We start from the raw sequence: 128787 nt of genomic DNA, 5'->3' as shown, positions 1-128787 counted from the left end.
ATTGCTGAGCAGCTTCAAAGGAGACCTTCAGGCCTCTTTACTGTCTCCCCAGGCCTGGGGCAAGTGCCAGGTCCCAGCCTTAAGCATTTGGCTCTTAGCCCACCGAACCCCACCTCAACCTCCCTAGTTCTCCAGAGCAAAATGACTGGTTCTGACTTTCCATTTCTTCTGCTTCTTGACAGCTTCTCCGGGTTTCCGTAGCTTCTCTACAGCCTGGGGCATGGGATGCCTTTCAACCTGGGTGGGTGGGGGGGAATACTGTTTTGTTTCATGGTTTTCCTTGCTTGACTTTATGCACACTCCATCTTCTTGCTCCATATCCATATAGTTTCCTCCTCCTTTCTTCCTTTCCTTCTTTCCTCCTTCCCTTTTCCCTCCCTTGCTTTTGATCTCCATTGTTGATTTGCTTTATTTTTGGAATTGCAAAATTAAATAATGCTTATGGTAAAAAACACAACAAAACAAACAAAACCTCAGGCTTCCCTTAAGTATAAGTGACCCAGTTGACTCTAACTACCTAACCCTTGAGAGAAAGGTGTCCCTTCAATAATCAGACACTAGTAGTTGGAACTTCCACTCTAAGGACAATAAGTCCTCAAGCACTTTCTGGGAAGTTCTGAGGAATGCTTGTATATTCCACAAAAGAATCCTGGTGCCCTTGTCACCCCACCCAGACCTTCATCCTAGAAGCAGCTGTTTCAGGGCCCCAGATCTCTCCCTTGTCTTGTTTCATCTACCCTAGCCACTGGGGCCCCCTGTAGCTTCCCAAAGCCTAGCTCTGCCCAGGTTGTAGCTGGCAATTCTACCCTGAAGGCAGAGGAATAGCAGAAGCACATCAAAGCAAATAAAAATTGCTACCAGAAGTGGTTACTTTGTGGGGGAGGACATAAGCTTAAATCTGATTTCTGCTCTTGCCTAGCTCCTAACAGGCCTCCCCTGGGGGCATGGTCTCTCCAGCACGGTCTCAGTGTATCACCATTAACTCAGAATCCAGGCCCAATTACCACTTAATCTTGAAGATATGGGATGCAGTCTTTTTTTCCCCCATCAATAGTCTGCTTCTTTCCTTGTTAACAGGTAAAATTGCCTCTGTGATCACGTCAATTGCCTCATTCGTAACTTATGGCTTAGATCCCCTGGTCTGGAAAAGGCAATACAATATTCAACAGTGCATTTCCTCATGCCTGACTTCTCCAGTGTGGAATTACAGTGCATTTGAGGTTTCAGAACAGCGCAACAGAGCAGAGAGCTTTTACCTGGTTGTCCTTAGGATCCTATGGCCAGAATGTGGGGAAGTTATGCTTTCTGATTTCTCTTGGGTAGCTCTTGGACAGAACACATATGGAACCACCTCAAACTCCACCACCACCACTTCCACCATCACCATCTCCACCACCACCATCACTACCTCTACCACCGTTACTGTCACCATCACCACCACCCTCTACCTCCCTCACCATCACCACCTCCACCACCATCACCACCACCATTACTTTCGTCAAAACCACCATCACCCATCACCCCCACCACCATTACCACCATCCCCTCTTCCACCACCATCACCTCTAATACCACCATCACCTCCACCATCACCACCACCACCACCACCATCACCTCCACCATCACCACCACCTTCACTACCACCATCAACTCCACTATCACCACCTCCTCCATCATCACTACCACCTCTACCACCACCACCACCTCTACCATCACCACCTCCACCACCACCACCACCTCCACCATCACCACCTCCACCACCACCACCACCATCACCACCTCCTCCACCATCACTACCACCTCCACCATCACTACCACCTCTACCACCACCACCACCTCTACCACCACCATCACTACCACCTCCACCATCACTACCACCTCCACTACCACCATCACCTCCACCATCACCACCTCCACCACCACCACCACCATCACCTCCACCACCACCATCACCTCCACCATCACCACCACCTCCACTACCACCATCACCTCCACCATCACCACCTCCTCCACCATCACCACCACCTCCACTATCACCATCAACTCCACTATCACCTCCTCCTCCACCATCACTACCACCTCTACCACCACCACCACCTCCACTACCACCATCAACTCCACTATCACCACCTCCGCCACCACCACCATTGCTACTGAACAATAACTTTATGGAAGTACAGTTCACATATTTACAGGGAAAAAAATTCTCTAAACAAGCAAAGGCACAATCTCAATAAAAGTTTTATTTCAAATCACCTATAAAACATTAAACAATCCATTGGATGCATTTGCATTTTAATGACTTCGCTGACCCTGGATACACCAACAACCCCTTACATCTGCATGAATAAAACAGGTTCCCCAAAGTGCTTCCTCTCAGAATAGGAGGATCTCACCAAGAGATTAAGTGCTGACTTTGTAGAATGCAGAACTCATCAAGGTTTTTAATCTGAGGTACACAGGTTGTCAACGGATTGCAGATAGACTCTAGGGGTCCATGAACTTGGATGAGAAGGAAATTGTACTCTATTCTCATTTACCATTCACTGAATTTTAGAATTTCCTTCATCAAAGTATCAGCAAATTTTGTGGCTTTATCATCAGTAGAAATCATAGATATTTTTATATCATGTTGTGGTTGTGGATATCTGGAAATACTGCCCATATTACTTGCTTTCTTGAAATTATGGTGTTATTAAACTTGCATCTTGTTATTTAATGCGTTAATAAAAAATCCACAGTATGCATGACATGCATATCTGTTTTTAAAAATACTTTAGTTTAAAAATAGTGTCTTTTTTTATCCTACGTATTTTATTAGAAAAAACATTTAGAATGTTGGCCAAGGTCAGTTTCTTTGACTTTAACACTTTTCAGATCTTATTTCTATTGAACAATTAAAGTGGAAGCCTCTTTCTCTCAACATCTGTCCTAAGAAGTGATCACCACTTGCAGTTTGTTAGGTATCGTTTCAGACCTTCATTTTTCAATGCAAATACAGATATATTTAAGGAATATGGAAAAATAATGCAATATACAATAACATACATCATCATTTTTAATGGGCTCACTACATGTATTCTACAACTACACATACTCAAGACATTTAACATCTCTCCTTGATGATATATATAAATTGCTTTTAAAATTTTTTTCATTTTATTTTTATTTTTTACTTTTACTTGATGCATATAAATTGACCCCATTCTTTTGGACTGCTGTGGTGTAACAGATCATTTATCCATTCCTTCTCCAATGGATATTCAGGTTCATTCCAATTTTTCTCTATTACAACAGTTGCCACAATGGACCTCGATGTCTTTCTTGAGGTAGCTTCTCCCCTCACCTTCTCATGCCCCTTCTTTCAGTGTCTAGGTGTGTGGGATAAGAAGGAGCAGCTACATAGTGCCAAGTGAGGGTGTCCCACGTTTGTGCTTCCTTTCCTGTAGCCTCTTGAAAAACATGTGTGCATCATGGTGGAATGTCAAGACCTCTAGAATGTTCAAACAGGGTGATGAGGGTCCCTGGTGCACAAGTGACATAATCAAGAATTGGAGCAGAGGTGGTGACTGCCTTCCCCTTCCGTTTCTGTCCCCAGGTTTCTGCACAGTGTCTTATTACTGAGCTCCTTGTAAAGTTGCACATGTTGAGCACTGCACAACTTCAGGGGAGTGGGAGTATGGACAGAATTTCAGAGACTATAATGAAAATTAAGCTCCCTGGAGTTGTGTATCATGATGCCTTTGGTCTCAGAGGTAGTAATGGTTAAATATTTCCTTTTTTAAAAATATGGGACCCTACAAAATACATTTCCTTTGCTTTTCTCACTTAACACTACATCATGGATAATTATCCAACTCCACAGGTAAAGATCTCACTCACCCTTTTAAATAGATGATTAATGCTCCATAGCAATAAGTGTTTCCTGCTTTGATTTTGATTATTTGATTTTGACAAAGTTCAAGTCTTTGAGTTCTAGTGTTCCTTTTTTCCTCACCTGACATCCAGCATGTCTTGACAATATTTCCTAATGCTTAGGTAGACTATATAGATTTTCAAGGAGATCAGGTACCTCACTTGATGCCCCACTGATCTCTGATGAGGAAACTGAGTCCTGGGTTAAGAGAATGCCCTAACACACACAGGGAAGGAACAACAGCTGACTCCCAGGCTATCTTTTCTCCCCAGACTGATTTCTCCATGCAGGCATCTGTCCCCCCTGCCTGTTCCAGAACATTTTCTTTGACTTTTCCCTCAATGGCTTAGGGGTTCATCACTCCTCCCTCAAGAGCACAGGGCAGGACACATGTGCCAGCAAACAGCCATGGAATTCTGCTCTGATGGAACCAGCACAATCATTTATCAGTGCTGCCAACTGCCTGGAAGCTATGTTGCAGCCTGGAGTTCGGGTAGCATGTGGGGTGGCAGCTCTGCTTGTGCATCTTCCTGCGAGGTTGGGTTGAGCTTTCCCTTTCCCTAGGTAACCCTAGGTCTGCATTGGGGTGAAGACTCCCTTGCCAATTCAGACAGATGTCCCAGAATACAGTGCCCTCTCTATTTGCAGTTACCTGCTGAAAACGGTCTTAAACATGCAAATCCACAATGACTGTTGGGTGAATGGCACCACCTAGAGTTGTGCAACTGCACAACCTGGGCAGCCACACAGGGCAGACCTGGATGGAAGTGATGCTTGATGTGAAACCTGAAGAGTAAGTGGGACTTAGCCTGGTGAGAGAAACACTTAGTAAAAACAGAATTGGGGAGGGTGCTGAGGTGATATCGTGGCTTTACAAATATATACACATATTCTGTGATACTTATCTTAAACCAGATGACTTAAAACAGCAGGAATTTGCTGTCTCATGCTTCTGGAGTCTAGAAGTCCAAAATCAAGGCATCAGCAGAGGCATGCCCCACCTGAAATCTGCAGGGGAGAATATTTAATATTTCCTTGCCTCTTCCAACTTCTGGAGTTTGCTAGCCATCCTTGGTGTTCCTTGGGTTGTAGACTTTCCACCTACTCCATCTTCATAGGACTGTCTTCCTGGTTTCCACCTGCTGTCTCCTCTCCACTTCTTAAGAGGACATAAGCCACATTGAATTAAAGTCCATTCTAATCCAGTGTGCCCTTTTCTTAACTAATCACATCTTCAAAGACCCTATTTCCAAATAAGGTCATATTCACAGAGCCGGGGGTTAGGGTTTGACCATGTCATTTTCGGGGACATAATTCAGCCCATAACAACACTACTCCCTTCAAAAGGTGGAGTTTAATTCTCCTCCCCTTGGAGGGACTGGACAAAGTGACTCACTTATAAGGAATGGTCTGTCATTGCTGAGATTAGGCTATAACCGCACTGGGGCTGCCCTCTTGGGCGTGTACTTGGAGCCCTTGCTCTGGGGGAAACGAGCTGCATGTCATGTGAACATCCCTTAGAGGCCCATCCAGAGGAGGAACTGAAGCCTCCTGCCAACAGACATGTGAGTGAGCCTGAAAGTGGACTTCCCAGCTCCTTAGGGTGACCATAGCTCTAGCCAAACAACCTGATGGCAAACTCAAGAAAAATGCTGAACCAGAATCACCCTGCTCAGCTGTTTCTGAATCCCTAACCATCAGAAACTCTGTGAGACAGTAATATGTATTTGCTGTTTTAAGTTGCTAAGTTTTTGGGTGTAATTTGTTATGCAGAAATAACTATCTCATACAGGTGGGAAGGTATTCAGTTTCATTCAAGACATTAAAAGAAGGTCAGGCCACCACTGCAGAGGTAGTGGTTTGCAAACATTAGAGTTCATAAGAATTGCCTGTTTTAATGAAGAGTCCTAGGACCCATTTCCAGGGAGTCTTCTTCAGTAGATCTGGTTGGTGGTCCAGAGAGCTGCCTTCTGAATGAGCATCTTAAGATATTCTAATACCAGTGATCTGAAGACCACACTTTGAGAAACTTCAGCTTGGGAGGGTCGCTGGGTTGAGGGCCTGGGGAGGTTGGTAGAGGTCTAACATGGGTCACATTAAAAACAAAGCAAAACAAAAACACCTTTAGCCTAAAAATAATGGAAAGCCACTGCAAGGTTTTAAGCTGGGCATTCACTACATCTATAAGTAGAGGCTAAAACCTGCTTGGTTTTCCTCTCTCACTGACCTGTCAATGTGAATATTGGTTTTTAGCATCAATCTGATGCAGGACTTGAAATATGGGGAGATGAAGAGAAACAGGATTTAAGGCCTGGCTTTGATAAACTCACAAGAAATTTTAAAAATACATAAAAACAGGGACCTGCATGCACGAGTGAGAGCTGTCTCTTTCAAAATTATCATGTGAAAGGTGGGGTCCTCATTTCAACAAAGCTTTGACTGCTCAGAACCCTTTTGAACTCCATTTTGGTCATATTTTTTGAAGTAGTTCATAGACTAAACCAAAACTCAGTTGCTTTAGATCACAGAGTGGTAGAGTGGAAAGGTCCTTTGAGATCATTTTAGAGACCTTCTAATCTCACACAATCATTTGGAAGATGAGAAATGGAGATGACAGGCAATTATACATATAGACATATGTATGTCAATATTAAGAATTTATTATAGGCTTTGGTTCAAGTGACTGTGGAGATTGGTAAGTCCAAATTCCATAGGGCAAGCCACAAGTTGGAAGCTTGATAAAGATGTTATAGAATTCCCTGGGAGAAGCTGGCTGGCTGTAGAAGAAGCAGAAATTCTTCTTTCTGACTTTTGAAATCCTCAGTTCTGGCTTTAAGCCCCCAAACTGATCAGATGAGGAGACTTTCCTCATTGTCCTTTGCTGATTGTAGATACAATCAGCTGTAGATGCAATCAACTAACTCGGGATGTAGATCCATCTATGAAACTCCATTACAGAAATAATCAAGCCAATGCCTGCTTGACCAAACAAACTGGACACCACAACCTAGCCAAGTTGACACATGAAATTAACCATCACTAGGGGTACAAGTCAGTGTCCATCAAACAGCCTCTGAGATCTTCTACCTGTGTCCCCTCTTCCCTCTCCTTTCTGGCCTCTCTTCCTACCTGTATTACTCACTCTGCTCCAGCCTCCCTGCCCTTCACACCATTCCCCAGAAATGCTAGCATTTCTGCTCAGGAGATTTGCATTTGCTGTGCCTTCTGGTTGGCACAGCTCCTCTTGATCTATCTACATAGCTTCTCCCTCATCTCCTACAAAAGGCTTATCGCTAAATACCTCCTTCTCAATAGAGATTTCGTCTAAGACTTTTATGAAAAGTTACATCTTTTCTCTTGTTCTCTTCATACCCTTTCCTTACTTAGTTTTACTCTCACTTATCACCACATGGGACATCATACATTCTATCAATTTTTTACTGTCTTCCTCCCCTTATTAGAACGTAAATTCCCTGAGGACAGGGATTTTCCTGTTTTGTTCATTGCTGTGCCCCAGTGCTTAGAACAGTTCCTGGTACATGGTAGATGCTCCATAAAGCTTTGTTGAATGAATGCACAAGTGTGCATGCACACACACATGCACACACGGTCTCACACACACACATGCACATACATGTACATCATACAATACACATGCTTTTCAACCCTTGGCATTTTCATTTAGCAATCTTGGGAATCATTTCTCCTAAAGCATGCAGAATCACCTCATTTATTTTATTATTGGAGAAGTTGTGGGTTTACAGAAAAATCATGCATAAAATACAGGGTTCCCATAAAGCATCCTACTAACAACTTGCATTGGTATGTACATTTGTTACATTTGATTATAGCACACTTTTTAAAACTATACTATTACCTATAGTACATGGTTTAACTTAGTTCCCTGTCTGTATTGTGTAGTTCCATGGATGTTTTTTAAAAAAACTTTTATTCTATTACCATATATACAACCTAAAATTTCCCTTTATAACCACATTCAGATATAGATATTTCAATGCTGTTAATTGTGTTCACAGTATTGAGATAGCGTCACTACCCTCCATTACCAAAACATTTCCATCATTCCAAATAAGAACCCTGTGCATTTTAAGCCTTAACTTCCAATTTCCCATCCCATCCCGTTCCTCGGGTAACCCATATTCTAGATTCTGACTCAACGGCTTTGCTTGTTCTAATTATTTCATGTCTGTGAGCTCATACAGTATTTGGCCTTTTGTGTCTGGCTTATTTCATGCAATATGACATCTACAAGATTATCCCTGTTGTCACATAAATGAAGTTCAGACACATCAGTTTTGTTTTGTTTTTTAAATAGGCTGGCACCGAGAATCGAACCCGGGTCTCCGGCATGGCAGGTGAGAACTCTGCCTGCTGAGCCACCAGGGCCCACCCCTGACACATCATTTTTCAAAACGACTGCAGAGTGTGTATTGTGCAAATATTCATAATGTATTCAACCAGCCTCCCTCTTGATGGGCATTTAGAGCATATCCAGCCCTTAACTATTGCAAATAAAGCAAAGTATCCTCCATCTATGCTCAGACGAGTAAGCACACCTGTAAGATAAATTCCTCGAAGTGGAATTGTTGGATATGTGCACTCCTATTTTGACTGTTACTACCAAATCACCGTCCACAAAGGTCATGAGTATTGAGACACTTGTCAATGGTTTATGAGAGTGCCTGTTTCCCCACAGTAAAAAAAAAAAAAAAAGATTTCCCCACATTTAAATCAATACTGTGCATTATCAAACTTGTTGATCCTTAACAATCTAATTGATAAAATATGGCACCTCATTTTAATTTTTAATTTTTTTTCTTAATGGTGAAGTAGAGTACCTTTGCATTTATTGATGAGCCATTGCTAGTTCTTTTCATTTGGTGTGTTTGAACTATTGGTTTATGCGCTTTGCTCATTAAAAAAAAAGTTGGTTGATTTTTGACTCATAATTCACAAGTTCTGCTCTTTTATTAAGCTCTTTCTCCATATCTGTTTTTTTCAAATGCTTTCCCCAGTTTTTCATTTATATTTTGACATCGTTTTTAGTATTTTCGATATAGATGAAATTTGAAATGTTTGTACATCAAATATGCAATATCGTTTTCTACGGCTTCTGAGTTTTGTCACTTTCTTCTTTCCCAAGATTCTAAGAAAAATGATCTCATGTTGCTTTCTGGTACTTTTTCAGCATCTGTGTTTTTAAAACAGATATTTTCAATTCACCTATGATTTACTTTTGTAGAGAAGCAGAAAGGAGGATTCAATTTGACATTTTTCCTGTAACTAGCCAGATTTCCAACAATATTCATTGAATAATTCATCTCTCCTTTTGTGATTCAAAATTTGCCTATCTTCTATTTTTTATTATTCTGTGCTTTCCAGACTCTTCATTTTGCTTCATTGATCTGTCTGTGTATTTATGTGCCAGAATCAAACAGTTTTCATTACTGTAGCCTTAAACTCTCTTTTAATATTTTGTAGGAGTAGGCCCAGACTGCTATCCTGAAGTCCTCATTGCCACAGTGCTTTTTGGCAAGAATGAAAGCTATTTTTTAAGTGGTAAAATTGCCTCTTTTTTCTTAGATGCCCAGAATGGGGAGTGGAAAGTAGGTTCCTTGTTCCTAACCGTTAAAAGACAAGCCCCATTTTCCTACTGACAGATAAAACTCCATTACAAGGTGATAATAAAATAAATGCTAATTTTATATTTCCCTGAAAGTAGAACTGGGCCTTACTCCTTGAACTTGTGCTTTGGTTCAGATTACCACTAGCAGGTGTGATAAGAAGAGTTAAAACTTGACTTTGGGGGCAGGCCACGGTGGCTCAGTGGCAGAGTTCTTGCCTGCCAGGCCAGAGACCTGGGTTCAATTCCCGGTGCCTGCCCATGCAAAAACAAAACAAAACAAATGTGACTTTACCAATTTTAATGCAGCAGTCTGAAGACATATCCTTCTTCCCTTTCAAAATAATAAATAATGGCAAAATAAAGAAAATGTAGATCAGAAAAAACAAAACAAAATACCCATGACACCTTGGCATAGGGCTGCTGCAAATGACTCCACCAAATATTTAAGGAAAATCGAAAGTACATGGCGCGCAGGGATAAGGCCCTAGAGCTGATAGGCAGTCAGCGTTGAAAGGGTTTCCTTTGCTTTTTCCTGGAGCAGCCGGTAGAGGAGTGGGGGGTGCTCTGCCGTCCCTGGACACTGATTCAGTGGGAGCTTGGTATGAAGTTCATGTTTCCAGTGGGTGAAGCGTAGGAAGCAAAAACAGATAGTTAGACATTTTTTCCTTCTCTGCTTCTCTCTCATAGAATATTCCTGGCTTCCCCAGAAACAAGCTCCCATTGTACAATCCTGCCCCGGGCAGCTTGGCAGGGGTGCCATCTGTGTCTCATGAGAAACGATCTTTGAGAAAGCCTGAGGAGTCCAGGGAGCAGAGCTCAGCTCCTCAGAGAAGCAGCTAAAGACAGCTCCAGATTTCCCCAACCCGACATGACCCTGAGCTGGGGTTAGCAGGCTGAGACCTCTGCTTCCCTCCCCCAGACATCTACTGCTGCAGTATGACACAAACAACCTCCAGGGCAGGAAATCAAGGCGAACAGCTTGGTGTTTATAAGTGAAGGTGAGGCCGCCCCGTCCTTACATGCAGTCCACTGAACACTGTTTAGGTGAACTCACCTTCTTGTGCCTTTCTTGGAGACCACACTGAGGTATGTCTGAAATGGGGAAGGGCAGGTGAGGAGGGGTCACTCTAATCTGAGTGAAATGAACCAATAAGTGCCTCTCACCTCCCTTTATCTCAGTACAACCCCAGGGCCCTCCCAGGCAGTTCATTGTTAAGCATAACTGACAAGTGTTGGGGATTGAATCACAACCCCATGAAAACATCCTCAGGTCCTGTGGATATGGACTCATTTTTAAATGAGATCTTTAAAACTCCAATTAAGCTGAGGCCATATTGATCTGGATGGGTTTTCATTGAAGACTGAGGAGACACAAGGAAGCATCCACAAGCGATGGAGTGCCAAGGATTGCTGGCCACCATCAGAGTTGAGAAGAGGCAAGGGAAGACTCTTCCTTATTGGCTTCAGAAGGCACATGTCCCTACCAATGCTTGTGATTTTAGATTTTCAGACTTCAGAACATTGAGATAGTAAATTTCTTTTGCTCTAAGCAATCAAGTTTGTGGTACTTTGTTACAGCGACCCTAGCAAACTAAGACACTCCCCAGGAAAGGACTCCCATCAGCTGTTGGGATGGACATCTGTCTCCAATGGCCGTTGAGAGGATTAAACGAATAAAATATTTATCGTTTTAAATATATTGAATGCTTACTATGTGTTTTCATGGGGATTATCTGATTCAGTCCTCACAAAACCTAGGAACCAGGTCTATCATTGCTCCACTTGTGTAGGTAAGACACAGTGAGATGCTGGACTATACTGGGCCTCCAGAAAAGCCTTGCTCATAATGAAAACTCAATAAATTCGGTGGTCACAGCAGCCACTTGAGTGGGATATTGTGAATCTCTTCTCAACTCCACATGTAGTGACATCACTTTGTACCTTGAAAGTGGCTCTAATGGGAGTATTTACACCATGGAAATTGAAAAACACCATAGATCAGTTGTCTTTTTTTTTCTTTTCCCCTGGATTTTTGGCTTATACCACCATAACTGGTAATGTTACACTCCAATATCATAAAAATAAGTTTAGAATTTTCCCAAACTAAAATCAATACACTAAAACAAGGCAACTTCCCAAATTCCTTCAAAGGAAGAAACATCTATCACTGTAGCCTTAGGTCATAAGGTTACTAACAAAATCCATTTAGAGAGTTTTGGTACAGTGGACCCAATCGGGGAGGAGGAACAAACTTTAGAGAGGGCCTGTGATCAGGGCGAAATGGTTTGGATAACCCCAGGATAGGGCTTGGAGAAATGCATGTAACTTGCCATCACTGGCTAGTTTGTATCTCAATATGTCCTGCCACAGTGTTTTTTTGAGTAGGTCCTTGAAATCAAAGATGCTGCCTAATAGTCAGATCCTTTGAGGGAACTGAAAAAAGAAAGGATCATCTCAAGAGAGGCTGGGAAAGGAGAGGCAGCTGGGTAGAGTGGATTTAGCATGGCATAATGTATAGATTTTGGGTCCTAGTTCTGGTTCTGGGTTGGGCTCCTTGTAGGAACTCAGGAATGTTGCTTGAAATCACTATTCCTTTCTGTAAAACAAAGGCATTAGATCTAAAAGAAGGCCTGGTTCATCACTGGTGCACACAAATGCTTGGTTCACAGACTACTCTCATGACTATAAAGTATGACACAAATGTGATTACTATGATTTTCATGGTAAACCAAAATAATAAACCAAAGATATGTGCTTATAAAGAAAGATGGCATACTTGTATGTGATGGGTACCAGCAGAGAAGGGAGAAAACAATCTGGTTGATCAAACAATCAGTTATTTGCTGAGGAACTATATTTATTGGCTCTGACTTCTGTGCCACCACTCCTGGCCCTACTCCTCTACCTGTCTGACATTGTTCGTTGTTTTTTACCCATGTGCCTTCCAAATTATGAGATTTTCAAGGGCTGGGTTCAAATCGTATTCATTTCTTTTCTAGCACAATGAGGTGCCTAAAACATAGATTAGTTCATCTCTTCACTCAACAAACACTCCTTGAACCCTACTGTGTGCTATGAAGGCTATCAGTGGTGGATGAAACAAAAGTCTTCTCTGTGAGGGGCTTGCTGGAAGGAAGATGGCAGAGAGGAAACTGAAGTGTCTTAGTTTGCCATGTGGCTATCACCAATACCACAAACTGGTTTTGGCTTAAACAATGGGAATTCGTTGGCTCATAGTTTTGAGGTTAGAAGAAGTCCCAAATCAAGATATGAATGAGGCAATAATTTCTTCTCAAAGACGTGAGCTTTCTGGTACTGGCTGCTGGTGATTCTTAGAGTTCCTTGACATGTATTTCTGACTTCTGTTACATGGCGATGTCCTCTCCTTTCTCTGTTTTTGTAATTTGTGGGTTCTCTTTAGAAGCCCTCTAGTAATCCAAATTAAGAACACTCTGCCTCAGTTGGCCACGTGGGAATGCGGATTAAGCAAATTTCAACCTACCACTCAGTGGACAAGAGTGCAAGGCAAGATGTGGTCAAATATTTTCTGGTGATTTGTAGACTGAATGTGCCGTGGGAGAGTTGAGAAAAGGAGGGTCCTTGAGGATAGGGCAGTTGAAAGAAGTCCTTGGGACAGAAGGTGGCAGCAACCTTCCAGGAAGAAGCTCACTAGAGAGGAGAAGGCCTCTCTGCTTACATGACTGGAACTTTTGCTGGGCCTGAAATAATGCAAGGGTAGCTCTGGGCCAGGGGGAAATAAAAAGACATAAGCAAGAGCGAACTCTTCAGAACAAGCAGGCGGCGTGTCTAAAGAAAGCACAATGCAGCCTACAGATTGAGCCAAGCTGGCGGGCGAAGCAGCTGAGGGCCTCCTTTGTTCAGGGAGAGGTTGCTGCAGCCTCCATGGCCAAAGAGAGGAACAGGCTGGCTGCCTTGGGTGGCACACATCGTGCCTGAGGAGCTGCGTGCATTCAGAGTGACAGCTGGCTTCTGAGCCCTCAGTTGCACCACTTGATATGCAACCCGAGGCTCCGGAATCCCCATGCTTGGGGACCTGGTCATGTCAGACAAGCCGGACACACAGAGAACATCATTCCTCAGTCTTAACACTCCCCAGAGCTGGGTGCAGGCTCCAAAACCAGATCCCACTCAATGGGCGCCCAGCTAGTCTGGAGTCTCCCCAGGTTGTAATGAGTACCTTATCCTGAGGGCAATCAAAAAAGGCCTAGATGATCCTTTGGTGGGCATGTACGAGAGAGGTTTCCAGCATCCATCAGCAACTGGGTTGAACAGATATTAGAGTTGCTTCTAATGCTGAAATTCTATCCTTCTGTGAAAGTGCATTTGTGATGGCTGGAGGTATTTATAGACCAAGGAATTGATATAGAAAGATGTTTAGGCGCTCAAAATCAAGTCAAGAGGTGAATATATGTCATGCCTCCAGGAAGCCTTCTCAGGTTTCCAGGCTGAACTTACTGCCTCACCTGGGTGTTTCTTTGGAGCAGCACACTTTCCACATAACATAGCAATCATGCATTCATCAGACCCCTCTCCCCCAAGTGCAGTAGGAACCCCTTAAGGCTGATGACCCACCGTGCCTTCGTCACTGTGAAGCACAGGGTTTCACATATAGGAAACACCCCACTAACAATGGGGGAGCAGAATTAATCTAGGCCATGGAGAATGCAGTCACCTGGGCTCTCTCCTTCTATCCCCTCTCTTCACTGCACACTAGGCCAAAGTGCCAGAAGTTTAAGTCTTCCAGGAGTGGAATATCAGGAAAATGGCACTCACAATCTGCTTCCTGGGTGAAACCCAGGCTTGGGAGAGCTGGAAAATGCAGCTCATGGAAAGATGCAAGAGCTCCAGTGACTTTGGATCTTTCTTTCCTAGATGGTGGTACCTCATGAAGGCTGCCAGATTTGTAGAATGTAATGGCTCTTGTGGCCTCTTTGGGAGAGGGAGAAGTGGTTCTCTTAGTTGGCTTAGTTTTAATACACAGATTTGCTACACGTAGCAGCATTCAGGACGAAGGCTGATCTGCCTCAGAATATTTCTTACTTTGGATGGCTGGAGCAGCATCCCTGGAGTAGGCTTCCGTCTCAAATTAAAGTCTTCCCCATCATGTTGAAGTCCATCTTTCTCATTCGCGGTGGCATGGATTGATGTACTTTTTGTGATCATGGAGACGCTTTTTCAAATTAAATCATATGTGGAAGACTGGTATGTAAAAGAAGTAAAACTGAGGGGGTTTGGGGGGTCCCATCTGTCTTTCCCTTCCCTTTCCCTGGGGAAACCCCCGGGAGCCTGCATCGGTGTAGAACTTCTGGGTGAAAACTACTGGTTTCAAGAAACCCTATGCTCATGGATCCCTTCAAACCTGATTTGTTGTCAAAATACAAATTCCTCCTCTCATAATCTGCATTCTGTCCAGTATTCCATTTCAGTGATTTGGATTTTATTGCAAAACCTCTGTTGCACCTAGAGAACCAAAAGAGCTGGAGGCTATCTTCTTCTCCAAGCAGAAGCCCCTTCCTGTGACCCAGCCCTTCTTCTCTGCTCCTAGGTCTGGGTCGCTAACCCTCTTTATCCCACATCTACCCAAAATGTCACAGTGTGGCCAGGACGTGTCCTTCCCCTTCTGACTCTTTAGCTGCAGGGTCTCCCTGCCTCCTGCAGTGGGGATCCAGTCCTGGGGGAGGGGGCTACCCACATAGGGCAGAGAAGGCTCCTGCAAATACCTAGCCCAGAGAAAAGGGAGACCAATGCCCGCATCTGTCCCAGGGCAGGGAGCAGGATAGGAGCAGGAGGTCCACCCACCCGGGAATTGCATCCTCCTGTCCATTCATGGAGCAATTTGAGCCCCCCTGGGAGAGTCTCTTCCCTCCACTCTCAACCTCCACTGGGTATACCAAGGAAGTGGAAGCACCAGAAAAGGCTGCACACATACTGGGAGGTGGAGGAAGAGGGAGGCCACTAAGCCAGAGTCCTAGGAACTTCTGCAAAATGAGGTGAGGAGAAGAAAGATGGAGCAGCTTGGGAATAAGCAGATAAGCAGGAAAAAGGTGTGTGTGTGGGTATCCCTGACCCTGAGGGTGAGCACAGCCATGGGGTTGCCAGCTACAGATACCCAAGAGTCAGCCAAGTAGAAATACTGATCCTGTGGGCTCATGATGGGGAGAGTGGGACCCCATCAAGCCATTCCACTCAGCAAAGACCTAAGCCTGCTTTCCTCCTGATGTTCCCTGGGTCTCCACCTAATTTCCTAGGCTGATCTGATTCCCAATCTAGCAAAAGAAAATAATCTCTAATTCCACTAGAATTGGGCCTTCCTACTTTCATTGTAAATCCCATCTCAGCCAACATCCCAAAGAGACACAAATGTGAGCCCAAGACCTAGAAGGGTAACATCAGTCTTGTCGGAAGGTTTTCTGGTAGGGAATGCAAAGTGGGTGTTATATTGCATGGAGGTTTTAAAAAAATGAATGCTCATTTCCTTTCTCTTCTCCTACATTTCAAAGCAGCTACTCAAATCTCCTCTCTCTTTCCTCTCACTTATTTTTCCCCCAAAAAATCCCAACTGCACTGGTCCTTCCTTACTTCTCCTTTCCTCAGCTTTCTTCCTCATCTTGGGTGTTTCCCTCCTTTTGGGTAATCTTATGTTCTTTTTTATGTACATCAATTTCATTACCCAAGCAAAGACCTCAGGACTACAAAGGCAGGGCCAGGAACCAGTCTGACCAAACTACAGAAGGAATTCTTCCTCCCTGAAGAGGAGGAAGATGCAAGGAGATCATTTCATACCTTGTTTCAGCCCCTTGACTCAGATTTGTTCCATGGAGGTTCATGAAGTTGTCTTTTTGGTTGACTGATTTCTTGGGTTGCAGAGATGCCCCCTGGCCCTGCTTTGCTCTCAGTGGGTTCCTTCACATCTTTCCCATCAATTAGGAAATTAGTGGGAAACTCAAGGGTTTTTCAACAGTACAATTGGGGTGGCCCAAAAAGTCAAATCCCCTTAGTTTGTCCAGGAAAAGCTTTGCAAATTTAGTGATACTGTGTTGAGAACATTATGTCCCCAAATGCTAATCCTACCTCACTTATGAAAGGAGGTTTGATGTGCTGGTACTGGGATCAGTCCCTGACCTTCCCAGTCCCCTACTGCGCTATACACTGACTCCTTCACCTAGAGTTTCAGCTCTCTAACATTTTGATCAAGGCTAACTGTAATAAGAGGAAAAGTAAACACTTTCCCTTTTCTCTTGGTCTAAGCCTAAGATGCTTGTGCAGAAATGCTTATAATCTCAGGCAGAAATTCAAATTCCCCAAGCTACATACCTGTACACATACTTCTCTAAGTTGCCACCAAATAGAATACTAATGTTTCATTCAAAGCATATTTTTATTTGTTGATTTCATATAAAATGATTGCTTTTTTTCCTTAGGAAAAAATACACAGAGAAACTAAAAGAAAATAAAACTAATTCCACTGCTCAGAGATCATATTTTGGTATATATTCTTTCAGACTTTGTTTTTTTTTGAAATATACACATGGATATCTATCTATCTATCTATCTATCTATCTATCTATCTATCTATCTACCTATCTATTCACCTATCTATCTATCGCTAATGTACCATTTTTATCTTGCTATCTCTATCCATCATCACCTATCATTTGTCTCTGTCTCTATCTATATCTGTCCACCCATCCCTCATCTATCTATACCTATCTTCAATCTATCATCTCTCTTTCTCCATCCATCCATCTATCCATCCATCCGTCCATCCATCCATCCATCCATCCATCCATCCATCCATCCAACCATCCATCCATGCATCCATCCATGGCCCATCATCTCTCTGTATTTCTATCTATCTACCTATCTAAAACTGTGGGATTAAACACATACTAGTTATGTATTTACAAAAAAAATGGGATGAGATTTGTATTATTTTGTAAGTCTTTCCAAATCAATAGATTAATTTACCTCCTTGTTTTCAGTGGCTGTTTGGGTCACTGTGGGAGGATCACTGGAAAGTAGTTTTCTTGATAAGAAAGAGAAGGGTGAATCAGAGAAGGAACTAGAGCCAGTGGCATTGACACACTCAGATATATAGGTACTCATGAAATAATTGTTGGCTGGTGAAGTAAAACATTGAATAAAAGCTTCTCAAAGAGAACAACTAAGTTATTTGGCACTAGTTATAATTACTTTAGTGGAGGAATTTTGGATTGTGAGCAAGTTGTCCTTAACTGAGTTGAAACATAATATCCCTCAGCAATTCTGACAACTCAAGTTTGTAGACTCATTTTAATTTTCAGTTTAAACATCCTTCATATATAATAGCCATCAAAACGTGCCATGAGGGTATCTGTTGGGCAAAACTTTTAAGCTTGTTTTATGGCAAGGATACTGAGTGTATCTGAACACACTTGAGGAACCACCCACACTGAGGAGAACTCTTTAAGCCAAACTTTCTGGGACTTCTGCATCACCACACAAAACTTTCCCATGACTTACATGAACAGGAGGGAAAACAATACCATTGTTCATAAACTGTTGGGTCCTATGGCTCAGGAAACAGTGACCGAGGAGATATAACAGTGAGCAGAATCATGGAGACATGGACACACCCTTCATCAAGGGCAGACATGGCACTGGCTCTGGGTTATGGCCACAGGGAAGCGAGAAGGGTGTGAGAGGTACTGTGTGTCTTACAAAAGGCTGAAAATTATTGCCGAGATATCTGACATTCTTAGTAGACATTCTAGGCAGTCTAGCTGGCTACTGGCCAACCTATGTGGATTTAAGGGGAAAGAAATAATTCTCTTCTGGGTTGCCAAAGCTGGACTCTTGCTATCTTTCACTCTCTGATGATTGGATAAGGAGAAAACTTTCAAGCCAGCAGCTCCATCCTCTCCCTTACCTCTTGACTCAGATTTGTTCCATGGAGGTTCATGAATTGTCTTTTTGGTTGACTGATTTCTTGGGTTGCAGAGATGCCCCCTGGCCCTACTCTGCTCTCCGCTCAGTGGGTTCCTTCAAACCTTTCCCGTTAATTAGGAAACTCGAGGGTGTTTCAACTGTACAATTGGGGTGGCCCAAAAAGTCAAATCCCCTTAGTTTGTACAGGAAAAGCTTTGCAAATTTAATGATACTGTTTTGAGAACATTCTGTCCCCAAATTCCAATCCTACCTCACATGTGAAAGGAAGTTTGATGTGCTGGTACTGGGATCAGTCCCTGACCTTCCCAGTCCCCTACTACTCTAGACACTGACCCCTTCACCTAGAGTTTCAGCTCTCCAACATTTTGATCAAGGCTAACTGTAATAAGAGGTTCAGTTCCACCTTTTCATGGCAAAAGAGATCCATCTTGGTACGATGTGCTTGAGGTCAGGCTTGAACACTAGAGTGCCAGCCTGGCCACCCTTCTCCCAGTGGTTAGCATGTTGGCAGAGGACACCTTCCTCTTATGTGTCTCTCACAGGTTGTTTATCTGGAAACTGGAAGTCTGGCTCCTAATAGCATGCTCGATAGCTTGTAGATGATACCTTTTGAACAGGGTGAAGTATAAAAGAGCGTCACTGCTACCAACAAAGTGAAAAGACAGCCCATGGAATTGGAGAAAAATTTTGCAAATCATACATGTATTGAGAGATTTGTATCTACAATATATAAGGAATTATTTCTAGATCCCAATAGTAAAGACTACACAATTTTAAAGTAGGCAAGAGATCTGAATACACATTTCTCCAAGGGAAATACACAAATGACCAATAAGCACATGAAAAAATGCACCACATTGTTAGCTATCTAACAAATGGAAATGCAAATCAAAATCATAATGAGGTGCCACTCCATACCCACTAGGATGGCTAAAATAAAAGACAGATAATAGCAAGTGTTGCCGAGAATGTGGGGAAATCGGAACCCTCATATCCTGCTGGTATAGTGTAAAATGGTGCAACCATTTTGGAAAACAGTCTGGCAGTTCCTCAAACAGTTAAATACAGGATTGCCATATGATCCAGCAATTCTACTCCAGGGTATAACTCAAGAGAAATGAAAACATATGTTCACATGAAATCTTCTATGCAAATTTTCATAGCAGCATTATGCATAGTAGCCCCAAAATGGAAACAATTCAAATGTCCATCAATAGATGAATGGAAAATACAATGTGATAGATCCATATAATGGAATAATATTCAACAATAAAAAGAAATGAAGTATCCAGCCTGCCCATGCCAAAAAAAAAAAAAGAAAAGAAAAGAAATGAAGTATTGATACATACTATAACATGGCTGAATCTTAAAAGCATTGTGCTAAATGAAAGAAGCCAAGCACATGTGGTTACATATTGCATAATTCCATTTATTTGAAATATCCAGAATAGAACAATCTATAGAGACAGAAAGTATATTAGTGGTTGACTAGGGGCTAGTGTGAGCTGGTGGAAGTGGGAACATAGGAGATGATAGCTAAAGGATGTGGGATTGCTTTTTGGAGTAATGAAAATGTTCTAAAATTTGTTGTGATGATTGCACAACTCTGGGGATATATAAAAGCCATCAAATCACATACTTCAAGTGGATGAGTTGTATGGTCTCTGAATCACGTCAATAAAGCTGTTACAAAAAAAGAGAGTCATTGATCTTTAGGTCACAGGCCTAACTATTTTTTAGTTAAATATTTTATTTTGAGATAATTGTGGGTTCCCGTACAGCTATAATAAATAATATAGAGAGACCTCACATACCCTTTCCTTGGTTTACCTCAATGATCACATTCTGCAAAACTAGTACAGGAGTTTATCATGGCCAAGAAATTGGCTTGATGCAATCCACACATATCATTCAAACTCCCCCAGTTTTACTCATTTGCGTGTGTGTATCTTTAGTTCTATTCATTTGTAGCACATGTGTAGGATGGTGTATCCACCGCGGTAGTCAAGAGACTGAACAGTCTCATTGCCACAAGTAGCCTTTGTATTGATAAGGTCCTGACTGTTTTTAGCCTGAGATTTTATATCCATTTCTGAAGGAGGGGAAGCCATCAGATAACTCAGGCTTTGTTAGGGGTTGAATTATATCCTCTCCCCAAAAAGACATCTCCATGTCCTAGTCCCCACTTCTGGGGAGGTGAACTTATTTTGTAAATAGGATCTTTGAAGGTATTATGGGTTGGGATAAAGCCAAATTGATTAGGGAGAGCTTAATCTTCCTTCCTTATAAAGAGGAAATTTGGGCAGAGAGAAAGAGATGGCCACCTGATGGTGGCAGAGCTCAAGTTATGCCACCACAAGCCAAGGAATGCATAATCAGTGCACACCCGGAGCTGGGTAGAGGCACAGATTCTCTCCTTTAAAAAGCCTGGCCTTGCTGGCACCTTGGTTTCAGACTTCTTGCTTCCAGAACCATGAGATAATAAAACCCTGTTGTTGAATCCAACTGGTCTATGGTGCTTTGGTACAGGAGCCCAGTTGAACTGACAGCCCTCGCCTGCAGATGTCTTGCCCCAGGTTTCCCTGCAGACACCACAGTGGCAGCAACTGAGAGACTTGGTTCTGGGTGGTGGCTCCTGAGCCCAAAGTGCAAGCCATGGCTTCCAGGGGGGTGATGGGGCTAGGGGTGGCCGGGTGGCATCTCTTGCCCCATAGCACCTTCAGCTAGTATGTCCGTTTCATATCCTTTGCTCTGGTCATTGGCTGCCATGCTTATGCTATTAATATCTGGATGGGAGTTGAATGCAAGCCAATACTTGTTGGAATTGAATCTCAGCTGATGTCCTCACCAGTAAAACGGCATTGGCTAGAGCAGCACTGTGTGGTGGAGACAAAACACAATCCACATACATGATTTTGAATTTCCAAGTAGCTGTGTTGAAAAGGTAAGTAGGAACAGGTGAAACTAATTTCAGTGGCACATTTCATTGAATGTGATACGTATAAATTACAATGATTTCAACCTGCAATCAACATAGAAATTTTGTTTTATTTTTAATTATTTATTTTTTTTTACATGGGCAGGCACCGGGAATCGAACCCAGGTCTCTGGCATGGCAGGAGAGAATTCCGCCACTGAGCCACGGTTGCTCACTCACCATAAAAATTTTAAGTGAGGCATTTTGTATTCTGTTTATCCTGCCACTTCTCTGTATCTGTGCATCTCACACTCACAGTCCAACTCCATTTGGACCAGCAGCATTTGCAGGTGCTTGGTGTTGGTCAACCCAGATCTGACATTAAACTCTGTGACACCAAGCCCTGTGTCCACTTGCTGTCTAAGAGCTTTGGTAATTCCATTGATCTGAACGTCTGCCTTTGTTAGCTCTCAGGTGAGTCAAACCACAGGCTACTCGATGTGGGGAATAGGGTGGTGCACAGGCTTAGTGACCCCAACAGGGGAACTCATCTAGAGGACCAGAGCAGAATCACTGCCCCCAGAGATGACTCTGACACCTCTGGACAAGGCAGAGGCAAAGGCAGTGAGCAAATTATAATGGAACTCCAGGCTGTTAGACAGGAGCTAGAATTTGCTATTGTCTCCTGGACCCCAAGGGACTTGGGAATTCCATATCAATCATCAAGGCTGACCTCGACATGTTCTCCAGGGCAGGAGCAGCCAGTCCACCCCCACCTCCAGCAGGGCCCCAACCCTGGCGTGAATTCAGTCTTAAGTATTCTCTCCAGGAGTTGGCATTGCCACCCACATTCAGCCACCTCAGGGGATGGATGGAATACCAGCAGCCCACGGGCGTTCTTTGTCAGCTAAAAGCACCCTGGACATGGGTGGCTGGATAAAAGGCTCTCTGTCTGGTGGCAGCCAGGACAATGTCTACCACTGCCTACACTTTCATTATGGGGATATTTCTCGAGAGGCTTAAGGCTCCTGAGAGCAGGGCAGATTTTCTGCAAAATGTGTGGCTGGGACCCTGCTGGCCTTCTTTGCAGAGGCTTTCTCAGAACCTGCTGCTCTTCAGGGTCTGGCTCCTGTCCCTGCCCCCAGCCTGGTCTGGCCCTGAGTGTTCTGGGCAGAGAGTGTTCAGAGCTGGTGGATGGGGAGGCGGGGTGTGCAGAGGCTGCGGTGTTTTGCATATGCAAATATATTAGATTAAATCTAATGTATTATTAAAGTTAAGTTCACCTTGTTTTTTTTTTTTACTTTTTGAATGTGGCTGCTTGTACACAGGGCTCGCATTCTGTTTCCACTGGGCATGGCTCCGGTGGGTGGAAGATAATGACGCTTTGTCTGAATGTCCCAACATCTGGGTTCCAAGGTCAGCTATGGCACCAAGAAACCAGAAAGCTTCCAGCAATTCCCTTCTATGGGCCTCAGTTTCCCCTTGTAAAATAGGAGGGTTGAAGTGGATGATAGCCGAGGTACCTACAACTTTCAATAATTCTACCCACTAGTGCATGGGTGAACACATTCCATTCCTGCAGAAAGAAAGGGCTTACATGCAGACTGTTCTGATAGAAGGTTAAACAGCCGAGCATCAGTAAATGGAAAGGCCGTTGCCAGCATGCCTTCATTTATTCATTAGCCACCTCTCTGCAGAATTTCCTAAGGGTTCACTCTCTCCTGGAAGCTTGGAACCCCAAATCTCAGCACATACCCCAACCCAGGAGGTATGAAGGGCCAAGGGGCTGGACTGAGACTGCCTATTTGCAGCCAAGTCTCCAGTGCAGGGCCACGCTTCTCAGAAATCAATTTCAGGGCCAGGGAGCACAGGCATTAAGCGTCTCTTCCAGGAATGCTTTTACAGAAAATCTTTTAAGAGCTGGAGAGGACTGCCTGCAGCTGCGTCCCAGCATTGTTTATGCATGCAAACATTGAAATAAATATTTAACAGGAGCGAGGAGGAGAGCCAAAATGACTCACTGGCCTCTCTTTTGTATCAAAGCAGCCTGCAACTGGTCTCTCTGTGTCTAGATTTCCTCTAGCCCAAACCTCTTCCACCAAATTACCAAGTTTCTCTTTCCTGCTTGTCACTCCCTTGCTTTGCAAACCTTCCACGCTTTTCTATTTCCTTGGGAACAAAGCTGCATGTGGTATTCCAGTTTCCCTCTTGGTCTAATCCTCACTCGCTGTCATCACGGCCTCTCCCCCACCCCCACCCCCTACCCCAACCTCCCTACACACCCGGCCTCCCAGGTGGTCTTTTCCTGGACAGATCCAGCCCATTTCCACACCCAGCTCATGGAGACCCCTCTGCTGGGAGATCCTTCTCTCAAGATGCAGCCCCTAAAATCCCACTGTCTTAATGCTCTCAACTCTAATAACATGGGATTCCTCCAAAACAGATGATAAAGCAATAGTACTCTTTATTGTGGACTTCCTCCAGTACGACCCCTGCTTCATCTCATTCAGTCCTCCCAAGTGATTGCCCAGGGGTGTTTGAACAGAGACAGTCCACTCTGGAGCCCGCAGTTTACCCTGATGCTAACTTCCCTCTAATGGAGATTGAGCTAATTTCTCTCTGCGCTCCTGCAGCACGTTTTGCATCTCTGCTACAGCAGGCACGGCAATCAACTCTAAATTGGAGTGGAGTGGATAATAGTCTGTTAGGAGGGGAGGGTGTGGTTGTGCCCCTTCTTGACTAATGGAGATGGTTTCTCACTCAGTCTTGTGTCCTTCCCAGGGCTAAATGCAGCTCAGGTTTTGAAGAGACATTCCCACTTCTGATGGAGTCTGGACTTGAAGGCCTAAGATAGCCGAATGGTTATCTCTGTGTGGTAGGAGGGTGGGTGGCTTCTTTTTGCTTGCCTGAGACTTTGCATAATTAAACAGAGGAATGTAGGAGACCAGGTTCCCCCTGACACACTGGCCACCAGCTCTTCCTCCAGCTGGGAAAGGAATCTTAGAAGACTTCCTGGACTCACTGGGCTCTGAGTGAGGTTCTGGGAATGGAGAGAAGGTGGGCTGGGGGTAAGTTGCTGGTGGTGGAGTCAGGGTGTGTTCACGTCTCACAAGGATTTGCAGGCTGCTCTGGTGCGAGCCCAGGACAGTGACAGGGGTAGGAGAGCAACAGTGGAAGGCAGCAGGTAGAGCTGAGTCAGTTTGGGATGTCGTGAATGCCTCTCTGAGGAGTTGGATGTTCTTGGAGCCTCATGGTACCTCAGATCAGGTTTACAATGATAAACTAGATAGTAGATAGTAAGTGAAAGATGAGAAAGGGCCAGATGAGCTCAGGGTAGTAGACCTGGTGTAGAGTTTCCTGGAAGGGTCTTTTTCAGTCCTCATTATTGTTTTTGTAAATAAGAAAGATGCAACAAATCCTGCTCAGCTGTTCCCAGGGTTCTTTGCCTTGCTAAATGTTCCCACACAGATGTCCAAGCCAAAAACTTGGCCACATCCTGAATTCTTCATGAACTGCAATCCCCTTAGTGAATCCATCACCAAATTCCATTGATTCTACCTCCTAGAAACCTTGGGAATCCCTCTCCACTGTCACCAGGTGCATGCTACCATCCTCCCTTGATGGGGCCATTCCTGGGGTCTTGGCTTCCTCCCGTACCTGATCTCTCCTCAGGCAATTCCTCTTGCACTCAGCAATCAGAGACACCTTTCCAAAATGTGAATCACTCCACTCCTTGGAGCTTCCCAGTGCTCTCCATCGTCCTTCAGGTATGATCAAACTCATTATGGGAACTCTTGGCTTGTGCAAGTCTCCAGCAATCCATCCTGTTCTTCTGCAGCACTCCTATCCAACGACGTGGAACATTTTTCTAGATTCTCCCAGAAAGCCAAGCACACACATATGCACACACATGCATATTCTCTCTCTGTCTCATCAGGGATTTCTCACTGGCTCTGCCCCTAGCTTGAACCTCTTCCTGGCCCTTTTGTTTGACTGAATCCCATTTGTCATTTACATTAGCTGTCATCTTCCATGGAGGTCATCCCTAACCCCAAGTCTGGGTTTAGCCGCTCCTGCTCTGTGATCACATACTGCTCTACCTCTGGAATAGGCCATTCACCTGAGTACATCTTCCGTGGGTTCTAAGCTCCTTGAGGACAGAGCCCCAAATACTCAGTCTACTGCTTGGCTTCCCTTGGACCTCCAGAAAGTCGCACAGGGTTTACATGGAGAAGAGACTCAATAAATACACATAAAATGAGAGAGGAAGTTGTGTAAATCTATATGACACCACAGTTGTCCTGCTTCTGCTTTGATAACTTTGACTTTTAGGATGCTTTCCCTCTCTGTGTTGGACCTAATAAAAGTAGGAACCAGCCAGTCTGATCAATTGCACCTAAGTCCACTGAGTCTACCAATATAAATAATTTCAACTATACCATATTGGACGGAAGGATGGACATAACCCTTCCACCTAGATTGTCCTCATGTCTCTCCAGATACCTTGTGGGTCAGAGTTTGGGGTATGGGTTGTATAGGATGAGGGAGTCTGGGGCAAAGTGCATAATGATGACTCCTCTGCTGTCCAGACGTAGCTCCAGCATGGGGGCGTGAACAGTCAGGGTAGTTCCAGGGACATGCATTTCCTTTTATTGCATATCTGTTATACTGCATGGCATCTCTGTATTCCCCAAGGGGAATGAGTGCATCTAGGCTAAGGACATGTTTGCCTTATTGTCATTGAGCCTCTTCATCCCAATGGGGCCTTCAGATCTAATGGAAAACACATGCCAGAAGACATTGCTCAGCTGACCCCATAACTTGCCCATGTGGGATACAGCCAGGGCACCCTCAGTCCTCCCCAGGGGTCAGCCAGCCTGGATGTCTGGCACAGGACACTGGAAGAAGTTCAGTGACTCACATGGTGCAGGAGACAGCTCAGGCATAATCAGCTCCACACCCCACAGTCAACAGAGGCTACTCTGATAACCAGTTAAAAACCACTGTGGGCTGACATCTTAATAATCTTTCATCAACAGTAACAAATGTCCCACACCAATACTAAGTGTCAACAATAGGGGGACCTAAAGGGCATGAGGTGTTTTGGCTTTTCATTTTTATGTCCATTTGTTATTATTATTTTTTTTGAGTAGTGAAAATGTTCTAAAATTATGTGTGATAATGATTGCCCAACTAGGCGATGAGAATGTGAGACATTCCTTGTATACTTTGGATACATTATATGGTATGTGAATAAATCTCAATAAAATTTGCAGTAAAACTTACACCCACACAGCCACACACACCCATTGTGTGTTGTCTAGAAAACTGCTTTCCAGAATGGCAGGGACAGCGATTAGAGGAACAGACTCTCGGTCTGTAAGGGAACCTGGAGGTTAGATACATTCAGGGGAGAATGATCTTAGCCACAAAGACAAAACGGCCATTTGGGTCTCCCTGTTAAACAAAGCTGGTTGGATACATGGTCCAGAAACCTCATCAACGTTACAGTAGAGGGGTTGAAGAAAAAAGAAACAGGGCAGGGAACTGGAAGGATAAAGAATGAAAGAGGTGTCAACTGCAACAAAATTTGGGCCTGGGTGGAATATATGGACAAAGAGAAACTGATTTAGTAGATGCTGAAAAAGCTCATGGATCACCATGAGTGAAGGAAGATGAAAGACAGTGAAAAGCACTTCAATTTATTCCAAAGGATGCTTGAAGGGCTTGGGAATGGGGGCACTATTTGCCTCTAGAAGTAGGGGTCGATAAAAGGATTATCCCTTGAAAATCCGAGTAAAGAGTTAGACGCCCAGCCCCTACCCCTTCCTCCACTCTACACAGCTGGGTCTACCCGTGCCATGAAATCCAGAAGTTGTTCCCTTTGGAGATGGTAAAATGGATGGTCTCTGGACTCTTGATGCACAAGCGTCCAATAATGAAATGGTCATTTTGGAACGCTGCCAAGAGGCAGTGAGCTGGGTCCTGAAGGAGGTGGCTGACCTGACAGATGAAAAGGGAGGAGGTTTTATGATGGGTCTCATGACTCATAAGAAGTTGCAGAGGTCAGGAAGGACCAGTTGTCCTCAGTGGTTAAGAGGACTTGCTTGGCTGGAGCCAATGGGGATGGGCACGTGTGGACAGGGCGAGACATGAAGGCGGCGAGGGCTCCGAGAGTGATTATGAAGCCAAACTAGTTGCTCAGATTCAGGAAGAAGGGTCCTCTCTGTGTTCTTTTTTGTTTTCTTTAGTTTGTTAATTTTTTCTGTTGTAGGTTTACAGAAACATCATGCGTAAAATATATAAAGCATGGAGTTTCCATAGACCACCCTATTATTAACACATTCATTGCACTGGTGTGATACATTTGTTATATTTCTGTGTTCTTAAGCAAGAGAATGAACTGATAGAAAGAGGATTTAAGGGAGAGTTTGCTGCCAGATCTGGATAGATTCTGTGTAGATCTGGATCTGGGAAAGCTGGTGACAGAGAGCCCAGGAAGGAGCCCCTGGCTGCCACTGAGTGGCATGGTAATGAAGAGCTTTGGGAAAGGAGTGGGATGGGAGGGAGGCACAAAAAACTTTCCCTTGCCTTAGGATGGGCACTGTGTTAATTTGAATCTGGTGAGGACCCCAGAAAAGCAATGTCCTTTAATCCTCATTCAGTATTGCTGAATGGGAGCTTTTTGATTATCCATGGAGACGTGACCCATCCAATCGCTCTGTTCCTGTAATTCTGCCTATTTGCCCTCCTAAGACCCTACCGCCCTTCATAAATGCAAACCCTTTTGGTTTTAGATTTTTTAAAGCAAATCCCAGCTTTTTGAATAATTTGAAAGAATCCCAGCCAAAAAAAAAAATGAACCTGATTTTAAACAGAGAATGCATATTCCATCTGTTAACAGTCTTCTGGCAGCAAGGTCATCCTGCTAATTACCAGGCCTGAAGCGTCTCCTATTTCTTCTCTCTACCTACCCTCTCTTCATTTCTAAACTTTCCCCTCCTAATGCCAATCCTGACCACCTCAGCCTGAGTAAAAGCAAAAGGCTTGCCATGGCTCCTCACATGTAGTAGGTACTCAGTAAAATACAGAAGCTATTTTTAGTAATTATGACCAAGTCTCACTCGATTTTACCAATAGCCCTGATGGATCAACATTTGACCTTCAAGGGAAGAGGGGCTCAGAGTTCAAAGTGACTTGCCTGACATCACAGAGCTGAGTCTATATGCACCAGGTGGGTAAAAATTGTCAACTATTTTTCCATACTTTTATTCAAATTCTGAGATATGTGCAGTTTTATAGTAAAGATACTTACCTTGCCTGGAACCTAAAGGGTGAAAACAAATGCCTAGCCTCTTGTGGTTGGTTCTGTTGTTTGGTCTAAAGATTACTTTTCTTCTACAAACTTCTAAGCCCATCACTTCTGCAATCATCGTGAACAGCCTCCTAGCTTCTTGCCCACTGCTGCAGAATCCTCATTCTCAGTAGTCTTGGGGTTGGTTTTTGACTGAATGCAATCCACTTTCCAGCCTCCTGACATGTTTTCTTGGGGCCTCTTCTCACACCGTGCCCCTGACAGCAAGTTCACTACTTGCTGAGGTAGACCAGTTCTCTCCTGGGCCACTTGGTTCTTATGCTGAACCCCAAGTGGCCTCTCTGTGCTCTTACTCAGCATCCCTGCTCAGCCTACTTAACCACATTCTGGTGTTTTTTCCCTGTTCTACAGGAGAATATGCCAAATATCCTAAAGGTCCTGCAATTTAGGACCCCATGAACTCAGTAATCATATTGATCTGAGTTCAAATCTCTCATCTAGATGTATGGGCTCCAGGGCAAACTGGTTACGTCCTCTGAACCTCAGTTTCCTCTTCTGTAAAACAATAAATATATCCTTCAAACAAATTTTTGTGAGGCTAAGAAAGAATGCATAAAAACTACCTTACATCCTTCATGGGATAAAAGAGGCTCTGGAAATTGTCTTCATTTAAAGACATAAAACACTTCTTTGTCTGTACATCATTGGTCCTCACCATGTTCCTTCATGAGACTAGGTTTCCACTGACCTATAGCTCTGGACCCTTTACTATCATGATTTGTGTATTTAATTGAGATACTATGGACATCCACCTGCATTTCAAAAACTGATCTGCACTTAGGTCTGACAATATAACCCCGGGAATTGGTAAATTGGAAGCAATAACCCTCTGTTCATCAAATATTCATAGCACTGTATTCACACAGCACTAGATATTTTGTGTATTATTTATATCATAGTTTATGGTTATTTATGTAACAGCTTATGACAATGTAATGGCTTATGAGTCTAAGATGGAATCCAGATTTCCCTGTGTAAGACGGGTGGGGTGGACCCTGCCAAGTGCGTTTTCTTGAGAAGCTAGACAGCATCCTTGGAAGGTGCCTGTTCTAGTTTGAAAGCTACCAGAATGTGATACGCTAGAAACAGAATGGCTTTATAAAGGAAAATTTAATAAGTTGCAAGTTTACAGTTCTGAGGCTGTGAAAATGTCCAAATTAAAGCAAGGCTATAAAAATGTCCTATCCAAGTCATTCAGAGAAAGATACCTTGGTTTAAGAAGGCCAATGAAGTTCAAGGTGTCTCTCTCAACTGGAAAGGCACATGGCAAACATGGTGACATCTGTTAGCTTTCTCTCCAGGCTTCTTGTTTAATGAAGCTACCCCAGGGGTGCTTTCCTTCTTCATCTCCAAAGGTCTCTGACTCTGTGGGCTCTTGTGATTCTAAAGGTTTTTTTCAAAATGATTCCCTCTTAAAGGGCTCCAGTAAGCAACCCCGCATTGAATGGGTAGAGACACATCTCAACATGGAAACCGTCGAATCAAAAGTTATTGAGTAGGTCACATCTCCATGGATAATCAAAAAGCTCCCACCCAGCAATACTGAAAGTGGATTAAAGGACATGGTTTTTCTAGGGTCCACACCAGATTCAAACCAGCACAGTGCCCATCCTAGTGCAAGAGGATCCATGTATGAGAAGGCTATTTCCAATCATTGGAAAGGAAGGCTAATTCTGTATGGACAGCATTTAAGTCCATCTCTTAGCCCACCACATGGACATGTACCTGGGTTCAAGAAAAAGAAAGGGCTGAAAATAAAAATGTATCTATGCTGATAAGAATGTTCGTACATCAGAATTAGATGGTTGGATAGGACCCAAGGAACCTTGATTAATTGGGTAAATGTTGCCCATCTGTCCCTTCTGGATGTGAGGATAGGAGAAATTAAAATGAGGTCAATTCAGAATCTATCCTCCAGGTGACCACAGTTCAGTAGGGGACATAACAAAAAGACATAAGTGACCATAGTAAGGTAGGAAGTACCAAGTGCTAAGGGAGGGTCAGATAAACTGTTCTAAGAGTTCAGAAGAGGAACATGTGGCTTCCAGAGGAAGTGTGGGCGGGGACACAAGTAGGATAGGAGATGTAGCTTTGAGTGATGGTATAGTCATACAATGATTAGTGTCCCCCAATATCAGTTCTGCCTTTGCTACTTTTTTAAAAAATATTTTTATTGATAAATCTTAACATACAAACATACAAACATTCTTAACATACATACATTCCATACATGGTGTACAATCAATGGATCACAGTATTATTGCATAGTTGTGTATCCATCACCATGATAATTTTTTAGAACATTTGCTTCACTCCAGAAAAAGAAATAAAAAGGAAAAAAACGTACATACCATACTCCTTACCCCTTCCTCTCGTTGACCACTAATATTTCCATCTACCCAGTTTATTTGTTTATTTTTTACCCATATTTTTTACTCCCTTTCCTCCTTAATAATATAAGTCACAATTTAAAACTGGGAATATGGTCACTCTGAATAAAGATATTTCCCAGCTTTTCTTGCTGCTAAATGTGACCTTGTGACTAAGTTCCGAGTGATGTAAGCAGAAATGTTATATGGAACAGTCCTTAGAAGTCAGCTGGCACACACCCTTAAGCCCTTGTCCTTTGTTCCCTCTGCCATCCTGACTCTTGGACTATGGACATGATGAATGTAACTCTAGGCTCCACCTTGGATGTATGAATGAAGGCCACATTCTAAGGATGATGGACCCCTGAGCTGGAAGGAGCCTGGGTTTCCAAACTCTGTGAGAGGGAAATGGACTCTGACCTTGTTTAAGCCACTGTTAGTCTTGGGCTGCTGTTGTTCTCAACTGATCCTAACAGACGTATATAGACCAGGTTTACATACATAAAAATGGGGGTGGAGAGAGGGTGTTAGTTTCTTAGGGCTGCTGTAATAAAGAAACACAAACTGGGTGACTTACAACAATAGAAATTTTTTTCTCTCACTGTTCTGGAGACCAGAAGTCTGAAATCAAGGTGTTAGCAGGGCTGTGTTCACTCTGGGACTCTAGGGAAGCATACTTCCTGACTCTTCCAGCTTTCAGAGGCTGTAGGCATTCCTTGGTTTGTGGCAGTGCAGCTTCAATCTCTGCCTCCATTTTCACATGACTGTTCTCTCCTTGTGTGTTTCATCTCTCTCCCTTCTTCTAAGGATACCAGTCATACTGGGTTAAGGATCCACTAAGGTCACATTATAGGTATGGGGATTAGTACTTCAATCTATCTTTTGGGGGGTTTTAATTCAACCCATAAAAGAGAAAAATATTTGTGGCAGTGTGATGGCACTAAGTCAAGAAATTGAGTGGTGTGTAGGGAAGAATTGTGAGTGGGTTCTCTGGCCAGAGTTAAGGCAAGTGAAGGAGAGAAGTAAGATAAATAAGAAGAAGAGAAGGAAATGGAGAGGGAGAAGGAGATAAGTTTGGGGAGATGCACTAGTTTCCAGGTCATGGGAGACTTTGAATGATGGGTAAAGGCGTCTGGACTCTATTCTCTGTGAATAAGAATATTTTGGAGCAAGAAACTATCATAATCAGAAAAATGCTTAGGAAAGATGAATAAAATAACAGTGTAGGCAGGGGAACCAGTTGTGGGGCTGTTGTGACATCTGGACATGAGAAGGGAAGCGTCCGAATGATGATCGGTCAGAGGAAGGGGAGAGGAGAGATAAGACATCCAGATATATTGTTCCAAAATATTCTTTCAGAAAATTCTTTCTGAGTGGAGTTTATTAAGGAAAGGAGAACAAGAAAATATATTATAACCCTGAGCACAGGAAGATGAGGTGAAAGAAAGACTACTTAGGAGAAGGAAAGGTAAAGGATGGGGAGTTGGTGACATCTGAAGATAAACTACCTATTTTAAAAACAATGGGATTTGTTCATCAAGTTCCTTATATATGATGGCCCTCCATGGTTGGTGGTCCATGTGGTGTTGGTACCTACTTACTTTTTCCAAAGATTTCAGACAACACTGGTCATCACCACCTAACATCTAGCAGGTAAGAGAAGCTACATGGTGTTTGCTGTCATCAAGAAATAGTAGAGAGAGGGGATCTAATTGGCCCTTCCAGGCAGAGCCTATGGGGTTATCCTTGCAGAGAGATGGAACCAGGAGCCATCCCACTCTGGGAAAAGTGATTCAAGCTTATCAAACTCACAAATGTGCCAATGACTATGAGGTTGTAATGGACCTCATATATAATAGACCTTCTATGTGGATAGATTTGTTTTCCTCCAAGTCACTTCTGTTCTCATATTAAAACATCTTGGGATCTAGTGGCCAGGAGAGGTTTTGATTGTATGCCAATGTTCATAGCAGCATTATTCACAATAGCCAAAAGGTGGAAACAACTCAAGCCCATCAACAAATGAATGGATAAATCAAATGTGGTACACGCACACAGTGGAATATTAGTTGACCATAAGAGAGGATGAAGTTTTGAGACATGATGCAACCTGGAAGAAACTTGAAGACCTACATAAGGCATCTAAGGGTAAATATTATATGATATCACTGATAAGAAGTATCAACAAAAAGCAAATCTTCAGAGATGGAAAGTGGATTAGAGGTTACCAGAGGATGGGGGTGTGGTGTGGATATAGAACGTATATACATAAAATTAATAAAAATAAATAAATAAATGAAGAAGGTTTTGTGGACAAGAACTCAGAGCAATAAGGAGTTAGTCTTAGGGGTTACTTGACATTGGCCAGGAAGTGCATTACTCTACCACTAACTATACCAGTGTAGGGTTTGGGGCACAGGTGTTTGTCAATCCATGGCTGGATAAATACAGACTCCGTTCAGACAACCTGCCTTTGGCTATGTCAGTATTAACTTGGCCAGGGCACTGTGCTTTAGCTCATAGAATGAGTCACATCACCTCTCAACACTGAAGCTTCCTTCTCTGTAAAATAAAGGGCCCAGTCACATCATGGCAAAATTAATTTCAACCTTAACATTCCAGAATGCTGTGAATGTATCTGATGACCCTGGAGTCCATCAGAGTAGAGGGCATGACATCTAGTCCTAAATCCAAGGGAGTGCCCAGGAAAAAGGATTGAGTCTGAATTGGAGTCAAAGAGTTAACCCCACTTCTCACGGGAACTTGAGGCCCCAGCAGCAGGGAGAGGTCCTTGGCAGCACTTACTTTGGCAGTTTTCAGGGAGTGTCTACAGTTTTGTTGGCTGCAACACCCAGGACACTCCTAGACAGCTTGTTGTCCCTGGGTGATTGGCTTGTTCTATAGACCCCTTCTACAGCTCTCTGCTGCCTACAGGCAAAAGCCCAAACTGGATACAATCCTTTCTGGGTCCTGCCTGGTCCTGCCTGGTCACTCCAGCCGCCCCTATGGCACAATCTGCCTCATTCCCCTTGAGCTCCAGGCTCTTGGGTATTTCTCACTTAACTCACATTTGCACAGAGCGGTAGCTTGAAGTTGTGTGTATCCAGATTCCTAAAGTTAATCTATTCCTAAGAGTGTGAACCTTTTATAAGTAGGAGCTTTTGATGTGGTTACTTCGGTTAAGGGTGTGACACATCTTATTCAGGATAGGTCCTAATCTTATCACTGGGGTCTTTTATAAGAGAATGAAATTCAGACAGAGAGAGTAAAAAGCCACGGTCAAGAAGCTGAAATCAGTGAAACCTGGAAGAGAAGTGTGGGGCAGAGCAGATGCCACCATGTGCCTTGCTACGTGGCAGAATAGCCAAGGATCTCCAGAAGCTGGTCATCAGGAAGACTGTATCACCTTGATGATGCCTTGATTTGGATATTTTCTTAGTCTCAAAACTATAAACTAACAAATTCCCATTGTTTAAGCCAATGCATTTTGTGGTATTGCGCTGAGCATCCTAGGGAATGAAAACACTTGTCCTCAACTTCTGGTGAATTCTTGCTTTTCCATCAAGATCAGCCCGGTTACCACTGTCTCAGTGAAGAAGCCTCCCCCAACTGTCTTGGGAAAGCTTAGGTGGCCTTTTTTGATGCTACCACTGTATTGGGTGTTTATCTCCATTACAGCAGCTGTCCAACTTGTGTTTCATCTGTTTCCATCTACTAGAGAAACCGAATGTTTAATCACATTTTAACCTTCATATTCCCAGAAACTTGCAATGTGTCCAGCATTTATTTAGTGCACAATAAATCTTTGCTGTATTAATTCACTTACAGAGAAAGGAAAGGAGCAAATTAAAGGGTGGAAATGTTGGATGTGCCTCAGATAGAAAAGTAGTCAGAAGGGTCAGTAACCAAGAAGAGAGAGAGAGAGAGAGAGAGAGAGAGAGAGAGAGAGAGAGAGAAATATACTAAGACAATGTTTGGATGCTTTAAATAAATGTTGACTTGGATATGCAAGGAATCAGTGGGAAGATGGGGACTTGTTTTTTTCTCCATTCCTGGAGGTCAGAAATGTAACGCTGCACTTTATCTAAACAAAGCCTCAGTCTGTCATCGGCAAGTGAGGAGGACGATCCTGGGGGATTGCCAAGAATGGCTTTCTTTACACCCAGATTTCTGGTCCCCACCTAATTGAGTTTGCCAGCAAGGGAAGTTCTGGGACCAGTTCCCATGAGTCATCTGTAGGAGAGTCACCCCAGGGGCAGAAACTACAGGGCACTACAACTACAGGAGGCTTTTGAATTTTGTCTTGGAAGGTCATTCCTTCAAATGTTCAAAAATATTTGATAGACACCTACTATGTTCTAGGCATGAAGGTGCTGGGCAACTGGAGATTATTAAAACCTTACCCACCCCCCGCCTTACCAAATTCAGTCTAGTGGAGATATAAATGCAGACAGCTAAGCCCAACATCATGTGATAAGCCACCAAAGTACTATGGGAATACGGAGAGAAGACAATACTACTGATGATAAGGATCAGTGTTTTTTTTTTTACTTATAACAACTCTCAAAATAATAGTGGCTTATACAAGATAGAATTTTCTTTCTCTTACATGCAAAAAAAAAAAAAAAATCCAGAAGTGGGCAATTTGGGGCTGTTATGATGGCTTTTACTTTCTGCTCTACCATCTTCATATTTGTTCTAGATGGTGAACGGAACTTCAACCATTTGCACATCAGACAACAGAAAGGAGAAAAGACAAGCCACTTTCACCTTCGGCAGCTCCTTTAAGCAGCCTTGCTTCCAGGAAGACCAGAACTTAGTCTCCTGGCCATACCTACCTGTAAGGGAACGTGTAAAATAGACCCTTTTATTTCAGTCAGTGACATGCCCAAGGTGGAAAGGGGAAATGGACATTAGTCAGCTAACAGTATATGTCACACAAACTCCATTGGAGGGGTTCTGGGGACTCCAGTTGGATCATAAAAATTAATATTTCTTAAGATTCTGTGCACTTTGCCCATCACAGAAAGAATGCATGAACTGTAGGTGTCAAGGAATGTCCTTCAGAGGAGACGGGCCGTGGCAGACTGAAGGAGATGCATAATTAGGGGTGAGCTAGCTGCCGATGTAGTGCTTGAATTGTGATGTACACCTCCTCTCCCTTTTGAGACAGAGAGAGGTGCACACAAGAACGTGCCAAATGCATTCCACTCTGCTTCCAAGACAGAGCTTCCTGGGAAAACCGACCTTGACACCTCCTTGACCCTTGCCCCAGAAGCTTGGATGCTCAGGTCTGTACAGACCAAACTGAACTCACACACCCAGCCTGTGATGCACAGGACTAGAAAACTGAGTGAGCATGTACATGGATTCCATCACTTTCCATGCAGAACTGTACCCACCTAGTCAAATGTCATCCAGTGAATTTTTCATACTCATCAATCAGATTACTGATTAATCCTCCCCTTGGACTTATCTAGGTTGGTGGCTGGAAGTTTCAATAGTTCCCTGGCCTATGGGCTGAGGCTGAAGTGTGGGGACAGTGTTCTCCCCTGTTCCTGGGTCTAATGGAGTAAGAGTGGATGACACTCTTAATGGTAGTAGAAAGGCCCTTCATGGCTCTGAACTTGAGTTTCTTTCTCCGTGACAGTGATAGTAGCTCCAGTTCTCCCTGCCTTGAATTCGTCATGATGGTCTTACTCTTATTTCCAGTTTTTTCAATTCAAGTTTCTAAGAAAGAGAGTCTGATAGGAAGATACAGGACCACGAAGAAAATTCATGCAGTGATGCACAAAGCAGCATAACAGCTGTAAAGAACTGAATCCCCACAAACTGGAGAAGGAGAGAGTAGAAAGAACCGGGTAGGTTGCAGAAGACTGATGAGTCAGAAAACCTCCAAGCGCAAGCTATGGTGGTGGTGGTTTTTTAAAACATCTTTCCTGAGCCATGACTGACATACAATAAGCAATTTGGTAAAATCTATGTACTATCTATCTCTCTATCTATCTACCATCATCTTCTGTCATCTATATAATCTATCATCCATTTATTATCATTATTATCTATGGTTATCTATTACCTATCTTCGATCACCTATTTATCATCATTATCTATTATTATTATTACTTGTCTTTTGAAACAGTCACGAAAATTAAAACAATGAACACATCCATCTTACCCAAAAGCTTCCTTGTCCTATTTTGTCATCCCTCCATCTTACTCATCTCTGTCCCACCCCTGCCACCAGGGAACTACTGAACGGCTTTCTGTCATTATAGATTATTTAGCTTCATCTAGAATTTTATATAAAGGGAATTACACAGTGCCGTATGCACTCTATTTCAGTCTGGCATGACTATTTTAAGATTCATCCATGTGGTTATGTGTGGCAGTGTCCCCTTCTTTTTATTGTTGGGTGGTTTCATGGCACGGATATACCACAATTGGTTTATCCATTTCACTTTTTTTTTTTTGGCTATTAGAAATAAAGCTGTTATAAAACATTTGTGTACAAGATTTTGTGTAGACGTCTGCTTTCATTGCCCTGGGATAAATACCTAGGAATGGAATGGCTGGGTCATTTGATAAGTGTATGCTTAATAGTTTTAATTAAACTTTCAGTTTTGAGGTAAGAGTAGATTCATATGCAGCTGTAAAAAATAATATCCTTTATCCAGCTTCCCCCAATGGTAATATTTTGCAAAATTATAGGACAACATCATAACTAGGCTATTGACATTGATATAATCCACCGATTTTCAAATCTTCCCAGTTTTATTTTTCTTCATATTTTTCCTCATATGTTCATTAAGCATATTGAATTCTACGCTTGTGTATCTGCCAAGATACAAAATGGTTCCATCACCACAAAGGTCCCTTCTATTGACTCTTTATATCCATACCCGCCTCCCTTCTCCCCCACCCCACTCCTGTCCTTAATTTTTCACAACCACTAATCTGTTTTCCATCTCAATAATTGTGTCACTTCACGAATGTAATATAAATGGCATCACACAATATGTAATCTTTTAGGATTGACTTTTTCACTCAGCATAATTCCTTTGAGATTCATCTATTGTTACATGTATCAACAGCTTGTTCTTTGTTATTGCTGAGTAATATAACATGGCGTGGACATAGTATCATATGTTTTAACCACTCACCTATTGAAGGACATTTTGGTTGTTTCCAGGTTTTTGATTTATTTTAAATGAAGATGCTATGAACATTTGTTTACAGGTTTTTGTGTAAACATGGTTTTCCTTTTTCAGGGATAAATGTCCAAGAGTACAATGCCTGGATTGTATGGTTTGCAGTTTAGTTTTCCAGAGTGGCTGCACCAGTTTACATTTTCATCAGCAATGTACAAGTAATCCTATTTCTCTAATTCTTGCCAGTTTTTGGTGTTGTCACTGATTTTTATTTTAGTCATTCTGATGGATGTCTAGTGATTTCTCATTGTGGTTTTAATTTACATTCCCCTAATGGCTAATAATGGTGAGCATCTTTTTATATGATTAACTGCCATCTGTATATCTACTTCAGTGAAATGTCTGTTTATGCCTTATTCCCACTTTTTAATTGGATTGTTTGTTCTTCACTCTTGAGTTTTGAGCATTCTTTATATACATGGTTTGCAAATATTTCCTCTCATTCTGGAGCTTCTCCTTATAGCCTCTTGACATATTTTAACTTTTAAAGAAATTGCCAGACTGTTTTCCACAATGGTTGCACCATTTACTTTCCTGCCAGCATTATATATATGAAAGTTGCAGACCCTATATGCCTGCATGGTCAGTCTTTCTAATTGTAGACATTCTAGTGCATGTATATTGATACACCACCATAGCTTAATTTTCAGTTCCCTTATGAACATAGTTCCATGTGTTTATTTGCTATCTGCATATCTTTTAAGTCCAGTGTCTGTCTAAATATTTTGCCTTTTTTTTTTCATTGGCCTGTATTTTAGTTTGTTAAGCTGCTGGAATGCAATATATCAGAATGGAATGGATTTTAAAAAGGGGGATTTAATAAGCTGCAAGTTTACAGTTCTAAGCCTTTAAAAACGTGCAAACTTAGGCATCTTAGGAATGATACCTTAATTCAAGGAAGGCCAATGAGTCTGGAATACCTCTGTTAGCTGGGAAGGCACATGGCTGGCATCTGCTGTTTGGTTACTTTCAGCCTGTTTCCTGTGGGGGTCTTCACTTAGCTCCTTCAGGACACAATGCTGGGTTCTGGACTGTTCAGCATCTCGTGGGAAGTCACATGGCGATGTCCGCTGGGCCCTATGTCTCAAAGTGTCTGGGTCTCGTGTCAGCTCTGTTAGCTCTGAAGCAACTGCCCTCCAGGCGTCTGCATCTGCTCTGCTCTGAGGTTTGTCCAAAATGTTTCCTTTTTTAAAGGACTCCAGTAAACTAATCAAAACCCACCTGGAATGGGTGGAGTGACAGCTCCATCTAATAAAAGGTCCCAACCACAATCGGATGTGTCACATCTCTGTGGAGAGAATTTAACCAAAAGTTTCTGCCCTACAATATAGAATCAGGATTAAAAGAAATGGCTTTTCTGGGGTATGCGATATTTTCAACCTGGCACAGGCTCCTCATCTTACTGAGTTACGAGGGGCTTTATATGTCTTGATGTAAAGTCATTTGTTGGCTTTCCATTTTGTAAATATTTTCTTCTGTCTATGGTGAGGTAAGCTGTGCTTTAGACAATATCTTCTCCCTCTGAGAAATGAATTTCATTTTATTTCTAAAGAGAAAAATAGTGTATTCTATTGCTTTAACTGGAATTAATTTATTTTCATTTTCCATTACCCTGATAGTTTTTGCTATTTAGTCATTTAATAATTGCTGTGCTTCTGATTTGAATTTAATTATGATTGAGACGTAGCATCATGGTTTAATTTGTATTTCCCTAACTTATAAGTGGATTGCCCATTTGTATTTCTTTTTATCTAAAATGCCTGTTCATCACCACTGGTCATTTCTCCATGGGGTTGTCTTGTTCTTGCTGATTCATATGCAAATCATTTGCATATGACTTTGCAGGTTTTTTTGACAAGTTTATTATTTGGCTTTGATTGTGTTTTTCTCACATAGGAATTTTAAATTTTACCAGCAGGATTGTGAAGGGTGAGCGATGGACGTAGAGATATCACATACTTGATACGGACCATACACTTCTTTCTGACTTGGTGGGGCCACTGGGAGGAGAAGGGGGTTCCAGAAATCAGGGAAAAGAGTAAAGAACCATCTTTACTTGGTCTTGTTCAGGACAAATTTATGGAAGAAGAGCGGATCTCCCAAGGCTGCTTTCACTCAGTGATGGACAAGTGAGTCATCCCCTCGGGGCTTTGCTTGGGCGTTTTAAAAATGAAGGATCTAGACCAGATGATTTCACGAATCTCTTCCCCTTTTGCTATTATTTCACCTCCCTGTGCTGGAACTTCTTCAGTCAAGTTGGCCTTGAAGCTCAGGACATCTCACCCCATTGCCAACTTTCTCCTCCGTCAGCTATTCCCCATATTTCACTTTAATTGCTATTGTTTGAAATATGAGCTTGTGGGGAAGGGACAGAAAATTGCTTGCCAAAAACCGTCAGATGGTCCTTGGTGTCTGAGGTTGGCAGGGTGGTGGGGGGTGGGGGTAAGAGCACTGTTTTTGGAGCCTGATTGTCTGATTTCCATCCTTGCTGTGCCTTAACCAACTTCACAATCTTAGGTGAGTTACTGAAACTCACTGGGTCTCTATAGCCTCTTCCATAAAATTCCCTTATCTTCCTTTCTCTTGTATTATTACAAGCATCAGTAGTACTATACACATATACACACACAATGTATATATATACATGTATATACACACACATATTTATATGTACACATACATACACAATTCCCCATTCCCCTCTGTTATAATAATAAAAATCCAATTAATACAAATGCTTTTAATAAGTGCCTTGGATCTAATAGGTGCTTAATATGTATTTGTTGACTAAAGGACCATATGATGAGGATGAAATGAACATTCTCATTTATTGTTAGAGAGAGTTTTAAATGGTATGTTTATAGGCCAGTCTAGCACGATTTCTCAATAGCCTTAAAATGTGCAAGCTTTTTAATTCACTAATTCCACTTCTAGGAACCTTTTTTTACTAAGGAAATAGCCAGACAGAGAATATAAAGGAATATTTGGTGCCACATTGTTTATAACAGTAGAAAAACTGGCAACAGTCCATGTTTATAATAATGCGGGATTGGTCAAATAAATTACGGTTCAGTCACCCAATGGATACATAGATACACAATGTAGTCACTGAAAATGCTGTGTAAGAGTTATAACATTTGCTTTATAGAACAGGCTTTGGCTCTAGACTGCTGGGATAAAGCCTGGCTCTGCTGCTTGCTAGCTCTGTGGATTTTGGCAAGTTTACGTAAGCTCTCAAAACATTAATTTTCCTATTTGTAAAGTGGTTATAATGATACCAACCACCCTGGGTCAGGAAAATCTGACAAGTGCAGAGAACAGCTGCTGGTAGGCTGTGAGAACCCCAAAATGACAGCAGTGATTGGTCCATATGAAATGATGGAATACATTAAATGAAATAAAGTAAGCCACAGTATGATGTGATGACATGTTTGTGAGAAATAAACAGACATATAGATAGAGAAGGTAGATAGAGAAGAAAGTTTTGGAAAAACATATACAAAAATGTGGACAATGGTTGCATCAGACATGGCATTGTGGGTAATTTGGAGTATCTTCTTATTGATCATTTGCATTTACTATGCTTTCTGCTACATAATGTGAATGTTTCTGCAATAAATTATTTGCAAATTATAATAGGTGGTTGTTTCAGTTTTCTAAATATACCAGAAATGGGTTGGCTTTTACAATGGGGAATTATTAACTTACAAATTTAGAGTTCTAAAGCCGTGGAAATGTCCTAGTTAGGACATCAACAGGATGATACCTTCTCTGGAGACCGGTTACCAGAAAATCTGGGCTCCCCTGTCACTTGACAAGGCACATGGCAATGTCTGCTGTTCCTTCTCTCCCGGGTTTCACTGCTTCAACTTCTGGCTTCTCTGTCTGTGGCTTTTTCTCTAAACTTCTCTAGGTGTTTCTTTGAATTTTATCTCTTAGCTATAGCATTTATCCTCTTTTAAAGGACTCCAGTCAGAGGATTAAGAGCCACCCAAAATGAGGCGGGTCACATCTCAATTGGAATAACCTAATCGAAAGGTCCCACCTACAATAAATCTATATCCACAGGAATGGATTGTCTCTCAGTTCTGGAGGCTGAAAGTCCAAAGTCAAAGTGTCGGCACGGCCAGGCTTCCTCTGAAACCTGTAGTGGAGAATCCTTCCTTGCTTCTTCCTGGGTTCTGTTGGTTTGCCAGCCATCCTTGGCAATCCTTGGGGCGTGCAGCTACAGCGCTGCACTCTCCACTTCTGTCATGAGGTGGCTTCTCCTCTGTGTCTGTCTGTCTGCTGTTTCTCTTCTCTCCATCTTATATGGACACCAGTCATACCGGATTAAGGGTCCGTCTGCAAGGATCCTATTTCCAAAGAAAAACACGCACTGAGATGTTGGGGATAAAGATTTCAATGTATCTTTTTGGGTAACCCAATTCAACCCATAGCATGGCAGTACCCAGATCAAGTAGTAATTTATATAGCATATATTTTGGCACTTTCTCACTGAGCTAGACTGCAGAACTCTTTCCAGTGGTACTCCAAGGGAATACCAGCAATAAACCCCAGCTGATCTGGGAGAGTCACTTCTCTGCTATCCCTAGATGTTCTGAGGATGCAAGCTCTGAGAGGATGTGGCTATTCTCTTCTAATCATGAGCTAAAATAAACATCCACCTTGGGACATCCTTCAAGCTCCTTTGCCCTGTGCCTTCCTCAGACACCTCCCTGATCCTCCAAAAGCTGGAACAGCACAGATATCAGCAAAGAAGAGGAGATGGGGAAGAAGGTGATTTTCATCATTCTAATACTTTCATGAATTCTGTTTTCTCTATCAGGATTTTATAATTATATGAACTTAAGGTTCATATAATTAATCAATACCTTAAATTATATTAAGAACGATATTTGTATTTTTTCTCCTCTCCTCTTTCTCAACCACTGTTTATGCCATGCCTGTCAGTTTGCAAATTGAACCTTAAAAAGAAATTTAGGGGCAGGCCACAGTGGCTCAGCAGGCAGAGTCCTTACCTGCCATGCCAGAGATCCAGGTTCAATTCCCGGTGCCTGCCCATGCAAAGAAATAAAAAAAAAAAGGAAATGTATTTATGGTAGAATGTTGACCTGCCACATGAGAGACCTGGGTTCGAATCCTGGCCCGTGTACCTACTCACCCCCTCCCCAAAAGAAGAAGTTTATTTACTCTGTAAGAAAGTGGAATTTTTCAGCGTGACTCACTTGAGATATCATCTGCTGGTGGTTCTGTTTCTCCATGGTTCAGCCTATAAAGCAGGTGTGTTATTTAAGATTTGTCTAGACATTGAGACCATGTATGACAGAGTGACTCAGCCCTTGGGGTGCTGGGCCAAAAAGGTGTGGCCACGTGTGCATAAACATCAACCTCATTCCCATTCTCTACTCTTCCACTGGGCAGAATATTGTGTCATAAAAAAAAAGCAAATTATACTTCAAAGTCCATTGGAAATAAGTTATTACAGAAATGAAAGGATGGTATTTTCAAAAAGTTCTAAAGCACAAGAATATGACTCTGCTATCCTAAAAAATATATGACCATGATGCTTTACTTGATTTTTCTTTTTCAAATGAAAGATGGTAGAGTTGCTTCTACTTTTGCAAGCATGGGAGCCCAGAAAGGGGGACCTTTCAGTCTGTGGTTATTCCTTCCTTTCTGTAGTTCTCTCAAGAAACTGGGGTAAGGTGAGGTGGGGGGGAGAAATGTTTATCCAACCCTTATTACAAGCTGGTCACTGTTTTGAGATATTTATACATTTTCAACTCTTTAATCCTCACACTACTCCTTGTAGTAATCACTTTTTATTTGTCCAATTTCAACAACGATAAAGTAAAGGTACAAAGAACTTGCCCATTTAGTATACGGTGGAGCCGGGATTTAAACCCATCTAGTCCTGTTCCAAAACTCTCACCCTCAACCTATGTATTCATCTGCCTTCTTATTTGTAGCCAAGGGTTTTCCAACTATTTCCATTATTTAGCCGCACAGCTATCAAAATAACAAAACTTCAACAGTATTAAATTGTTTCATTTATGGTAAAGATTTAATGCAGAATGGACAAGCAGTCCCTCAGTTGGAACTAACTCTAAACCTTGTGCTTTGCAGCGCTATGTCAGGGTATTGTAAATTCCTGGGACATGGTGATCAATGAGCGATGGTTATCATGGTGATGATGACGCTGATGGTCTGAATCATTTCAGTTGGGTTGAATGGGACACACCAGTGAGATGATCCCTAGCGTGAGTATTAAACCCTTGCTCTGATTCCACCCTTCCACTAATAAAAATTCAAACTTCATGAAAATTAAATGATAGGCCAAAGTCCAGTGGAAATGAATCATTAGAGGTGAAACCCTCAAAGAAAACTATCTTGTACTAGACAAGAAAGTGAATTCACCACCTAGGAAGGGCCTGAGTAATTCTTACACTATTTTATTACCATTATTTTGCAAAGGGTGTGCTCCTACTGTTTCAATTACGTTTACACTTATCATTCATTATTCCAAGATTTAGCTTTGCTCATTTTTATAGTGATTGGCTAGGGTTTGGCCTAGAGATAAACTATGATTAATTTTCACAAAGAGATAAGGCTGCAGAATCATGTATTTCTAGAGACAAAATAGTAATAACAGTAAACTACAAAAAACCAACCAACGGATTTAGAGGTGAATTAATCTGTAGTTCTTATTTGCAACTATGAAGAAATTAAGACCCCACAATTAGTGAATGAGGCAGCCTAAGGCTTGCACAATCTCTGACTTCCATTCAAGGTTCTTGTTAGCATCTTTGTCCCTAGAGTTGATGGAATAAATCCTATCCTCTTGGAAAAAGGAAAGCATGGCGAGGGTGTCCCTTGTCTTCCCCATTCTGTCCACTGCACTGATGATGGTCAGCATTTAAGATATCTGAGCTCAGTTAACACCAGAGTCCCTGATTAAAAATGCACTATATTTTAAAAATTGTGGTTATATATATCACAAAATTTCCCACTTTAACTATTTTTAATTGTATACTTTAGCGGTATTAGATACATTCGTAAGGATAAGATTGTGCAACCATCACCACCACCTGTTTTAACTTTTTCATCACCCCAAACAGAAATTCTGTCTTTCCCCAGACCCCCAGTAACTTCCAGTCTACTTTCTGTTTCTACAAATCTGCATATTCTAGATATTTCATATAAGTGGAACCATGCACTGTCCTTTTGTATGTGGCTTATTTCATCAACAAAATGATTTCAGGTTTCATCCATGTTACAGAATGTATCAGAACTTCATTCTTTTTTATGGCTGAATGATATTCCATTGTAGATATATATACCGCATTGTGTTTATTCATTCATTTCTTAATAGACACTTGGGCTGACTATTGTGAATAATGCTGGTATGGACACTGGTGTACAAGTATTTTTTCCTGTTCCTGTTTAAAATTCTTTGGGGTATACACCTAGGACTGGCATTGCCAGCTCATATGGTCATTTTATGTTTAACTTTTTGAGGAATGGCTAAACAAACTGTTTCCACTACAGCTATGCTATTTTACATTTCCAATAAAAAATGTTCAGGGGTTCCAATTTCTCCATATCCTCTCCACAACCCTTGTTATCTTCCTTTTTTTTTTTTTTTTTAATAATAGCCATGCCAGTGGGTGTAAAGTAGTATCTCATTGTGGTTTCAATTTGCATTTCCCTGATGACTAATGATGTGGAATATCTTTTCATGTACTTATTGGCCATTTATGTGTCTTCTTTGGAGTAATGTCTATTCAAGTCCTTTTTGTAATTGGGCTGCTTGATTATTTATTGTTGAGGTGTACAGTTCTTTATAAATTCTGGATATTAAGCCCTTATCAGATATATGATTTGCAGCTGTTTTCTCTCCTAGTGTAAGTTGTCTTTTTACTTTCTTGACAATGTCTTGTGAGAGACACACACACACACACAAACAGTAGCATGAACTTGGCCAGTTACCTCCTGAATGCTTAAGATCAGCCCAAATTGAGACTGAAAATATATGTGTCAATGCAAAACCTTCCAGGTTGAAGAAACCATCCAAAGCATTTCCCACTGACCTTGGGTAAACTCTTCCTCTGTGGTCCTTGACATAACTAAAATAGATCCATTTATGTTTATTACGTGCCAGATATTCTTCTAGGAGCCCGCATTTTCCATCACTTCCCTGGAGTTCTATGCTAGGTGCTAGCATCATATCCATTCTAGAACTGAGAGGAAAGCACAGAGATGTGCTCACCACATAGCTTACGGGTGGATGAGGCAGAATTCAAGCTCAGGCAGTCTTTCCACTATGCCAATATTTGCTTCTGTGTGGTAGAATCAGTCAAACCTGATTTTTTGGCTCTATCCCTTGACCTCCATCTAGTTACTTATCCTCTTGGGCCTTCAGTCTTCCCAGCTTTAAAATGGAAATGGTAATATCTTCCTAGTAAGCAAATTTATCATGTATGCCTATAATTAGAAAGATGTAAGATAGTTTTAAAACGTATGAGCTGTGAATTGAAATGGCCAAATTCATATTTCTCTGTATGTATGAGGGAACTGGAGGTGGACATGGGGTGGGGTGAAAAGGGAACGTGTCTTTCAGTGGTTGTGTCTATATTCTAGTGACAAAATAACTCATCCAGCTTTCTAGAAACCAAGTCCTAAGTAAGTGAAAGTCCCTTATCATAAAATAAATTCTTTTGGAAGTGGCACCTTTTCTCAAGGAGGCATTTACTTTCCTCCTCCTTCGATAGACTGCAGTCTGTGAATTCCTGGAATAGCTTCACTGCAAAAGCCATGATCCAAGACATCTAATACCCCTTTCTGGATTCTGTCTGTGTTAACTCCCACTGGCTGGAATTTTTTTATGGGAGTTGGGACAAAGGCCATTTTGTGGTGACTCCCTCTGCCTCCTGCCCAGTACTGGCTCTAGTGGAATGCACTAATTGCTGCTGAACAAAAGGACGCCTTATGTCTTTCTCCACCCCGTAGCTGTGCATTGATTCTTTATTGCATCCTGTATCAAAACTGCTAGTGTTTCTTCTCTAAGGTCTTCTCGCGGGGGCGGAGAACGTGTCGTCGCTCTCCCCACACGCCCAGGGAAGTGTTTGTGAGTCTGTGGTATGTGAGAAACGACCTGCTTCATTTACCTAGCAGTAAGTGTGCAGAAAAGCACCTTTGACTTTGAATAAGGATCCCTTTTGTTGGTTTGGGCCCATGTCACTATGAATGACTTTACTGGCCAGCCCAAGTATAAAGAACCTACCTAGTAAGCACGTCCTACCACGGATGCCTATATTTAGAAAGATGTAATATTGCTTTAAAATTATTTAGCTGTCAAATTGGCCAAAATGAGGTGCATGGATGGTTCAGTCATAGAATGCTTGTTTTCCATGCGGGAGACCTGGGTTTGTTTCCCCAACCATGCAGAAAAAAAGCATGGGCCAAAATGGTCAAAAGTATTCAATCCACCAGCTTTCTGTTGACCCAAGAAGAAACATGGCCCTACCTTGGGAGCCTTTTAAAAAGTTATTCCAGACAACAAATTGAGGAAATTGCAAGACGGTGAACTGAATGCCAGTATAAAACTGCCTTGAAAAGGTAAGTCCATAACAGCACCGAAAAATAAGATTGAGCGGCACGCAGCAGGTGGGAGGGAGGGCAGTTCTTGAGTAGAGACAGCAGCAAGCCAGAAGAGCAGAAAAGTCGACTAAAGGACAGCCCAGTAAAAGGCTGCTCTGCAGATATGATGTGATGGGAGGAATCTCCAGGCCCAGTCATTAGACACACAGATGCAGGTAAAACCCTGGGGTTTAGGTGAGGGGATTAGGAGAGGAGCTGCATGTGAAAGGCCAGCTAGGGTAGTCAATCACTTTCCCTAACCCCCACTTCTGCTGAGCAGTGGAAGGAATTTTTGCTTGCGGATTGAATGTGAGTACTTGGAAATAAGGTAGAAAGGAAATGTCCCTGGAGGCTACTGAACCCAAGGAGAGATAGAGGCCTGCTCAGACTCAGAAACCACTCCTGCTCCCATCACCAAGAGCAATGATGAAAATAAACCAAGTCCATAGACATAGAGAAGAGGGAACCCTCAACATGAAGGGGAGTACAAGAACCACCGGACAGTCCAGAAAAACAAACACCATGTAAAAGAAGCAACAAGCTTAACAAGGACTTAAGGGTGGGGATTGGGGGTAAATCATCCTCCAAGGAAATAGTGAAAACAGAAAGACACAAAGATGCTTGAAAATAAAGATAATTCATATCTTGTGATGGATTCATATGGGGGATCACCACAAAATAAGAACAGCCTGATGTATAAAAATAACCAAATAGAAATTTTATAAATTTAAGATAAGATTACTTAAAAAAAAAGCTTCAGTATATGGAATGAATAAATAAATGTGAAAAACAAATCAATGAGCTAGATGACCAATTGTGAAATTCTTCCTGATTTCTCTGCTATAGGACAATGAGATAGAAGAACAGGACCAAAAGGTAAGAGATCTGGCGATTGAAAAGCACCAAACATCAAATTTTGAGTAGGTTTGAGAAGACGTAGAAAACCTAAATAAACCCATAACCCCAGAAAAATTGAAAAGACAGTCAAACATCTAACCCTAGAAAGGACACCGGGTCCAGCTCATCTTACTGATGAATTCTACCAAATCTTCAAGGAATATTTACTCTCCCAGAGTAGAGAAGAACAAATATAAACTTTCCCAGTTCATGCTATTGATACTGAACAAAAGCAGGATTCTCTGCCAATCTATGATACTGGAGTTTCAGAGAGAGAAAGAATTGAATGCTAAGTGCAATGCAGGAAATCAGATGGCCTCTTGCCCTAAGAATCTGTCTCTCTGAATTACAATATCATATCAAAGGATGGGCAGGTTTTAGGATAATGAGCGCAATGGCTTGAGGTGATGAAGTTAGAGGTGACCTAATTATAGAGCATGCCTGGATTGATTATATGTCTAGTTATAGAACGTATTTAAGAAAATAGCAGCCTCAATGTGGTGATGGGTGTGATTTTTAGCATTATAAAGAGGAATAGGTCACTTAAAGTTTAAGCTACTGTGCATGTCAGGCAGGCCAATTTTGGTTAGATTTTGCTTCATTTCTAGTAAGATCCTTTATGAATTGTGGTGGGTTAGTTCTGTTTGGCTTAAATTCCTTCATTAGTAAGCATTAGGGGCTATATTTGTGATCATAGAACTCTGAAGTTGAAAAACAGGGTAAGGGCTTACAAGTGGGGCCAGTCACAAGGTTTTTACAATCACAAGGATATATAGTTATACAATCATTATCAAAGATTAAGGCAGCTAGATAGCAGCTATTTCTTTATAGCTATTCTGTTACTCCATGAAGTAAGAGGAAATGTCTAAGTAATGATTCAATAATCATACTCACTTGTTAATTCCTAACTTCTTGGTTACACTATTAGCATAACTGTGAAACAGGACAAAGATGGAAGGAAAAAAAATACTTGGTTGAAAGTGGAAGGTTGTGTATGTACGTGCATCTTTTCTCTCTCTTCACTTCCCACCTAAGACTGTCCTAACATAATGCGATAGGAATACGAAAGGTGCAAGCAAAAAAGGAGCTACCCACCAATGGATGAAAGATTTAAACAAAATTTTGGAAGATGGAAAATAAATGGGAGAGGGGAACTGACTTAGTAAAGAGGAGGATCCTATGCTTTAAATTTCATTAAGTGGGGAATACTGAAAGAAAACAAGCTGTTTAAGTCTACAAAATCCTTTAAAGAATAATAAGAAAGCATGGAATAACACAAAAAGTTGGAAGTTAGGTCAAAATTGAAAATGGGCAATGGGACAAAAGTCTGCCTATAGAGTGGTTGGTCTCCAGCTCGCCTCCCCAACTCTACACCCCCATCACTCTACCCATCCTCCATCTAGGAAGAAATTGGGAGAATTATTTCCTGGACAGATTCTATGGAAGGGGCTCTGGTCTTGGAGAGTTCAGGCATGATGTGGTTGGGGGAATGTAGTACAGGGATTAAACACAGGGGTGTTATGTGAAAGCCTCATCTTGGTTAGTGCTATTCCCTGCTCCCTTCTCTTGTTCTGCTCACAGATTGCCAAATGCTAGGCACAGGAGTGAGAGTCTGGGGTTCTTCTCCAGAGAAAGTAGCTCAACATCCTGAAGACTGGAGGTGCCCAATTAAAGATATCACTGATTGTCGAACCTGGTTCATGGATTTAGAACGTCCAGGTGTCTTCTTAGTATCTGACTCTTAAACCTAAGTAGAGGGGAGGGGGATGTTACGATCATCAAATACTTGAGGCAAGGGTCCAAAACAAACGTAGGAGAAGGAGAAAGAAATTATGCAGAGAAAAAACTGAAATTGATGGATTATCTGATCTGTTGAGCATTGGGAACTCACAATTGATAGGTGTGCAACAGAAATGAAAGAAATATAACAGGCAGAGGGGGAAATTGCAAAGAAAAAAGTTATTAATTACAATTATATAATAAAGGAGCCACATATAAAAAATAAATAAGAATGGAAAATGTAAAGTAAATGAAAAAAGAAATCACATAAAGTTTGGCTCTGTAGTGAAAAATACTAATGATGCAAACACTGATTATATAGCTAGTGATATAATAAAATTTTATGGAGATGAAGTGGTAATGGTGATGCAAAATCCAAAATCATCATCTAGCATTACAGGAAGTCAACAGGTAATATCAAAAATTGATAAATGAGTCATAGGTAGAACTGGGAACTGAAAAGACAAAGTTCAAGGAACTGCTCTTTTTTGTTATAGATTGCTTTGTACAATTTGATTATTTAACTTTTTAAAAAACACGTGAAAGGATTATCTCATATACGAATATCAATTAATGTAATTCACTGTATTTACAAAACAAAAATTAAAAATCTGATAAAAAAGGTGGAAAGTATATCTGAAATATTCAAAATCTGTTCTTGTTAAAAACTCTTGCTAAAATGGGAATTGGTGAATGGTTCCCCCGGGTGATAAAATATATTAATCAAACTCCAAAGCCAGTCTCATGCTGAAGAGAAAATATGCACAGTGGTAAAGTGTACAGACTCTGGAGTCAACCATTTCCAGGGTGTGGCACATGTAGACAGTGGGTTTTTCAGTCCCACTGGCTGCCCTGGGGTCTCCAGGGATCACTGCTTTGACACGATTGCCGTCCTTTCGAACAGGAGCCTGGTATGCTGGTCTGGAAGCTCTAGTATAAAGAGTGGTTCAAACAAACAAAAAAACAGACCAGCAACCCAATAGAAAAATTGGAAAAGTTTATAAAAGAAAATACAAACATTCTTGAATATAAGATACCCAACCTCACTAATTATATAAGAACAACAACAAATGAAACTACAGCAAAATGACTTTTTTTATGTTTAAGATTGTCCCAAATGAAAGAGTTTGAAAATATGTTATGTTAGTCAAAAATTGGGAAATTTAGACATTTGACTCAATCCCAAGAATAGTACCAACCAATCTGGAGGGAAACTGGGGGTTGGCTAGAAAATTCTAGAAGGAATGCAGATTAAAACAATGTGTTTGGAGGGAAATTTAAAATACAAATCAAATTTATAAATGCACAATCCTTTGACCCAGCAATTCCACTTCTGGGAAATTATTCTGCAGATAATTATTGTAGATGTGTAAAATAGTATTAAAATTTATAAAAGTCTAAATATCTTCTGTCAGGGCAAGTTAAATAAATTATCCAAGCAATGAAAAAGATAAAGGTGGGGGCTGGCCACGGTGGCTCAGCGGGCAGAGTTCTTGCCTCCCATGCCAGAGACCAGGGTTTGATTCCCCGTACCTGCCCATGCAAAAGAAAAAAAAAAGAGAACAAGGCGGCTTTATGTATTCTGATAAGAAAAGAGCACCAAATATCCTATATATGAATAAAAGAAAGAACAAAATAGTTTGTAGAGTATACTAACATCTGTGTAAAGATATGTAAATACACTAATACCTCTAAATACATAAGCTGCCTCTGGAAGGATTTCAGAGAACTGGTAATGGTTGCCTCCTCCAATCAAACTGGGTACCTAGAGAACAGGGAGATTTGTATGCTTTGGACTTTTGTATTAAGCACTTTTGTAAAAGTCCCTTTTTAAAAATACACAGAAAAGAAACCAAACTATTAACATTGCTTAAGCTTTGTGAAAGGAGGTGGGAGTAGAACGGGAGGGAAAGCTTTACATGAGATGGTTTTCTTCTTGGCAACTTAGAGGTAACCTTAGAAACTTACAGGTTATGCATTGCTTGACTCCCTATGAGGAGAATGTATTCATCTTCTACAAGTTTGATGATGACACTTTAAATTCACATCACCAAATTGTGCAAGACAAGACATCCTCTAAGGCCCCTTTAAACACGATTTACTCCACTCATTGTCCTGCTTTGTTTGGTTCAGATCTGAGGTTCCTGAGCCTTTTCCTTATCACTCTGTAGTTTCGTTGAAAGTGAGCTGACACTTTGTCCCCTCATCTATAGTATTTGTCATCTAAGCCTACAACATTTGCAGGAGGACCTCTTTTGTGGAGGAATTGTGTTTGGAACTTGTCCTTGTCTTCTCCTTGCTGACTCTGAAATTTTAGAGCAAAGCCTACCTACACCCTAGGTCTGATGGTAATGAGCCTCCACCTAGTCTCAAGATTATGAAGTAAAGCTCACATGTGCTCTACACAACCCATATTGAATTGGGTTGGGAGCTGCTCCACCCTGGCCTGGGTCCTTCAATTACGTGACTTTGAGTAAGTCATTGAACCTCTCTAGGCTTCACTTGTGTTTTTTTTTTTTGGTAAAGAAATGGGGTTGACCTGAAAGATTTCTGAGTTTTTTTCTGCTTTTCATATGATTGCTTTGTGACATGAGAGGAAGAGCTCTGTGACCAATTGTTTCCTCCTCCCCGAAAAAGCGCAAGCATATATACTTTTCACTTCCTGGGGAAGAAGACACTGATGCCAGAAAAAGAAAGAAATAAAAACAAAGCCACTTGATATTCTTTCTAGTTCAAAAAGTCTATTATTCCTTCATTGATGTGACTAACCTCTGAAGCTAAATATGGGATGGTTTATATATGTGTGGCTACTGTGAAACACAACCAAGCTGAGCCAAAATGCACTAATTATCCTCTTTCTTGAGGTCTTGAGGTGGCTGCCTTGTGCTGGCCAGGCTTCCCTCCAGCAGACCTAGCGAAGGAGGGGGTGTCAATACCAGACATACTATTTATTGAGCATTAGCTACTATTTAATTCTAGAACAGGCAGTGCCCCCTTTGAGTCCACATAGCCAAGTTCTGGGTCTGTGCTACTTCATAAGACATGCTAGTCCCATTGGCTGGTGCTGCCATTTGGAGCCCCTGGCCGGAAAGACAGTCAAGATCAATCAATGCTATCTACTTTGGGTTTTAGACAAAGGATGATGACAAGCATCATGTGTCCATGCCTGATAAACTGCACCGACATTCAAGAGCTAAGCATCTCCAGACGCAGTTCATATTAAGTAAAAGTTAGGTTTCTAATGAGGAAACAAAATGTTTAAAGGTGGAAAGATGGTAGATTCAAATCCCAGTACTGTCACTTGCAAGCTAATTTAGCTTTCTAAAGCCCAGTCTTCTCATCTGTAAAATGGGGTTAATAATCAGAACCTTTGTACCGGGCCACTGAGTTTCAGTAACATATTATGCATAAAGCACAGTGTCCTATGTGGAATATAAGGAACACTTGATATTCACTTGCTGTAAGGCAACACTTATGTTAAGCAGATTCAAGTTTCTTATGGTACACAGTAGATACCCGGTAAAATTTTATGGATGTAGAACATTTTACACAGTGTATGGAAACATTAAGTAATTTACAAATACTGCAAGGAAGAGTCCTTGTGTTTTCAGGCTTTTGGTGTTTTTTTGTTTGTTTCTCATACCACTTGGGTTTATTATTTTATATATATATATATATATATATATATTAATTGCATTCACAATGTTGTGCTCCCAACACCACTATCCATTACCGAAACCTTTTCGTTTCCCCAAACAGAAACTCTGTATCCACTAAGTGAGGGCTTCCCGTTTCCCTCTTCCTCCAGACCCTGATAACCTCTAATTTACTTGTGGTCTTCATAAATTTCCTCATTCTAGGTATTTCATGTAAGTGAAATCATACAATATCTGTCCTTTGTGACTGGCTTATTTAGCTCAACATGACATCTTCAAGGTTCATCCATGCTGTAGCATGCATCAGAACTTCATTCCTTTTTATGTTTGAATACACGGTGTGGATTTTCAATGTAGACGTTCATGTTATTTCAGAGTACTCTATAAAACCACACAAGTACATAACTACTTTGAAATTTCTCTCTCCCTCTTTACCTCTATGCACATACATTTATCTTTATGACTCACCAAAACCCCAGTTGCTTCAGAGCTCCTGAAACGCCATTGTCCAAATATGTGTATTATTATAAGATATTCCAGGAAGGATGGCAACCTAGGACCACAGCAGGACTCTTTAAACCTTCTCTCTAGAGCCCTAAAGTGCTTTCGTTTCCCTGGCCCTGGTTGTTCCTCAGTTAAGATCCTCAAGAAAGATTCTGATGGACACACTTGCAGTGCGCGTCCATCCTGCACCTAATCTACTGTGTGCAACTGCCAGGTGCCTCTGAAACTTTCGGGTGCACCCAGCTTAGCTAAGATATCTCATTTAACTGAAGGCCCTGATCCTGGAGATCTGTTAGAAAGTCAGAATCTCAGCTTCTGCATTTCTTGCATGCTCCCAGGGGTAGCTGTTGCTGCTTGCTGGTCCACGGACCAGACTTTGAGTAGCAGGGATATGGCCAGGTGTGGGCCTGGGGCAGCTCTGTCCTTGAGGACAGAGTAGGGAAATTTCTCTGAAACTCAGAGCCTGGGCAAGTATTCCCAAGGGGTATCTACTAAAATTGAGGAATATCTGTACTGTTGTTTGTAAGAAAATCATTCTGTTCTGAACATTTTGATGCTTTGCTCTGTGAACAGGGCTCTCTAGTTATGAAAGCAACTGCATTGAAACAAAAAGTCTTCAGAAAGCATGGACAGAACATGAATGTGTGTGTGTGCGTGTGTGTGTGTCTGCATGAGAACAGCAAAGCTTCTGCAATGTGGCACGCTTTGGCCCTCAGCCGTGATCTAAACTACCAGTCTGTACAATTCGTACTCATTTCCACCCAGCGGGAAGCAAAAGGGCCAGGCTGCAGCACAACTATGCAGCTGACAACATTTTCCTCCAGGGTGTTCAGCTTCTGCTTTTAGTGGCCTCTTCCGGTTAGGGAAGGGCCCTCCCTGGCTTGGTGGGGCTCAGCCCCTCCTGCCTGCTGCTTCCTGCTCCTTTTTCAACACTGGGATCTGTTAGTCCCTGTACCCACTTCTTGGCTGGCTTCCCTTCCTTTGGTGCACAACCTGACCCAGCTTCAGGACCCCTGTTCTGTCCTGGGCCTGTACCTCGTCCGCCGACTAAAGATCTTTCAGGGGTAGCTAGATACCTGTGCTTACAGGTCAGCAGGTGGTCCTGAGCCCTGGTGATACTAGAATGAAGGCAGGTCCAGCTGGAGATGCTGGAAATACTGGGCATTGGTGGGGGAGGGGCACACGGGACTTGTGATGAGGATGTGGGGCTGGCTCTGTCCTGGCACATCCCCTGGACCGGCCAACATGCTTCCTCTGCTCCTTCCCTATTTCTTGCCTCCACATAGGCGTGTCTCAGTCCACCCTCCTGTCCCTCAGATCAGTATTTTATTCTCTCCCCAGTGTAGTTCATGGCTCCCAGGAGTTGTTTTTATTTAGCTAGCACTGCACACCTCGTCTGTCACCTCTCTTATCTCAAGGTTATGTCATCAAAAGAGTCCTCCCCCCTCACTTCTCATTTCTACCTTTCGTAGAAAGATAGTGACTAAAAAGTATAAAACTAGAGTATGTCTTCTTCATGGACAGAAGGCTACTGACTGTCTCTGGGAGACAGGACATCAGTAATTCATGAATAGTTTTAGCTATTTCCATCCCTCCCACCCCTCTACCCCTGCCCTGCACTCTGAAGAAGGTTGGTTGCTTCTTTTTCTTCCTTTTTTCTCTTGGGAGGGCTCTTTGGTGGTAGACTTGTTGGGGGGAGGAAGGCTTTGGTGAGGTAGAGTCAGGAAAATGGGAGGCAGGATTGGGGAGAGGGTTGGGGGAGCAGAGTGCGAGGACAGCCGTGCGGCCGGCGCTGGGGGAGTCGTCTCCTGCCAGGTGCTGCGGTGGAGGGGGAAGTAGGAGAGCACAAGGAATTTTAAAGGACATCACTCTGGACTAAGCATGCACTTCGTGTTGCTTGAAGAAAACGAATAAACAACTTGAAAAGCTTGTCTGGTTGTGTGGTGGACTAAATGATGTCCCCCAGTTTGGACAGGCTCTCCATCCTAATCCATGTTCTTGTGGGTGTGAATCCATTGTACATTGGACCTCTTGAAACTGTTAGTTTTAATGAAGTCATGGCCAACTGCGTGAGAGTGGGTCTTAATCTGGATGACTGGAGAGTTTATAAAAAGAAAGAAACTGGAAGTCAGTGTCAGAGAAGGCACAGGGAGAGGCCAGAAAAGAAAGGAGAAGACATTACCACAGGGCAAGGCTAAGGAACCCAAGGACTCTCAGCCAGCCAGAGCCTTATGGACCCCAGGAGGAAGTATGGCTTCCAGGCTCTGAAACTGTGAGTCAAATGAATTTTGTTTAAGCAACCCATTGTGTGGTATTTGTCATAGCAGCTCTGGCAAACTAAGACAGGCTACTGTGCTTTTATTTATTTATTTGTTTATTTTCCTAAGCATCACTCTCTGAGAATGGACCATGTGTTATAGCACCAAGATATTTGCCCAGGCCAACCCAAGCCAATCAAGTGGGGGCAACCTGGGCTTGTTTAGAATGATTTCTCCCTGTGGAGCACATCAGGCATGACCTACAGCCTGTCTCTTGAGGGTTTCTCCCTCCCATGGTTGGCAGGATCTCCACAGAATATGGAGGCAACACACCATCCACCCAAATGAGAGGAAGCGTTCCCAGCTGGAGAGCAGACAGAGGGCTTCCAGTTATAACTGATCGTCCAGCCCAGAAACAAGAATACTTCTGTTGGGGAGGGGGTGGGAAGGATTATGCCCATCAATAGGGCAGTCACAGGATGACATCCCTTTGGTGAGAATCCCCCAAGGAGGTCCCAGCTTCATAACTCCACCACAACCCTCTACCAAGCCCTTGCAGCCAGGACAGGGTTTCAGGCACTGCTGTGAATCCACACGCACCTTAGGGCATTGGAGCTGGCCCTGCCCTTGGATTTTTCTGGTGGTGGCTTTGGTGAGTGGTCCTCAGACCCCACCCAGCCACAAGACCTTCCCAGGGGTTCTTTCCCACTGCAGTTGAAGGACATGGTGCTTTGAGAGAAGATTGTTGCACTCCTTGATCCCACTGAACCCAAATTCCTTTATCCAGATGTCAATTAATATTTAATTTTAGGACAGTGGGATGGGGGAGATAATGCTCAGATAGCCCCATACTCAGGGTTCAGGGAGTTGTCAGCAGAAGCCGGAATCTAAAAGGAAAACCAGAATCATAGAAAGGATGGCATGCTGGGGACACCTGCAATCTCACCTAAGTTGAGTAACTTTATTCATTACTTATTATTATCATTATATAATTATCATGTAGTCTCTTGAGTTGCGATCTCCCTGAGAGAAGAAACTTGGCTGATGTAATCTATGCTTTCCACAGAACACTAAAATACATGCTCAGTGAAGGTTGCGCCACCAGGGCTGGAAGGAGTCCTCACCTCTGTCTTCTCTTCCCTGACTGATACACCATAGAGATCACCAAGACATGTACTTGCCAGGGACACTTCGACTTTCAGAGAAACACCTGCCTTGCCCACAGCCAAACTTTGGAAGGCTGTCGTGTGGCTAGGTCTCCAAGTTTGGTGTGGCTTACATCAGGCTTGGCTGCCACCTGAGAACCTGACTTCAGATGACCATCTTGATAAACTGACCGGAGGCCGGAATGGAAATTCTGCCCGACAGAGATCTTCTATTGTCAGTGGTGTACAGGTGACCCAATCAAGATTCAGGGATTTCGGACTCAGAACAAATGGAGAGAGTTGGTGAGTAGAAAAGATGCTGAGAAAAATAACCAGAAACTTGAGATAGAAAGCTGGAAAGAGGAGGGACATTCCTTCAGAGAGGCCAGGGCAGAAAAAACAAGTCACCTTCATTCTGGGGGCTCTAGAGCTGTGGCCTTCAAAGCTTTGGACTTGTTGAAGCTTAAAAGAATTTGGAAAAAAAGAAAAAAAAGAAAAGAATTTGGAAAAACTTTGTACTCTTTTGTACTTTATATAAAGTTGTCAAGTAAACAGATGTTATTTAAAAATAAAAATAATTTATTACATTAAGTAATTGCAAGTAGTTGAAATTTAGGTATAAATTTCCATGTACCACAGATGTTATGTCATTCTTTTCTATGTATCCAACTAAATGCCACAGTGAATGATAACCATACTTATCCACTTAAAAATAAATGAACAAGCTTCTCTCAACCATCAGAAATTTTACATCATTCCTTGAAGTCATCTTTCTATTTCACTTCCCCCATAGAATTTTATCTTAATGTAATATATATCAATTTAGCCTGGAAAATTTTTGATGGGTTACTCTGTGGTATTTTGCCACAAAATATGTGCATAAATTAATTTTAATAACTCATTTCTTATGCATATTAAATAGGGATCTTTGTAAAGAATTTAAGTTTTAATTACCAGTATGGAATTGATCAAAACAACATAAATTTATTAAAATATTGATTTTTTTTAGTAAACCCCCAAGTAAAATTTCATTGGAAATACATCTCTCAATGAGATGGGTGGGGCATTTATTTACTTACTTCTCATATCTAAACTCTCATTGCTAACTTGAGCTGTATATTTCAGAATCTGTTCTATCCTTATGTTTCATTTTTACAGATATTGCTGCTGAGAAACTTTGTTCATACAGCTGAGTAGCTAGGGCTGGAAGGAGTATTCTCATGTCAGTGTTACTCAAATTAAAAGACAATGCTTTTGAATTATGTTACCTTTTATCAAACATTATTTGATGAGTGGTCAGCTGTTGGGGTCTCTCTCCCTTCAAACAACAAATTGGAGACCACTGACTCAATTGCCCATTCACTGAGCAATAAACTCTCTAACAATTGTCAGTCCTTTGCAGCTTCCCTTCATTGGACACTCCAGCACTTTCTACACCTTGGGGCATAAGGGGGAGACCTTATATGAAGTGGGGGAAAAATTCTTGTCAAAGCCAATGAGAAGAGAGCACACTGGGTCAATTCCAGGTAGATCAGGTGCAGGATTGAACAGGTAGTGAGGTCAAGACTGGAAACTGATGCCCTAAAGCCTTCTGAGCTCGCTCCTGCCCCTTGGGCCATGCACCAGCTCCTCCCAAGGGTCTGTCCAGTATTTTAGGAATCTGTACTAGATGATCTCCACTGTGTCACATCTTGGTGCCTCAGACCCTGCTGTGAGACTGTTTCCCATTCTCACTGTCCTATGCTTCCTAACAACAACCCGAGAACCAAGTTAGACTTACCATGCCTCCATCCTTTGAAGTTTCTTCTAAGTACTCCAAAGAAAGAGTGCAGTAACAGATAAACTGCTTAAACTTCCCTGGGGGAGTGGGGCAGGAATCCAGCAATATGTTCCTATTATTATTCTTTTTAACTGCAAACTTGGGAAGTGCATTTGAACTTTGGAGAGGGAAGACAGGGGCAAGATGGACCAGCTAAGACAACCCACAATAAATCCTGATCTAAATCAGGTCTTGGAGCAGTCTGCCGTAAGCTAAGAAGACAGAAAGGAAAATGCACATACACACACAAAAGTCTAGTTATTTAAAAATAGTTGTCACCTTTCAAGAAGTCCTGGGTCATTTTCCGTAAGAACGGATGAGCTCATTCAATGTTGCAGTTAGACTGCAGTCACGTATAATTAGGTTTTGTCTTGCCGTGTTTCTGCTGCAACATAATGCAGGACATCTCTTCCCACTCCATGGTTGTGGGATGAGGCTGCCAGGAATAAAAATAGCTGCAGCGTGGGGCTCAGTAGTCTCAAAAACATTCCCCCCAAGTACCCATAAGAACAGCAGTGTTCTCTGGAGAGGGGAAGGGAGATATCTTCTCACCTTTATTCTAACCTGTGAGACTGGTATTACTCTCAGTTTTGCAGACAAAGAAACTGAGTGGCAGATAGGGTAAATGACTTACTTGCTTGATGTCTTGGACTTGTAGGAGGCAGAGCTGAGATGCCAATTCGAGTGCGTCTTATTACTGAGGCTGGTTTCTTCAAGTATGTGCCATAGGGGCCCCTTGTATAGAGAAACACCTCCCCAGCCAGAACACGCAGTTCCTTAGCTGTGGCAGCTTGGGAAGCTGCTGTAGTAGGTGACAGTGGTCTTTAGAAGGGCATAGCTGATGGATATTCTAGAGTTGTACCCCCAAACCCTCCCACAGTATACCGTACAAAGATAAGGAAAATTGATGTTCAGCAATTTGGTGTTAAGCAGAAGTGACCATGGCTGGAGGCAAAGGGCTCTGCCTTGCCCCTGGCTGCTGAAGGGCTGAGGCACCCCTATGTCAGCCTCCTTGTATCTCACTCAAAGCATGGGTGCTGGGGTGCTCCAACCCGCAGCAGTGTCTATGCATACCGAACACTGTATTAAGAGGAGCCATTCTGATATTTAGGCCTGTATAGGCTAAGCAATAAATCATATAATTCACGGGCAGCATATGCTTAGCGTCCTCGGGGCAATTGCAGCCTCCTATGGGTGGGGTGGAAGGGGGTGGAATGACATCGCGTTTACAGGTGGCTATGAGGAATATGGTTCACTCGTCCTGGGAGTGGAGATGCTGTGCGAATGCTTCCAGATGACAGCATTGCTCACTGGGTTTTCTCTTTCTAAATAGGTGACCATCCAAAGGTTGCGCCTGAATGAGATAAGAGGAAACAATACAGAATGGCATTTATGAGTCATTCCAGGCTCAGATAAACAAACAACTTCCAGGGAAGTAGAGAATATGTAGGTATACAGTCGAGATGAGATTTACTTTAAAATTGTGTTTTTCTTTTTTATCTCATAAGACTCTTCCTTAGGGAGTCCTCTAAGCAGTGATAGATGGATCTTTTATAGCTGGGGTTTGATGAAGCACAGGGGTGATGGAGCTACTGCGGTGCTGTGATTTCAGGGCCAGTAATGCTCACCTTTGCTTGACCAGGTTGGAACTTTATTTCTGGAAATAAAATTCCAAGGAGAATAAGGCACCAGGGTTCCTGGGCAAAGGAGAGAGCCAAAGGGTGTTGGATACGGGTGCTCTAAGCCACCTTGGATAACTCTGGGTAATTTTGCTGAGTTTCTTCATCTATTAAAGAAGTCTGGACCCAGGAGCTGTTAAGAGTCTTCTCGACTTCACGTTCTGTGATTCAACTAACTTCCATTCTGCTTCTGAAACCTCTTTCTAAAGTCAGTGTGTGCTTCACGGGGCAGATGAGGTTGAGATGGAAGAGATTTGAGAGCTCTTTCTGAAGATGAGTAAATTTTAACTTCATTTAAATGAGAAATGTAAAAAAAAACTATTTAAAAATCTCATCAACAAGCCAAAAAAAAAGAAAAAAGACAATTTGTTTGCAATGTAGGTTATGTTAAATATGCAAATACCCATCTCAAACAAAGGAGATCAGGGTACAGGTGATTTCCTTGCCTTTGAAAGTCCCCAAGACTCCTGTAAAGGAAGGGCCCTTGGAATAAAATACACGAACTAGTATGTGCTCAAATCCCAATTAAATTCCTCCTGTGTAATGAAATTTGTGTGGATTCCCAGACCCCTTACCTGGGAATCAGACCCTGAAATCTGCAGTTTAGAAACCCTCCATTTGATGTATCATACCCTGCTTTGGGGAATGTTCTAGCAGAACAGAGATGTCTACACATTGTGACTCTTAGAAGCCAATTTCAGGCCTCTGAGGAGCACTTAGCATTTTAAGAGCAGTTTAAGAGACCTGGGGGTGGAGATATTAATTTCAGGCCAGAATGAACTCGATTCATTTGCCTTTGCCCGTGCCTGTAAAACGGCGGCCTTCGCTTTGTTTCCACGAGGGAGCCTGGTGCTGTTGGAACACCACATCTCCCCACACTGCCAGGCCTGACCCCCAAAGATGCTCAGGCTCCATTTCTGAAGGAAAGATTCTGCCATCTGCCCTGAGTTCCCTTCTTTCTCTCCGCCCTAGTGAGCTGGGCTGGAGCAGAAGCTGTTGTCAATCAAGGTGGAGGACCATCATGGAGCAAGCCCTAGACAGCATGCAGGTGCCTCAGTTTCCTCTGGAGCCTGATCCCTTCGTCAATAGAAGTAAAGTGTTTTCTTCATGAAAAGGCATTCCAAGTCTAAAAAGACATCTCTAAACCAGCGGTTTCAATATTCAAGGCTTATGTAATTTCTTCAACATTCCTGGTTCATAGCCTTTTCATTCTTTCTTTCTATCTCCTCCCCAGTTTGGTAGCTTCATCTTGGTTACTTTGAAAAGAGATATGGAAGACTGAGGGGGATTTAGCTGCCTTTTTCTACTGGAAGCAAGAGCACTAGATTGCTTCCATTTAGCTTTTTAATATCTAAACCAGATTTCCTTCCATCTTCATTATTCAACTTATTTGAATACTAAGATGGCTCCCTATTGCAGCTGTTCAAATCCTTCTGGCCTCCTTAATAACCATTAGGACCCTTTCCCTGAAGAACTTGGCAGTGAGTGGCCAGAAAAGTGGGCCCACCAAAGAGATGATTTATAATTTGTGTTCTAAGCTCTTTGAGAAGCGGAGAGTCATCCACTGACATTGAACAATGAAGAATAAAGGAAGGAGACAGACAAAAATAAGCAATTGCATGGAAATGGGGGCATGCTTGGAAACCGGAAACTCACTCAGGATGCAGTAGTTTTCCAAGGATAGGGTTTTCTTGTTGCTTCTTGGCAGCCCAAGTCTATGAACCCATACTAGAGTGTGTGCCAACATCAAAAGTGATGATTCAAACTAGTATGACTCAAGATCAAACTTCCCTAGAGAGAGTCTGCCTAGATTGTCTTTTATGCTGGGTCAGATTGATCAGCTGGCCAGCCTACAGATGCGTCATCTTTACGTTTGGTGGCCAGAGAATGCTGGGTTGAGGATGGGGGCTGGGAACACATCCTACGAAACGTGGCCACTGTGTTAGGTGAGAGTCCCCAGAAGCAGACCCTGAAGATAAATGTGAAAGTGATATATCAGGAAAAGTCCCCCAAGAAAAGCTGGTAGAGAAATAGGGAAGTGAGAGCTGGAAGTAGCAATCGTGTGGCATCAAGCAAAGTCCCTAATGGGGTCTCATAAAGGAGCTCGGGGGGGACAGGGCAGGCCATACCTCATAGTTGTCTCAATCAGGGGTAAGGGAGCTGGGAGTTACACCTTATTCTCAGCAGACTTTAATTAAGGCTTGCCCTGAGGACAGATTTCCAGGTATTTCCAGCTTTTCTTGTGCAGGCAGAGTAGATTCAGGCAGCCTGAGGGCAATCCTCCTTCTAGGAGGTGGAGGAGCCAGCTGTTGGGAGTGGAAGCACATGGGAAACCTGTGCTCAAGAAAACGGTCAAAGGATCCAAGGAATGTGGGCTGGAACAATTATAGCCTCTGCTACAGCCATCTACAGAATTAGCTAGAAAATGTACATTTTTTTTTTTAAATAGCCATGAAAAGTTTACAAACATCGACCGGTCCCTCCTCCACACATACCCACTCATGGACACACAATTTAATAAAATCCATAATGCAGATATCACCACCCCATTCTCTGATCATAAACCAACAACATTTAGAATAAATACTTTAAATGGCTACTCCTCTAAGACATTATTAATATTCATGAAGACTTGTGGTTCTCTCACCTTTCCTGTGTTCAAGAGAAGCCAGACCAGCCCCATGTGGCCTGTGTTAGTCAATGATGTGCTAATGGAAGTGATGTGAGTCACTTCAAGAATCACCCTGTGATCTTTCATGTCTCATAGCTAGTTGCAGTGGTTGTGGAAACATGGGTATGAGGTGGAGGTGACATGGCATGTAAGCAGCTCAGGAGAATAGGCCACACAGAAGGTGGCATCTGTTAAGTCACTGAGATTCTGGGGCTGTTTGTTACCAGTCTATAACTGACTAATACAATGAGCAGAAATTTTATACACCTGGTAATCCGTGAATCAGAGATGTAATTTTAAAGTATAGAAACCTAGTCAAGAAGAACATTTTATATGAAAGTGTAAGAGTAAGTTTAAAAAGCATTAAAAAAAAAAGAATTAGCTAAAGAGGCTGTACTCACCATGGGTCTTTGGTCACAGCAGATGCCACAAGCTGCGTAGACTCTTCCCTTTATAGTGTGGCTGCCACCACACACTGAGTTGGAAACTTAGATTGCAAAATGTGCAGTTAGTTGTCTAGCACAGCTTGTTGTCTGCACAATGTGGCATCTCCAGAAAAGGCCGAATGAAGCTAGCATGAACCCGTCAGAGGCCATCATGAATCAGTCTAAAGTTAACAAAAGGCCAGATTCTGGTTGCTTCCAGTATATAAACAAAAGATAAACTATTTTCAACAATGTCAACAAAAATAAGCTCACTTTATTTTTAAGTCATGAGAAATGTCATTTCAAGTAATTTATAAATGTACAGCACATCTTTCTCTATCCAATTTCATTTTTATTTCTTTATACTCTCATCAACTTAAAGATCTACAAGATTTTCTACGTACCCACTTATCACAGCTTACTAGGGTGGCTGTAATGAATTAGCACAAACTGGGTGGCTTAAAATAGCAGACATTTATTCTCTCCCAGTTGTGGAGGCCAAAAGGCTGAAATCAAAGCGTCAGCAGGTCCATGCTCACTCCAGAGGCACTGGGAAAGAATCTGTTCCATGCTTCTCTCCTGGATAATGGTGGTTGCCAGAAATTCTAAGCGATCCTTGGCTTAAAGAAACATCACTCCAATCTCTGCCTCCTTCCCCACAACTTCTCTGTGTCTCTCCAAACAGCCCTTCTTCTCCTTTCTCTTGTAAAGACATCAGTCATTTGATTTAGGGTCCACCCTAATAAAGCATCACCCCTTCTTCTTCTCCTTTTTTTAAATAATCACTTCCTTTTTATTTTTTTTGCATGGGCAGGCACCGGGAATCGAACCTGGGTCTCCAGCATGGCAGGCGAGAACTCTGGCCTGCCCTCATGACCTCTTCTTAATGTACTTACCTCTGCAAAGACCCTATTTCCAAATACAGTCACATTCACAGGTACCGGGAGGCTGCACAGAAATCAACCTACATCACCTGTAACCCAACCTTTCAGGCTTCGCTAGTTGGCAGTGCTTCTTCCCTCTTGAGAATTTCAAGAGGCTGAGGTTCCTTTCTAATAGCTTTGGAGACCTCACTGGAGCCTGCATCATAGTTTTTTGATTTTGTTTTTTTAATAATAAATTTTATTTGTAGAACAGTTTTAGATGTACAGAAGAATTGCCAAGAAAGTACAGAGAGTTTCCCTGTACCCCTCACCCTCATACGCAGTTTCCCCTTCTGTGAAGGTCTTGGGTGGTACATGTGTTACAATTGATGAGCCAATATTGATTCATTATAACTAAAGTCTATAGCTTACATTAGGTTTCGCTCTTTGTGTTGTACAGTTCTGCGGGTTTTGACAAAATGCATAATGTGAGGTATCTACCATGACAGTATCATAGAGAATAGTTCTTTTGTCCACATCCCACAGGTGGTAATCTCTTTGAGGAGGAGAACAAGGGACCCACTCATGATGTTGCAAACAGCTGGCTCTCTGGAAGAAAAAATCCACTGTATATGCACACATATAAGTTTATTATATGTTTTGGGGATGCAAAAATGTATAGCATACAATTTATAAATAATAATAAATAATATAATTCTCTGTATAGTAGATTCCATACAGCCTATTGATTTTTACAGAACATTTCGTTGATTGTTGCTCAACTTTTCTCTCTGTAGCCAACCTCTGTTGTACCTGATTAGCAAGTGGAGTCCCAACGTGAAAAGTGTTTGATATTTTCATTTATGTTAACAAGTAAGACAAAAAACGCAGACGTGTTGGAACTTCATTCAATGACATGAGTGACTTTGCTGAGCTGAACTATAGAGTCAAAATATTAGAAGAAAACACCGTTAATTTGTTTGTGCTTGAAAAAAATGTAATGGCTAGAAATGTGAGAAACGTTTACATTTAATCTATATTTTAACATTTTCTCCATCGCTTTCTTCAGTTTAGGAGACATTTAACAAAACAATAAAGCAAGCCTGGGATTGTAGCTTTGCTGATTTCCATGGTATAAATACTTCCATGTCAAGTTTATGCTACCAACGTGATGTCACTCAATGCAAAGTTGGGAAAATATGCTTAGAAACCCTCCATTAAATAGTATTTCCATTATAAAGATGCAATAGATGAAAATAATCTCAAGAGGACAGGAAATAGCGAAATGTAAAATAATTTGCAATTTGACTATTTACTGTCTCCATTTTTAACATAATGTATTTAGTTGTAAATTATGTAATTTAATTATAACATTGGCTGCATTTAACAACCATATTGCGAAATTCCTGAAAATTTAATAATTGTCTCTTATGAGCTGGTAGGAGCTAGCTCCAGCATACTACTCTCATAATCCATTTCTTTGAAAACCACTGAGGAATAAAAAAATATTCAACGGTAGTGTGAGTGATCCTAGTCCAGTCAATTAGATTGTCACTTTCCTACCCTCTGTTACGTGCTCTGTCTCTTTCCTTGGCAATACTCCAATGACCTTGCCAGCAGTAGCTGAGCCCAGAAGCTTATTTCTTAACTACTAAAGGTCCTATTGACTTATCTGTCTTGAATATAGTGTGTCTCTCGTAAAAGCCTACTTAGACCAGTTATTATCCCTCTGTGTAAACAGTTATGTTTCATTAATAATACACAATGTCTACAAAATCTTAATATATTACAAAAATGGTCTTGGTTCCTAAAATAGCAGATCTTTTAAGTAGTCTCGACATATTCCACCACCACCGCCTTTTAAATACACAGCACAAAATACAATCCATAACACAATTTTGTCCATATCCCAATATTTACCATTCTATGGCTCTTAACAACATTATAAACCAAAATGTGTTTTTCTCCTTTCCAGCATTCTGTTTGTGTCTTTGTTTTCTTTCTTCCTTTCAATTGTCAGGATCTCCTTTTAGCATTTAATATGAGTCATTTTTGTTTTTGTTGTTAAAGATTATTTAAAGACATAAGACTGTTAATAAATTCCAGGACCTTCTAAATGGATCTTTAAGATTAAATGTAAGGGGAGTTTCAGATCCTATTAAAAAAAAAAGTTTTTTAGGTTATGGAGCCAGAGCATTTTCTGGTCTTCCCAACTTCTGCACAACAGATAGATGATTTCTCCATAATGCACCCCACCTGATAACTCCATGCTGGATTTATTTTCCATTGAATAATATTTTTTTAAGGGCAGAAAGAGAAGTGGTCCCATGGCCAAATCCTGTGGAAGGAGGAGCCATTCCTGACGGGCTCACTGAGGACCAGATGCAAGTGAGCACCTGCACTTCATTCAATTACCTGGAAATGTCTTCAAAAGACCATCTGGTTCATTCTCTTCCCTTCAGGCCAGTAAGGCAGTATTAGCCTCCATTTTACAAAGAGGTCAAGCTAACCTGGTATAATTTGGCAATTTGCCCAATATCATATCCCCAGTAAGTTTCAGGGAGGGAAGCTGATCCCTGTTTCTCCAAGTACGGTTCTCATTCATTCATTCAACAAACAAATGCCAGGAGTGTACCATAGGCCAAAGTCGATGCTTGGTGCCAAGGATAAAAAGAGGAATGCATAAGAAAAATGCACAGCCATTCAATGTAGGGGAAAGACCACAAGCCTTGGGGTGGGAGTGACCTATGGTGGACTCCAACTCTATCACCTTCTGGCTAATGTGATAGTTAAAGTTACTTAGCCTCTGAGTCACTGTAAAATGGGAATAATATTATCAATCTTGTGAGGTTATTGCGAGGAGCGTAGACGATGTGCATGAAGCTGGCGCAGAGCAGGTGCTTCGTGATTGATTCCTGTGACCAAGGCTGGAAGGACTGTTCCTGCCCTTCTAGCACTCATAGCCTAACTGGGGAGACAACATGTAAAAACAAATCACAATTAGATAATGACTCTGATGGAAATATAAGCAAAGTGAGCCTTGAGAACCCAGAACTTTCTATTCAGTCAAGAGGCCATCAGCAAAAAATGTGATCTCCAGCATGTCATTTCACCTGTTAAATCACACAGTTCCTCCACCTGCGAAACAAGGTGGGTACACAATGATATCTAACCTTGAATGAATCTGTGTACCTTGCCTCTTTGGAAATAACCCCAACAAGGTGTGCTCAGCAATTTCATGCCATGAAAAGGTCTATTCAATGAAAAATGCTGACAGTGATACACGCCCCTCTAAATAGCTTAGTAACATAAGCAAAACACAACAAACGGATGTCACCTTATCTTTGCTGTAAATGATAAAATTCTCAATGAATGTATCATGCAGTCAATTAAGTTTCCCAAGCAACTCTCCAAAAAGCTGTAATTATTGGTATTATATTCTGTACATTAAGCCATTTTGGTTTCCACAATCAATTCATAGACTGACACTGCTGTTTGCAAATGTACTGATTCCCAACTCAGAACTCAAGGAAAACAATATTTATATTAATGGTGCAAGCTTGAATAAAACGGGACAAATGTGTTTTAAGTAATTCATAAGAGCAATGAAAAAATATATTTATTCTAAAATTAAATCTTCAAATATGTCTATGACCTATACTACCTGTGACAATGCAAATATTTTCAATTTTCCTCTATAAACAGCCAGAGACAAGGATTTATGGAATTAAAAGGATTTGGAGGAATAAGCAATTAGAGACATGGCCATATAGGCAATGTTTTCTATTTCCTTTATCTAAACATTGTCCCTCCCCAAACATACTCAGATTCTCAAACACCTTTTAGCCTTTCCTACATTTTCACTTACTTTCTTCTTTTATTTTTCCATGAACTACTCTTTAACACCCTCTTCCCTCACTCCTTGAGAGGATGCTTTGTCAGTATGTGAACTGTCATCATATCACAACTGAGTTAGAACCCTTTATTGAATACCCAGATAAATTAGCTTTTCTCCATAGCTTTGGAGAGTATCTAGCAATTAGCTAGACATGGATGACATAAAGCTTTCTTTCTCTTTTTGAAGCATATTTTTAGGACACGTTTAGTTCTGAACTTTGGCATGGCTGCATTTCTCTAAACCAGGGTTTCCCAAGCTATGTAACACGAACCATTAGTGTCCTTGGAGATGCTAACAAATGTTTTTGAGTTTTACAAGTTCTGTGGTCAGATTCCTATGGGAAAATGCAAATTGGCACATTAAAAACTGAAAATTCCTGCTTTAAAGCACTCTATTTGACTCTCAGTGTGTCAGAAATTCACAAATGTATTTGCTATAGATATTTATTTATTTGTCTATGGATTGATTGAGTGCATAGGCTCTCTTAATGGTCTAGGGAACACACTTTGGGAAACACTGATCCAATGCAATAAGAATTTTCTTTTTCCTGTGCTTAATAGTGAAGGGGAGGAAGTCACTGCATCCATCTCTGTCTCCTGGGGCAGCTTTTTTATCATGAGGGAAGCAGGTCTGCATGGGGGCTTTATGCTTACTTTTTCACAAACACACTCATGTTTGTCAAACCTTCCCTCTTGTTGCCTCTTATTTTGCCATCCAGAAAGGGTAGAACTCCATCGATCACCTTATTACATCTATAAAACCTTTTAAGGATCTCTCATGGTGGACACGGACCACCTTCAGCTTCCTGAACTTGTACTCTTGGGATTCCATCAGACTCTTTGCTGACAGCCAACATCTCCACGAAGGGCTCATCTCAGAAACTTGGGAGGCTGTGTCTTGGACAAGCCATTGTCACTTCTCTGTGGTGACTCTCCCTCCTCCCCTAGAGGTTGCCATTGTTTAGAAAGCCTAATCAAAAAATGTTATCCACAAAAGTTGTCTTTAAAACAGCCAACAAGGGACCACTTCTTTGGTACATTCTTTGCTTCACCAGCTGTTGTCAGTCACGAAACAAGGTACAGTCAATCCTCATTTTTCATGGATTCTGTATTTATGAATTTGCCTACTCGCTTTTTGATTTGTAATACCAAAATCAATACTCATGGCATTTTGATGGTCATTCATGGACAAATATAGCATGGCAAAAATTTTGAGTTACCCATCATGTACATTTCCAGCAGAACATTCCTGTTTCAGCTCTCCTACCATAAACAAGTGCCCTTTCCATCTCTATTTGTGCTGGATTTTTCACATTTTTGGGGCTTTTTGTTGGTGATTTCATCGTTTAAAATGGCCCCCAAATATAGTGCTAAAACTCTGTCAAAATATTCTTACACACACAAGAAGGTTGTGATGTGCCTTAAGGAGAAAATACGTGTGTTGTATAAGCTTCATTCAGGCATGGATTATAGAGCTGTTGGCCATGAGTTCAACATTAATGAATCAACAGTGTATATTACATAAGGTGTTTTTAAGGAATAGCACATATAAAACAAAGTTATATGTTGGATAAATTGATTAAAATGTGATCAGAGTCTTGCAGGGACCCAACCTTGCATTTTCCTTAAGAGAAATGGTTCAGTGTTTACTATTTGAAACTTCATGGAGACTTCATAGAACGTGACTACAGTGAATAGTGAGAATTCAACAAAACATCTGTCTTAGTTTGCCAAAACTGCTATGGCAAATGCCCTTCCTCCCCCATTTGGCTTAAAGAACAGGAATTTATTGTCTCATGATTTTGGAGGCTAGAAGTCCAACATCAAGGAATTGGCAGGGGTCACTTTATCTCGGAGCCTACAGCATTCCAGCCATCCTCCATCACTTAGAGCTCTCTCTCTCCTTGTTTTGGGCCACTGGCTTCTGGCTTCTATTACACTGTCCAATTTCCCTTACTAATAAGAACTTCAGCCATATTGGGTAAAAACTGCCCCCTTATTTAGTTTGGCCACACCTTAACTAAAAATGACATCATCTTCAAAGGCCCTATTTACTAAAGGGTTCACATCCACAGGGAGATGGGTTAAGACTTGACATGATTTTTGTGGGGGACAGGATTCAGCCCCCAGTACTATCCACATTTATTGGTTGGGTGCAATGGAACCTTCCTCATAGGGTATTATGAGAAAGGAAGGTTTTCATGTACATGAAGGGTAGCACCTGCCTTGACAATCTTTCAAAGCTACTTCTTCATGGTAGACTCTGGGTTAGAATCGAGGCAAAAAGCTTGGGCATTAAAGTCAAATATACCTGGGTGTTAAACAAGGAGTTTCCTCTGACCACTGGTCCTAGACCAGCTACCTAACTTCTCTATGCCTCAGTCATCACATCTGGAAAATGGGAATAATAATAGTCTATCCCATTGTGCTATTAGGAGCAATAGATGAGATGATGTATGAAAAGCTCTAATATAATATATGACATAGAGTGAGAGTTCAATTAATTCAATAAATATCAAATATCTATTCTTGTAGTGCAATGCGTGTGTGTATACAGATACAAGGAGTGCAGTCTACAGAGTGAGACAAAGATTAGCAAATAAATATAACATCAAATAGATTATATGTGCCATACAACTGAAAACCCATGGAAGGACAAATTAATTTTTATGAGAAAAACAAACAGTATGGGAGGTAGCATTTTACTGTGATGTGAAAGAATGAATAAAATTTATACAAGCAAAAATGGGGAAGAAGGGAATTCCAGGTAGAAGGAAAAGGATGCATAAATCATGGGTGCATAAAAGTTACAGGACGTTCTTGGATTCCACCAGGAAGCTGGAAAAGTTGGAGCAGGGGTTGTGCATGCATCTGTGTTTGGGACCATAGATCAAGGTAGAGTTGCAAAGCCAGGCTGGGACCAGATCATGGAGGGTTTTGGATGCTCAGCTGAGGAGCTTCAGCCTCATTTTACAAACCCCAAGGAACCTTCAAAAGTTTGTGAGCAGGATAATAATATGACAGATGTATCTGGCTCTTTCGGTTTTAAATGGACTCAGATCCTCAGGCTGTTTGGCAGCTCTTGGTGGGTCTTCCTGCTCTGCTAATGAGGCCTGACCCCTAATTTTATTTCTGCTCTAGCACTGGCAGAGGACCAGGCCTGCAGCAAATACATAAAATAAACATATGTGGAGCTACCACCAGAATATTTGGGTTCCATGAAACTGACTGGGGAGGCCATGAAATGTCAGGGGTTTTTTCTCTCACTGTAGTATGGAACCAGAAAGAGTCTGGCTTCCAAAGGCTCAGTAGAACTGTGAGCTCCCTTGTGAGGGAAATTATTTTTGCCTCTTCCAAGTTGTCAGAGGAGAGATGTCTATGCCTCTGAGGTGTGGATGGCTCCCTCCTAGGTCCCAGGACCATGCTAACTGCTGAATATTCAATGACAAACAAAGCAGGCCAGGTTCCTACTCTGTCCTGACCCTGGTATCCTGGGAGGGGAACTAAATGTTAATTAAATAATCACACAAATAAATAAATAAATAACTGGAAACCATGGTAAGTGCCATAGATGAAAGGAGGTGAGGGTGACCTAAGTGAGTCTGGGTGTCAGGGCAGTGACATTTGAGCTGAAACCCAAAGGATGGGTAGGAGGGTTCGCTAGCTGAAGAAAGGGAAAAGAGCAGTCCAGGTACAGGGAACTGCATGTGCAAAGACTCTGAGGTGGGAAGCAGCTCGTAGCAGTAAAAATGCTGAGCAAAGGTCAGTGTGGCTAGTGAATGAGGCGGGGGGGCATGGGGTGAGCTCACGAGAATGGGAAGGATTCAGTCAACTGTGACCTTGATAAGGGGTATGCATTTTATTTTAAGTACAATGGGAAGATGTATCATTATGTGACTTACACTTTGTAAAAGATCACTTTGGCTGCTGCAGTGGAACAAGAATAGAAATTGGAACCTCAACTAGGGGGTTAGTCACACAGCCCAGGTGAGAAGTGTGGTGACTTTACTTAGGATATGACATTGGAGGCAGAGCTAAGTGGACATAATTTAGGTACCCTTTTGGAGATAGAATTGGCAGGGGTTGGTGTTGGGTTGGAAAGAGGGAAGAGGGAGAATGAGGCATCGAGAGGACTTGGAAGTGTCTGTTTGAGCAACTGGTGGTCCCATTTGCTGGGTAGGGCAATGCTTGAAGAGGGGCAGGACCAACACTTTTTGCAATAAAGCATCCTAAGAAGACTAAGATATTCCCCCTCCTAGCAAGGAGCCTTAAACAGACTTGGAGGACCAAGACTGTACCCAGAAAAGAGAAATGCCAACTTGGAGGTACTTAATAGAATTGATGGTCAGATGAAAGAAAAACTGGTGGGTGCTGGAGTAATTAAAGAAAGCTTCCTGGAAGAGGAGGAAGGCAGGGGTTTGGAAAGGTAGCAATTAGAAGAAAGAGCATGCTGGGTGTGAAGATCAGCACAGATGGTCACACAGAGAGAGGCACAAGAGAGAATGGCCAGATCATGAGCAGTGAAGAGACCAACTGATCTACCCAGCTGATCCCTGCCTTGGGCCTCCGCTTCTGCTGCTGCCTGAGATGCCCTTTCCCACTCAATTTTCAATTTCCCTCTGAAGTCTCATCTGAGTCCTTGCAAAGAAGGGTCCATTCTATGGTGCTCTCACAATGTCCTGAGAAATGTCCATCACAGTACGCAGGACACTGGCTTACATACGTGTTTGCCTTTCCTAGATTGTCAGCTCCTTTAGGACTATGGGCTGTGTGATCTTTTCTCCCCAGTTGTCTGTTATGCAATAGTAGGCACTTAATAAATAATAGTTGAATGTATGAATAATGAGATTTCCAGCCTGTGATCATATCACAGACAGGGACGTGAAAGTAGAAGGACAAAAGGGTTTTGACGTTTTGCTTTCTGTACCTGCTACACATAAGAAGATTTTGCCAAACATGGGACATAATTAGGCTGGTTGAGATAAGGAAGTCCATCGCAAGGAATTTATAATCCAGAAAATCCATGGAGTGTGTCATGCCAGACTGGAACACTAGGTCAGATGTGTAGACTCAGGAGTCAGCTACTCAGAGACAGTGACTGTCTCCCTGGCGATAGAGGTGGCCATAAGATCAGCAAGGAATCTCTGTAGAGACTGGGGACATAGACTATTTAGACCATTATTTAAGATATTAGAAGCAGAAAGGAAGTTTAGTTATATAGACAGAGAAAGGAAGATTAGTTGAAGATACAGGAAGTCCTAATGACTTAATTCCATAATAGCAATGGTCTAAGTACATTTGAAGGTGGAAGATGCTAGAGAGTAAAGAAATATTTTAGCTATTTGGATGGTGGGATGCAATGTGGTTCATATTAAGCATGGTTGAGAAAGTCTCCTTTTACCAAGGATGAGAGCATAGATAAGAGAAGAGCTGGAGGGATAGTAAGATAGGGTGGAATAGAGCGGATCTTCACATAGATGGAAAACAAGTTTCCCACTCACCCTGAGTATTGAGTCTAAAGGTACCGTGGGACTTTAGGAGAGATGAACCCTTGTGTGGTAAGGAGATGAAAGGAGTAGCGTAAACATTTCTCAAGAGCAACACTGAAGCTCAGATGAAGGTGAGCTGACATGTACCAGTAGAAAGCAGACTTTGCTGACTGGTAGCATGACTCATAGTTTGAGAGCAGGATGGAGGCAGAAGGTTGTGGGATTAAGCCAGTGGTGAGGTTAGAAACAGTGGGTGGGAATCTAGGGGGTGAAGATGGATGGGACTTTAATTATTGCTGATAGCGTCCCTGATGAAGAGCGATGAATGTTGTGACAGGATGCCCCAGACAGACTAGAGATTTAGTGACCGTGGGGCAGAAAGGAAAAAAAATGTAGCAGATAAGGAAATAATAAAGATGGGCTCAAGCAGTGTGTTCCTTAGGCAAAGTTAAGAAATAGATAAGATCAGCTTTACCGCTTCTCTGCCTCCATATCTTTGATGATCTCCGATTCCACTAGACATCACATATTCATTCTTTCATTCAACAAAAGTTGATTGGGCCTCTCCTTTGTGGCAGGTCTAAAGTCATACTGGGGGTACAGAGACAAACAGAAACAGACATATGTTTCTGCACTTATGGAATGACTGAGATAAAAGAGATTGACTAATTGGACATGGAGTATTTTCCATAATTCTCTTTATAAATAGATACAAATCAGCATTGCAGGAGGTCTGCATTGTAAAAGTAAACTAACCTCTTAATTCTGGCAAAGGCTGATAATCATGGAATAATTGTTTTGGAGAGGGTCTCTCAAGTATTCAAAAATTTTTTTGTTCTTTCTTTGGAGACCAGATTTGACAAACTCATCCTGAAATGGTGATCAGGAGCTTTTTAAAGGTACCATTCAAAAGACAAATGCTACTACATGTTCACCTGTGCATTTTTAACTCAGACACAGACTGAGTTTAATATTTAATTTTCAATGACAATTGGGCATTTTGATATATGCAGAGCGCAAAGAGTGCTTGCCCATCTTGAAGGAGTTTCCAGGCAATTAATTCTGTTTTAGGTTTATTCAGCCTTTTGGCCCAAACTACCTAAACGAGAGCATCTACTGGCCTCGGCAAGGCCTCCCCAGAGTTCTGAGAATTAATGCAAAATTCAACACACTGTGTTTGAGAGAAGGGAAAGACAAAGGGAGCTCGGAGTCAAATGTTTCTTAGACCAGAAGTAGGAAAAGCCGGTGGGGAGCTTCTGGCTCAATAACACAGGAAAACAAAGGACAGGATTGGCAGTGACCCCTTTGACCTCAGGACCCAGCAGTTCTCACCTGGGGGCCGCGGTTACTAAGCGCGAGAGCGTCCTTGGCTACAGCAGCCTTCCGGACCTCACAGAGCCCGCCGCCCGCCTCTCCTAGGACCGGGCCAATCGGATCACAAGAAGCCGGCCACGGCGGCCGTTGAGTGGTCCGCGGGCCCTGACGTCACAAAGGGGAAGGCGGGGCGAGGGCGGGCCCGCCGGGTTCAAGCCTCCTGCCGCAGCCGGTGGTGGGCAGCGACCCTCATCGACCCCTCCCCTTCCCCTCGCCCGCTCCTCTGACAGGTGAGTGGTCTCCTTGGCGCCTGCCTGCCCACGGGGACGACCCCCTACAAAGCTGGGAAGGGGGGCTTCCAACATCTGGCTTCAGAATCTGGGGCGAGGTCGAAAAACCCCTGGAATTCCTCTCACCGTCTTCACTTCTCTTCCCTTCCCCACTCCCCACCCCCCACCCCCAAAAAACCCACAGAACCCCCAGGCCCCGTGCCCTTGTGATGTACGTTTCTGATGCTTTTCAGTGATGGAGAAGTCAGTTCTAAATGCGGAACCAGGAAAGGGGCGCCCCGCACCCCCTGCTAACGCCTATAGTTTCTTACACCAAGTGTTGTGCCTTTCCAAGGTGTTGCTTGTCCCTTCACTTCTCTGTTCCTTGTTCTCTCTCAGTAGTCAGGTATTCCAAGTGGCAGCTCAGGGGAGGGCAGTGCAGTTAACCTGGCCATTCAAAGACAACATTCCTGAAATTCAGATCAGCGCTCACCGCCCAAGGCCTTTTCTCTTTAGCTCCTGCCATGAAGTTGTCACTTCTATTTTGGTGGGTCGCCCAAGCCTGTTTATATTTTTTCCCTGGATGCTTACGATGTTGCAGTTACTCATTTGGTCCTTGTGAGAAAAAGCAAGCAAATAGTTTTATTAATAAACGAAGGGTTTTGATGTATCTGATAAAATATTCTTCTCTTTAAAAATGAAATATTTCACAGAAGAGTAAATATGATTCCATATACCCACTGTTTTTTTTTTTTTTCCATGAGTGGGCACTGGGACTCGAACCCAGGTCTCTGGCATGGCCTGCGAGAACTCTGCCTGCTGAGCCACTGTGACCCCATATACCCACTCTTAACTTAAAAAAAATAAGATTAAAGGGACAAGTGAAGCTTCCCACATACCCCTCTGGAATCCCGTTCTCCTCTCTTCTTTCCCAGTGGTACCCATTTACCAGAATTTACTCTACATATTTTAATATTTTTATTACTTATCTATGTATCAAAAATCAATACATGGTTTCTTCTTTTAAGTTCATATATGGTATTATGCGTTACGTACTCTAGGTTGTTCTTTTTAACTGCTGAGTAGTATTTTTTTTAATGAATTTACCACAAATTATATCTGTCTTCCTGTCAATGATTGTTAGGTTGCTCCTTTTTAAAAAATAATAGAGACATTGCTGCATTGAATTTTCTTACACATTCTCATTGTATAAATATTTGAGTTTCTCTAGATACGCATCAAGGAGTTGGATTGCTGGGTCATAGGGATTGTACCTTTTCAACTAGACATTGCCACACAGCTTTCTAATGTGTAGTAATCTTGCTTACACCATCATAGAATAGAATTCCTTTTCAAACTGCTTATTTTTTTTTGGAAGAGAGATTCAACTTTTCTTGCACTCTTATTGAATATATGCATAAGGAGGAGTCATTTAAACATTAAAATCTGGTGTCATTTCTTCTAATTTGGGTATTTATTAATGTATTGGGTCAGCGTGCTATTTTGGCTCTGATTTGAAACTGTGACTAGTTAAGCGGTTGTTACAGAAAGCACTCCAAGGGCTTCTATGTGAGCATGTCAAACCTTTGTTTGCCACTCAATGAGTCACTGTGTAGAGCAATTAACGTAACTTTCCGTATTTATGTCATCTGCAGAAAAAGATCTGTAGGTTTATATACCTTAAAATATCGTAAAGCCTTGCCTAGATGCTCTGATAAAACACGTTTTTCCAAGCTATGACCGCTTTTGGATTGGATCTATTTAAAAATGAATTTTTCCAGCACTTAAGATCTCTGTGCGATTCACTATGTTTTTAGCATGTTGATATTTACACAAGTCCCTTACAATATTTTCCCCCCAGTTTGTGAATGACTGTTGATCCCACATTAGATTAGCATAAGCAAATGTTGTATTTGACTCTGTAACACATGCTTTCTCATTTCTTAAAATGCCTTTCGGTCATGTCTAAAACTAGAATAAAAAGGAATTTTATGACCTAAGGGATAGATTTTTCCATAGCTATTTTTAGTCATTTTCCCAAATAATTTATTCCGTTTACTTGTAAAAATGAAATATTTATGGCATCGGTTAATGATCACAGTATTTGCTCCAGGTGGCTAGTGAGGAGTGAATGAGTTGAGACTATAGAGAAAACTCAAACGCTGTAAGAGGCATGCCACCAAAGTAAGCCATAGGCTTTTACAAAAGAAGGTATTATTTAGTCCTCAAAAGCTGGCTAGAATTAATCAATGAACCTATTTGGGCCTGAAGTTTTCTTTGATGGAAAGTTTTAAATTATGGATTCAATTTCTTTAATTGATGTAGGACTTTCAGGTTTTCTATTTCTTCTTGACTATCTCTGTATTTGGGGGATTTTGCCCATGTCACCTGTGTTGTCAATTTCTTGACATAAACTTAACATTGCTTTATTATCTTTCTAATGTTTGCAGTGACTGTAGTAATATTTTCTCTTTCAGTCTTAATATTGGTAATTTGTCTTCTCTCTCTTTTTCTTGATCAATTTGGCAAGAAGTTTATTAGTTTTATTGCTAGGGTTTCATTGATATTTTTCTGTTATCTATCCATTTTATATTTCATTGATTTCCTCTGTTATCTTTTTTATTTCTTCCTTCTTCTTACTGTGGGTTTACTTTGCTTTTTTTTCCCCTAGTCTTTTAAGCTGAAAGTATAAATCATTGACTTTTAGCTCATTTTTGTTTTCTAATATGAGCATTTAATGCCACAAACTTTCCTCCAAACACTATTTTACTGCATTTCACAAAGTTTGATATGTTGTGCTTTTATTCTCATTCATTTCAAAATATTTTATAATTGCCCATGTAATTTCTTCTTTGACCTATAGGTTTTTTAGAAGTTTGATGATTAATTTCCTAATATTGGGAGATTTTCCAGATAATCTTTCTGATTTAGTTCTGATATGATCAGAGAACATACTCTGATTTCATTCTTTTAAATTTGAGTCTTGTTTTATGGTTCAGAATAAGGTCTACTTTGGTGAATGTTCTCTGTGCAATTGAAAATACTGTGTAATTTGCTATCATGAATGGATTGCTCCATAAATGTAAATTAGGTCCAGTTTGTTGCAGTATTGTGCAAAATATTCTAATATATTAACTGATTTTCTTTCCATTTTTTCTATTAATTACTGAGCGTGTTAAAATATCCAACTTTAACTGTGGCTTAGTCTATTTCTCATTTTAGTTCTATTAACTTGTGCTTCATGTGTCCAAAGTTCTTTCATGGATAACTAGGCATTTAAGATTGTGATATCTTCTTCATTATTTGATCCCTTTATCCTTATTTCTCTTTTTCTGTAGTAGTATTTCTTGTTCTGAAGTCTAATTGGTCTGTTATTAATATAGCCACTTCAATTTTCTTTTGGTTAGTGTCTAAATGGCATATCTTTTTCCATACTTTTATTTTTAACTTATCTGTGTTTTATAATTAAAATGAGATTCTTTTATAGACATATTGCTTCTTTAAAAATCAGTCTAACAATCTGTGCCTTTTAATTGGATCATTTAGACCATTTGTAGTAAATGCAATTATTAGTATGGTTGGATTTGTGCCTACCATCTTGCTATTTGTTTTCTCTTTGTCTTATCTTTGTCGCTCTTTTGCCTATAGATTAATTATATATCTTCTTTAGTATTCCCTCTTTTTCTCCACTATTGACTCATTAGCTATAAGTCTGTTTATGTAGATCCCTACTGATATTTATTATATTGGAAATTATAATTGAGAAATTAAAAATATTATTTTAAAATGACAGTAATCACCCATTATAAACATAAATAACATTTTTATTTAAAAATATATTTTCTGAAACAAAAAAATTTAGTTATAAGAGTGGCATTGTTTTACATTTTTGGAAAAGTTCTTTAAGTTTTAGCTCAGTAGCTGCACTCTCATATCTACTTCTGCATTCAGTTTGTTGTGATAGCACATAACATGTAAACTCTGGGAAACTCCATTGTAAATATTCGAGAGAATGAGGATAAAAAAGGGCAAATAGCATCTCAATATTTACTATGAAAATAGTTTTGGCCTTATTAATTGTGAAGGGTCTTAGGCCTCAATGGGTATCCAGGTTATACTTTGAGAACTGCTTCTCTAAAGTTTACAATATGCAGTTTAAACTTATAGGAAATGTTTACATAATATTATTCTATGTCAGTTATAAGACCCTTAAAATGGTAAGTTTCCATTTTGGCCATCCCATAATTTGTGCTGCTGTTATCATATAATTTACTTCTATTTTTACTATAAACACCACAATAAATTTTTATTATTTTTATTAAGGTATGTACTTTTTAAAGAATTTTAACAATTCAGAAATAATTTTTTAAATATTAGTACACATAGTTACCATTTCTGACACTCTTCATTTCTTTGTGTAGAGCCATGTATCCATCTGGTATAATTTTTCTTTTTCCTGAAGATTTTCCTTTAACAATTCTTGCAGTGAAGGTCTGCTGTTTTTAAGAAAATCTTTGATTTCACCTTCATTTTTGGAGGGTATTTCAATGGATATAGAATGCTAGGCTGACCCTTTCTTCCAGCCTTTTAAGGATGTGCTTCCGTCAAATCCAGCTGGCATAGTTTCTGACAAGCCCTCCACACAGTTTCTTTTCCCCTCTACTTAATGTCTTCTTTCATATGACTGATTTTAAGATTTTCTATTTATCGTGACTTTTTAGCATTTTGACTGTGACAAGCCTTGATGGTGGTGATGTGTGGTGTGCATGTGTGTGCTGTCCTCTTGAAGTATGTGGAGCTCCTAAGACATATGGATTTATAGTTTTCACCAAAAGTTTGAAAATACACTGGGCATTATTTCTTCAAAATTTTTTGTCCCATTCCTCTCATTTTCAGACACTTCAAATACATGACGTGAGGCCACTAGATATTGTCTTATAGGTTACTAAGATTTTTTTCACTTTTTTCTTTAAAAAAATCTTTGTGCTTTTAATTTGGTTACACTCAAACTCACTAATCTTAATCTTTACTTCTGCAGTGTCTAATCTTCTGTAAATTCACTGTAGTGCAATTTTCAAAGCATATATTGTATATTTCATCCCTACTATTCCATCTGGTTCTTTTAAAAAGATAATTTCCGTTTCTCTCATTTTTTCTTGCTTTCTTTTAAATCCATGTACAGAGTTTGGTAGTTTCATCATCTCTGTCCTTTGTAGGTGTGTTTCTAAAGACTGATTTTCTTCCTGATTATGGGTCACATGCTTCAGCTTCTTGGTACATCTGGTAATTTTTGATTGGTGGTTGGACATTGTGATGTTACATATTCAAGTGCCTGGATGTTGCCAGACAGTTAAGTTACTTGTGGATTAGTTTGGCCCATTTGAAGTTTGTTTCCAAACTTTTGTAGAGTGACTCTTCAGTACCTTCTCTCCAGGGATAGTTCAGGCCTGCCTCTAAGGTGCTGACCCCTCTGGGGTCTCCGCTGTATGCTCCCAAGTGGTCACTCATGACTCCCCACTCTGGTTGGCTTGAGTTCATGATGTCTCTCTGCCCTCTGTGAACTCTAGAAGTTATTTGGCTAGCCACTCTGACAGCTTTCTTTGTCCAGGTTTGAGGAGTGTCTCTTGATACATTTGCAGAATAGTTCTGAGCAAAGACTCAAGTGGACCCATATACAGATTTCAGGAGCTCTTTTTCTGCATAGCTTCGTTTATTCCAGAATCTTGCTTCATAATTTCCAGTTGTCTCAGCCTCCCTGAGTTTCAGTTTCCTCCTCAACTCACAAAGGCTGCCAGGCTGTGTTTGCTTTTTATCTCTTTGCCTTTGGTTTGATAATTGCCTCTAAGCAGAATGCCGGTGTGATCAGAGAGCTCGGCCAGCTTGATCCTGTTAAGTCCTGTGCTGCCTGTCATACAATGTCAGAGAACAGTTATTTAGTGTATTTTTTTTTAATTTTTTAGATGTTTACATTAAGAGGCTAAATTCAGTTCTTAATACTCTATTCATGGTTAGGGGAAGAAATAGATGTTTTGAGTTTTTAGGATTTCTCAGGCCACAATGCTTTCAGTTTCCTTGATCTATATAATGACCGAAAATACTACATAGTGCAATATGTTTGTGAAATACTGATGTTTATTCAATCTACCTGAATGACTTATCAGATAGCAAACTGGAGCTAGAACTTCATTTACGTCTGTAGAACTTTGTCTCTCCGTAGGAAATTTACTGCCATACACCAGAAATCTCTACTTTTGTGAGCTTTAAACAACTGAGCTTCATGCTTCAAATTCTAGATTCTAAAGTATATCCCACTCTAATTTAGAGAAATCACTAGGGTGCTTTTGTAAACTACATTGATTTTTCTTAGTCTGAATTCTCATCTTGGGTTATAAACATATCTTCACATATCACCCCTTGGGATAGATGCCTCATGTTTCAATATTTGACAAATATGGGTTTGAGATACCTCAAGATCTTGAGGTGCTGGGAAAAGGCATGGGATAACTCTGTACTGGGAATTCCAGGGTTGAAGGACCAATTGAACCATTAGTTTTTAGGTACTTTATTGTTAAGAATTAAGCAAATGCTGGTAGGAGTGTCCCACCCCCACTTGAAACAACTTGCCAGAAGAAAACCGACTTGATTATTTCAAGATTTGACGTGGGAAAAGAGTTAGAACTAAAGGGAGCCAGAAGGACTCTCAGGCTTCACATCACTTTGCACTTCCTTTTACAAGGGCAGTGTTTTTAAGTTTCACACTCCTAGTGATCATAATGGAATTTTATTCTCCACAGTCATTCTCTAAGCTTGGTCAGTACCACATGTTTGGGGGATATGGGAAGGAAGAATTTGGGAAAAATCAAGGAGCTATGATGGTGTGGGATGCCGCCACTGGGAGGGGACCAGTTTCATCACACATGGTCTGAGTGGCTTTTGACTTGACCACAATGCTACAAATAGATTATTTTGTGATTTGAGTACCAAAGGCCTTAAGGCACATTTAAGCAATCATTGATGGATTATTTTTTCCTGAGAACTCTGTATAATTGGACCTGATTTTTTTCTTTTTCATAAACAGTTCCATAGACATTAACCCCAAAGCAGAATGCTAGTTAGATGCTGAAAAGTCTGTCATAATTTATATGGCATTCTTGAATTTCTGGACAAATAATGACTCAAAGTTCCAGACAATGGAATATTTGCAACTGGTGAAAAGGAGGAAATGGAACTATATTTTCTAACAGGGGGATAGGACCAAAATATATATTTAAGTAAAAAACAAAAACAAAAACAAAACAGCATATATTAGAATGATATATATGGTGATTAAGGAAATTCAATTTTCTGAATTAAAAAGCTCTACATGTGTGTGTAAATATATATATAGTTATAGAAATATTATCTATGTTGATAGATGAATAGAAAAAATGTGGAAAGGTGCAACTGTTTATCACCTCTTCAATGTCTACTTCTGAGGAGTTCCTTTTCGATGGGGGAGAAAATATATTTATCTTTTACTTTATATATTCCTTTGTGTTCATAATTTTAAAACCTAACATTTATTCAGCCATATACTATATGGCCGAGAGTGTACTAAGCCTTCCAAGAATTTAGTATTGTCTTATTCAATCCTTATAACCCTCTGACAGGCCTAGAATTTCTATACTGGAGGTGGTTAGCTGCCAGGAAAAGAGGGTCTAGGTGCTTTTCTTAAGGTATATTTGCCATTTTTCCCAAGACAGTGTTTATTTAGGAGGATTTGGTAAGGGGTGGCGGGGGTGTTGATGGAGCTGGGAGGGGGTTACCCCTCTAAGCAGCCCCTTGCTGCTGATATTGCTTATAACAATCCAAAGAAGGAAGTGCTATTGTTATCGCCAAGTTGTAGATGAGGAAACTGAGGCCCAGAGAGATTAAGTAACTAGTTAAGTGTCACACAGCTCCAAGATTTGAATCCCTATCTGTCAAAATGCAGAGTTTGGGCTCTTACTTTGTGTTTGTTACAAAGAGACAATTTTACTTTCATAATTAAAATAAATTAGAAAATTCCAAGGTCTTATCTGAAAAAATGTGAGGAACAGAGATGAAAATGTATATGTAGGTAGGAATGTATTATCACTTGGAAAGGTGGATATCAAAGTGTAGAGTAAACATCTCATTTCTTAGGGAGCAATGCTACTGGCACTAAGTCAGGTCTGGCCTTTTATTTGTAAGTTTCTCCCAAAGATTAATTCATATGACTATTTTTACTTTTTTTTTTTCTTAACAGGAGAGATTTATAAACAGTATTTGAGCACCATGGAGCTTTTAGGTTCTACTTTAACGGCAACTTATGCCCACCCTAGACCAACACCGACCAACTTCCTCCCAGCCGTCAGCACAGTGGCATCAAGCTACAGGGACCGCTTCCCCCACTACAACTTGACCCATAGCTTGAGCCTTCCTTGGAGGCCGAACACATACTACAGAGTAGCCTCCAACTTGCCGAACTTGGCCCCGTACTGCACCAGATCCCAGAGGGTGTCTGAGAGCACAATGCTTCCCTTCGTTTCCAACAGAACCACCCTCTTCACCAGGTATACTCCTGATGATTGGTACAGGTCCAACCTGACCAATTACCAAGAGTGCAACACCTCCCGGCACAATGCGGAGAGACTAAGGGTAGACACATCTCGCCTGATTCAAGACAAATACCAACAAACCAGAAAAACCCAGGCAGACTCCACCCAAAATTTGGGAGAACGAGTTAATGACATCGGCTTTTGGAAATCTGAAATCATTCATGAGTTGGACGAAATGATTGGGGAGACAAATGCACTTACTGATATTAAGAAAAGATTGGAGAGAGCTCTGGTGGAGACGGAAGCCCCACTTCAGGTAAAAATGAGAACTTACGATAAAACACGATGCATTTTCATGATTGCAATCCACTGGCTGAATGTCTGAGGGTGTTTATATGTTGAATTATGCTTCCTATCACCTGTTAGAGCCCATCCCTTATCAGTAAATCTGTAGCCAGTTTCAGCAATGGTAGAGACATTGCCACTTTACATGTTGTACAGAACATCCACCTAACTAGAAAGAATTCTGAATGCAATACAAAGACTGCTCATTAGAGAGATATGATTAAGATGCACAGTGTTTTATGGTGGAAATGCTAGCTTCTCTTAAATGGGCTGCCTGATTACTGTTGTTCCTGAGTTTATGTAAACATTATTTGAGATTTATTTTTTAAAATCATTTTCTATTGTTACTCTATTCTATTTATTCTTTTAGTCTGTCCTGCAATAACCCCCTGTGCCTACTTTATGATTCCATTTCAGGGCACAGTGAACATATCAAATGAGACCATTTCAGGAGATGGAATGAGTTTCATTAAGTGGAAAAGTAGGACTGAGGGTAGGTCAGTGACCCGGGTAGGGGCAACTGGTTGCATCTAACCAGCTTCTGAATGGACTCAAATCCCCTCTAACCCTCTGAGCACTTCGTGGGCTCTCCAACCCACTCTGTCCTCCACCACTGAAAGAAGACATTGTTTTCGAAGAGGTGTGTGGTAGTTAGGTTCAGGTGTCAACTTGGCCAGGTGAAGGTGCCTAGTTCTCTTGCTGTGAACATGAGCCAATGGTACGTGAACCTCATCTGTTGCTCAGTACATCTGCAGTCGGCTAGGAGGCGTGCCTGCTGCAATGAATGATGTTTAATTTAATTGGCTGGTGCTTAAATGAGAGAGCTCAAGATAGCACAGCCCAAGCAGCTCAGCATACTTCATCTCAGCACTCGCAGCTCAGCCCAGGCCTTTGGAGATGCAGAAAGGAATTACCCCAGGGAAAGATGTTGGAACCCAGAGGCCTGGAGAGAAGGCCAGCGGAGATCACCCTGTGCCTTCCCACATAAGAAAGAACCTCAGTTGACAGCTGCCTTTCCTCTGAAGAACTATTGTCAACTAAATAAACCTCCTTTTATTGAAAGCCAATCTGTCTCTTGGTATATTGCATTCCAGCTGCTAGCAAACTAGAACAAGGTGCAAATTATAGAAATTACTTTGGAAGTCATAGATATTTTTTTAAATATTTTTATTGAGAAATATTCACACACATACATTCCCTACATGTTGTACAATCAGTGGCTCACATGTCATCACATAGTTGTGTATTAATCACCATTCATCATATTTTGGAGCATCTGCATCACTCCAGAAAAAGAAATGAAAAGAAAAAGAAAAAACTCATACATACCATACCCTATCACTCCTTATCAGTAGCCACTAGTATTTCCATCTATGCAATTTATTTTGCCCCTTATCCCCCCATTGTTTATTTTTTTATCCTTTTTTTTCTTAAACTAATCTATCCCTATCCTGGATAAAAGGAACATCAGACACAAGGTTTTCACAACTACACAGTCACATAGTAAACATCATATCTTTATACACTTGTTGAAAGTCATAGATATTTTAATGTGGAAAGCTAGCCATGTCTTGTGGTTGTTACTGCTGATGGGTGTCTGACTTATTTCCCATGTGACAGGCATCTGCACTGGGACTACCTCATGGCAAAGGTATTAGAAGAGTTTAGAAAATGAAAGAGCTGGAAGCCTAGTGATTTGAAGGATTTGTTGGTCAATCCCAGACACTTACTTTTTACTGCACCCTCTCCCCATTTACAGACAAATACACATCCATGCACTACCGGTGGTGTGATGGTGGCTCAGTGGCAGAATTCTTGCCTGCTCTGCCAGAGATCCAGGTTTGATTCCCGGTACCTGCCCATGCAAAACAAGACAAAACAAAAAAACACGCACTCCCAGAAATCTTGAGCGAGATTGATGGTATATTTGTGATATCTTTTAAAATGAATCATCATGACGTTTACGTTTTAGAAACCCTTCAGTGTCCTCCCCTAACCCCAGCCCCAACCTTGCCTCAGTTTGAGGATTGCTAGGCCACTCCTGGCCCCTCTGAAATATCCTTTAAATGGTAGCCACTTTCCCTACATAATGTCTGGGGGAGATTCTGTTTCTTCCCTTAGTACTTCTCTCCGTGACGAGTGCTCCCCTGATTGGGTTGGGTCTAATTTGACATTTTTTCCTGCCGTTTTTGTCCAGATATTCTTCTGTGTTTGCATATTTATTAGCAACACAGGGTCAGAAGGTCCTGATTAAAATTGGAAAGAGTCAATCACATAAAAAGAAAAATATCAAAAGAGAAAATATAGATGATCAACTCGTATAAGGGAAAATGTTAACTATCAAGTTAAGATCACATTTAGAGTGGCTAAAGTGCAGAAAATGGGAATCTTTTTTTGGGAAGGGGGCACTTTTATATGTTGATAGTGTGAATGTCAATTGGTAGAAATTTCCTGGAAAGCAATTTGGTTATCTATATATTATATATAAATATATACAATAATCAGAATTTTATAAATATATATAATAATCAGAATTCCCCTTGACCCAATAATTTTTTTTCCTTCCTTTAGTAAATGTAAAGTGATTTGAAGGATTTGTTGGTCAATCCCAGAGACTTACTTTTTATTGCATCCTCTCCCCATTTACAAACACATACAAATACAGGCACTACAAGAAATCTTGAGAAAGATTGATGATACATTCATGATATCCTTTTAAATGAATAATCATGATGTTTATGTTTTAGAAACATAAAAAGTAGAGGTTCACACAAATATTTCGTTCAATGATATTATGTGCAAATTATAACATACGTACTATTATACTTTAAGCAATCTAAGCCATTTCCTACTGTAGTCATTAACATATTTTGTATCAAAAGATATTTCATGGCTTGGGCCTACTATTTAATAATAATCCCAAAATGCATACCGTATAATTATAGGGACATTATAACCTCCATCATGTTAAAAAAAAATCAAATGAAACAGTGATGGGATTATGGCTATGTCATATTTTCATTTTTCTTTTCTATGGTTTCTCTTCAGTGGGTAAAGACATTATTTTTATGATTAGGAAAACAATAAATAGCACCTGTATTTTGGGCTCTCCATATATTTGGTGTCTTTTAGGATAATCATTTGTTTCCTTCCCACTCTTTTCAGTAGAAAAATATTTGGAAATAATAGCTTTAAAACCATGTTTCAGGCGGTTGAATTAGTTCTCCGGAAGAAATTAATGCCAACTCGTTTTCTCAGATGTTACTCTGATTTGCTTTCTTCTCTCAACTTCCCAAATTAGGACTTTTTTCAAACTACTTTGAAGAGCTGCGCTTTACCTTTTAGCTAGCAGCAAGGATTTACGTATCTGCCACCCTTGATTTCATGCCACATTGCCAAGAAAATGGTTTGAAATGCTAGTGCTGGTAGAATCCATTGACTTGTTTTAGACACAAGTCGTTAGAACTGCTGGTCACTGATTTAAGTGTGCATAAATGCGTGTGTCTCTTAGGTGGCCCGAGAATGTCTGTTTCATCGCGAGAAGAGAATGGGCATCGATCTGGTCCACGACGAAGTAGAAACACAACTGCTGATGGTAAATATGGAGCAAAGCTTCAGTAGCAAAAGCTTAGCTGCACAATTATAGGTCATATGTGGAGACAAAAAGTGATGTCACATAAAGCCACTTACAAGTAAAGAGTTATGTCAGATGTTTCTAGCTTTTAGAAAGATAACACTTTTCTTGCTTATAAAAGTAATATATGTTTATTGAGAGAGTTTGAAAAATACAAAAAGGGATAAAGAAAGCTTGAAATCACCTGAAATGCTATTAGGCAGAAAAATCCCTGTTACATTTGGAGTGTTTCAGTTGCTTTTTGAATCGAGCTTGTATAGATACCACCCAACTCAGATAAATGCACATAGACATGTCTTTAAGATTAGAATCATGCTTTATACAACAGCGAATCCAGCTTTATTCATTTAAAATTATGTTAGGCTACTTTTCCCATATCATTATTCTTTTAAAACATTTTTGAATGGCTGCATAGTGTTTCACGGTGTCCTATCATTTTTTAAAAAATAGATCCTCTCTCGTTGAGTACATGGTTTCCCTGTCTTCCTCCTTTTATTTACTTTTTTCTGCTTTAATAACAATGATGTATGTAAAAATGTTATGATTGATAACTGAATGTATCTCTGATTATTTCCTTAGAAACATTTCAGCAAATGGAATTGATGGGTCAAGGGTAATTACATTTGGAAAGCTTTTGCTTATAGCCAGATCACCATCCAGAAGTTTGCAATCCTATCTGTTGTGCTATGCTGATACTCTTATTAGCCTCCCCTCACCTTCCACTAAGTAAATGTGATTTTGTTGAGTTCTCTGTCCTTCACTTCCTAAACTTGCTCCTGCCACATGCCCGCCATTCCTGAGATTTCAGCCGTCACCTATCTGAGGCCCTTCCCAGTCTCTGTGAAACATGAGTTCTGTGTCTCTAACTTCCTGACAGACATTTTTATTTTGGTAATTCATTTCTGGGGCACAATCGTGATCCTAAAAGCGAGCTGTCTGCTATCCTGATGACCGGCACTCTTCTGTGTTCCCCTTTCCATTGATGATATCAGCATTCTCTAGTCACCCTGGTTTGGCTCTGACCAAGACCAGCTTCTCCTCCACACCCTGTATCTATTTCTAGCTCTCGTACATTGCTCCTCTGATTTGCTTTTTTGCCCCTTTCTCTTCTCTTTCATCCATCCCCTGATTGTTCTAATTCTTCCTTTCTCACTGCACTGCTGGTTAACTTGAAATCCATTACCATTTTCCCATCCCCCAGTTTCACTTGGATCCACTTTCTTCCTTCTGCTTAAAGCTCTTCTTCAGCTCCCTAATTCCTTCAGGAGCAAATCCACTAAGGCCTTCCATTGGTAGCTCCCACTTAACTTCTCAGCATGGATGCTTTCTGTCCCAAATATGTCTTTCCTCACTGAACCAACTTGGTAGGCCCTCCCTCTTTGCCTTTGTTTGATTGGTAAGACCCAGTGAGTCCTTGGTGAGACACCAAGTAAGAGGAGCTGGTAACCTGGTCATCAGAGCTCTTTATTCCCACAAGTTGTCAATGGTCCCTTTTAACGTTGCATTAATTTTTTTCATCACATGGAGGATGGGAAACAGAAGTATTTTATTGGCTTTTACCTTTCTTCTACCTATCTGGTCCTCTGAGAGAAATCTGAGTTTTGCAATAGTATGCTCAGGAAAGCTTTAGCCCCTGCAGAAAGGTTGCGTAATTCTACTCTGTAAAATCCACGCTTCCTGCTGCTGGGGCCAAGTGATTAGGCCTGGGATGTCCTCATGAAACAGCTTCTCCACGAGGGTTCTGTAATCTGCTGTTTCTTTTCTCCCAGCCCCTGGTGAGTTTTGAAAGTCTTAAAATTACTGTCTTTGACTTTGTCATCCTAAACAGCTAGGAACCAACCAGCAGTTCTCCCTCGGTCTCTTGTTCACACCAATCCAGAGCTGCACTGCCTGAAATCAATTATAAGTCCCTTTTAACAGCTTCACCTCTCAGTGTGCCCACACCCCAACACACCATGGTATTTCCAAGAGATGTCTCGAATCTGGACAACTGTTAGTGTCCCTGTAGTTTTAGTACTGGTTCTCAAACCCAGCTGTGAATTAGAAAAGAATCACTGCCTGGGACCCATCCCTGGAGAGTCTGATGCAAATCTGGACTGGGGCCCAAGCACTGGCATTTTGAAAATATTCCCCAGATAATTTTAATAAACAGCTGGGATGACTTTCCACTGTTTGAGAGGTTCAGGCTTTTTCAGTCAGTTGGAGGGCCACTTTACCTAAAAGCAACTGGATCTGCAAAGAAAGGAATGGGTCATCCATTGAGGGGTGCCTTAGTTAAGACCAATTGATTCAAATAGCCACCGTATCCTGCATGTTTCGCTTACTTGAGGTAAGGATATTAGCCTATCTTTCATTTACAACAAAACGGACCTCAGGTTTTAGAAAATCTTAGCATTAGTGAAGAAAATTGGTAGCCTTCACGGCTTATTTGTGAAAACCAAACAACACACTACACACTGTGGGTGCAATGAAACATTTTCTCATGAATTTGATTGACCAAAGGTCTTTGGTTTTTTGCTTTCCCTGTTCCCATGAACCCTTCTGCCCCCAAACATCTGACATTCACCATCTGACGTTATTTAAATTCACATACCAAAAATTAAGTATTTTGAAGGATTTTTTTAAACACTAAGAGTCTCATTAAATGTAACTTTTTTTTTCCGTTCCAGTAAAAGTGCCAGGAATTCCCACTCTGGCAGTATCTACACACAGTGTTATATACACAGGAGGATTTTGGATTTTCTTTGTTGTTTTATAAGCAGTATTCCACGTCTTCTTTGCCCAAAACTCACCAAAGTACCAAAATAAAAAAAGTAGGGGGAGAAGCATAGAAAAAAGATGAACATTTGACAAGACTGAAAACTACCAGTGATGCCCAACCTGCTGTCAGGATGTGTGCGAAATCTTTGCTAACTTTCAGGCAGGGAGAACCTTGGGAGAATATGTGATGGCACTTTAGGTTTTCATTTATTCTCCTAATTCAGAGTATCAAAAAATCAGACATTAGGGGTATCACCTAAATAAACTCTAGCCATACTGTTTTTTATGTTAAGCAATTAAATGATAATAAGAAGGCTCTATAGCTGAATAATCATTAATTTTGGTGTGGACAAAGTCTTTATGAGCAAAATAACAAAGGCAGAAACCATTGATAGATTTGATTCAGAGGAACTATAAATATCTATTGATCCAAAATGCCATGCACAAAATATACAGGCAAAGGTCAAACTGGTAATAAAACTAAAAGAAACATATACAACACACATGACGGAGGAGAATTGCTATTATGTATATAGAATACATATAAATTACTAAGAAAAAAATACACAACAGAAAAAAATGGGCAAGCACATGAACAGGCAGTTCACAAAAGAAGAATGCCACATGATTAAAAAATATATGGAAGTACACACCCTAACAGTAATATGCAAATGCAAACAGGGTTACTGCTTTGAAGGGGCCTGTCACATTGACAGATGACAAGACAAGGAGTGTTAATGAATACTTAGGGTGTGAGTGAGAAAATGGCACCCTCATTCATTATTGTTAATGGCACTACTTTTTATTGCTATTACTCCTAGAGAAGTTGTGAGTTGACAGAAAAATCATGCATGAAATACAAGGCTCCCATATACCACCCTCCCCACTGGTAACACCTTGCGCTGGTATGGTACATTTATTACAATTGGTGAAAGCACATTTTTATAATTGTTGCAGTAACTGTAGTTCATGGTTTAGAGTTTACTGTTTGTGTTGTAACATTACATAGATTTTTGTTTTTAATTTTTGTTCTAATATCCCCTTTTACTCATTAAAGTATATAATTCCGTGCTATTAATTACATGCACAGACAGTATTATGCTGCCATCACCACCATCCATTACCAAAACTTTTCCATCATCCCAAATAGAAACTCTTTACAGTTTAAGCCTCAACTCCCTATTCTTAAACAAACACATACACACACAAAATCACCCATCCTGTCCCCAGGTAACCTATATTTGAGATTCCAACTTTATGAGTTTGCTTAATCTAATTATTTCATATCAGTGAGATTATACAAAATTTGTCCTTGTGTGCCTGTCTTATTTCACGCAATGTGAGTCTTCAAGGTTCATCCATGGTGTCATTTTTTTACGGCTGAATAATATTCCATTGTGTGGATGTACCACATTGTGTTGATGGAAATTTGGGTTGCTCCCATTTTTTGGCATTCATGAGTAATGCTGGTATAAACATCCAGTGCGCATATATCTGTTTAAGTCCCTGCTCTCAATTCTTTTGGGTATATACCTAGATGTAGGATAGCTGAGTCACATGGTAATTTCTTATTTATCTTTCTGAGGAACTATCAAACTGTCTTCTACAGTGGCTACACCATTTTACATTCCTGCCAGCAGTGAATAAGTGTTCCTGTTTTTCTAGATCCTCTCCAACATTTGTCATTTTCTGTTTGTTTTTTTTTTAACAGTAGCCATTTAAGCAGGTATCAAATGGTATCTCATTGTGTTTTTGATTTGCGTTTCACTAACGGCGAATGATGTCAAGCACCTTTTCATGTGCTTTTTGGGCATTTCTATATCTTCTTTGGAGAAATGTCTACCCCAGTCTTTTGCTTATTTATACACTGGGTTGTCTTTTCATTGTTGTTTCTTTATATATTCTGGATATTAAACCCTTTTCAAATATGTTGTTTCCAAATATTTTCTCCCATTGGGTAGGCTGTCCATTTACTTTTATGATAAAGTCCTTTGATTCACAAAAGTTTTTGGGTTTTTTTGGTTACTTTTGCTTTGAATGTAAATATTTACCTTTTCCCAGGTGTTCCACTGCAGCCAAGTGGGTAAACCTTGGCCCCAGGCGACCCACCTCAATTGTTTCTTAGGCTGTTTTCCTTGTTTCAAGCTGTTTTTGCCTGGATGGCAAATTCTGGGGGAGGATGCTTACTGGAGAGGGGCGTCCCAAGTCAGTCTTTCTCAGCCAGAACAAGGCCAGTGGCCCACAAAAGGAGCACTTGCTGGTCCCAAACTGCTATGGAGAATGGGAAAGGTAGGTGTCAGGAAGTGTGCCAGGAGCTTCTTCCAAGGCTCCTCAAAGCTGCATTTTCTTGATTCAGCACCTGCCTGGCCAATGCAGTCCTTCAACTGTCTTACTGTCTTCTGCATCTCCAAGAAAGCATAACGTCTCTTTTTTTTTGGATCAGTTTTTTTTTTTTAAATTGTGAAGAATAACAAATATACAAAAAGCGTTAAATATCCAAGTACATTTTAACAAGTAGTTATACAACAGATTTTAAAGTTTGGTGTGGGTTATGAGTCCATAATTTTTCATTTTTTCTGCTAGCTACTCCAAGACACTGGAGACCAAAAGAAATATCGATATATTGATTCAACAGTCATATTCATTTGTTAAATCCTACCTTCTCTATTACATGCTTCCTTTTTTTTTCTTTTTTGTGAAAACATATATACAAAAAAGCAATATATTTCAAAGCACAGTACCTCAGTTAGTTGTAGAACAGATTTCAGAGTTTAGTATGGGTTACAATTCCACAATTTTAAGTTTTTACTTCTAGCTGCTCTAAGATACTGGAGACTAAAAGAGATATCAATATAATGATTCAGCCATCATGTTCGTTTGTTAAACCCTACGTTCTCTGCCTAACTCCACCATCACCTTTGATCTTTCTCCTACTCTTTAAGGGTATTTGGGCCTTGTCCATTCTAACTTTTTCACATTGGAAGGGGCTGTCGATAATCTGGGTAACATCTTTATGTCTGCTCTGCTGCCTCTGTCTGGAGTGGGATGGAACAATGGGCACCCTCAGTGCTGGGCCCCAGCGAGCAAAAGTAGCTGGTCAAGGGCAGTGTTGAGTGATTGGGCTGCATGCCTCCCCTCCCCCTAGGTTTCAGTGTCCCTCTCTGGGCACCAGCAATCTATTCCAGGGGCTGGACCCCACTGCTGCCTGCCATGAGAGTAAGGGCAGGTGACAGCATCTTCTCTGCAGAGAGAGTAGCACGCTGCATATTTTCTGCAATTTACCAGCCTCTCCCTCTTGCTCCTCCTTGGATGTTGCACAGCATTTTCTGGACTCCAGAATTTCAAAATAGTTAATGCAGAAAGTCCCTGCCTGTTTAATAGCTGTTCAGTGGAGGGACTGATTCCTGGAGCTTCCTACTCTGCCGCCTTCTCACTACTTTTCTGAAGGACATTTTGGCTGTATGTGTCAAAACCGCTGGGAAAAAAAATACACCTTCTTTGGCAGTGCCAAAATATTTCATTGAGGTTGTTCATCGTAGCTGGTTTTACTGTTGTGGGAAAATGTCTAGGCAAAATGAAAAAAGCAGGCCACAAATAGTACATACATTATGATCACTTTTTGCTTTAAAAAACGAGCTATTACGTGTGCTTTGTGTTCTTTTCTTAGTGTTATTTTGATTTCCCCAGATTTCTATGAGCTCCAGAGGGAAATAAATGCTATTTAAAAACTCAGATACAACATGTTTGTATATATGTGTATATATATTCCTGACAACATCCAAATGCTATGTATGTGGTCAAATATGGGGACATAGCTAGACAGGTGTTTGCACCTGTCACGGAGCTGGGCTGCAGCACACAATGGGGACAGTGGTGAGAGCTTAACTGAACTGGCCATGGAAAAGTCAGCCTGCATATATGGACCAAAGACCTAAGTCTGTCTGAGGTCATAAACACTGCCAGAGGGAAGCCCTTTTGGCTGTTCTTTTTGCTTCCATGATTTTCTTTGTCTCAGAAGAGTAGTACTGTAGAAGAAGCCATGCATTTAAATTCAAACTTGCGCATCACCAGATTTTTTTCTTGGTATTGGTTTCTTTAAGGTCCCAACATAGAAAGAAAAAACCCTACATTTTTAATGACATCAAAAATTTTCCATATATAATTTCCCTCCATCCCAGTAAAGGGTGACTCTCAGTCACATTGTTAAATTGCCATACCATGAGGACATATATATAAATAAGTGGATGTAAAATCGGTTTCTTTTTTTACTTTACAATTTTTCCGGAGACGAAGTTTTTCCCTTGTGGATGTATCATTAGTGTTTGAATGTTGTCTTTAATGGTGAAAACATTAATATGGCTATTTTCTTTCTTTAATTGACTAGGAAGTTGATGTTATTCTATGTTGTCAAGAAAGAATGAAGCTACATTTGGATAAGGCTATTGCCCAACTTGCGTAAGAGCTTTTTCTGTCTATGCAATTTAAAATCTATCATTAAATGATATCCTTTGTGTATGCCATTCAGACTTCTCTTAGCTTTTATAAGGATGCACACACACACACACACAATGTTCTTATCCAATGGTTAAGATGAGTCCTTGCATAAATTCATTTTAAATTTTTATTTAAAGAAATAATTTTGAGATGCTACGGAAGGGGCTTGGAGTTTGGCCAAGATGTCATTTAACTCCAGAGACTTTTCATTTTTTAATAAGAGTCTGATGTCTTGTGTATGTTCAATCCTAACAGTCAGTAATGTGCATTTCAGGGAAGGGCAATTGAAAAAGAAATGAATCATGGCTCACTTGTGTGCTTCTTTTGCAAACCTCCTCAAAAACTCAGCCTCCCCTGACTCAGCAGCGCTCAGACTCACTCACCTTCATACCCTGATTATGCTATTGCAAAATTCATCTCATCCCATCGCACCATAGTCATTTGCCCATCCTACTCTCCACCAAGATACAAATCCCTCAAGTGCTCTGACTATCATGGCAATAGTAGGTATTGAATAAGCATTGGGTTAAAGAATAATAATTGGGGGAAGTCTTAAGGAAGATAGCAACTGTCAGCATAGAAAAGTATTGGCTAAATAAGCTGTTACTTAACATTAATAGAAAGATCACTGCACTGTTCAGTTGCTTATGGCCATGGAAAGAAGTGGTGACAAATATGTCACACAAAAGAAAAGATGATTATGCTAATGCTGGTGTTGTCAAGGACAACATTTGGGTGTTATACCCAAAGAAATCGCATTATAAAATGTCAGCACTGCTTTCTCAGTTTGCTAACTCTACCTATCAGGATCAATGCTTATAAAAAGTCTTCCAAGAGGCTGTGCTTGGAAGGATTTTTCTTTTTTTTTTCTTTTGTTTAATTCAGAACGTATGGGGACAGGCAAAAGATTCATTAAGAATGACTGGCCATCCTTGGTTTGCTTAACTGTAATGTTTACTTTAAAAACTGTAAATATAAAGCAGTTCAATCCGAATAGTAATTTCTGGTTTCTGCTCCCTAGGAATTGCGTGAACACTTAGCTTTGTGTGCTAGAGCTGTTTCTGCTCTGTTTCCTTCTGATCAGTTCCTAATTCATTCTCTTTTATAATCTAAAACCTAATGCCCTTATTTTGGGTTCTTTGCTCTTCTCGTTCCCCCTTGGAGCAGCTGCACCTCCATCTCCGTCCCCCTCACAGAGTGCCCTGTTTCTGGCCTCATTGCAGTCCTTCGGAGAAACTTCTGTCTCTGCCTATGCACTGGTGTGGAAGTGGCTTCTCCAGGACGGGTGGGCTCTGGGATCTCTAACTGTGACTGCCTGGCTCTGTCCAGGGAAGGTGACAGGAGGAGGCTGTTTCAACTCCACTCATTTTGGAAGGACCAATGGAGAGTTTTGAAACTCAAGCTAGTTTGAAACTCAACTGACAATGAACTCTCACTAAGCTGCAGCAACACGGCAGCCATCCATCTTCCTATCCGTGGGGTTGCTGCCTCGAGCACCCTCCAAAGGAGCCTGGAGATGCAGCCTGTGGGACAACTTGGTCCTAGAAGGCAAAGCAGAAAGAACCTCTAATGACAGCCTCCTCCTGGTCAAGTCTATACAAGAGCTCAATCTAATAACCTGAGGACAGAGACTGAACACAGAAGTAGCAGGAGAGATAGCTTTTCAATCTTCCATCCTTTGTACCTTCCTCAGACTTTACAGAATGCAGATCACTCACATTCTGCTACCCTCATTTCAATTTACAGAAAAAAAAATAGCTCTGAGAGGACAAGTGACTCGCCCATAAGCTAAGTTAGCTAAGTTAGAAGGAAGCTGCAGCTGGAATTGGTTCATTCAACTCAGTGCAATCTTTAGTGAGTGGCTCCTATATTCCTAGACCGATTTGGGGTGCTGGGAATACAAAAATGACCAGCTGACCTGCATTTTAAATACTACCAATTTGCTAATGACTGCCCACTTTTTATTTCCAGCCTAGACCGCTCTCCTGAATTCCAGCAACCTACTTGGTATCTGTACTTGGATGCTTAATGGACACCTCACGCTTGATGTATCAGTTGAACTTCTGTCATCTTCCACAGCCTGCCCACCCACAGCCTTCCCCACCTTAAATTAATGAAACTCTGTCCTTCTAGTTACTCAACTCTAGCTCTTCTCTTTTCTCACTGACATGCAATCTTATAGGAGATTCTCTTGGTTGTATTATTCAAATGTACCCAGAATTTGAACCCCTTTGGTTCAAACTACCATCATCTCTTGCTCAGATGAATGCTATGATCTCCCAATGGGTCTCTCTGTGCCCTATGGTCTGTTCTCAACCCAACATTGGAGTGACCCATTTAAACTGTGTGTCAGATCATGTCACTGCTTTAAAACCTGAAGGAGCCCCCATTTTACTTGGAGTAAAACAAGAATCCTTACAGCGGCCAAGAACACCCTGTATGATCTGTTCTCCCCAACCCCTTCTTTGCTCAAATGTCACCTCCTTCAGGAGGCTTACCCTGACTATCCTATTTAAAATCACAGCTTCTCTATGATCCATACTCCTGGTCCCCTTTCCCTCTGCCCTGTTTTTTTGCATTGTCTTTCTAACAAACTGTATAAGTTGCTTATTCATTCTGTGTACTGTCTGCCTCCTCCTAGTAGAATGCAAGTTCCTTTGGGCTAGAGATGGTTGTTTTGTATAATGATGCATCCCAGGCTCTTAAAACAGTGCCGGGCACTCAGTAGGTGCTTAATAATTAATCGTTGTAGGTTGTTCCATAACGAGTGGCTCACCTTGCACCCATTCTTGCTCCCCAGGCCTTTCTCTTTGGTAGCAGGTTCTTGGGCCTCCTCTCGCCTGGGCACAGCAGGGAGCCTCATGCATCTTAGAGCACACTAAATACTCTTCCTTCCCAACAGGGTGGCAGTGTGGACCACTGATCCCTCATTCTGTTTCCAAGCACTCTCTAGCTCCTGCCCTGGAAGTTAATTTTGACCCTCCTGGAAAACCTCTCAGCTCTTCCTGGCATGGTGACAAACTGAGCTTACCCCGCATGGATGGAAGGAGGCTCGGCTGTACATGCCTCAATTTCTTGGGGAATTATACTCAAAGAATGGTAGGAAGAGGTTAGGATGTAGAAGCAGGAAAACAAGAAGGAAGGGAAGGTGTAGAGGTAGACAGATTACTTTAAACCAGCGTCCTCTCTAAAACAGTCTGTGTGTTGAGAAATTAAGGTCTCAGACCCAGAAGCTCAGAATCCCTGATTCCTTCCTGGTGCTCTGTACCTCTTCTCCCCATCCCACATTACCACAAGGAGAGGAAGATGAGAGGGGGCAGGAGTAAGGGGTCTAATTACTTACGTGCGTTGGCATCTCCAGAGAAGCTCATTTCCATTGAGAAATTGGGCTTTGGATGAAGGAGCGATCAAGAGAGCAGAAATGAGGGGGCCTCAACACAGAAGGGTGATTATACTTTCTAGTATCAAACTGTCAACTAAGCATTAAAGCTTAAGGCTTCCCCCTCTCCATTTTACAGAGCCAACAGAGGCTCCCAGCACGAGCTGGAGAAGGACCTAAGTGATAAGCAGGCTGCTTACCGGATCGATGACAAATGCCACCATCTGCGAAACACTTCAGACGGTGTCAGCTTCTTCAGAGGAGTGGAGAAGGTCGATGCAACGTAAGTCAGCCCCACAGCTTTTGTGATTTTGTGGTTTTATGATTGCTTCCATCCAATTCATTCCTCTGCCTTTCAGTTTACAGCTTGTTGGGCATCGAATCGTGTCCCCACGAAAGGCACCGCCAAATCTTAACCTATTTCTGAGAGTGAGAACCCATTCGTAAACAGGTGCTTTGAAGACAGTAATAGTTAATGGTGTGGCCTCTTCTGTGAATAGGATCCTCAAGAATCCTATTTAGATGAGGCTGACCTGAGTCAGGGTGGGCCTTCACCTGTAGGACTGGAGACCTTAGAAAGAAAGGAAATTCAGAGTTAGATAGAAAGGGCAGACACCAATAGAAGCCAGAACTAGAAGCCAGAGAGGAGCGAGAGAATGTCACGTGACGGAAAACCACCATCACCCACACTCGTACCAACTCCAGGAGAAAGCGTGGTCTTGCAGACATTGCATGTGTCAACTGTGAGACGACAGATTCTTGTTACCTAGGCTCACCTATTATGGTGTTAGTTGTAGCAGCTCTGCAAACTGGGACACAGGTTAAAAGGGAAAATGTGGTCAGATGTTGAAGGGTAAGAGACAGCACACTTCTCTCAACAAGTCTTCGGTAAGCCTGCACTTTCTACATCCTGCATTCTTTCTTAGAAGAGTATTTATTTTTCTAACTATGAAAATAATGACTGCTTGATGCAGAAAAATCTGGAATACACAGTGAAACATAAAGACAAACGTATTTTGCCAGTTTATTGAATGGGCTGGACCCCATAGGGTACAGGTTGAAAAGCAGCCTAATTTCTTGCCACTGCTTGTTAACAATGCTTTTTTTGCTTGCCCTCAGATGCAATCATAGGCAGGTTTCATGATCTTTTCTGGCCACTTCACCCTCCCCCACCTTTTTTAAAAAATCAACTTCCCCAAGGTGAAATTCACATATAAAATACATTTAGTGTAAGTACACATTCTCACGCATTTTGGAAAACTCATGCTTGTACAACTACCACCACAGTCTAGATACAGAATATTTTTAAACACCCCACAGTGTTCTAGTTTGCTAGCTACCTGAATGCAAGAATAGCCAGAAACAGAATGACTTTTAAAAAGGAGAATTTAATGAGTTGCTAGTTTACAGTTCTAAGACCAAGAAAATGTCCCAATTAAAACAAGTCTATAGAAATGTCCAATCTAAGGCATCCAGGGAAAGATATCTTGGTTCATGAAGGTCTATGAAGGTCAGGGTTTCTCTCTCAAGTGTGAAGGCACATGGCGAACAGTCAAGGCTTCTCTCTCATCTGGAAGGGCACATGGCGAACATGGCATCATCTGCTAGCTTCTTCTCCTGGCTTCCTGTTTCATGAAGCTCCCTGGGAGGTGTTTTCCTTCTTCATCTCCATAGGTCACTGGCTGGTGGACTCTGCTTCTTGTGCCTACATCGTTCTGCTCTGCTGTCTCTAAATCACTCCCACTCTCCAAAATATTTCCTCTTTTATAGGACTTCAGAAACTAATGAAGACCCACCCAAATGGGTGGAGACACGCCTCCAGCTAATACAGTTTAACAGCCACTTTGATTAAATCACATCTCCAGGGAGATGATCTAATTACGGTTTCAAACCTACAATACTGAATAAGGATTAGAAGAAATGCTGCCTTTACAAAATGGGATTAGGATTAAAACATGGCTTTTCTAGGGTACATACATCTTTTCAAACCAGCACACACAGGTTCCCTTGTGCTCCTTCCCAGTCAACACCTCAGTATTGCCCCCAGGTAACCACTCACAGCAGCCCCCACCTTCTAAAATGGTCCCCCAAGAGGATTCTCTTTTGTGGGGCTACTCACTCTCAGAGCTGCCTACCTGGCTTGGCCATGAGAAGGGCCCACAGTGACCAACTTTTATATTCTCCAGGTATGAATCAGAAGCAACAGTGTGTTCTAAGTGGTCCCCATGTGATGCCCCTCACTCGGCTTGAGGTGAGAGGGACACATCCTTCTGTCTTCCTTGGACAGAAGTCGAACCACTTAACCCTCCATAAATGCCCTCTTACACTTCAGCATGAATTCTTCATCATTTTTTATGGCTCCTTAGTGATAACCTAGGTTAGCCTCATCTCTCTTCCAAGAGATGGTTCCCTTTAGAGTGTGGGAGTCTGGAGCATCTGTGGTATTTTGGATCATTGTGCCTGAGCTAATGCCCCTATTCAATTGTAATGAGTCTCATTTAATATCCTATTATACCAACAAGCAAACAATATCACCTCAGAGCCTAGAGATACCAGTGTTAACTATTTACCCCAAGTCTTTCTAATATTTTTCCATGCAAACAGATAGAGATTTGTATTTTCAATAATGGCATTCCACATAGATTGTTTGTGTAGCGTCTTTGATTTTTCACTTAGCAACATATAAAAAAATATTACCCATAAAAATATTCTTTTTTTTTGTTTTTTTTACATGGGCAGGCACCGGGAATCAAACCCGGGTCCTTGGGCATGGCAGGCAAGCACTCTTACCTACTGAGCCACCGTGGCCCACCCAAAATATTCTTTTATGTGGTGATGAATGCCTAGTAACATTATGATGTTACTATGATCCATTGATTATATACTTCGGAAAGATTGTATGGTATATGAATATATATCAAGGAAAATTGCATTAAAAGAAAGAAATATTATTTTAAACAGAACTTTGCATGCTGTATAGATCACTTTTTTTTTTTTAAATGGACTAAAACTTATTTAACCTGTACCTTACTTGTTTGAACATTTGTTTCTAATTTTGGGGGGATTGGCATAAATATTACTGAAATTTCCTTAAAATAATTCCTAGAGGTGGAATTTCTGGATTATACGCATTTTAAAGGCTCTTGGTTTATGGAGTCTTTCTATCCTCCCGTGTGCCTGTGTCAATTCAACATTCATATTCAAAGTCTACAAGAGTATCTTTTTCTGAACAAACTCACCAGGATTGAAAATTATCATCCTCCTTAATATTTACTCTTCTGATAAGGGATTCTCAGTATGTGGTTGTTTGCATTAGCATTTGTTTGATGACTCATGAGACTGAATACTTTTTCTTATGCTTATCAAGCTGACATCACATGTTTTTAATAGACCTGCATCCCCAAACCCAACATTAAACTTTTATGCCCAAACTAATAGAGGACTTAGTTTATACTTTGGATATAGAGAAATTGGTGAGCAGCAAAATAAGAATCAACTAAGAAAAGTTTAAAATAAACTTTGCTGAGATGTTTACATTTTATGCCATAAAAAAATATGGTTGGCGATTTGGAGTTTTCTCTGTTGTAGGACAAATGGTTGCCTACAGATTGTTGAGGTCAGTTTCCTCATTGTCACCATTAACAGGTTCCACTTCCTTATTTTTTTCAGTATCTCAGTGCCTGAGTCCTGGGCCAAATTTACCGATGACAATATTCTCCGCTCTCAGAGTGAACGAGCAACCTCTGCCAAGCTGAGAGACGACATTCAAAACCTCTTGGTTGTGACTGCCAACGAAATGTGGAATCAGTTCAACAAAGTGAACTTGTCTTTCACCAATCGCATTGCGGAGACTGCAGATGCTAAAAATAAGATTCAGATTCATTTAGCAAAGGTAAATCCATTGCTGGTAGTACACCCTTTAGCTGATGCGGACAGAGCAAGCTACTTTGGGGCCACACAGATCTCTCACCCCTCCAAAGAGACACACTGAATTACATGACCTACTGGTTATTCAGAGTAAGAAAAGTTAAAAACAGTATAAAATGTACCATTGATTGTAGCCATGTCTCCAGGTGTCAAAATAAAATTGGAATAGGTTGGTTTTTGGAACACAAAGAATGCACTATGTAATAAAGGGTTCTTAGTATTTAATAGAAACAAAAATGTTATTGTTAAAGTTTAACAAGTCACCATATGTGACTAGGAAGTGAATTTATTATTAGAACACATGGTAGGAATGTTTTCTGTTAAACTATTTCAGGCCCTTTTTTTTCTGGAATGCAAAACCAAAGACAGGAAACTGGTAGTTTCAAAGAGTTTCTCATGTTTTAAGTGTGCTAATGATAGTAGTTTGATAATGACAATCAAATGAAGTTAGAATGCAATGCTTCAAGATAAACAAAGAGCTCTTCCTTAGTGTCAGTCCTGAGCTGTGGGTATTTCTGTGTATTGTGCTGTACATAGTTTATCATTTTTGTTTTAAACACCTTACATGGTTGGCTATGCCGCTGTAAGGTCCACCTGAAGGTACAGTGTTGTCCTAGTCTACACTAAATTAGCATTCCCTCCTATCATGCCTTCTTTGACTATCACCGTCTCTAACTCTGAGCAACAAATATATACTGAGCAAGACAATGTACTCTATACTAAAAGGTAGAGAGAAGTATAAAATGTAGTGTTTGTTCCTAAGAAGCTTTTGTATTGTAGATCAGAGGTGCTTGTACAAAGCTCCTGAAAAATGATTAACAATATGAAGGTATAAACAATGCTTGCCTGATAAATATAGTGAGTATTGTATTTATCTAACAACCAGCTCTATGGAACAAAAGCCCTGGTTTGTAGCAGTGGCCAATTTCTTTGGTGTAAGTACACCCAACATGGAGTGGAGAGCAGATGTCCACACCCAGTTGTCCATTGCGGGTACAAGCCAGCTCTGGTACTGGGGACAGGGCTGGGAAGGAACAAGGCTCTCAACAAATTGACTTCCTCCTCAGAGAGGGCGCCCACACTGATAGGCAGGTGGGAGAAGTAGGTGACGAGGGGATAGCAGCGACACCTCAGACATTTGCTTCTCTTCATCACAGACCTTGCAGGAGATTTTCCAGACCGAAATGACCATCGAGTCCATCAAGAAGGCCATCAGGGACAAGTCTGCCTTCCTGAAAGTGGCTCAGACCAGACTAGATGAGCGCACAAGGAGACCCAACATAGAGCTTTGCCGAGACATGGCCCAGTTGCGGTAAGGTGGGAAGAAAGGAGGGGAGAGCGCGGGTCTTGCAGAGGCACCAGTTGCCAGCCTGGATGGTTCTGGGCTCTTGACGGATGCTGTTTCCACCAGCACACTAGTCATAAGGGCAGGGGGGCACGGGAATGCTCATGGCATTTGAGCCTTCTTTAAAGGTGTCAAGAAATATCTGGCATCATTCATGGGTCTCAGGTTGGTATTTGGGCTTCTTTGCACTTCTCTGGAGTCTCTGAAGTTTCACCAGAACACCTTTTTTACACAAGGCAGAGTCCATGGATTTACCTATATTTCTCAGGTCTGGCATCTCATCAGAAAAGGGACCTGTGGTACCAATTCCACTGACTCCCTAACCTCCTGTTTGCTCTCCATGCCCTTTTTTGGCTCTTAATATCTGCTTTCGCTGTTAAAACCATTCTTACGATCCCCACAAACCTCTGACACCTTCCTCTGGCTCATTTCAGCTTGTTCTGTTCCCAGGAGAGGTGGAAAACATCTGGTCTTCATCAAGCACGGCTCTCACGTGTACATGAAGGGAGGCCTCTGCCTCCACAGTTTATCTACTGAACACTCGTAGATGGATTTTATTATTGTTATTTTAACTTTGAAGATTTCTTTTAGGAGGTGATTATGAGAAACCAGCCAAGATTTCATCCCCTCCTGCACCCCCCGCCTCCCACTTTGGCTTCATTTCCAACTTTTCAAAACACAAAGGTCTGCCTTCTCTTTCTGGATTTTATCTTGCTATTCTTAGGTCATGAAAGGTTCCTTGAAGAAGTTAATCCAATTTATAGCAATGGGGAGAACACAGGGGCAGGACTTGAATTTTAAAGTCCTTTCTGGTGTAATGGTGGGATGCCTCCAGCCTTGTCTTCTCCTTGCATCCGTGGAAGCACCCCCTTGTCATCATGAAAGACTTATCCTAAGGATAAAACTACTTTGAACTCTACCAAAGAAACAAGTGGTGGGTTGAGGCAGTGAATTTCCTGGAGGGGAAGGAAAGGGAGATCATTCTGAGGCCAGCGAGGAGGATGATAATAAAAATAATGACGATGATGATAGCAACAATAGTCATAGCTGCTACCACTTGCCAGTCTTACTCCTGAGTGTTTTACAGTAGCTCAGTCATTTCACCAGTGAGGAAACTGAGGCACAAGTGGGTTGAGTGACATGGCTCCGGTCACAGCTGGTGATAAGAAGGAGACCCACAGGTTGAGCCTGCTTTAACATCTGCTTTGTTCCACTGAAGCAACTATTTGCTTCTGCCCCTTGGTCTAGCCATTGCATGAAGCTTTACCATTGCCCCATGCAGCACCTGGTCTCAGTTGACCTTCTCATTGCCTAGGTGAAATAGGTTAACCAAGCAGGTACCTGCTATGTGGATACATTTGTGTTGTGCTTTAGAATATGTACAAATGTATGCAGATGGCCTCAAGTCTTGGACAAACTGCATTTCTCCCAGTGGAACAGGCAGCTGTCTAGGAGAGCAGGCCTGCTGCCAGGTTTCTCAAAGTGGCTTCCACAGAACCCCTACCAGAGACCACCCATACTTTATGATAAGTTGCCCCTTCCCCCAACTCAGAAATTAGGTGCACTCTTTGCAGCACATCGGGGTGTTTATTTGCTACAGAAGAATCTGACAGCTAGAAACAAATTGTGACTTCATGCAAACATCTTTAGGAGAAGCCGAGCTCTAAGTCTCATTCCCCGAAAGTGTTGGCAATCGTTAAAAGTTGAAATGGAAATATATAAATCATTCAGATTGCCATCAGGCAAAAACACAGGGTTGCTTTTTCCAAGTGTTTTGAGTAGTGGTCGAGGTGACTTTGGAATTATCAAACAATAAGGCATTCACAGCGGTCTTGGGGAAGCAGAATGCTCGTTACTCTTTTCCCCTTCACAGTTTAACAGAATTTGCTTTTCCTTTACTTCCTGCAACTTCACAGTATGCCTATTTCCTCCGTTTATTGACTTTAGGACAAAAGCTAGTTCTGTTCCAGTAAAGATTTCTAGTTAAAATATCCTTGCCAAAAATATAGTCCTAGGGACAGTGGAATTTAGGATTATTGTTGGGGGGACAGGATTATTTTCCTTATTAAACTGTTGGTCCTGAAAACAACCCTTGGGCTGCCCGGATTTAAGAAAAAATAAGGATTATAAATCCAGGAGAGTGAGAACTGAGAAAAATTGGTGTTTTCAGTTTCAGATTTTTACTTTCAATTAGTATTTTCTAAACAGGTTCTTTCAACTGTGATTCTAAATATTCTTGGCATCTTTAGCGGCGCACCAAGAGCAGGCTTTGCTCTACGTAAATAATCGTGATACGTTTTTATTTTTAAACTGCAATTGCTTTATTTGTATTTGTTTTTTAGTTTCGTAATTTCCAAAGAATGAGTGGCTTCAATAAAATAGTTCTCTATAATCTGCCAAGAAGAGGGAAACTGAGAGGCAACATGTGGCCTTGAAAGAAAACACAATGTTTTTTTTTAAATGATTAATTTAAGGTGATGGTGATGAAAAATAATATTTCTAAAATCTAAAGTCAAGGCAAGTACAGTATCTTGAGCTGTGTTCACACAGATGTGGGAAAACGTGTTCTTTAACTGCTCACCTCTTATTTATCTTTAATTCCTTTTTATTTTAACACTGATGTTTTAACATGTATGCTTTCAACAGTTCCTTCACAAATACATTTTCCACTAAGAGTAGAATTTGGCTGCGAGGAGCAAAGACTCATATATCATCCTGCTCCATTACCTCCATTTGGGTTCAGGGTTCCTTTTGAAGCCCAGGGAAGTGTGACAGGGCAGGGCTGGGGACAGAGACAGGCGAGTGATTATAAACAACTCACTGTCATAAATCTCCGAAGCAGCCATCTGTGGCAGCCTCCCCAAAGATTTGTTCCTTTGCTGCTGATACCTTATAGCCTGGGATTTTTTTTGTTGCTTAAAAAGCTTTCTTGTTAACCCAACTTGATCTCAATAACACGAAAATACTCTTTAAGATTAGTTCTCAGGTTTTGTGTTTATCATCCTCAGACCAAAAGAAACGCAGAAACTTTGCCTTCATTCACCCGCAAGGCCACCGAAAGTAGGAAAATGGTCCAATTTCTAAAACAAAAGGTGTTGCAGGGAGTGGGCATGTTTTCCCCACTTGTTATTGCTTCTGGGGGCAGCTTGGGGGCCTTTCCCAGCACCCTCCCTTCTTGGGTTGGCTGCAGTGGCTTATAGAAGCCCTGCTTACCCCATGGTCCCAAGAGGCTCCTTCCTGCTTGGCTGGGTCTGATTCTTCATTCTGGGAGAACCTGTGGACTTGGACGGTGGGGCAGCTCCCTGTCTCCCAGGGCTGTCTCGTTCATCAGGGATAGAGAAGTTGGTCTTCATCCAACAAGTAATTTTTGCTTGGCTATCACCAGCCCTGAGCAAGGCAGACTCAGGTGGATGCCACTTTCGTGGGGTTTGTAGGCTGCAAGAGCAGACAGAGTAATCAGGCAATGGCAGACATCCTCCATGCTACAAAAAGATTGGTGCTCCGAGGACACACACATTGGGTAGTGACCTGGTCCTAGCATGAGAGAGGGACCTCTCCAAGTTGTACCAACCTGAGATTTGAAGATGGCATAAGTGAGCCGGATGGAGAGTGGGCTAAGAGTGCTTGGGTCGAGGGGACCACCAGAATAAAAGCCCTGGGGTCTTTCAAAAGCACATTGCAAGGTGAGATGGAGAACAGTGAGCAAAGGATGCAGTGGCTCGGAATGAGGCTATTTGGGAGACAGAAAAACAGGATTTTAAGATTGAGGGATGTGGGAGGTCTGTGGGAGAGAGAGGGGCCAAGGACAAGGAGAAGGATTCTGGTTTCAACATCTGCAAGGACAAGGGCACCTTTGCCCGAGTTGGGAAACGCCGGCCTTCTGGGGTGTATCTGCTTCATCTTCCACCTCGGCCTGCCTCTGAGCCCCAGTCAGCCATGGGTAGGTGGCTCCATCTGGGAGGATGCGCCCAAAGGACAGGGTGTGGTCCAGCTGGCCAGGCAGTTCCCAAAGCTTGTTTGACGGTTGTCCTCTTGGAGCAGAGAGGCTTTCCCCATCACAGCGTTGGTCTCCTGGACACTTCCGATAAACTTGCTAGGAGTCAGAGTGTTCAAGTCTCTTGAAATTACGGTATTTTTTTGAAAAAAGAAAATTATTGTTTTCTTTCTGGTTCTGATAGTATCTGACTCTGTTCATGGTAGAAAATTCAGACAATACAGAAAATAAAAAGTGCAAACCCATCCTCTTTCTTAGTGCTGTCCGAGAGTGCTGTCCGGGGACAACTAATATTAGCATTTTGCTGTATTTGTCACAAGGTACATTAGCAAAACAGTGACTGTGCCACATGTAGCATTTAATGTCCTGGGTTTTTGAATCACCCTTACATTGTATGTTTAGAGTTTGTTTTTTAGAAAAAGGAATGCATAAGGGGTTTGGAGTAGAAGAAGATACTGCTTTGTATGCCATCTTACAAAGTTTTGCAGCGCCCACTTTGTACCTGGTATGCAGATTTTGCAAGTTAAAAAATAAGATAGCCAGTGTAATCTGGATTTCAGATAAACAGTGAATGATTTTTAAGTATAAATATTTTTGTTCAGTATATTTTTGTAAGCATTCTATGCAAGATCTGGGACATAGTTACCCTATAAAATGATTCATGGTTTATCTAAAATCCTAATTGGACCGGGTGTCTCTTATATCACTGGCAGCCCTGAGCAGTGGGCATTGCCCATAGAAAGGAAAAGGTCCAACCCCAGGGAGCATCGAGTCTGGTACACGGAGGCCGACCTTCCAGGGTCTCTGCTTTTGGCCTTTTCTCTTATCACAGAGAACTGAGGGTGGGCACAGGAAATGAGGGCGAATTCTCTGTTGTGGCCACTGAGGGTGCTTATTTCCTTCTTGGCTTCCTGGATACCTGAGCTGGGCGTATAACCCCATGTGGGTTGTGGGCCTGCAGAGAGGGCAGCTTGTCGACCCCAAGGGCTCAGTTTCTTTGTCTGTCAAACAGGGAAGTTGGATTTGATGACCTCTAACATTCATTTGTCAGATGTGAAGTTTGGTGAAGTCACAAAATCACCTCAGAATAATTGTTTTAATGTGGGCTGGCTATTTTCTATATTTGTGAAATCCTTTTCCATCTCTTGAACACCCACATCCCTGATCATTGTCGCTGTTCTCTTTGTATTACTGTATATTTTAATTGATTGCACATACACTGAGGCTGCTGATCGATGAACCCCAAAGTAAAGAAAACTTTAGCTTTGGGCCACTGGTTAAAATGTGATGAATTTGGAGTTTGTGTTTCCAAGTGACAGGAGTCAGGCAAACAGCAGATGTGCACATAGCCCCATGCAAAATTGTAAGGTTAGTTGCCTAAACTCTGTGACCCTCAGTTTCCTTTTCTGTAAAATGGGGATGACTGCAGTACTAACTTCATAGTGGTGTTAGGAGGGTTCAGTTATGTGAGTCATGTAAAGCACTTAGAATAGTATGGCTGTGATAAAATAGTCACGTATATTATTACTGTAGTTGCCTTCTTATAACCTGTTCCCTAGTCTTTCTCTTCAGGGACCTCATGGTCCATTCCCTTGGATGTTATTTGATGCACGAATCAGCGGATACAGGGAACCCTCACTTCATTGTGCTTCTGGAAGAGAAAGACTTTCTAAATGTAAACACAAGAAAGAAATCAGAAAGGAAAAGAGAGAAAGATTTGGCTTACTAAAAATTGAAATTTTACATATAACAAAATCATCATGAACAAAATTAAAAGGCACACAAAAAAGGAGGGGAACTATTTGCCATAAGCAAAATAGACCCCCAAAATCAATATACCTAATATTTGAAGAGTTCTTTACATATAAATTACATGAATAATAACACCTCAGTACACAAATGAGCAAAATGACAGAGAGGGCACAATTCACAGAGGATATAAAATGACCAACAGACTTTTAAGAAAAATTGACTAATAATCAAGGAAATGCAAATGAAAAAATATTGATTAGAATCATCTGGGATGGAAATGTTTTTTCATGAAATGATGCCATTTTTCCTTTCTGTCTTAATGAAAAACTTGTAAGGCTTCTCATCATTGTACAGTTAGGCTTATGATTTGTTTCGCAGTTTGTGTAGCCAATTTCGTGCATTGTCATTGTTATGTTCTATTAAGTTTGTGACAATTACAAATATGTTCATTCTGGGACATCGGGGCATTATCTTGAGACAATGCGGGGAGTGGGGAGTGGGTTGTTATTCAGGGACTGCCTTGTTAGCTGCACCTTCCCCCTCCCCAGTTTGACATTTAGCCACTGAAAAAAGTTTACTGTCCCCTCTTCCCAACTACTTACTTCAGAAGAAAAGCAGTTTTCAATGACAGAATGAATATACGGGAGTCCAGCTTGGTTTTTTCTCTCCCATTTTTACTACTTGAACATTTATCAATTGTTTAAGAGTCTTCCCTATTTCTTTTACGATAGGTATATTTACTATCCATATATGTGTATAAATATACCTAATTTGTTGTTTCCCCAGGAGCATGCTCTGTTTGCCGGTGGGTTTTATAGGACTCAGTTGGGAGGAGTGGTCCAGGCAGATACGGCCTGCGAGCTGATGCTGGAACCATGCACAGTGGTTGCCTCCTTTGTATCGGAAGTAGTCCTTGGGTGGGTAGACCCTGTGCTCTGCTGGGGCGTTCCTGGGCCAACAACACACAACATGCCCCTAATTCCTCTAAGTAACAAGCTGCGGGCGTGTGGCCTCTGCTATCCTAACCTGGTTCCGGGTCCTCCTTGCAGCCTTGTTAACGAGGTGTACGAGGTGGACGACACCCTGCAGACCCTGCAGCAGCGCCTGAGGGATGCCGAGGACACCCTGCAGTCGCTGGTCCACACCAAAGCTACACTGGAGCACGACCTGGCCGTCAAAGCCAACTCCCTGTACATCGACCAGGAGAAATGCATGGGCATGCGCAAAACCTTCCCCAACACCCTCCGGCTGGTCGGCTTCTGCTAGGGACCCCTTGGCCAAGAGCGGGTCTGATTCCCCTGATTAAAGATGGCCTCAGCACTCAAACTGAGGGCCAATATAGTCACTTATTAAAGGATCGTATTGATAGAAATGTACCCATCTCTTGCCTTGGGAAGCCTTCTGTTTGCGTCCAAACCTTAATTCTCCTATTTACTAGGCTTCTGGAATACGTGAAGGGCATAAAGAGATAGAATCAAAGCACTAGAGGACATACAAAGATGGTTTGTATTATTCTTGTCATTTTATATGGGTAACGTGAATAGGCAGGAAAGAAAGAACATATCACATTTGATCTACATTACTTGCAGCAGTTTATAAAGTTCAGCAAACACTGAATTAGTGAACAGTGAACAGTAGGTCCTGGGGGGAAATACAAGGGTGGGTTCCTGAGAGACTTGGGTCACATCATTTCCATCAACCGATCAACACGCAACCTTGTTTTACATGAATTTCTGTCCAAAGGCATCTTATTAAACACATGTCATTGATTCATTAACATTGAACTAACTCCTCCCTGGGTGAAGCTAATCTAACATACATCAGTCCTGCTTGTGCTTAGGAACACGAGACAGCACTTCGGCACCACACTTAGGGACCATTTTGGACAGCAAAATCACAAAAATGTAAAAAAAAAAAAAAAGGGACACTAAATAAACTGTAAAGAAGACACCTGCTTATAGTATAATTGCTGAAAGAAGACAGAGCATCACTTTGGTCAACCTTAGCTGGGGAAGCTGTGCATCAGGTCACTCACATTTTTTGCCAACAATTTGGGAATAATGACCCACAAATGTGTCTCAAGCATTGATTTGGGAGTTATGAATAAATGTTAGCAAGTGTGTGAATTTCCAAATATGGAATCTGCTACTAATAAAGATCAACTGTTTCTAAGAGGCTGACAGGGCAGGAATCACAGGGGGGTGGGTTAGGGGCTTTGCCTTAAATGATACAGAGAGAGAAGGGGACAGGTGTTCTGGACATGTGGTGGTTGGGGTAGTTTGAGCAAAAACAAAGTAGAAAAAGAGTCATGTCATGGTCAGGTTCATGTGTCAACTTGGCCAGGTGGTTTGTCTGGTTGGGCAAGTGCTGGCCTGTCTGTTGCAATGAGGACATTTCATAGGATTAAATCATGATCACGTTGGTTGCATCCATAGCTGATTCCACTTGTAATCAGCCAAGGGGAGGGTCTTCTGCAATGCGTGGTGTTTAATCTAATCCCTGGAAGGCTTTTAAGGAGAATTCAGAAGAGACAGGCTCTCTTCCTGCTTTGGCCGGCCAGCCTCTCCTGTGGAGTTCATCCAAATCCTCCATCGGAATCGTCAGCTTCACAGCCTGCCCAAAGGATTTTGGACTCTGCATTCCCACAGTTACATGAGTCACTTTTATAAATTTTATATCTACGGATATTTCCTGCTGATTCTGTTTCTCTAGAGAACCCTAGCTAATACAGTGCCTTTGGAAAAATCCTAATTTTTTCCTAAAGTCGTAGTTTGACTATGATGCAGAATTTATGTGAAGACATACAATGGATGATGTGCCTGGAAAGCAGGTGGGGCCCTTGATGATAGGTGGTGGGTTATGGGGAGCTGTGGGCAGCTCTGAGCAGAAAAGTGGTTTATGAAAGCAATGCTTGAGCAACAAAAATCTGAGCTAGAGAAATAGTAGTGGAAACACAGAAGAGATGGAAAATATTATAACAAATCAAAAGGGCTTGGTGTTTTACATCTGGGGTCTCAAGGAGTCTAAGATGTCACAGAGGCATGCAAGCCAGACAGGTTACTGCTTAAATTCTAAGAAATCTTATGGATTACTGTTTTTTTATTACTAATGAAAAGTATATGTATGACATTTTGAAAATTGTAAAAAGCACAAAGAAAAAACTGAAAATCAATTATTACAACATCCAGAAATAATCATTCTGTTTACATTTTGTTGTAAATTCTTTCAGTCCTTTATAACTATATGTGTTATAACTTTACAATATTTACTTACATAGAGAAATAATATATATTTATATTCATTTACAAATTAAAATACCAACATTTATACTTAAATATATTTAATAACATATTTGGAACAGTGCTGCTGATTTATGACTTCCTTTTTCCCTACTCAAATATCATAAGTAGGTGGCTGTATTCACCCATAATATCATTTTAAAAAATCCTTTCTAACTCTAAAAATAGTGAGTCTTGTTTGTTGAAATTTCAGTAAAAAGAGACAAGCTACAAAAGAAAATAAATATTGTCCATATTCCTAAACTAACTAGATGTTTTGGTAGACATTTTATTTTATTTCTGTGTTTATGCGTTTTCCTCTCAAAAATGGGGTCATATGGAATAAAGAAATTCATACTCATAATGCACTTATTATTTTTCAGACACAATTCTCAGTGTCTTACTCCTATCAATTTTTTACTCCTTTTTCACCTAATAATACATATGTTTTCCCTGTCACTAAATTTTTGAAGACAACTCCATTCTTAATGGCTTTTTAGTATTTCATTAGATTGAGAGGCCAGAGTTGTTTTGTTTTTTTTCATAACCAATTTCCCTTACAGAATATTCATATTGTGCTTAAGTCTTTTTCATTTCACTTTTAAGAGTTCTTGCGTATCCGTCACATGAATTGTCATCGAATGTACTGGACATATATTCTGTATATGTCCTTACCTTTAAATTTTGTGTATGGTGTTAATGTACAACAGTTAAAATTTATTAAGTGCCTTTATAATTTGTGCCTTTGTAGTTATGCTTAGAACGCATTTCCTCACCCTGAGATCATTTACTTATAATTTCTTCTAATTTTTTTATGGTTTCTTAAACTACATTTAATCCATCTGGAATTCATTTTTGATAAGCTGTAGGTAGGACGCTAGCTTTGAATCCGTTTGTTCTAGATGCTCTGACATGGGAAGGTATAATCACTAGAGGGAAGGGTTTTTTCTCTTTTTCCTCATATTTCTCACTACATCCATCTATCTCTCTCTCCCTCTCCCTCTCCCTCTCCCTCTCCCTCTCCCTCTCCCTCTCCCTCTCCCTCTCCCTCTCCCTCTCCCTCTCCCTCTCCCTCTCCCTCTCCCTCTCCCTCTCCCTCTCCCTCTCCCTCTCCCTCTCCCTCTCCCTCTCCCTCTCCCTCTCCCTCTCCCTCTCCCTCTCTCCCTCCCCCTCCCTCCCTCCCTCCCTCCCTCTCTCCCTCTCTCTCTCTCTCTCTCTCTCTCTCTCTCTCTCTCTCTCTCTCTCTCTCTCTCTCTCTCTCTCTCCTGGTAGCTTTTCTCTGACTCTGGTTCTCTGCCTTAACCACTTGCCAATCAACCTCAACCCCAATCCCCATTTCTGTCCTACTCTGTTTATTTCTTAAATATTTTAAGAACTTGTTTAGTCAATTTCACTGAGCATCTCAAAATGCCAGTAGCATTGATAAAAAGATCATAAGCTTCTCCTGAGTGTTATTTTTGTGATCTCAGTATATCATTTTAGAAATAAAATTGTAGTTTTGCTCAGTTTTCCTTTGTTTCCAACGGAAATAAAGATAAGTGTCCCTGAAACACTTAGCAGTTAGTTAAAGTTATTAGGTGTTGATAGCATTCATTTTTTATCAACAGCAAGAATAAATATAAATTCCACGTATCTTTTAAGCATTTTTTTTGGGGGGGAGACTCTTTCCAACTTTACCCCATGAATTATAATTTTGCTGTCTGTTTTCAGAGATATGCATTTGTGGAGTCCTTTTACTTAAATACATGTTCCCAGTACTACAAGACAGCGATGCGAAGAAAATGTAGTTCAGACATAAAAACAGGCTAGTTTCCCTGTTATTTTGGTAAACCGTGGGCAAAGTTAAATTCACAAGCAAACATTTGCTTTCTGGTCTAAAATATTGTAGTTGCTTTTTGAGGGCTAATATTCTAATACCGAAGTTCATGAACCACCAAGAATTAAAGAGTGTAACTCTGTTTAAGAATCACAAGACTACAAATATCAATGCATAATCTGGCTTCATATATTTAGGCCCAAACTATCTTTAATATTCTGTGGTTTCCAGAAGGGCTTCTGGAATGTCCAAGGCTTCCACTTACGCAAGCATCATTCCGATTTAGAAATGTGTGTAACTGCCCCTAAATAGATGAGCCACCTATAATTTTAGTAATTTCCATTTGTGTCTCTGGAGAGTGAGCGTTGTCATAAACAACTCACCTGGCACTCTGTTCGTGCTGTAAATAACTGAAGTATGGGGTCTGGCTTTAGGATATAATTTTTGCTCTGCATTGAAAACAGGTGGCTTCCTTCCTTTTGTGAGCAAGGCCAACCCAAAGCATATAAGAGGAGGTGGAATGGCTGCTCCTCATTATCCTTGAAATCTTCCCATTCAGCCCTAATGCCCCAGCCCAGCCTCAAACTTCCCAGAAGCTATGGGTTCACCAGTGTTGCCGAAACTGAGAGCAGCCTTCTATGCAGAGTGCTCTCTTGATCTCTGAGCCCTAGATTAGGATGCGTGGTTTCATAAGCATAAATATACTCACATGGAAAAGAGACAACACTTAGACTCCTCACCAAGGGGCACCAGGGCCAGCTCTAAACCACTGGAGTGTTGGGTTGAGAAGGACTCTGAATCTGTGTTCTCTTGGACAAGCAAGAACATAGAGGTCTCTTAATGGAATCTGTGAGGAGTCCAGGAGAGAAAAGTGACAGCACAGATGTTGTCATCTCCTGCCCTAAGTAGTTCTGAATTCTTCCTCAGCTTAGATCTTTAGCTTTCAATGTCAAAAGCCTTCAGTTTTGTGTTCCATGTCCCATTCCTCAGGAAACTTGCTGTTGACTAATTTTGCTAGGAGCTAAGAAAAGACCTTTCTTGATGCTGTTTCCTTTTAGCAAGGACCTTCCACAGATCACACTGTCACCCAAAATGCAACCCAGGTATCTTCACAGTAAAACGAGTTGGGTGCTCACTGGGGACAGGGGGCCTTTCACTAGTATTCTGACGATGTCCTTTTGCACATGGGTAGGGCTGTGGGAACTATAAATGTAGCATTTATTTCTCAACTACTTTGTCTTTCCTCCCTTTCAGGTGAAACACTATTTTTGTACTAGGTTTCAAAATTTTCATCTTTGATATTTTAGCCCTGTAGTAGCTCAGAGACAAAGATGTTTTCCCTCACTTCCACAGAAAGGACACCTTGCTTGCCTGAGATTCATTCTTTGGGAAGCCTATGCATTTATCAATAGCAAAAGTGTAAATATGTTTGGGGACTGCCAACAGATTCACAACAAGCTGGTTGTTTTCACTTCCAGACCCCAGCCCACTCCCTGTGTGTAGCTGACAGAGGCATTCCTGGGGAGAGAGGAGGCCAGACAACCTGAGAGGAAAACAATGATTCAGGGCCACAGACAGGACCCAAGAGTAACCACACATACCAGACCAAAAGATTACTGGTTGGCATTTTAAAGTAGTGCCAGTTGGGACAACCAACTTTCCCTGTTTCTTAGGCTTTTGGGGGGGAAAAAAAAATCACATTTCAGAGGACACATGTCCTGTACAGTTTGCTTCCCTTGGATATAGCTGATCACTTAAGCCCACAGAATGTGGTGGAAATGCTGCCGCGCCATTTCTAGGCTTAGGGTCTAGGCCCTTAGAAGGCCCAGTGGCTTCTGCTTTTATGTTTTTGGAAGCTACCAATTGTATCAGAAACCTAACTTCCCTGAGACTGCCATGCTAGAGAGGAAGCCCAAGCAGCCACATGGAGGGGCTCTTGTGAAGGTGAATTGAGCCAGGATGAGGCCATTTGCAACCTTGAGCCTTTCTTAGTGCTCCTCTGAACCAACCAGGCAACTCAAAGAATCATGAGAAAGAATAACTTGTTATCTTAAACTACTAAATTTTGGAGGGTGGGGGCAGTTTGTTGGACAGCAATAACTCACCAAAGCAAGTTTTCACTGGCTTCTCAGACACCCAGTTCCTGGAGAGGAAGAGAGTCTAAAATTTGTTGATTGCTTACTATGTTCCTATCATATGGCAAAGCAACCTCATGAGCTGCTATTGACACTCTGCAAATCGGGAAATGGAGGCCCAGAGAGGTTGAGTAACCTGAAAGAGGTTAAATTTCCTTGCTTAGGATTACTCAGATCATACAACAATGATGGTGGGTTGAAAATTCAGCTCCTGAATTTTCAATCCACCATCTGATAGCATCCTTCAATGCCATTCCCCTTCTCAATGATCACAACAACAAAAAATATGCATAAGACGATTCTATTGACTGATTTAGCATTGAGCACAGGGACATTTAAAGAACTTTCAATTTTTGGAAAATTTGTATAAAATTAAGGCAGGGGTGGGATTCTGCCTCTGGGCCATTGGTCGCCTCTTGAGATTGATACAGGTTATTATAACAGTTGACTTTTTCTGAGTATACATATATTATTTCATCATCACAGTTATTCTCTCAAAAGCACATATATTTAAATTAAATTTGCATTTAAAAAACTAGGAAATTGAGATGTGGAGAGGTAAGATAATCCACAGTCAAACCGTTATTATGTTTCAGTTAGGGGGAAACTCAGTTTTGTTTCCAAATTCATTGCTGCATTGCTACATGGCCTCCAAGTCAGCTGCTTAAAGTGAATTAGATGTTTTAAAAGATTGTGATTTTTTTAAAAGAAAATTGTTTAAAAATCAAGGCTTCAACATATATTCACAGGATATTTTCAAAGCAATCAATTTCATCAGTATAATAAATTAATTTTACTTTGCAAAGGCCTAACTCTGTACTGCTATGGCTCTATCTCTAGGAAGAGTTTAAGGGTAACATCTAAGTGCATTTCTTTTGTTGAATGGAAAAAAGTTATTTGCTAGAACACATGGTTGTATAAATGAAATAATATCCCTCACCCGACCTCTTCTAGCATCCTCTTGGATGCTCTTCAATACCGATGAATTGCCTGCCACATGCCTGGGTCTTTGGCAGCATATTTCTCCTAAAAAGCAATCAGTCCCAAATGGGAAGTGATTGTTATTGATGACTTACACAAGCATTTTGGTTTCTAAAATAGGTCCTTTCCTGTACGGGTGCATCTGGAGTTGTCATCTGAGCTGTAGTTCTAGCTGCAGAAATAACTAGCTTCCTCTAGAGAGAAAGGGAATTTAAGAACCAGGTCCTTCTCTTTCTCACCTCGGCTTAGGTTTTCTTTGTCTCCTCTTGTTAAGTTCAAAAGTCTTTAGCTCGTAATATATTTCTTGGCTCAAACTGAACTCAGGACACACGGGAATGTATTAACAAGATGAGTACTAAGTGTTATGGAGTGATAGTGTTAGGGACTATAGGAAAAAGAATAATTATGAAATACAGATATTGTGAGTTAATCAAAGAAAAGTAAAAAATCTACAAACAGAATGATTTAGTGGGCATTTCAAGACACATCGAGTTATGGCTGATTGGTTAGTATTCAGGATGGGTGAGTACCTTCATGAAGGATAGAAATTTTGAAATGTGTTAAAAAATAGGAGGAAAAATATTTATCTCTTAGGGAGGGGGAAGTTTAAAGACTCAGGGTTGGGTGAGAAAGACCCACTAGTGGTGAAACAATTAGTATTTCAATGGGTCAGTCAGTTTCAGTGGTAGCCAGCAGAATCTCCTCTAGCTAATTTACACAGAAAGGGATTTATCGCAGGGTATTAAATGGCTTCAGGGTCCTGGTAAAGCTAAAGAAACAGATTCTTGGCTGACCTTCCAGGATGACTCCCAAAGCCTCATTGCTAAATGCTGTTATGGAAGCTACCTCTTATCAGGGTCAGGAAGCTGCCAGCGAATTGCAGAGCCATGACTTCGGCCGCCAGATCCAGAGCTATGCCACCTTTGCTGGGACCAAAAAGCCACCTCTACTAAATTAGGAAGCAGCAGACACAACTACCAACTCCAGAAACACGGCCTCTATCATCCACCAGAGCAGAATTCGCACCTCATACTCTTCCTTCCTTCCCACATAGTTCAGTTCCCAACTCAAGCCTCACACAAGCCTGCCCGATGTGTGCAACCTAATCACATGCAGAACCCAAGTTGCAAGACGGTTTGCAGAATGGAGTTGTTAGCTATGAAGCCTCTGCCATACAAGAAGACATCTTTTCAGAAGTTTGGCACGGAGGTTGAGGGAGCCAAGCCACACCATCCCAGCTGGAATTGTGCAAAGATGGTACCTCGGGGCAGGGGGTGGGATAGATTGGTTTGAATCAATTGACTATGGTTTGGAGAGTGGAAGGATTTTGGGAAAGAGCACCTGAAAATGTATCATGGTTTTGAATAAATGCAGTTGTTAAATAAAAACCGATTATCATTCTGATTACTTAGAGAGGAAAACACTGTTGCTGAATACATAGACACATAGCAGAGAGTACTATGCAATTTTTCACTGAAAACTTTCATATAATATTCATTTTGGAGTCTCAGTCTTATGAAGTGATTATTGGTGGGAGTTCTGTCCCTGCTTTACAGAAGGAAAAAATTAAGGAAAGTCACTCCTCAGGGGTATGCTACTGAGCTACATGTAAAATAAGGATTTGATTGTTCTACATTTCATTTCTATGAGGAGCATTTTAAAAACAGACAAATGATAGGCTTCCATCAAAGGGAATTATAGCATGAATCAGGCTAAGACAGATCTATCTGCAGAATACAAAACTCATTTGGGGCAAAGGGACCCTTTGGGCACAATGCAGAAATGAGATAGCCAAATGATGGTTTGTTTTGCCTTTGGGGCAAAAGCTGTGACCAAGAAAAGAACTGAGGACAGTGTTTCTGTATTAGGTAAACATTATTGGGATCCAACTGTGGTGGCCATTAGTACTGTACATTGAGTCATTTCCAGCATTCCACCTTCCTGGTCGCCTTTTGGGTGAGTTCATCCTTGTGACTGTTCTAGCCAATGAGTTATGAGTAGAATGGATATGGTCACTTCAGGCTTGAGTATTTAATTACCAGAGTGACTCTCCAGCATTCTCTTCCCTTCGATATGACAACCAGCAACATTTGAGATGTTCCTTTATAGATTATAATAATCAGAACTTACCTGCTGAACCATGGTTGCCATGAAATATGAGTTAGAAATAAATCTCTGCAGTTGTAAGCTATTGATACTTTGGGGGCATTTGTTATTGCATCATAGCCTATTCTATCCTTACTGATACACCAACCACTAGAAAAAATGAACAGCTGAAGTTAGGGTCTAAATGGAAAGGTATTTTCCATTCTGGAATTCCACATACATGTTTCCCAGAACACAAGCAGTGCTGCTAACCAATTGTATCAAGTACTCACTCCATCCCTAGAAGTAACAGGCTACTATTTAGGACTGGAAATAGAACGTGACCTGGCCTTCCAAGCACCAGAAGCAGCCATCCCAGAGATGCAAGTTTTCTAACTCTGTAAGAGCCCAAATAACCCAGAGAAATGTAGTGTCAAAATTCACAAAGGCTTTAGAGCCAGAATGTCAAACTCAAATGCCTACTGGGTTAGCTGGAAGATGTAAATAAAGATTTTTAAAAAATCTTTCCTGGTATTATTCTATATAAGATAACTGCAAATGTGAGGGTAAATGGCAGCTGAAATTCAGCTTCTGTGTTGGGGAAACAACAGAGAATGTTGGAGGGTGAAGAAGAGGCCTGAAATAAGCTGAAGACTGTGTTCAGTCTGAAAAAAGGAGCTGCTGTTCTGCTATGGCCAAGGATTGCTGCACCGGAAGCTTTTACCTCCATTTCCTATTGTTGAGTTATTTAAACCCTAGTGAAGTCGTGAAGATATGGCTTGAGGAGATGAACGAAGGCACCAATTGCAACACGTAGACCATATCAAAAAAACAAACTGAACAAACCCCCCAAACTCCATGATATTTATGAGACAGTAATAAATTTGAACACTGGCTGAATACATAGGAAATTTTTGTAAATGACTTTGTGATGAATAACGGTATTGAGGTTTTTTTGAAAAGGGAGAACTTATCTCTGAGAGATATTTGCTTAAATGTTTATAGATGAAATTATACGATGTCTGGTATTTTCTGCAATGGGGGAAGAAGGTGGGGTGTGGATGAAATGGAATTAGCCTCGAGTTGAAGGCTGATGAAGATGAAACATGAATACATGGGGGTTCAGTGTACCGTTCTGACTACTTTAGACTATGTCTGAAGTTTCCCATGATAGAAAGAACTAGAAAGAGTAGAAACTGCCTTTATCCCCTTTGAAACAGAGCATCCCACATCAAGAGCAGGAAACACACTCAGAATTCTTTTGAACTATTTCTCCACCTCCCAAATAAGATACCAAGGCACAGTGGCTGATGCTGCTGTCTTCCTTTCTAGATACCTTTAGGCCTCTGGAATCTGCTTCTTGTTTTCCCTGTCATCTCTCCATTTTCTTCACCAGGAGGGACATCCTTAGTGGACTCCAGAACTGAAGCTCCTATTTATGCTTAAATCCTGTATATACCACCAATGCATCAACATATGCTTTCAGCCTTATCATCTGTGCCAGTTTGAAACTGTTTGCACCCCAGAAAAACCATGTTCTTTCATCTTCATTCAATATTTCTGGGTGGGATCTTTTTAATTATTTCCATGGAAATCTGACACACCCAATTGTGGGTTGTAACTTTTGATTAGGTGGTATCTTTACCCATTCAAGGTGGGGTTGCTTACTGGAGTCCTTTAGGAGGCAACCATTTTGGAAAAAGCTTCAGAATGGACAGAGTCCATACAGCCAGACACTTTTGGAGATGCAAAAGGAAAACACCCCCAGGAAATCCTTATGAAATGAGAAGCCACGAGAGAAAGCTAGCAGATATCGCCAAGTGCCTTCCCATCTGAGAGAGGTGTCCATGAGCCAAAGACCCCAGCAGACACCAGCCATGGGCTTTCCCAGCTGTCAGAGGTATTTCATATGGCATCAGTCTCTCTTGAGGGATGCTAACCTCTTCTTGGCACCTTAATTTGATGATTTTCACGGCCTTAGAACTATAAACTTGCAACATAATAAATTCCCTTTTTAAAAGCTGTTCTGTTTCTGGTCTATTGCATTTGGCAGCTTTAACAAACTAAAACAGAGTCCTTGAAACTTAACTTTTCCTCAGCTTTTGAATTTTGTCAGGCCTTGTGTCACCAGCACAAAAATAGCAGCAGTAATATTCATTTCTGCCACACAGTTTCTCAAATGGAAAGTTGTGACCTTTGGAGCCATTTTTCCCTGTGGTCTTCCAGTTCTTTTCAGGCAGACTCGGGGAGTTGCTAACATACAAGACTGACTTTCTAAAAAGTTGAACTTGTCCTCTGTTATCATGTGTTGAGCTAGCACAGTTTTCTTAATGCTGATTCCTTTTTCTTTCTCCACCCCTATTCCGTGCCACATTTATTTTCCCTTTGTTCTCTCTTGGGCTTAGACATTTGTTTTCCTTATCTGTACTTCTAGGTTTTGCCTCAGGATTTTTTCAGAGTGAGAGATATAAAGTCACCAAGTTCTCTGTCTGCCAAAAGCATACATAACTACCTGCCCTTTTTAGAGTGGAATCATTCTACCCGGGAGACATGCTTCTTCCAGCCACCATCTGGAATCCTTCCAAAATGGAGCCATGTCATGAATGCATCGAATGTATCTGTTCCAAATAAATATTTGGGAGAGAGAAAGAGATGGAGAGGGGGAAAGACATAGAAGGAGAAAGAGAGAGAGAAAACTGGGGGCATATAGTCATAGATCCTGGGGGAACAGCTTTCCCACTTACGACTCAGGCCATGTCGTCCTGTTACGAACGAGAAGAGATAAAATGGAAGTTGGAGTGTGCAGCTAGCATTCTGCTATAAGATCCAGCTTGAAGTGATGTGATGTAGGGGTTTCTACAAGTTAGCATATTTGGTGCAAATAGCAGAAGCTGTGCTGGAAAACTTTTACAGCCAGGAGATTTATTGGGGAACTATCAGACAACCCAGATAGTTACAGAGATTTCTGAGTGATCAGGCTTAGAAAAGAGGTTGCACTTCAGAAGCAATCAATCAGGATTCCTCTTTAGACCATCTACAATTTGATATCAAATGCCACCATCACTGTATCTTTTGCACTAACAATACTTCAGCAGCATTGAGAGAACACCAGTATTAGTGGGGTTGTTGCCCAGTGGTAGGAGCATTGCCTGACAAGGGTTATACTTCAGCTTCCTGGAGTGAAAGGAAGGAATCTCTGGTCCCCTTCATCTTCAGCACTTTATTTAAAAGGCTGTTTGTGGTGGTTTGAGTTACGGGCGCCAAATTTAGACACATTCTTGGTCTTAATCTGCATGTCTGAGGGTGTGAATCAATTATAAATAGGACCTCTTAATGTTGTTTTAGTTAAGGTGTGGCCCAATGAATGAAGCTGGGTGTTAACTGGATTAGTGGAGTCTTTTCTAAATGGAAAGCCATGGGGAGGAGTGGGAAGCCGAAGTTAGTGGGAACCCAGAAGAGAAAGGAGAGGACATGGCTATGATGGGAAAGCCAAGGAACCCAGGGCTCACCAACCCTCCAGGATGCTACTGACCCTGAGAGGAAGCAAGCTTCACAGTCTCTGAAACCACAAGACAATAAATTCAAATTCCTATTGTTTAAACAAATGCATTGGGTGGTATATGTCATAGCAGGCAGGAAGCTAAGACCCTGTTTCATCTGAAAGGGGCTGCTTTACACTGGAGGAGTCCAAGATGCCACAGATGCCCAAGTTGAATCACATGAACATGGGTTTAGTAACCACATAATTGATTACAGAAAGTAATGAAGGTCACGGTTTTCACATGCCCCTGAATTATTTGACACCTTTCTCCTCTCCCAGCACATACATTAAGAGAAACATTCAGCACAGCAAAATATTCCCTCTAATCGAAAGTACTTAAAAAGCCTAGAATCTGAAGCTCTGCTAATTTTAATTCCTTTGCTGAAATTAAAAGACTGCTTCTCCAACAACCCAACTCTCACCTCAGCAGAACTCCAGTCCGGCTATAACCAAGCTGTGCTAAGACACCAGGAAGTCCTGCGTCTGATATTGCAGCCTCAACAGCCTGATGAGAATGAGATGCCCATCTGCAGAAATGTCAAAGAACAGAGAGGACTGCAGGTAACAGAGCCCCTTGCCCAGCCTTGCCAGAAGCTTCACTCATTCCCCACAGGATACTGGTTCTCAAGTGCCTCCAATGTCTGGTTCTCAAGTTCTCTAGTTAATAATTTATGTCTTAAAAGTTCTGTAGAGTGAAGCTTCCCATTCACCTTCCAGGTTTTGATTGACTGAGAAACAGGCAGAGATAAGGAAAGATGGGAATAAGAGGTGAAGGTTGGCAGGCAGGCCACAGTGGAAAACTCTGGGCATCTGCAAGCAGCCTGGGAGGGGCTCTTCAGAGAGGTGTGGGAGAGTGTCACAAGCTCATCTTCTGTTGTGACTAAAGCTTGTCTAAACAAACAACTCTTTGAAGACACTATACAAACTCAATCTTCTTCTTCCTCAATCCCAAGAGGTACCATTTAAAAAAAATCTAAAGAGCAGCTCTGATGAACACTTCTCAGTTTCAGTCACATGAACAGCGTAATTGAAAGCAGCAGCCCATGACAGATCTCTCCTGGTGATGGGCATTGTTTACCGGGCAAAGAACCCCAGGTTCGAGTTTGTTTAAAGGAATGCTCTTCTGCCAAGATGCTATATTTGCCCTGAAAATGTGAAAGAAATGGTCTTCTTGATGCATTTTCTCTACTTCCTGTCCCGGGACATCTCTCGAAAGTCTCATTTGGTATGCTTTCCTTGATATATAGTGTTTCTGAAAAAAAAAAGTAAGGTTAGTTTGCCAGGGCTGCTATAGCAAAATACCACAGACTAGTTGGCCCCAACAATGCAAAATTCTTGTCTCACAGTTTGGGAAGCTAAAAGCCCAAAGTTAAGGTACTGTCAGGCCACGCTTTCCCCAAAGTCTGTAGGGCTCTGTGGAGCTGAGTATGCCTTTGCGCAGGCACAAGGCCATCCACCACAAAATCATTTTTACTCTAAAAAAAAAAAATTTATTTTTTTTTTACTAATTTTTGTACTAATTTCCTAAATTTACCACTGGGACACGGGCTGCTGCTGTTTTTGTATAGAGGCAAAGGTCTGCGCTCTGAACATTTGGATGAGTAAACAGAATGATGGCATGGGCAGACAGAAATGATGGGGTGGAGGAGGGATGAACTGTCCTGACTGAATCCATGAGAGAGAGTGAGGTGGATTGGGGGCTAAAAGGTGGAGGGGGAGCCCAGGGCCCTGGGATTGCTCCGGAGCTCTCTGGGGGAAGAGTGATATCCATACCTACAACTAGAAGAACCCTCACAAAATTAACATATTGCACCCTGAAAACCCCCTGTGAGTTGGGCTGCACCTTTACCCTTAGCTCCACATTAATAACTGGTTAAGGGCACTGAAGCTCAGCAAGTTTAATTAAGTTGCTCCGTGTTCCACAGCTAGTGAAATCTAGATTTAACCCATCTTCTGCTTTTCAATGATCTTTCCTCTACATTAAGATTGAGAGGTCTCATACAATCATTTATTTGCAAAGTTTTGTTGAGCACCTAATAAGTGTAGTAGGAATTTTGTGGAAGCAATGACATAAAATGCCTCTTACGGGAATAAAAAAAGGCTCCTATGTTCAAAGGGGGACCAGGAAATATGGAAAGAAGGGAGAATCCCTTTGTCCATCTCCTAAAACATTAGGAAGATAAAGGGTCCCTGTATTCACCTCCTAGAGCACTGAAGAAGGAAGAGAAAGTCCTTCTGTTCCTCTCTTGGGGTATGTGCCTGTGTTGGTCACTTTGAATGTTGTGGAAAGAAGGGACAGCTTCCATGTTCATCTCTTAGAGCACTGTGGAAAGAAGGAGAGTAACTTTGCTCACCTTCTAGATCTCTGAGTATGAGGGGAGGGTGCTGCATTCACTCCTTGTGTCCAGAGGCCGTCTTACAACCATTAGCACTGAGCCAGGTGACCTGCTGCATCTATAGACCCCTCACAAGTCCTCTAAGCCATTTAATGTTTGACACCCGGGCTACCTAAGCTAAATCCTGTGGGTAAAACAACCCCGAGCTATCTAGACTGGGGGACAGCAAGGCTAAAGTAATATGCCCAAGTCCACACAGCATGTAAGAGATGGAGCCAAGACCGAAATCTTGTTCTCCCTGGCCTGAGTATTAATTAGGGCATGAATGGGTGCAGATGCTGCAAACAAAGTGTGTGCTCTCTCTGGTCACCTGGAGTGTCAGGCTAAGACATTTAGATTTGATGCAGTTGGCCACAAGAACCTCCAGAAGCCTTGAATGAGGTTATAAGAGAATAAACTAGTGGTGGAATTGGAGTGGAAATAAGGGAGACCTTCAAGAGGCACCAGGAGGTAAGGTCCTGTAACTTCGGGGCTCCTTCCTCTCACACCCAGAAGATACCATGGAAATGCTGGGAACAATGGTGGTGTCATTATCTGACACAGAAATGTCAAGGAGAGGAACTGCCCTAGGAGGCCACGGAATGGTGAGAAGTTCATTTTTAGATCAGGAAATGTTAACTGCCAGCAGAGCAGGCTTGAAAGTGTCCAGCCATGCTTGATGCATACCCACAGTCTGCATGAGCTAAACTACATTGGCTAAGGAACTCAACGCTCTTCGGATTTGGGGGAGAATGAGCTCAAGTACGTTGCACAAGGCTGTGCAGCCTACTCTGAAGAGAAGTACATGCAGAAAGCACCCAAAGAGAGCAAGGAGGTAGAGAAGCAACCTAGAAAGGTCAGAGATGGTCGAGGGTAGGAGAGCGAACACAGGGGCAAAGGGTAGGTCTTGGCAGTGAAGCCACTAGTGGAATATTGTGTGAAAGGTTGTGCGAGGTCAAGGACCCAAAATAAACATGAAAGGACCTGAAGAGAAGGACCTGAAGGAGGTCATGGATAACTTCTAATAGTTCTCTTTGGGGAGCATAGTGTAGCCAGATAATAGAGGAATTAAAGGAATGAGGATTATGCAGAAGAATAGGTGACAGGGTTTAGCTGGCAGTGAAAGAAAGGAGAGGAATGCAACAACCAGAAAAACACAACAAAGTCAACAGAAGTTTCTTCAAGATAGAGATAATGTGTTCATGTGTGTAGGGATAGGTGAAGAAACCAGTGGGGAGAGAGAATTTCAACATATCAGAAGAATCATACTACACATGTTATATTCTATGATGAGTGAGACTATTGATAGCAATGTTAATGTTATGCTAAGGCAGGTCTTCTCTCATTTCCTTTAAAAGAATCTTCTCTGCCACTCTTATTCATTATTGCCAAAGCAGCATTTTAAAATTATAGTAATCAAAACTAGTACATGGATAGGCAGTCAGGTCAAAGAAATAAGAAGACCAAAAATAAGCCTATATACATATGTGGATATAATGAAATCTCCTAACTGTGAAAGAGAATGGATTATTCAATAATAGGCAAATTGGAAGAATACATGTAGATAATCAGTTTTCTGTTAAAAATACAAACATAAATTCCAGATGATTGCAGATGACAGAAACTATGAACGTTCTCAAAGGAAATATAGGTAAATTCTTAAAATAATGTGAGCATGATATCAAAAGCATAAAATC

At 41.3% G+C, this 128787-nt stretch overlaps 1 protein-coding gene and 1 long non-coding RNA gene across 2 annotated transcripts; one reads left to right on the top strand and one right to left on the bottom strand.

The window, feature by feature from the left end:
* Window positions 1-60654: 60654 nt before the first annotated feature.
* On the bottom strand, window positions 60655-76556 carry LOC143686109 (uncharacterized). The gene is made up of 3 exons (XR_013176906.1): window positions 76441-76556; window positions 75584-75699; window positions 60655-61438 (listed from the first exon to the last, which is right to left on the bottom strand). It is a non-coding gene; the product is annotated as an uncharacterized LOC143686109 (long non-coding RNA).
* A 50-nt stretch (window positions 76557-76606) lies between these two features.
* TEKT3 (tektin 3) lies at window positions 76607-112279 on the top strand. Its single transcript, XM_077166057.1, has 8 exons — window positions 76607-76712; window positions 84958-85565; window positions 89106-89189; window positions 96373-96443; window positions 100001-100144; window positions 103531-103753; window positions 104946-105100; window positions 111929-112279. The coding sequence occupies exons 2-8, from the start codon at window positions 84987-84989 to the stop codon at window positions 112143-112145; spliced, it is 1473 nt and encodes a 490-aa protein (XP_077022172.1). The 5' UTR covers window positions 76607-76712; window positions 84958-84986; the 3' UTR covers window positions 112146-112279.
* The last annotated feature ends 16508 nt before the right edge of the window (window positions 112280-128787 follow it).

The sequence above is a fragment of the Tamandua tetradactyla genome, chromosome 6 (genome assembly GCF_023851605.1).
Source record: "Tamandua tetradactyla isolate mTamTet1 chromosome 6, mTamTet1.pri, whole genome shotgun sequence".
Lineage (NCBI taxonomy): Eukaryota > Metazoa > Chordata > Mammalia > Pilosa > Myrmecophagidae > Tamandua > Tamandua tetradactyla.
The sequence above is the reverse complement of the archived record's forward strand: the minus strand, read 5'-3'. Positions and strand labels throughout refer to the sequence as shown.

Bases quoted from the DNA above. Each gene is read 5' to 3' on its own strand.
- TEKT3 (XM_077166057.1), top strand. From the start codon at position 84,987: ATGGAGCTTTTAGGTTCTACTTTAACGGCAACTTATGCCCACCCTAGA. The intron at 96,444-100,000 runs GTAAGAGCTTTT...TCCATTTTACAG, and splicing joins AAGGCTATTGCCCAACTTGC to AGCCAACAGAGGCTCCCAGC. The intron at 100,145-103,530 runs GTAAGTCAGCCC...TATTTTTTTCAG, and splicing joins GTGGAGAAGGTCGATGCAAC to TATCTCAGTGCCTGAGTCCT.